This window comes from Polypterus senegalus, chromosome 11, assembly GCF_016835505.1.
Source record: "Polypterus senegalus isolate Bchr_013 chromosome 11, ASM1683550v1, whole genome shotgun sequence".
Classification (NCBI taxonomy): Eukaryota; Metazoa; Chordata; class Cladistia; order Polypteriformes; family Polypteridae; genus Polypterus; species Polypterus senegalus.
In genome coordinates this window covers 143108511-143252689 of record NC_053164.1, presented here as the reverse complement: position 1 = coordinate 143252689, position 144179 = coordinate 143108511, and the positions used below count along the sequence as shown (strand labels likewise).

The following is a 144179-nucleotide window of genomic DNA, read 5'->3' as shown; positions in this document are numbered from 1 at the left end:
CTGCAAGTTCATGCATGAAATAATTTACATTCAAATATACAGTATATAATAAATGTTTTCCAGAAGTTGCAATGTCAGTTATATTTTGAACTTACTGCTGTCTAATTAAGTACTTCATTGGGAAACTTTTCATTCCTCAATACTTAAACCATACCCTTGGTTACAGCCCTTAAAATTCATCTCTCCCTTCAGTCACGTTTACTTATGAGATCCTAACAAAGCACAGCACAAACAGGTAAGCACAATTATATATTGTATATTGCTTGGTATTCATATTCCACAAAACAAACCCTGGACAGGGTGCCAGTCCATCGAAGGGCAAACAAACACACACACACTAGGGCCTATTTAGTGCAGTAACAAATGTGTTTTATTTACTAAAGATAGTAAATGACAGTTTAGTTTGAATCCTCATTCAGTGTAACAGAATATTGCTGACAATCATGCCAAAGCCTGCTTTTACTCTATTATGACTATGTTTTTGTGGTATTCCCAAAGAGAAAGTCATGCTGAAATTATTTACAAAACTATGTTGTTTTAATATTACACTACAGTTGGAAGACTTCATTATTCGGACTTTAGATATATTTTTACTGAGATAATTAGCAACCAATTGAAATAATTGTGTCAGATTCTGTACTGTAGGTGTTTAGCATAATTTTCATGCTATTATATTTCATTTTACTTTAGTGTTCCTTAAAATATACATATTGTTCTGGCTTTCCTTTATATTTTGTTTATAGGGCATTTTGAGATAACATTAATCTTCTTCCTGTCACATTTGCTATTGACCCAGTTTTTGCTGTTGAAGGCACATTTACATGCGTAGCAGTGCATGACATTACTACACTCACATTATAAAAGCTTATCTGAAATTTGTTAAAAAAAATATATTTCTGTGGAGTTTCTTTAAGAATTTCAGAATTATGACATTGGTCCAATTGCTATTTTAAATTTGATTTGCCCAATTGTATTTCTGATTCTTTTCCCATTTCAAGTGCCAAGAGACTTACAGCTAAGTGACTTTGATTCTGCTTAATTTCTCTGTCAATATTAATAAACAAACACCATTATATTCTGCTCTTTTAAGAAAAAAAACTATATGGTCACAGTTTGTTCTTGAGAAAAGTAGAAATGATAGGAAATTATCTTTCAGTACAGGGAAAACAGCAAGTCAATGTCTGTTTGCATGGAGGCCTAACATTTTTATCTTACATACTGCTAAGCTATGTCTCATTGATTAAATATGCAGACAGAGGGTGTGACTGTTGATTGCTTAACTGTATTTTATTACTCTGAGAACCACTGATATCTTTTTTTGTTACTGTTAATTGTGTAATCAAAAGCAGGCAATTTAAAGAGAAGACTAAGTAACCACTGTTGAAATGTCAAATATAAATGTCAACTTTAGACCTTGATTCTGGTCACAATTTAATAGTCTTCTAATATTATTGTAATCTACAATATTGACATACAGTCTGAGATTGGCCTTTGTTATGTGATTGTGCTTTTCCTTTAAATTTATACATCATTAATGACCACTTTTTAGCCTTTTTTCTTTATAAATTCTTTGCAGAGGTGGTATCAATTATTATGAAGATTGGCCCTGAAAGACAGTGTTGTCTGTTTATAGCTTACAGGAGGCAGTTTCAATAATTCTATAGTCAAGAAGTATTTATTTTTAAGACTAGTTCCATTTTTTGTCTACCTTATCATGGCATGACTGTATTCTGCAAATATGCTTGGATATATTCACACCTTTAAAGAGCATCAAAAAGATCATTAGTCAACAGCTGTAAAATGTGGTATAGACATATTTTATTTATTGAAATAATATGATAATGAGATATTAATGTGTGAATTGCAAATTCTTTTTTTAAGTGTTTCTTGACAGTATTCATAATGAAAGTTGTCATATTGAACTGTGTACTAATATTTTCTATAATAAAATTTTTCAAATAGCATTATTATATATTATTTAAGTTGTGGTATTGAATTATTACTTCTCCTCTATTATATTCTGTTCTAGCCAACAGAATGGTCTACTCTTAAATGCATACAATTTTTCCTACATTAGCAGCTTCTTATATAATGTTAGCTGTCTAACCATTATTTTGTTTATAACATTAAATGTGTAACCAAGTCCAATTACATATTTATTCAGTTAGTTTTTGAACGTGTAGGGCCTTTCCCATAGTGGCCTAGACTCTAAAATGTTTTAATTGGTTGCACACATGCACATGGGAGACACGTTTTTAAGGCTTGGGTGATGATGATTCTCCACTGAGACATCCTGGGGTCCTATCATCTTTGACAATACGCTCTGAATCCTGCTGACTATGCCACTTAATAAGAAGACAAACAAAATAAGTGTTTTGGGACACCTTGCAACCAACCCCCATAACTGAAAAAGATTGAATTTAAGAAAAAAATGCATGTAATACACAAAATGAGTCTTCCCCGGACTTTCTTCTATTCACGTTGACTGACCAAAATGGCAGCTCTTCCAGTTATCATGTGTGGAATATGGCCGGCCAGTCATCCCGGCCAATATGCCCAGGCCGCTAGGTGAAGCCCTCCCTGCAGCATGGAGGTTCCCCGAATGCCAGCAGGCAATTATGGACATGGAGTTTTTATTCACAGCCGTGCTGGATACCATGGGGACTGCTAGAAGGTGCTGCAGGGAGGAACAATGATGGTTTTCCCTACAACCCGGAAGTGTGTCTGAGTCACATGGACAAAGGGAATGTCATGCTTTCGGGTTGAAGAAGAGGAGTTTTTATCTGACCCAGAAGTGCTAGGAAGTCACATGGACTGTGGGTTCAGAAGCACTTCCGGGTCATGGACTATATATAGGAATGTGGGTGATCCCAGAGTTGAGCTGAGCTGGGTGGAAGGGTGGCAACGCTCCTGGGAGTAGGAGGATTGTGATTATTGAATATTGTGTATTGTATTTATGAGTATTGCGGAGAGGGAGGGTGCTTTGTTCACTGTTTGTTAATAAAAAGTCAACTTATTGGACTTTTGCCTGGTGTCTGGAGTCTAGTCTGAGGGTTCAAGGGGACGACAGTGCCCCCTATCTGTCACACATGCATTCTGGGAGGAAAAGGTGGGTCCAGGTGGATGGACCCCATAAGCAGCATCAGAGGGGGAAAACCGACAATCTTCATTTCTGTAGAGGGAGGGTAATAAAGAATGTTATTACACAGTTACATCTCTTGTCTTGGTGGAGAATTATCATCACCCAAGCCTTGAAGCTGTCTCCTATGTGCGTAGCAAACTATACATTAATTTACAAGTATGTAATCTAGGGAGCACAGTAGCACATTGGCTAGCACTACCACCTTAATGATCTATAGTTTCAGGTTTAAATTCCATGCCAGGTCATTGCCCATTTAGAGTTTGCACAGTAATCCAGTTTTCCTCCAGAATTCCCCCAAAAAAGTGGCCTACTGGTGATCTAAAATTGGCTCCTTTGTAAGTGTGAGTGTGTACATTTGAAAGAACCCTGCTATTCACCTTGTCCATGTTGCTTTCTGGTTTGTGTCCAGTGTTGCTGGGACAAGCTCATCACTCTGTGATCTTCAATAGAATAAATTATTCAATTGTTTTATACAAGAAAAGAATCCTATATTCTACAGTACTTGAAATATGTTTTGAAAAGAGAATACTATTTCTAATCTTGAATATTGTTATTTTTCCAAGAGAAAGGTCTGGGAAGTTTGTGCTCTTCATTTCATATTTTGGTAATTTGGGCTGCCAGATCTTCTACGCTTTCTGACAGCTGCAACGTTTTGCGTTTAGACAAGTCAGTGTCACAAATTTAGAAGTGCTATAGACTGGCTCTGTTAACTAACTCTAATATAAAATTGGCTGGTGGAAAAAAATAATACCTCTTGTCTTTGCTGGTACTATAGAAATCATTAATGCTATTGACCCACACTCAACCTATATAAAAGAAAAAGAAAAAACATTTAACAGAGGTAAAAAATAAAAGATTAAAATTTCTTAAAATATTTGGGTAGTTAAGAAGAAAATAAAGAATGCCATAAACTATTACAACTAATATAAGAGCCAGCTTAACCATCTTGATCTATTCTTTATTTTGTTTTGCAATTAATCCAGTTTAAGATTATAAAGGCTTGATCTAAACCTGCCACACTATGGCACATACGTAAACTCACACAGGGCCTATTGGAAAATCTTTGGGATTTGACAGGCAAATCTACACAGACATTCCTACCGTATGTGTAACTGGAAGGCCCTGTACTATATAAATAAAAAAAACTAACCTATTGATTGACTTATGCAATATTTTTACTAGAATGAATTCATTAAGTTCTTTGACTCTTTTTAACTGTTTTCATACCACAGTTGTGTTACACAACCAGACTAAAGAAATACTGAAAAACTGTATATAGTAACATAGCCAGAATCTTGACATTACTTGTTGGACAGAAATATCAGCTTCCTGATGTCCAGAAAAAGGCAATAGAAAGGGCAAAATGAAGCTGTTTCATTTCCAAACGTCTGCAAGTTGCACTTATCAAAAATAACACATATTTCTTCCATGACTCCAACTTTCTGGAATTTCCTCTAGTACTCAGTTTTGGACTCTGCTTCCCTGTTCACTTTACTAACAAAAGTTTTTCACCTAGGCAAATTACATCTTAGTCAGTACATTAGAACAGTCCCAGCCCTGTCAATAGTTATGTGCAGTTTGCGTGTTCTACATCTGTCTGGATAGGTTTGCTTATCAAATCCCAAAGATGTTCCAGTAGGCCCTGTATGAATGTGTGTATGTGCACAAGTGTGGCGGGTTTAGTATGTGATCTTAAACTGGTTTAATCATGTTTTACAATGGACTGATGGATTGACGTTGTGTCATGTGTCACAAAGATGAAGGTTTGGGGCAGCCACCCATATATTCTGGTATCCTGGCTGGAAAAGTCGTTATTTCTCATAATAAACAGCACTGATGTGCATACAACTGAGTCCAAAACAAGACTGAGGGAAAAGTGAAAAAGGGCAGGCTTTTAAAGGGGAAGACAGGAAGTGAGGTCATAAGGATCGGGCGCGTGTTCTTCAATCATTGGATCGAGCCCGGACGTGATATCACAGGGGCCGGAGCTGGTAAGGTCTACTTTAATTGGCTCGGTCCCGGAAGTGACGTCAAGAGAGCCAGGTGGAATCTCCTAGGAATGGTCTACAGGAAAGGGAGAAAAAGAGTCAGTGCACTCTGCCACATCCCGGCATGCCTCAGAACTGCCTTCACTCAAGCCCTTTAGCTGCCTACCATGCGCACGTGTGTGACACATGTCAGATTTACTTTACAGAAATTCAGATACAGCTATACAGTATTCATGCAAAACTGTAAGATAAGTTTAATACAGTAGCTTTAAGTAAATGGTACATTATTTTATCTGGTTTGTTCTGACATTGATCTTTTCAATCTTTGTTCCCACTTTTGTACTATTGGAACTTGTTGTGTGCATTATGCATAATTATAGTGATTACCAGAAAAGGCTTTATATCATTTGCTATTGTAACTAGATGAAATTTAATAAAATCCTTGATATATATCAGAGGGTACTAAGGGCCATAAATATGCGTAACTGTGCTCCTATTTTATTGGACAGGAGCCAAGCTCTGCCTTTGCCCTAAAAGGTTATAGAGAGTTGTGTCTTCTGCTCTGTCTCTTTCTTTATCATTGCAGTATACTGCTTTTAAGCTAACTGACTGTAACCCATCTGTTGTCTTGCACAAGCCATGTCTGTGTCTGTCAGCCTTCCAAATCAATCATCTATTTCCATTCACATGATAGTCATTGATTGCACATTGACTAGATGGTGATCTATTCCCCACATACTCTTAACACTATTTTTGTGAAAATTCCAGCACAGCTATTGTTAATAATATAATCATTAGAATGTAAGAACAATTTTGAATAGACCAGGGGCCTCATGTATAACGCCGTGCGTAGAACTCGCACTATAACATGGCGTAAGCACAAAAGCCGAAATGTGCTTACGCACAGAAAAATCCAGATGCAGGAATCTGTGCGTACTCCAACTTCCACGTTCTTCCGCTACATAAATCCCGATCAGCGTGAAAACTAACGCTTGTGCACGCGCATTTTGTAACGCCCCAAATCCTCCCAGAATTACGCCTATTTGAATATGCAAATCAATATAAATCGCCCTTAAGCGCAGCCTTCTGTGAAAAGACAATGGGAAAAGCACGGGGAAAATATAAGAATTTCAGCGAATACCAAGTGGAGGCAAAGGAAAAACATACTATTTGTTCAAATAAACCATGGTATAATCAACAAAAGGAAGTTGATCGAGTGACATAGCGTGTTGGAGAAACTTGAAAGCTCACATTCACAAAATCGCACAATGCCGGAAATAAAAAGAAGTCACATATCAAAGTTGCCGTGAAAAGAAGAGTTGTAGCCCACTGTCTGAGTGTCATATGAAAGCTTATTAGGGTACAGAGAAAAAAGGCACACGGTGGGAAAAAGCACGAAATGTCAACTTTAATCTCGAATTTTCCACTTTAATCACGTAGTTTATTTTGTCATTTAGTAGAACATTATAAACTTCATCTTAAAATCGTTTAATTAACCAGTTTCTCAAAATTACATCGTAATTAAAGTAGCACGTTAAATGCTTTGTTTTGTATTTGATCTTCTACTCGTATGTGATCTATGTGTGTGAATCACTACTTGCTTCTTAAACTGGCTCTCTTCCTCCAACTGGACACAGAGTCCATTACATTAGTGATATTACAGCTCTCTGAATAACTAAAATACTGAGATGTATACGTGATGTCATTTTCATGATGATAGGAGCTAAAGCATGTGTTTCATGAGCCTCGTGCTCATGACAAGCATTTATCTTTTGTCGAAATTTGTCGCTGCATTTTTAGCTGTGTTGTTATTTTCTCTTTCTGTTTTATATTCAATATATATTGGCGTGGCCGCCCCAAGAGTCCTTGCTTTTCTTTCCCCAAGTAACCGATCGCCACACAATCAGCTCTGTAATAGAAGTTAAGCCATCTGTAAGCTTAGCCGATTCTTCAAAACGTTTAAAGAACATTGAAATATCTTCGTAGTACATGTTTAATTATTCTATCCTTCACGACACTCCCAGTGAAGAATATAGATTATTTAAATGAAGTTAAAGTTTTATGTGTATAATTTAACAAACATATTTTGCTGCATTTCACCTTAAAAATGATATCGTCATCATATGTAAATACGCGCTTTATAAAGTGGCTCAGGTTGTGAGATATTATAACTGTAGTGCAAGTTTACAGTGGGTGATTGTACTTATAAGTACAAACCGTTCTACAAGGAGCAATTGATTGAGTGCATTTAAAGTTCTTGGGATTAAACTGTTTCTGAACCGCGAGGTCCGTACAGGAAAGGCTTTAAAACATTTTGCAGTGGCTGAGACAGCGTGTCCTTAAAGCTGTATACCGATAATTCTCTTTCCGATCAGCTGCTGCTGTGATTCACACTCAGATACAGTGATATAAATACTCCGAGTGCAGTGAGAGTAATATGGAAAAAGATGATCCGCTGTGGCAACTCTTAACGGGAGGAGCTGAAAGAAGAAGAAGAAGAAGAAGTGAGAGTAACAACGCTAAAGCAGTTATGGTATTTGGAATACTATGGCTGTTCCCTGGACCATTATATTGTTACAAGTTAATTACAATCAGATGCATTACACTAATAAACAATATGCGGTTAGTTTCTGTGTATTTATAAAGCCGCGTCATGAAAATAATGAGTAATCACACAGGAACAGTAGCATTGCTTTGACGCTGGGTGCCACCAGTCTGCAAAACCGAGCGGAGAACTTGCGTACGACAAGACATGAGGTACCGTGGAAAAGTGCGTGGCTTTACGCCAAGTGTAGGTTTTATACATCGCGATTTGAACGTCGAAAAGTTCTTACGCAACATTTCTGTGCGTACGCACCGTTTATACATGAGGCCCCAGGTCATTCAGTCCGGCATACTGCTTAGCTTATCAGTCCCTACTAGTCATAGGCAAGATATCACCGAGTTGTGTTTCAAAGGTCCCCAAAATACTACTACCCATCACAATAATTGTAATTTATTCCAGATAATGTCTCTCTGTGTGTAGAAAACCTAACACACACAACATTTACCTTTAAACAGCTTCTATCTGTGTCCTGTGATCTTGTTCATTCAGTCTTCTCTCCTCATTCCTCCTGATTCAAAACAATTCAATAATACCTCCTCTTATCCTAAAAGATTCACTTCTTGAAATCTTTACTTACAGCTCACACACTATGGTCCTAAAATAAGCCCACTTCTCTTCGGACTTTATTTAGTGCTGTTGTATCTTTTTTGTAATATGAAGAACAAAACTGTACACAGTATTCCAGATGAGGACTCACTTAAGATTGCGTAGCTTATCACTTTAAATTTGTTTACATTATCTTTCATCTGCCACATACCAGCCCAAGTCTGAATTCTGTTGACTCTAGTACAGTGGTCCCAAACTCTGGTTGTGGAGGGTCACAGTGGCCGCAGGTTTTCATTTTAACCATTTTCTTAATTAGTGACCTGTTTTTGCTGTTCATTAACTTCTTTTACATTACTTTTAATTGACTTGCTCTTGAAGACTCAGGCCTCTTAATTGTTTCTTTATCCTTAATTAGCAGCTGTGAAGCCACCAGAGTGCATACAGCCACCTTAAGCCGGACACATACAGGCAAGAAACAGATTTTGCCACACAACACCCATTGATTTATAATTGGGTAGCATTTCACCCTGCTCCCCATAGCAGAGTGCAGCAATCACCAGTCAACACAATTCAGTCCCTCTCTTGCCACCAGTCCATACATCTCCACTTCTCCTCAAGCTTTGTCCTCTTCCTCCCGACTCTGGCCCTTGAATGGAGTGGGACAGCTCCTCTTATTCAGGTCCCGGGAGTGTTCTACATGGCTCATCAGTATTACCTGGAATCACTCCCAGGTGTGCGGGAAGACCTTTATAGGGCTATGCTGCTCCCCTGGCGACCTTCACGGAACCCAACAGGGCTTCACCAACCTCCGACATGCCCTGCAGGAATCTGTGGTGCCACAGCCACCCAGGAGGTCTGCACTCTAGTGTTCCAGGGGAGGTATTCCCTCACCAATGTCTTCTCCCCTCATCCTTACACTCTGATGGCGTCCCAGCCAGGTAGTGGCCGTGGCCGTCCATCACACAGTGAAACAGTAATGAGATACAAAATGAGCTAAAACATGACCAGCAAACTGCATCCCATATACAATATCTGAAAATAAACAAAGGTGAAGGTCTCAAGAATGCTGATCTGCTCAGGTCCCTAAAACATTTTAGCAGTGCTCTTAGAAAAGAGAAAATTGAAATGTCTGCTATTGCACAATGAGAGCAGCAAAAAACGATTTTAATTAGCAACAAGACTCAGTGCCTAATTAAGCAACTGGTTGGAGTGAAATTGGTTGGAGTTTGAGGCCCTGAGTTAGTTGGTTTTCTGTTGACTCACTCACTTTACATTTGATTTCTGTTTGGGTGCCATTTAAGGAAAGAAATGAAGCAATTCAGGGGAACTAATCTTAAAAAAACAAGTCAATTAAAATGAAAGGAAAGGGAGTAGTTAATTAGCAGCAAAAACGGGTCACCAATTAAGAAGGGATTAGGATATCAGGCCAGAGAGCCCTATTTAATAACAAAAATGTAGCCTACTTATGCTTAAATGACAGATATAAACAAAAAGAAAACAGTGTTGTGGCACTGACAATTCAAAAATTGCTAATAACAGCTGCATCTCCTTTAATAGCAGGTCCAAGAATGATGACCTTCCTCTGTAGGTCATCTGCTTATTTAGGCTGTGGTGGAAGGCTGGGGATCATGCCCAGCTGGGATGCCTAGAAGGCCCGGGAGAGGGACTATACTTCCCTTGGGCCACAAAAGGCAGCCTCCCTGGTCTACATGGGGGCCACTGTATCAAAGCTTAGAAGCATAACCCTGTTGGGGCCCATGGCCACTGCCAGGGGGTGCCTGGAGGATTATGGAGCCCTGGACTGGAAGAGATTCCAGCCAGACTCGGAGTGCTTCTGGGTGCTCCCAATCCGCACAAATGTGTAACAACTTCAACCCTTCCTTCAACATTCTTTTACTACTATAATGTGGGTTCTATTTAGAGTTACTTTTGCATTTTCATGATATTCTTCTGTAGCTTTTATCTTTCCTAGTATAATTTTTAACTGTTGCCAATGTTCTTATGATGTGTTTGAGGTAATTGTCATGTATATTTTATATAGTTGCTTTTTCTTTTTCAATTTCTTTCATAGGTCCTTATTCATCCACTGTAGATAATTTCCAAATTTTCCTAATGTTTCTAAATTTCTGGATGAAAATGTCCAGCATTGCATTTACTATATGTTTAAATCTATCCCACAATGCCTAGACTGTCATATTTAAACATTTATTATTTTTATACCTTTCAAAATGCTGCATTTGCTGAAAATGTGTTTACAAAACTACTGTAAATGAAGCAGTTTTACTTGTTTTTTGCATTTTGTTTTTGTTTTTTTCTCCATCCTAAATGGAGTTTTATTTTTGATTTTTCTGTCCTCTGGCCATTCGACCTTATCTTTTCCTTTGTTACATACTATATAATATTACTGCTTAATCTTGTTTGTTTCATGTTAACTTCCTTTTATTTCATTTTGTAAAGCACTTTGAGCTACATTGTTTGTATGACTTCTTCTTCTTCTTTCAGCTGCTCCAATTAGGGGTTGCCACAGCGAATCATCTTTTTCCATTTCTTTCTGTCCTCTGCATCTTGCTCTGTTACACCCACCACCTGCATGTCCACTCTCACCACATCCATAAACTTCCTCTTAGACCTTCCTCTTTTCCTTTTTCCTGGCAGCTCTGTATTTTGCATCCTTCTCCCAATATACCCGGCATCTCTCCTCTGCACATGTCCAAACCAACACATTCTTGCTTCACTGACTTTATCTCCCAAATGTCCAACCTGAGTTGACACTCTAACATACTCATTTCTAATCCTATCCATTCTTGTCACACCCAATACAAATCTTACCATCTTTAACTCTGCTACCTCCATCTCTGTCTCCTGCTTTCTAGTCAGTGCCACCGTCTCCAACCCATATAACATAGCTGGTCTCACTACCATCCTGTAGACCTTCCCATTCACTCTTGCTGATACCTGTCTGTCACAGATTACTCCTGACACTCTTCTCCATCCATTCCACCCTGCCTACACTCAATTTTTTACCTCTATTCCACAATTCCCATTGCTCTGTATTGTTGTTCCCAAGTATTTAAACTCATCCACCTTTGCCAACTCTACTCCCTGCATCCTCACCATTCCACTGACCTCCCACTCATTTACACACATGTATTCTGTCTTGTTCCTACTGACCTTCATTCCTCTCCTCTCCCAAGCATATCTCCACCTCTCCAGGGTCTCCTCAACCTGCACCCTACTTTCCTATCCTTTTTATATTTATTTACACTTAATATGATTAGAAATCCTTCCATTGTTAGAATGTGCTTTGCTCTTGCTCCCTTTATAACACAAACACTCCCTGGCTTAAGAGTGGTATTATTAATTTATCTAGCATTCTTTTTTACTGACTTTTTAATTTTCTTGGTTTTGTGCTTAATTTTTACAGATTATGTGGCACCTTAAGACCCTTTTTTGTTTTCAAATGTTATTGATTTTATTGTAATCATTCTGTACAAATAGATCATTTTTTTACAAAAAATAGGATTGAAAACAAATCAACCCCCACACCCGAGAAAGAGAGCATGGCCAACGGAGTAAAACATACATAAAAAAGAGGAGAGTTAGGATTCTTCCAGTTTAGCAAAATAAGTCTGCGTGCCAATAGTATAGTGAATGCAATCACAGTTTGTTTGTCTTTCTCCGCTTTAAGCCCATCTGGAAGAACACCAAACACAGCTGTTAATGTGTTAGGAGGGATTGTGACACCAAGGCTGTCTGAAAGGCACTGAAACATTTTTGTCCAGAATGATGTTAATTTGGTGCAGGCCAAAAACATGTGACCCAGTGAGGCTGGGACTTGATTGCAGCGTTTGTAGGTTGGATCTTGCCCTGGAAACATTTTGGACAGTTTTAAGCAAGACAGATGTGCTCAATATATTATTTTGAGTTGAATAATTGTATGCTTTGCGCATGTGGAGCTCAAGTGAATTATCTGCATTACTACCTTCCACTCCTTTTCTGATATGTTGAGTGAGAGATCTTTTTCCCATTGTACTCTTGGATCTTTGAAAGGGAGGGACTCGAAACTGAGCAATATTTTTTCCAGCATGGAGGAAGGTGCGAGATGAGGAAAATCAGGCAGGTTCTGTTTAACAAAGTTTCTAATTTGAAGATAGTGAATGAAATATGTTGCTGGAAAGTTACATTTGGAATGTAATTGCTCATAGTATGCAAAGATGTTGTCTATATAAAGATCTCTAAGTAATTTAATTCCATATCTTTTCCAGATAATTAAAGTGGTTCTCATGCAGAGGTGCCACAAATAAAAGATTCTCCATATTAAAATGCTTTCTACATTTGTTCCATATTCTGAGTGAGTGAAGCACAATTGGGTTATTAGTATATTGCCAATAACTTGCATTTATTGAGGCACAAAGCAGGGAATATAAAGAAGTACTGCAGGATTTTATTTCTATTGCGGACCAAGCCTGTATATGTATGTACAATGGTGTGAAAAACTATTTGCCCCCTTCCTGATTTCTTATTCTTTTGCATGTTTGTCGCAGAAAATGTTTCTGATCATCAAACACATTTAACCATTAGTCAAATATAACACAAGTAAACACAAAATGCAGTTTTTAAATGATGGTTTTTATTATTTAGGAAGAAAAAAAATCCAAACCTACATGGCCCTGTGTGAAAAAGTAATTGCCCCCTTGTTCAAAAATAACCTAACTGTGGTGTATCACACCGGAGTTCAATTTCTGTAGCCACCCCCAGGCCTGATTACTGCCACACCTGTTTCAATCAAGAAATCACTTAAATAGGAGCTACCTGACACAGAGAAGTAGACCAAAAGCACCTCAAAAGCTAGACATCATGCCAAGATCCAAAGAAATTCAGGAACAAATGAGAACAGAAGTAATTGAGATCTATGAGTCTGGTAAAGGTTATAAAGCCATTTGTAAATTATTATCCACAAATGGCAAAAACATGGAACAGTGGTGAACCTTCCCAGGAGTGGCCGGCTGACCAAAATTACCCCAAGAGCGCAGAGACGACTCATCCGAGAGGTCACAAAAGACCCCAGGACAACGTCTAAAGAACTGCAGGCCTCACTTGCCTCAATTAAGGTCAGTGTTCACGACTCCACCATAAGAAAGAGACTGGGCAAAACGGCCTGCATGACAGATTTCCAAGACGCAAACCACTGTTAAGCAAAAAGAACATTAGGGCTCGTCTCAATTTTGCTAAGAAACATCTCAATGATTGCCAAGACTTTTGGGAAAATACCTTGTGGACTGATGAGACAAAAGTTGAACTTTTTGGAAGGCAAATGTCCCGTTACATCTGACGTAAAAGGAACACAGCATTTCAGAAAAAGAACATCATACCAACAGTAAAATATGGGGGTGGTAGTGTGATGGTCTGGGGTTGTTTTGCTGCTTCAGGACCTGGACGGCTTGCTGTGATAGATGGAACCATGAATTCTACTGTCTACCAAAAAATCCTGAAGGAGAATGTCCGGCCATCTGTTCGTCAACTCAAGCTGAAGCGATCTTGGGTGCTGCAAAAAACACACCAGCAAATCCACCTCTGAATGGCTGAAGAAAAACAAAATGAAGACTTTGGAGTGGCCTAGTCAAAGTCCTGACCTGAATCCAATTGAGATGCTATGGCATGACCTTAAAAAGGCGGTTCATGCTAGAAAACCCTCAAATAAAGCTGAGTTACAACAATTCTGCAAAGATGAGTGGGCCAAAATTCCTCCAGAGCGCTGTAAAAGACTCATTGCAAGTTATCGCAAACGCTTGATTGCAGTTATTGCTGCTAAGGGTGGCCCATCCAATTATTAGGTTCAGGGGGCAATTACTTTTTCACACAGGGCCATGTAGGTTTGGATTTTTTCCCCCTAAATAATAAAAACCACCATTTAAAAACTGCATTTTGTGTTTACTTGTGTTATATTTGACTAATGGTTAAATGTGTTTGATGATCAGAAACATTTTGTGTGACAAACTTGCAAAAGAATAAGAAATCAGGAAGGGGGCAAATAGTTTTTCACACCACTGTATATTTGTGTCCAGGTTTTTATAGCTTGTATGTTTGCTGCCCAGTAATAAAACTGAAAGTTATTTAGAGCCATGCCACCTTCTGCCTTAGGTCTTTGTAGGGTCGCTCTTTGGATACGTGGATGTTTTGAGTTCCAAATAAATGAGGTTATGGTTGAATCTAATTGATGAACAAATGATTTATTGATGTATATTGGAATGTTTTGAAATAAAAAGAGAAGCTTAGGAAGGATATTCATCTTAACAATGTTAATTCTTTCAGCTGGAGTGAGATGATGGGTTGACCATCTATGCAAGTTTTGCTTAATTTTCTCCATACAGACGGTGAAATTTTGTTGATAAAGAGCTTTATGTTTGCTTGTAATATTTACCCCTAGGTATTTAAACTAATCTGCAATGATAAAAGGGAAGGTGTTCAATTTAATATTGTATGCTTGAGAATTCACTGGAAAGAGCATACTTTTATCCATCCATTTTCCAACCCATTGAATCCAAACACACGGTCACAGGGGGTCTGCTGGAGCCAATCCCAGCCAACACTTGGTGCAAGGCAGAAACCAATCCTGGGCAGGGTGCCAACCCACCGCAGGACACACATACTAGGAACAATTTAGAATCACCAAGCCACCTAACCTACATGTCTTTGGACTCTGGGAGAAAACCGGAGTACCCGGAGGAAATCCACACAGACAAGGGGAGAACATGCAAACTTCACGCAGGGAGGACCCGGGAAGCGAACCCGGGTCTCCTAACTGCGAGGCAGCAACACTATCACTGCGTCACCATGCCGCCTGCATACTTTTACTCAAATTAAAAAATTATTCAGCTGCAACCAATCACACGCTTCTATATGGGTAACACAAAAAAGCTTCTAAATGTTGTAATGTTCTGAAAAGGCTAAGAGAGTAAATGTACTAAACTTTGACATGCTATCCAAACAACAGGCTACCTCCAAGATAAGTTCTACTCACTGCAGTATAACTTCTTGTCATGAAACAATGCCACAATGCCATAATTTGACTTCTTTTATATTGTCTCACCATAGCTCTAAGGGACAGTAAGAATTTTTTCATTACAGTACTGCACAGCCCCTTAATGGCCACCAAAAAACTAAATTATACGAGCAAATGCTGCAAATAAAATTAAAACTGGCACACTAACAAGAACAAGCTCTCCTCTTTTTCCAAAATATGTTGATGTCAGTGCAAAGCAAAGCTTTGCATATCAGCAGAGGCAGTTGGCATATGGCATTCATTGTCATGCCATGTACAAAGCAGTCACACATAGACTAATACTATACTTTGACACCTTAACGAATGCTTTAAGTAGTATTGTCTGCACAAGGAATGCATTCATTAATTGAGTCAATTACATGCGAAGAACTGGTGTACCCAATAAAGTGTCCACTCAATGTACATTTGTGTGTACATTTTCTTCAGTAGTAATGCACAAGTGTGAGAACACTTGTTGAGAGTCTCTTTGACAAATATATGGACACAGCTGGCTTTACAGATAAGCCAAGTTTACATCAGACACGGGACATTGTTCCTTCCCACTGGCTGAATACCAAACAAATTAGGATTGTATTAGCCATTTGCCCCATGTATAGATCCTGCAGTAATAATAAAATGCGTGTTTTAGACTTTTCTTTGCATGTGTTCAGTAATCAGTACAGGACCAGATGCATTTGTGTGCTTATCAGACTGCAGAGCTTTGCTAAATATTGTTGCACTCAGCAGTTACATAAGGAAATGGAATTGTGAACTACAAAGAAATATTGCACAGGAAAACAGTAGCATTGGTTAGACAGACTGGCTGTTGAAGGGAACAAAGGAAGTTCACTTAAGAAGTTTCTTTTACGGACCCTTCTAGCTCCAGACAGAATGGCTCTTACAGCTAAACAGAAGAATGTTTTTTTTGCCAGAGGGGATGTGGAGACAGACACATTTCTTCCCATATGTTCTGGATACATCCCAAAGCCAAAAAAAGAAAGTAGAATTCTTAGTAAGAATACATTGTAATATAGGATGTTCACCATGTTAGGTACTGTAAATACTATGCAGGTATTTAGTGCTCATTTTATTCCATTCAGTATTCAGGGCAGCTTGTAAAACAGATATAAAGAACAGTATTATTAGTGCTCTGTTTGAAGTAGAGGAGCATATTATAGACAAAGAGCATGTTCTCAATTTGTAAACCTAAATAGCATTTTATTGATAGGAAATTAGAAAACTAGTCCACAATCCAGTGGAACTAAACTCACTAACTAGAAATCTGATTAAATCATAAATTTTCATATGCCAAAATAGCTTGATGTGCATCTGACCCAATCCTACTTTGCACATGTTGGCTGAGGATTGATAAAATGATAGAAGAAGTATAATTAATGAGTAATGGCTCTTGTAGGTTGCTTGGCACACAGCACTCCCACACATAGGATTCCAAAAGTGAATTTACATGGTAACTATTTATAAAGCCAACTTGATTCCTATAGAAGGTTACAAAAGTTCTATGCTAGAAAATACCATTGAGACCAACACAGCTTGCTATTTATTCTTCATTTTGTATTTCCAAAACCATATTAAATACAGATTGGTTTCCAAGATACTACTTTAGTGACATTTCTGAATAAATAATTCCATGAAATAACAATTATGTGTGCTTTTAAACATCCATCCACTATTAAACTCACTTATCTTGAGCAGGCTGCGAGGATGCTGGAGCTTATCTTAGTAAGCATTAAGCCAAGGCAAGAATAATTGGACAGATGAAAAATATTTTAATTATGAATTAATGTAAAGTTTATATTTCTTCAAAATTAGGCATTTCTTATTGTCATTCCCTCTTACCTTTTCCTTTTTTTGGACATAGCTAATACCCAACATTTCAGGAATACGTCTGGCAGCTTTCATTTGTATTTTCTTTAAAATGTTCATGTTGTTTTAGAGATATAAGACCAAAACTGAACATGTTATTCTAAACAAACTTTCAAAAATGTATTATATTGCTCAAGCAGTGTCTCCTTTAATTTCTAATTTCATTCATATTGCAATTTGGCTTTTAAGTGTAGGATTGTGGTAGGCTGGAGCATATCTAATAGTACTTAGTGCAAAAGAGAAATTCATCCTTGGCAGAGTGGCAGTCCTTTTCAGACTACACTCAGGTACATACCCACATTTACTCACTCTGAATCAGTTTAGGGACTCATTCTTGGAAACTAGATAGCCAAACCTGTTCTGTGTAATTATATCTAAAATTTTTGCTCTCTACACTTTACATTCCATTACATTAATCTTCTGCCATATACTGCATCTGCTATAGTTTAAATTTTGTTTGGGTCCCACCTGTAATGATTCTGCTGAGTGTTGGGTATCATTCTGCCTTTTATCAGGATGAATTATGAAAATCAAAAAGAGTTGTGCCCCCACATGATATGAAAGCCTTGTGATGTGTCATGTCTCTTCTGTATAAGATGTTAGTATCTTATGTACTGTATCTTAACAGCCTCGCTTTGGGTCTCTCTTTTCACTTACATAGATTGTCTCTCTGTCCTTCTTGCTTCTGCTCTCTTTTTAGAGCAGAGGAAGCTAGAAGACTCTTCAAATAACCATTTATTTATTAAAAAAAGAGTGAGTTTCACACCAGGGGTCCCTGAGGGCAACAACAGCCAGCAAAAGGGAAAGCAAACTTTACAGAAAAATCAAAAATGCCCATACAAAGACAAAGATAGCCAACTATAAAAAAAAAAAAAAAAAATACCTTAAAATAATAATTTTCTAAGTAACAAAAAAATTATGTAACTTTGATTTAAAAGATGCAATGTTTGAAGTCAACATTATATCACTTGGAAGATTATTCCAGAAAATTGGGTTGTGTTACATCCGATTGCTAAGGATACTCTGCCATTTCTGCTAACAAGATTAGCCAGATACCTAGATTTTCTAACTGCCACAAAAGGAGCATGAAGAGCAGAATGTAAAAGATGGCCAACCTTTTGGTAGGCTTTAAAGAGAAAACTGAGAGTGAAGAACAGTTCTTTCTGAGAAAGAACGATAACTAGATTAGGTAGTAAAAACTTAATATTATTAATAGCTTTGTCTAATAGTATCTGATGGCAATCAACAGCAGAAATCCAAAAAGGTGAGCATTGTCCAAACATGGATATAATAAATGCAAAAAAATATCTAAAAACTGCAACATTGCTGCCATATTGGAATATGACATTTACAAAGTAAACATGTCTTCTGTGCAATGGATTTAGACAAAAGACAAAGGTAAGCCTTAAAAATGAGCTAACTATCAATTACTATACCCAACAGCTTGACGGTGATAGCCATGGCAAGTTCGATATCACTAAGAAATAAGGCTGGATGGTGAGGGAACAATGTTCTAGACCTGCTTATAATGTTAGAATGAGATTTCTTTAGAGTTCAAAACCATAGTCAGTGCATACACCAGTCTGATATTTGAGCCAGATCATTATTAATTGAACAAGCAACACTCAAACAGTGCCAAACATGAACAATCAACTTATTCTCCAATTTCTGCCACATATCAAAGAAGACTCCATGAGGCAATGGACTAGATTTATGACCAACAACAAAAACAAACTGTTGTCCAATTGTTAAGAAATTCTTCAAGACACAGTAGAATGCACCTCCAGTACACAATAACAAATGTTTTTATAGTGTGGCCTTATGGTGACCATACGTCTGCCATAACAGCTGGGTTCTACGTGTAGTCCACCAGAGCTAAGCAGTATGGTTAAAAATTAAAACTCTGTGGCAATACTGGTGACAACAGATTTTATCTCAAGAACATCTCTTGGTGACTTTAGGAGGATTTTTTCTAGAAATGATACAGGCTAAGTAATTATACCATTCGAATTTTCAGTTTATAGAGTATTAGAGATATCTTCAGAAATAAGCTCCAGTAAGTACAAGACTTTAAAATAACATTTTGAGAAAAGGCTGAATTGGGTAAAAACCCCTTGCAATATTAAAAGTCTCCAAAGTGGGTAAAACTTTGGCAGTAACGACACCAGGTATATCAGTAAGTAAGAGATCTAAAGATTCTCAAAATGAAGTGTAGAACCATACATTAATTGATCACAGCCTGATTTTGGAAACATTCAAAGCAGCCACACTATAATGGAGACAAATAATAAATACAATTAATCATTGTTGGTAAGCATTAAAATCACCAACAAAAACAAAGGATGATTTATTATTGGTTTCCTGAAGGGAGGCCATTGCCTCAAAGGTAGAATCATAAATATCTGCTAAATCCATACTGAAAATTAATACTTAACATATATAAATTGTTTAAATGGCTTGAGGTCTTAACAATGTAACATAACTAGTCAGAAACAAAGGTTGCACTAACAGCAGCCTTTATATATGTAGTCAGACCACAAAGTCTATGGATTAAGTCCCCATGAAGCAATTTTAGTTTTTTGAAGTTAGCCAAGAGAATTTCAGAGGTATGTCTGGAACCAGAAATTAAAGTTTCAAAACACAAGACAATATTTTAATTCTTAGATGCAATAGACAATTCTTGAATGTTACTTAGGAATTCATTTATATTAGCATACATTAATCTACAATTCTGAGATCTTTGAGGATCTTGATTTACTTCAACTTTGCAACAAAAAATAATAAGCATAAAAAAGAGAGCAAAAATGACAATACAAATAAAAGAATCCAAAGATTATTGAAAACCACAGTCTACTTAAAGACTGTTAGGGTCTGCGGACAAATATCAAACAGTTAGCCATAGTGTTTCTTAAGGAAAAAAAATCAGAAGAGTAATGAGAAAATGGTCAGATAGCAGAAAAGAATGAGTGGTGGTAGTGTGAAAGATCATTTGCCTACCTTAGGAAGTCATTATCAACAATCCAGTCATCCAAAGAAAAAGAGACAGAATGAGCACTGATATTCCAAAGACAGAAAATGCACTAATAGGTAGTTTAAATTTGCACACTACCAGAAAAGAAATGTAATGAGCATAAGCCTGAAACAGTAAAAAGCACCACATTGATTACAACAGCACACAATTCACAGTTGACGTCCCATGGCAAATGTTCTGACTCTGTGAAGAAGACTTATATGACAGAAAAGTATTTCACTTCCATCCACAGATATTGTTGCACACAACAGACTTCATCATGTAACAATAAAATAAATAGTCCTTGTTCATTAATACGACTATAAATATCTCATCAGAGCCCTCTACAGGAAGAAAGGGAATTTTCAGAAAACTTAAAGATTTGAGATCAAAGTGTTCACTCTGGAGTACATGTATTAGTAAATTTTATAAGGTAAGGGGAAGCTGTGCCTTAGTTCTACTTATGAACATTGCTGCAGTATATTCAATTAATTAGAGTAATAATTGAACAATTATGACTCGAAACAATTTAAAAAGTCAATTCTTTTTGGCATATTAAAAATATTTTTGCAGCAGTTATCTCAGGAAGTATTTACTGGAACCTAAGTCAGTACCAAATAAAACACCTTAATTAAGATAAAGTTCAAGCACCTCAGTTCCATAAGAAATCATTTTCAACCCATCATATGTTTCACATGACTAAAACACAAAATATTGGCATAATAGGGGAAGTAACCTTTGATTTTATCAATAAATAAAACTGTCATCAGCAATAAATTGAAAAACAATATTATGTTTCAAGTTTATATTTTGTAACAACATTTAAAGACAAAAATTAATTGGGCTCTGAATTAATGTAAGCAATTGTTGCAAAGATAACTGGAACAAGTGGGTGGGCCTGATGATAATATGAGCAAGTCAGAGTTAGTAAAGGACACTTAAAAACATCTTTGTCATAGTATTATTTATATATCACTAGCCATAGTACTTATGAGAGACAGATAGTAGAATAATTAAAAAAACATTTGCTACCTCTTGCCCTACAAATACCTTTAGCGCCTTTCGTCTGTGTGATTGTGTGTCTGAGTCTTTCTTAACCGATGCTTCATCTCTCAGGCATGCTCCCATAAACTCTGCTTCTCAGACTCTGTCATTAATTTCAAGGCACTTTTCTCCCTGCTCTTGTAGTGTACATGTTTGCCTAGTTCTGAAAATATTTGATGAATACTTCTTTCACAAAAAAACAAAGTAAACATAATATATATTTTCTACTTTCAGATTCAAAATGCAGGGGATCTATTTCATACTGATAGAGCTAAAAAAGAAATTTGGAATTTTGAGCTCCAAAAACTCACTCAATTTGACCAGATATTTTTGACATATTTCACAATAAACTTAAACAGAGATCTTTTCAAAAGAGTGACCTTATGTGTTAGTTAGCTGTCTGGTCTGCATTCAAGTATGGTTGACTCAGACAGGTTTAGTTTAACAAATAATGACAGTAACTGTTTATATTTTATAGTTTAGGGGTTTAGGAGAGAACCCTTTTTAACATATATTTTGAAGTTATATTTTTATTTTCAGGTCATCTAAATTTCCCCATTCCAACAACAACAACAACATTTATTTCTGTAGCATGTTTTCATACAAAAGATTATACATTGTGAAAGAAATAGATCACGTAAAGTTCTTATTTAGGACTTTCTTGTCAAGATTCTAAAGAGAAATTGGATAATAAGGTTAGATGGCAAAGGAGCACACAGTGGGGTCGTAAGGGGAGTTTCAGGGGCTTAAGCCCTTGGTATTGGGCATTCAGCCCCTTATTTTACTGATCAGCATGCTTTGATTTGTCATACTTTGAAAATAACAGATGGGGCTAAGACTATGATATCGGCAAATCTAAACAACATGCCTGGAAGGATAGAAAAAAAAAATTAAAAGCCACCATAGGGAAAATACTAAAGAAAAAGCAAAATATTTAGGGGTTCCAATGCCAAAAGATGGTTGAAAATAGTCCCAGTCTGGGAGAGAATGAATCAGGTTGTCCTTTTAAAGGATCAGGTAGTAAAAGGTCAACCAGGGTATGTGGTCTTTTCCAAGCTAATTACAAATTCAGGGGTGCATTGACTATCTAGGCAAATCAAGCCCAATATATTTGATATAAAAATAAGGCTTCCCCTGCCCCTGGAAGTGATTACTGGGATTAGCCATTGGAACCCTCACAATCCTTTTATGGGGTTTAAAGTCACTTTGTGCAACTTTAAATATAAGAGGTTAACACAAGAGTCAATAGCTTGAATGATATGACCCTGAATGGTGTTAGTTTTGTTGATTATTCTCAATATTTGCTTCTTTCTAACATTCAGCATCTCTCCTTTGTGTTATTTATTTAATATATAAGCCATTTTTCTCTCTTACTTGCACTGTTCTGAATAGAATGGATGTTATCATAGCTTCACCACTTTTTGCAAAAGTGGTATAAACTATTCTGTAAAAGGTAAATCAAAAATATGTGTGAAAATATGTATGAATGTTAACAAAGCTGAATCATTTTAGGTATAGCAGAAATGATTCATAATGCAACAGATATGGATAGTCACTTAGAAAACAGTGATAAATTTTGCTATAAGATACATGTTGAATCCTTCTTATTCCCTTTATTACTTGTTACTGGTACATGTCTCTCTGATGCCTAAATTTCAATTTATGGTTTCAAATCAAGCATACACAGTGCAATGAAAATCTTATTTGCATGTTTCCTACATCTGTCCTATAATACAATGCAAATAACAAGCAATGCATATAACACCAGGTGAGACATACTATATATTTAAATGTGTATATCATACTTTTGAGTTGGAGTACAGGCAGGTCAAGTGACTTGCTCAGGGTCACACAGTTTGAACCCACAATTTAAGGGTTTGAAGTCCAAAGCCTTAACCACTACACCACACTGCCTGCATGATAATTTTTTTAATATTGCATTCTTAAGAATTGCATGTAATTGCATATAAACACTTAAAAATCACTTCAGTTTTTTGTCTGGTACCTCCTGACTCACCAATACAAGAAAACCTCTTCATTTGATATACCATTTGACTCATCTTTATGTCTACTTATGCAAGATATCAAGCCTAAATTTTTTGCCCGTTTTGTGCAGGAAATTACACACATGCTAAAGAGTAAATCAGCATGTGTTTTCATTAAAAATGATCAGAAGTACTTGAAGTTGTGCATGCCACATCAACTGACCCCATGGGTTTACCCCCAATGGGATAAGAAGGGTCAAAGTTACTCCTTTTCACAAAACCTGAAAAAATACAGGCATTTGGAGTGCTATTTTATGTCATTTCAAGTTTGCTGATCATGAATATTATAATATTTTGATATCTGTATCCCTGCATGTAGCCCTCCAACCTGCAGGGAAAAACTTGGGGGTTGGTAGCAGAATTGGCACTCCAGGTACAATAAAAAAACCTCACACTGTTTCACTCCATCTGAACTAGTGTGGTGCTGAAGTGTCACCCATTGCATGGCTGCACTCGGGTCCTAATCTGGATCCTGAGTTGGTTTGTCGTGTGGTGGGTGTGGCAATATGCTGTATCAGTGCATGCTCTTAACCTCTGTCTCTTTCTTTCTCTTTACCTGTGGTCCTAACCCTCTAAGACCTACTCCCAGAAAGTTCTAAAATCATGTTCTGGGCAAACTTCAGTCCCACTTTGCTCAAATTAATTCCCTTAAATTGCTCATTGGATGTGTTCATACTGTTTTTTCAGTAATGACTTAAATTGGAATTAAGCTAGTACAAAAAATTGTAATTGTAATGGGTATTCATGAATATTTTGTACATAAGCCTTTAATATTTACAACTTAAAAGGTGGCATGACTTTAAAGAAGTTTTGTTTAAGTCCATTTCTCACTTCTGTAATCTTATTTAAAAGAGCCTAATAAGACTCAACAGGGCTATCTTCAAACAGATGGCTGTTTTGGGAACTGGTTCTTTGAAGGCTTTAGAATATACTCGCCAGTATTCTAGAAATTGGGATTAAATCTGAAGAATGCTATTTCATCTTGTCAGGAACGTTTAAACAGAACAAGGCCAATCATCTCAGACCGACAAAAACAAAGAACAATTGTTTCCTGCAAATTCTGATACTTATAAAAACAAACAAATACATGGAAATGCTTTCTGTGATATGATATGCCTTTTTTAATATGGAGCATTTTAAAAATATATGAAGTAGTGAAAAATCATAAACAGAGAAACACAGAAAATTTTCTGTTGCTTTAGAATGCCAATGCAACTCTGTCATTTGTCAGTACAATGTGCTACCTACTTTGTATTCACCATTTAAAATAGTTATGTTGAGCTATGTTGAGTTCTCAAACGTAATGCCATCTTCTACTACACAATCATATAATCTTAAAATGTATGAAGGTATTCAGTCCTGAAGTTTAAGTATATTTGAAGGCAGTCAGAAAAAGATAATCACTTGAAAGACATCAACCAAGGGTCACCTACAGTACCTCTCTTTCTTGAGAGTTGCAACACTACTTTCCCTTTTAAACACGAGATAAAGAAGGAACCATCCATACATCCATTCTTTGCTTCTGTTTAGTTTGTTGAAGGGATTGCTTCATCTCCACCTATTCCATTAGCCTCAGGTGCAAAGCACAAATAACGTTTGTGCAAAGTCCATGTTCACAGCACAGCTTGCTCAATTACACCACAAACAAACTCTGACAGGGCCCACTTAGAATCAGCAATCCACCATAACATCCATGTTTTTTGAGATGTGATAAAAAAATGGAAAGACTTCAAGAACACTCATACAGACAAAGGGAGAATGTGCAAAATTCTCACAGTCAGTGACCTGGATGTTATTTAGATAGGATCAAAAGTCATGTTTATCAATTCTTCTTACAACCCAAGCACATCCAAGCTTCTATTTCAGAAAGTCAAATCTCTAGAGCCAAAAAACGTCTCCAGTGCATTACTTAACCTGTCAAATAAGTGCTCAGTATTATTTAATTTCATCTTTAAGAAACTCTCCCAATTCCCTCTGTGTCCTGACAGTGATACTTGCATCTGATTTCTCTTTAAAATTCTATCAATTAAAATGCACCTTTCAGATACATAGACATGCACATTACTATAATTGTGTTTGTGCTTTCTTTTAATTCCTATCAGTTATGTGGCTTATTAAATTATTTAGCTAGGATAAATGCACTGATTCTTTTCAGTCTTTTCAATTAAACTAGTTTTAGCATTAAAAGTGAGCCTGCAATTAAAACCTGCATTCTGGAGCTCATTTTGCCACCCCTTCTGTATTTCATGCTGCTTTCCCATTGTTTGCCACCAGGTGGCACAGCAAGCTTACCAATGCACTGGAGTAAAAACAGCTTGAAATATCAGTACTGCTTGATTCTTGTCTCAAACCCAATAAAATACAGTTTGACAAAAATTAGTAATCTCTGCAAAGCTAGGAGAGGAGTTTTCTGCTTAACACTATAAATTACATTTGGTTTTACTATGCACTGTCCCTATGAGTTTAAATTGGATTAAGCAGACTTCAGAATGTTATGTGAGATTATGTGCTGTTTAGTGCTTAGTAGCTTCTTTAGATGAAAGAGTTTCCGGAAAGACAGAAAGTCAATCAGCTTAGGTCTATATTGTTTTCTAATAAAAATATCTGAGAAGCTAATTTACTTTACAAGCTTATCCATCCTCTGTGCATTATGAAATCTACTTAATTAGGTTTGGGGTTACAAGCACTGGGAATAAGGCAGAAGCATCCCTACATGGTGTGCCAGTCCAGCACAAGTCTAATTTAGAGTCAGCAATTAGCTAAACCCACAAATCCTTGACATTAAAGAGAAAAAACGGGATGCTAGAGAAAACGCACAGGCATGGGGAAACCATAAAAATCTCATATAGATATTAGTGACTAGGCCGTTACATGAGTCTGTGACACTAGAATCTGTAATCAACTTTATATCAACTTAAGAAAGTTTAGGAGAAGGAGGCCTGCTATAGGTTAAATCTAAATCAAAAGAAAACAGACCAGGAAAAGGTGTTTTACCACTTAAAAAGACAAATTAGTAGGAGTCCATGCCGTCTCTTGACAGAGACAGATAGGAACCAAATGTGCAGGTTCTTGTAAAAACATCTTCATTGCCTCTAAACTCATAATTTGTTCAACCAGGTTAAAAGCTGCTCTTTTGATAGAGTATGTTTGCTATTTCAACTCTCTTAGTTTAACAGTTTGCAACAGTTGCTTATAAGGTCTTCACCTCACCAATATGGCGAGGTCCTAAACACTGGTCTGAGTAAAGACAGCATACAACCCAGAAAGAACATCTCACTGTTCTTGTGGTGATCTAATGGTCTATTTTGCACTGACCTTGACTGATGGAGTAATTACCATCAAGATCATTTTCATTTCAGAAATAAACTATAGAATTTAATCATGCTGGAAAAAACTGGAAAAATATATAGGGAGTATTATACAGTATAACCAAAGAATCAGTGCAAAAACAAAGGATAAAGTTTATAAAACAGTAATCAGACCAGAATTTCCGTATGAATTAGAAGCCTGGGCAAATAGAAAGATTCATGAAAGAAAACTGGAAGCTATATAAATGAGGCTGTTGAAATGGACATGTGGAGTAACAGAATCAGGAGTACAGTTAAATACAAAAAAAAGGTTAAGGTAGCATGGGCACATCAGGTGAAGACTGCTAAACAGCTTGGGGAGAATAATCCTGGATATGAAACACCAAAGATAAAGTGGTTGGACTGTGTGTAGGAGGATTTAAAGGAGTAAAGGGTATCAGGTGAGGAAATGTACAACAGATGACAGTAGAGAATGCTGGTCAAATATTGCAAACCCACACGAAAGTGGGAAAAGCTTTAGAAGAAGAAGAGATTGTTTGCATTGACCAACAGAGGAAATGCACTTAACACTGCTAAATAAATATAAATTAGTAATGGAATCCGTCAAAGGAATAAAAGAATAAAGAGAAAAATAATTTAAAAAGTCTCAACTTCTCAAAACATTAAAATAAATGTACATCATAACAAAAGACAATAACTGTGCAATAACAGCAAAGTATAAGCAATTACAAACATTAATCAAGTCTAAGATGAAAAATACAATAAGTGCATTTAGTTACCCCCTGCAGCCCTGAACTGGATTGAGCAGGTTTCAAGATGGATGGAATTAGTCACTCATGGCATGAGAATACAAAGAGAGATTCAAACAAAGAAAAAAACATTAAAGTGAAAAAGAAATATTGCACTAATTAAAAAAGAATGCAACAGTATAATTATGAAGCATCAGTGTAATTAAAGTATAATTTTGGTGACCTAATAAGCAAGGTGATTAATCAAATTTGGAAAAGCTCGTTCATCTTTGCAGAAAGAGATGATTCTGTGTGAATGACTTTGTAGTCTTTGTTCTCTGTCTTAAAATTCTTCTTTACAGTATGTCATTTTGGGGAGAGGACTGTCAACTTTAAAATGAATAATTAGGACCCCTTATTTTAGGCAGTATGGTAGAACATTGATTTGCCCTGCAGAGTCCAGGCTCCAGGGACGTTGGTTTGCATGTCCTGTTATTGCCTGGGTACAATTTGTAAGTTCACATGATGTTTTCATGGGTTTTCTTCAGGTGCTGCTGTTACATACTGGTTAAGTAATGTGATGGTTCTAAAAAGACCCAATACACCTAAGAGTGAGTTGATCTCTGATTTGACCATCAGGGCATGGATTTACGTAACAACGTGTCAAAAGTGTCACACATGAATATGCCCTATTTTATTTGGTAGGGACTTTAGTATGTAGTCTACATAATTCCACAAGTGTAGAGTTGGTTAGATATTTAGTAACACATGGAGATACTCCATTTAGTTGAATTCTCTGCCAAATCAAATGCTATAAAAGGAAATATTCAGAAAATTAATTAATGTATGGGCAATACATATTTTATCTACCTGTTAACACTGCAATCCCTTACCTTTGTGTGTGAAGTTTGCATGTTCTCACCTGTCTTTTTATGCTTGTTTGGTAGGTTAATTGGTGATTAGAAGCTGGCCACAAATGAGTGTGAAGGATACCTTGGCAGCCCGTCTTAGGTTGGGTCTTGCATTGCCCACGATTCTGTCAGGACAGGTTCTTCTTGCCTGTGACCATGCATTAGTTTAACTGAGTTTGAAAAAGTTATGTTAAAATTTAATAAGGTATTCTGAATTAATAAGGCAAAGCAAATAAAAGGGAAATGAAAATGAATATAACTAAAAAATTTATTTACTACAGGAGTTCAATGATAAAAGAAAACTGGACCTTTAATTGTGGAAAAGTCAAATTTGTTCTAGAAAATACAGTGGCATGAAAAAGGGTACCCTTGCTTAAAATGTCTGTTACTGTGAATAGTTAAGTGAGCAGAAGAAGAACTAACCACCAAAAGGTATAAAGTTAGAGATGACATTTCTCTTCTGCATTTTATGCAAGATTAGTGATTTTTTTGTTTTGTACAATAGTGCAGTGAAAAAAGGAAAGGAGCATCATGCAAACGTTTCAGCAACTCAAGATATTAGAGGTCTCAGATAACTTTTACCAAGGTCTCAGATCTTAATTACCTCATTAGAGCTTTGGCTTGTTCACAGTCATCATTAGGAAACCCCAGGTGATGCAAACTGCGAAGCTGTATAAATTCTGTGGACCTTCAAACCTTGTCCCAACAATCAGCAGCCATGGGCTCCTCTAAGCAGCTGCTTAGCACTCTCAAAAATAAAATAATTGATGCTCAGAAAGCAGGAGAAGGCTACAAGAAAAGAGTGAAACATTTTCAGGTAGCTGTTTCCTCAGTTCATAATGCTATTACGAAATGGCAGTTAACAGGAGTGGTGGAGGACAAGTTGAGGTCTGGAAGACCAAAAAAACTTTCTGAAAAAACAGTTTGTTGGATTGCTAGAAAGGCAAATATAACCCCCCGTTTGACTACAAAAGACCTTCAGAAAGATTTTGCAGACTCTGGAGTGGTAGAGTCAGCAGAAGAAAAACGTTCCTGCACCCTATCCACAAAATTCAGTGCCTAAACTTTCCAAATGAATATATAAACAAGCCTGATGTATTCTGGAAACATGTCCTGTGGACCGATGAAGTCAAAATTGAAGATTTTGGCCATAATGTGCAAAGGTATGTGCCAAATGTTTTTTGGGCTTGTGTTACAATCAGTGGCCCAGGGAACATGTTATTGGTAGAGGGAAGAATTCAAATAAATGGCAGCAAAGTTAAAAAGAGGATGGGTCCTACAACTAGATAATGAAACAAAACACACCTCAAAATCTACAATGGAATACCTCAAGAGGCATTCCAACTTCCTCACAATCCTCTGACCTAAACATCATTGAAAATCTGTGGATAGATCTCAAAAGAGCAGTGCATGAAAGACAGCCCAAGAATCTTGCAGAATTAGAAGCCTTTTGTAAGCCTTAGGCAAAAATATGTCGAGAAAGAACCGAATGACTCTTAGCTGTCTACAAAAACTGTTTACAAGCTGTGATGCTTGCCAAAAGGGGTGTTGCTAAGTATTGACCATGTCAGGTGCCCAAACTTTTGCTGGAGACCCCAGTCATTTTTTTTGGTATTTTTACCTGTGAATGATAGAAATAAAAATGTAATTTTGCTTAAAATATTAAAGAAATGTTTCATCTTTAATTTTATGAGTTTTGGTGATCATTTCATCTTCTACACACTTAACCATTCACAGTAACAGACATTTTTAGCAAGGGTGCTCTGACTTTTGCATGCCACTGTAATCACCAAAACTGGATGACTGAAAAATGGAAAAATGGCACCTGGCTGAACAAGATTCCTTTCCTGCTTGGACACAAAGATGGTAGTTTTGTAAGTTGCATGGCTCCATGGACCTGTACTTCCTTGTGTTAATGGTGCAGGCTGATAGATGTAGTGTAATGGCATAGGCATTGTTTTCATGGTACATATTGCTTAATACCTTCATTTAAATGCTACAGCTCACCCAAGTATTATTGTTGTATTCCTTTTTTAACCCGATTTATACATTTTATAGTATATATTTGCAGCAGAGTAACCCACCATGTCACAAAACACACATTATACCAAACAAGTTCCACAAGCATGACAGTGACTGCCAAGGGTCTGCCTCAAACCCAAATCTCAATCCTATAGTGCACCTTAAAGATGATGTGAAATAGGAGACCTGCACCATTAATGTACAGGCAAAATAATCTGAAGGAACTACATAAAGTACCCAAACTTTTCTCAGACTCAGTCACCCACTTCCTTACTTCCTTAGAAGACTGGCATCCTTCAACATCTGCAATAAGATGCTGCAGATGTTCTATCAGACAGTTGTTGTGAGTGCCCTCTTCTACGCGGTGGTGTGCTGGGGAGACAGCATAAAGAAGAAGGACGCCTCACGCCTTGACAAACTGGTGAGGAAGGTAGGCTCTATTGTAGTCATGGAGCTGGACAGTTTGACATCCGTGGCAGAGCGACGGGCGCTGAGCAGGCTCCTGTCAATCATGGAGAATCCACTGCATCCACTGAACAGTGTCATCTCCAGGCAGAAGAGAAGCTTCAGTGACAGACTGCTCTCACTCTCCTGCTCCACTGACAGACTGAGGAAATTGTTCCTCCCCCACACTATACGACTCTTCAATTCCACCCGGAATTGTTTTACCTTTTCTCTGCATTTTTATCACTCTTTAATTTAATATTGTTCTTTTATCAGTATGCTGCTGCTGGAGAATGTGAATTTCCCCTTGGGATTAATAAAGTATCTATCTATCTATCTATCTATCTATCTATCTATCTATCTATCTATCTATCTATCTATCTATCTATCTATCTATCTATCTATCTGTCTATCTATCTATCTATCTATCTATCTATCAAACATCAGCATGCCACTAAAGACAAAAAGAACTCTGTACTTTTACATTTTAGGTGTTATCTTTGTGTATTTTGGTTATCACACAGTTGCACTTATATACAGTGCAATATATCATATGATGAGCACAGATATTTCTGGCCTTGTAAATCCACATGTTTAGTTTTTTAGCTAAACATATGGTGCACAAAAAGGTTGACTTCACTTTTTCTTTTCCTGATACTGTTGCTCAGTTATGGGTAGACCAAGTGATGCATGGTAAAACACTGAGGAAATTTGATTCCTAGCAGCAGATATTTCCCGTCAATTCCAATGTGTTTTCCTACATAATCTACACTTGATACACTCTCTTTGGTGGTTGTAGCTTGCAATAATAACTGATTAACAATTAATAATTCACTGTGAAATTTGCTATAAAAGGCCTCACAGCTTGATGGCTGTGTTTTTGTTATATTTAGTCATTTGCAAATGTACTATATTTACGTTGCATTTATATATATAAAATATTTATACTTAATTTCAAACATAATATGAAATTATGTAGCATGATATTTAGATTATACAAAACTATATCATTTTTAGACTATAACCATACAAAACAGAATAAGCCAGAGGTAATTCAGTAGATTCTTTTATGTGAGAATTTATAGCCTGCATTCTCCAGAATGTTCAATTTGGGGTCTTTAAAGGGATATTTTACTAATGTTTTGGTTATTGTATTGATTCTTGTAAACAACATTTAAATAAAGTGATATAAATAGCAGCTAGCATACTCTCCTGATGCTGATGCTGTCACTATGGTTTACTATCTCAGTGCTTTCTTCTAGAATTAACAAGTCATCCAGACCCTTCATGTCTCTTCTTTAGACCAGCTCAGCTGGAGACAGCTAAATAGTCAAGAATTCAGCAATAAACAACAGGCACTCCTTTGATCTTGCCTCCATTACTGCACAGCAGAGATTCCTGTTCTGAGAGTGATGCTGGTGATGGTGATATTTTACTTGTCTCTAAAGATGCTGTACATAGATAGACCAGGAATAAAAGTCAAGCTAAGTGCTGTTTTTCTCTATGTTTTAGTGGGATGTCTATCCATGTAAGTAGAAGAATCTGACTTTTATAGAATATGAGAAAAGTAACCACATTTCTGTTACTGTGCACCCCTAAAGAATGCAGTCATCATAACAGGAGACAACAACTGCCTAGAAGTGTTATGAATAGACTATTTTTATATTTCCCAGGCTTTTCTGATGATGAAAAACTCCTCTGTCTGTCATTTCTGGGGTTTACACCCATCAAGGAATTTAATTCAGTGGTTATTTTCTTAATTACAGCCTTCATTTTAAAAACTGACTTTTATTTAATATCTTTTTAGACACTATTCTGTTTAGAGTATGGGGCTGGCTATTTTGTAGTTTCAGTCATCATGATGCAGATACTGGTTGCAAAGGACATGGCCTTTAAGGTCATACCACTGAGGGTAATTGGTGAAGGGTTAAAAGGCCGCCTTGATGGTCATTTTGTATCCAAGATTGGATCAAACCCAGTGATTCACTTTACTTGATATTTTGATTACTGGCTTTTGAATCTAAGCTCTTCTTTTTGACACTGATTTTTGACTCCATTGTTCTCTCTTTGTGACTTTTAGTTTTGAACTCACTTTTCTTTGACTCTGTTCTTTCTCTTGTGCCTCACACGTGTTTTCTGAACTGACTGCCCTTTTTGTGGTTAGTACATGAAGAGGTATGGTGAATCAAGACAACCCTATAAAATCTATGAATCTGACCTCATCTTGTGGAGTTTCTCAGTCACTACAGCCATAGAAATGAGCCCAAATCTATTACATATGATATCCACTGTCTCCTCTTAGGAGAACATGATCATAGGTTTTAGAAATGACAGGAAGTGTACAATAAATCTGCAGTCAACATCCTCTGTCAGTGTCAATATTTTCACTTCCTTGCTGAGAATAGTTATTGCTCAGCATTCTTGGCTCACAGGTAGCACTAAGTGTAATAAAAAGAAGTTTCTGCTTGGAAGGCCTCCATTAACTTCTTGATGATTAATCTTACGGCCTACCAAAATACTTGGCCAACCATCACTGAAATGATCTACATTTTGGCCATAGATAACTGTCACAATCAACAAGTTCTATCTTGTTAATTTTAAGGGCATTTCAGTAGGTTTGTCAGATGCATTAGAGGAGGGTACATTAATAATTTAAATTAATAACCAACATTTGCAGAGCAACACAAAACACATAGTCCAAACCAGAATCCTATACTAATTTAATTTTACTGAAAAACTGGGTCTCTCAAAGTCTACTTTTATTTTAAAAATCAATCACTCATTATTGGCCCAAGGTAATCTGGTACCAGCTACACCTTTAAGCAAGAATTTGTTTGAAAACTGAGTTTGTTATGGACTGTCCATGACAAGCCGAGGAATCCAATGACAATTAATCAGTTAAATTTGGATGACAGAGGTAATTTCCTCAGTTATGTTCCTCTGAGTCTCTCTATAATAAATATGTAATTTGCTCCAGATGCAAATCATACTCATTTTCAGTGGAACTTTGGAACCCTATCACCTACTGGAAAAAACTTCCATGCTTCATATACGCAGGAGAAGTACCATCTGAACCATGTTTAGTTCCTTGCTCCTCCATCACATGACTGCTGTTCAATAAGCATAGTATAGCAACAAACAGGGCTAAGAAATTTCACTGGCTATTTAAAGGACTTAGGAATGTTAAGATTAAGAGTTTTTGTAAAGTCCTTATGCAAACTCTAGCTGCACTGTATTCAGGCTAGGTCTGAACATTAATATTCTAATAAGGTTTTACTATTTTTTGATGTTATTGGATGTACCATTAGTATACATTACCAAGCTAAAGCTATTTAGCAATTTGTATAATAGCATATGGGATGCTGGAGGCGGCCCCACAAAAAAGCAATGAAAAGGAAAAGTAAGATTTCTATTGTTACTTATTCAGGAATAAGACTTTTTCTTTCTAAATATGTAAAACCTTGGAAAACTCTGGGCCTATATTTTAATAGATTTTATTTGTAGAAAATTACATTCCATACAATCAAAACTTACTTTTACAACAAAGAAAATAATATTACATACAATTGAGTCAAACTTAACAAACCTAAATTCAACCCTGATCCAGGGAGGCCTATTGTTCATTTATTTTGTTCTTTTTTAGTTGGCTAAGCCACACTGGATAGCAATGTTTCAGCTCCTTCTTAGTTCTACATGTTATATTGAACACTGGTTCACCTATTTCTGTTAGGACTGGTATCATAGCTCAGCTAGCATGAGGGAAAAAACAAACAACTTGCCAGTAAATACTTACTTATTATTTTGACAATATGATTAAAAGACAGTATTTGATATAATTGCTAAAAGAGTGTTAGATGGAAACAGGCTGAATTAAAAAGAAGCCATATTGAAAGCTCATAAATGTCACTCAGCAGTCTTGTGTGACCAGAACAAACTCCTTCCAAAAACTCACTAAAGATACTTCTTGAACTGGAGTGTCAGAGACAGAAAATTAGCAGCCCATAGGCCAAGGAAAAAGCGATAAAAAGTCAAAACAAAGCAGAATTTAAAACTAGAAAGGAAACAACTGTGTATCTAAAACCAACGTGAAAACAAAATTTGAACCTAGCCAAGTCAAGAACTAGAATAATGCTAAGCAAAAACTTTTTAGATAGCATCCTGGAGATTGGACAAGTTTTGGCTTGTGACACCATCTTAAATAATGTTGAGTTGCTCACATTATGCAACATGATTTCTGAAGGCAGAACCTAGCGACAGATGCCCACATCTTAGCGATAACAGCAGAAAATGGCAGTGCCCATTAAACAAACAAATGTAATCAAGAAATCTCCAAACAAAAATAAAGCACGCATATAGATGTAAAATTAAAAACTATGTGGCCCAAAACCTAGAAAAATAAATTTTCAAGCTTATACACTTTATTATTGAAACAAATCAGAATGCATAACTATGAAAAATATAAAAAATAACAAACAGTAATAAAAAAATATACATGAAAGACAATGACCATAACTCTGAAATTCACTAGGCAAAAAATTTAGAACAATGTCACAAACATGGCACCTCCCTTTTCTAAAGAGGATTAGTAAAACCTGAGCACTCATTTTGACCTCTTCCGCTTTCCAACAAATTGGTAACCAGCACTTGCAAATGCCCAATTGTCCATAATAAGGGAGCATGTTCTCCATGCTTGTATGCAACCAGGCTTATCACTGTCATATGGTGTCCTAAAAACAGGAAGGACAGCAGAAATTATTAAAAAATATAAGGAAAAAATAAAAACACATGCAATATGAAAAACACATTTTGCAGGTTGTGAAATGTCACAAGGTTTTATATTTGTCCAGTTAACCAACCCTCAACCACTTACACTGTTTCTGTTTAGGTGGTGCACCTTGTCTTTGTCTTTTCTGCCTAATAAGCCAAATATCAACAAATGCAGTTGTTATATTGTCTTTGTGTTTTTGCACTTTAACTTCTCATTAAAATAGGCAGTTGCTGTCACTTTCTATTCTGTCTCAACAGTCAGCTAATACTCAAACTAAGAGACAGCTAACACTAATGTAAGCTATTTTAAGCCAAAATCAACAACAGAGATGCTGGATACAGCACCAGGCAGAACACTAGACAGAATGGCCTGGTCCTAAACCAGAAACTGTATGTAGAAATGAAAACAAATATAACTGAGGTGTTAGAAATCCTAAAAGAATAATTCCATCATGAAATTCCACACTGGAAAATGTTCACATCAATGTTTTGAAGATAGAGGGAATACTTTTTGGGACAGACAGAAGCTGTCTTCTCCTTAGTTTTTATTTTCCAAGGACATGATGAAAGGTTTACTGAAAATGGAGAACAGTTTAAAAAAAAACAATTTGCAATGTGGTACATTTGACAATTTCCCAGCACAAAAGCTAAGGGAGCCAAATTCCTTTGGCAAAATAGGGATATGTTTTATACGGTATTCATTTGAACAGATATGATCAAGTACAGTATAACGTCATTATTAGAAGAGCAAAAGTGACATATCAGACATCCTGTCCAAAAGAAAAAACAATTAGTTATCTAGAAGAAATTACATTTAGTCTTAAAGGAACTAAAAGTAACTAAGGAATCTAATAATGATTTTTCAAGCACCTGTGCTGGTGCTGAAAGTAGAGTTTGTTTTCTTTTAAAATAATTTGGGGAAGAGTAAAAACATTGTAAAACCTAATGTATGTACAGTGCCAGGAAAATTGTGGATGACACAAAAGAGAAATGAATAACATCCTCACTTCATTAAGCTTAGATATACTAACATGGAAGAAGGCCATTTTTCCTTCCGCTGACTCATAACTGCTCCCATTGAGATTGCATGTGGTTTCTGTAATGGGATTCTGCAACCATATCTATAGCATGCTGGATTTTATTCATATGATGTTATCATTTGCAGCTTGATATGTAAAACATATGCAGTAACTGTGCAGTTATTCAAACTCTATGGGAGGGAACACTCATGGTTAACCAAATCAGATGCTTGTGTGAGGCAAATTCTGCTAAATATTAGACTTACGTGATTTGTTTCTTTTTGAAAAAACTTAAGAAATAAGGATAGTGGTTAAATGTTATGTGCCAGTTGCCATAAGAAAAGGGTTGGGGTATTTCTGAATTACTACACTGTTATATGATAACAGTATTATTTATTTATTTATTCATTTATTTATTTTTGCCTAACAGGCATTCTGTATCTTTTGCATTCATATGAGTCACATGAGTGGTGCGTCTGAATTAGTTGACTAGATAATAGAAAAATGTTTAAAAGAACAGGAAGTGCAGTAGAAAAAGGAAGAAAAGACGTGAAAGTGAAGAAAACTATCACTCTCCTGGTATTGTTAAGAAGATCAAAACTAAAGGATTTTGTACTCTCGGAGATATCTGTGACTTCATTTGGAAAAGTGTTCTGTAAGCAGAAAAAGGCAAAAAAATGTAAATTGTGAGGCAGAATGACAGATACTTAGAAAAAAGATGTGCCAGGCAGGGTTTAAAAGTGAGGGAAATAATTGAGAAAAGAAAAAGTTAATATGGCTAAGCTAATCTATCAGCAACTAGAAATGCCTTGTACATCATTACTGTACACCTTCAAATTCATGAAATCCTCTGGAATTTTAAATTCACAGACTAGAGCACTCAGTTTCCCAGCACTCCTGAGTCCATAGTAAATACTGTCCTTTAATAATTGCATTTTCACTTAAAGAACCCCTGACTGTTAGACAAGCGAGTAGTGGTCTTCTGCTAGGTTTCCCTAAACTCATTCGTAAATAAACAACCTTGTCCCAGCTTTTCTACATAATGTCTCTGTGCTGCCACCTGATTACCAGGAGATACTATAGCCTCATCAAGCCTTCTATATCCTCTAAATCTGTCTTGCTCTATGAGATGGGATTGCTTATGTTTTAATGTCCTCTGTGAACTTTGCATGTTTTCATCCATACTATCATTCTCTCTTTCTGGTAGTGGCTTGTCTTCCTGTTTCACAACCCAAGCACTTTACCTAAAAATGTACACTTTGTGGCCCCTGCCTCCCCACACTACCATACTGTATAAATATCAACGGTCATCCTCAAACACTTTTTAGTTCCAGTCTCTTCCGTGTTTAATATCATGGAGTCTGAAAAAAGCATTGTTACTGGAAGACAGGAGGTGAGCTCCAAGATACACTTCAATGTCTTCCCACTTTGCACAACCCTTCAGATAGCCCTGAATACAGATCAATGCATTATTGTAAACCAGGAAATGAACAATATCAGCTTATTTCATATAGTTGATTTTTACACTTTTTTTTATTATTTTCCTTGTTAATATGTGTGGGTCCATATTTATTAATTCATTTTTCAAATGCACTGAGTCTAATAATGATCTTGGGAGGCTGGAACCTATAAAGGAGGAACTGAGCACAAGGCAATAAATAACCATGCATAGGGCAATGGCCAGTCGCAGGATACGCTATTAGTTGCCTAAATACACTCATCCAGGGTCAATCTGATTGTTCAGTCACATGCACAGCCCCGGGTCCAGAGCAACACAGCAAGGAAGTGGTGTGAAATACTAGGTGGGGCAAAGAATGATAAAAATCCTCAAAGATGCAACAAGTAACAGTAAACCCAATACCCAACAAAATCCCCATTGTTAAATTCATACTTTAAGTATGTATTTAGGCTCACTTTGATGCATTAGTTAATGTAACCTGACAATTTGACTGTGTAGCATGGATGAAGAGGTCTTGACATGATACAGTATTTGGAGGTCTTAGCCTGGCTGAATGACTCCCTGGAGATCATTCAAACTCCTTATTGACAGTAATTTGGCAGGGATTTTAACTCATTCTACTTAGAGCTGTAATGCACCTTTCCAAAGCGCCACCCCCAGTATTTATCAGCTAACAATATAGCAAGAATGCAAACAAACGTTGTTAGCCATTCGTTCAGACATTTGTGCATCATTAACTTGCTTAGATGTGCAGGGATCTCAACCTCAGTGATCAACAGTGAACGTATAACATCTGGCGCACACATTATGAAGAGTTTTCTTGCTAACAAATTAGCTGTGCAGCACCTCCAGATGATGAGCTCTGCTCACCGCCCCACTGATTTCCTTAAATTGTGGCTCGTGCACTACTTTGAGGAACTCACCGCTGATGTTTGCCTGTGAATCTCCTTCAAGCTGAGCAGTCAAATAAAGCTAAAGACTCCGTTTTATATTCACCCTTCTTGGACACTTAATGTCGTCACCCCGCCCCCCGTGTCTTACCACTTTTTGACTTACTTCTTTCATTATTCGATAACGGTAATATGTTAAGACTTTGTTGTAGCCAACTGAAAAGTCATTATCGACTTTACAAAAATACAATTTGCCGAATCAAATTAACTATGCTTGGTTCAGTTTTTTTAGAGTATTATGACACTGGTATTAAGATAACAGATTAGGACAATGTCGTATTCCTAAATATGTAATACAATTCAAAGATCGGACATGACTATCGTACATGACTGCAAATATATTTTAAACGAACTTTGAGGTACGCTTACATTACAATCTCTCTTCAGAGGTAAAAGAATACATACATTATATCTTGATCTGTGTGGTGAACAATAAATGCGATTTTGTTCATGGGCTTCAAAGTTTTCTTAAAACAGTGTGCGCGCGCACGCTACTACTCAGTTCAAGTTCATTTACTCTCCTTCTTTTGAATTTCTCGACATAACGCAAGGAAAGTCCTTTAGTGTCAAACCGCCCTAAGGTATACAAAGACGACCATAGCCCTCTTGCAAGCGGCGGCTCGGTGCGTGCAGTGCGCTTCGGCTACTCGAAGTCGCCCCCTTGAGGCACACGTTGTACACCCCCTTTATAGCGGGGCTGGCCGGACAGCGGCGTCTCACTTCAGCTTTTGCTCCTTGACAGCTGGAGACCCCTGCGGTGAGCGGCACACACTGAGCAAACGGCACTGAGCACTGGGGGAAAGAAAGTTGCAAAAAAGGCGTATTAGAAGAGACTAAAGACCCGAGTATGGCTACCAGCACGGCTACCTACGCCTCGCTGCGCTCCTACGCTCTTCTACACGTGCTGCCGTTCCTGTTGGCGAGCGCTGCGCAGCGAGAGGGGACTTTCTACTTGTGGATCGATGCGCAACAAGCCAGGACACTGATAGGTAACAGCAACCACCGAGGCCGATACTGTCACGTTTCTTATTGAAGCTTTAGTGTTTTCATTCTCCAAAGTCTTTGATTGGGGTTCTAATAAACACAAAACTGGCAATGATGCAAAAGACTGCCAGGCATTGTGCAAGCTCGAGTAATTAACGTACCGGTTTTATGACCGTGATGTATTGTATTTCACCGAATGTTCTTCGTTCTCTATTGCAGGTTTCGAGGAAGATATTTTAATTGTGTCCGAGGGAAAAATGGCTCCGTTTACTCACGATTTTAGGAAAGCTCAGCAGAGGATGCCAGCGGTTCCTGTCAATATCCAGTACATGAATTTCACATGGCAAGCCACTGGCCAGGTAGGCTCAGCTTTTCAGCACTTCATAACTGCTACTGCATATTATTATTGGCATGAACCTCTACTGAACTTTGAGAAACTTGAGAAAGAAAATCGGTTACTTAGATGATGTTTGATGTAGAATGCTCTAGGTTATTTTGTCACAACACTTCAGAAAAAGAATTATGTCTTTAAATGTTCTACCAGACATCTTTTATGAGTTGAATTTATAACTTTTTTCCATGTAAGATTTTTGTAATTTTATTATAATTAGTTAGTGGCAGAATATCTTAAAAGAAGCAAATAAAAATAATATTAACAGTCACGAACCTACTTAATCTATGTCAAGGTCATGGAAGGAACCAGATTGCTGTCCTAACAGTGGTAAGCACAAGGTATGAAACAGAACTAAACAGGGCAACAGTCCAACACACACATACACAACACACAAATTAAGAATTGACAGTTAACCTATCCTGCATGTCTTTTGGATGAAACCCCACAAAGTCAGAGGAAAAATGCAAACTAAACATGGACCAAAACAACAATGTGATTTGAACCTAGTACTCTGGAGCTGCCAGTCGCACCACACAGTCTAATAAAGGTGTATGGTAAATGTTAGTTTATTCAGTGAAAAATAAAACATTGTGTAAAATTTAGCTGTATGTTTTGTTTTTCCTGTTACATAGACATACTGATATACAGTGCTGGTGCTAGGTTATTTTGTGCCCTAGGCCCAGCTAATTAGTGTACAAATTGTTTGGTAGTTAAGACATTTGGCTGGGTCTCCCCGCCACCCGCCACTTATGGTCTGTGCCCTAGGTAAATACCTAATTCGCCTTAATGGTGGCAACAGACCTGCTGATATTTATCTATTTATTTATGTATATATTAATTTAACTTCAGAAAAATGCTACTAAGTAGTGAAAAAAGTGCATTTTTAGTTTTAGAAAAGAGGGACATTTTTATGTAGACTTCTTTTTGAAAGTCTTATTGTAGCTCCTCTTCTGTAATTTCTGCTCTCTCTTTCTAGCTCAATATGTAAAATGAAAACTCCATCAGTTGCTTCCCAAAATGAAAGAGTGTATCTTTAGCACTAAGGACTACCCCACTGTTGTAGAGAAAAAGTCACCCATGGATCAAGAGGCTTGTGACAAAGTCAGCTCTACAGCTTAGCATGTCCTTCTGAGGTTGCACCAATAAATATATAAGTCCTGTCCAACTCACCATGAGGTAGATATAGTTTTCCTGGGCATCAAAGGAATTTGTTCCCCACACCTCCACACATAGGAGCAGTAAAATAAATACATAAAATAGAAAGTGTCAGTTTACTAAACAGTCGTGTATAATGTTTTGATTGTGCAGCATTAGTGGGTGTAAAATAATTAATGAGTAGTGTTTTTGAGCCAATGTAACAAGCATTTGATATGCAGAAGTAATTCACATAAAACAACTAATCATGTGCTTAAGTTTTTATTCCTTTTTTTTTTTTTAAATCACACGTTTATAGTCACTTATAGCCTTCCATTTGTTTTAACCTTTCCAGTTGCAGGGTTGCTAGAGTCAGTGCCATTTCTTGCAGAACTGAGCATGCTAGCAAACTGAATAGGATGCTGGTTAATATTGGCTAATATTGGCTGGCTGGTTAATATTGGCCACATTCATACACACACTTACACTCACTTATATTGGATCAGTTTAGAGACCCTAATCAATTTCACAGGAATATGTTTGACAAGAGCGAGGGAAAACTCACACATGGACAAGATGAGACAATGAAAACTCAACATAGTCGGCAAGTGGGCCTGTAATTCGAAGTCAGGAAGCTAGATCCAGGAGGCAACTGTGTTAACCACAAAATACCTTGATATCAAGTAAGCTGTAAATAAAAGTTTTAGTGAGTTGTAAGGACATCACAGAATTTAGTATACTGTACTTTTAGAGCCTTTTTTTATGAATGCACATTATTTCTGCCTAAATGGTATAGAAAATTAGGATTAATTAATTTTATTTGTATATTTTTTTAAACTTTGGAGTCTTTTAAAACCAAAAAAATGTTATGTTTGGATTCTGTTATAAGTTAAAATTTATAATAGAATACCAAAAACTATTGGTACAATTGTTTTCATACATGCTGACATAAAAGTATTGAAATATAGTGCATTCAGATGTATCGACATCAGTAACTAGTGAGTGTTTTCAGTATTATTGTTACCGGTACTTCTTTCTGTTACTATTACTGGATTTTCCACCCTGTCCAGTATTCAGAAAATTGGGAAATTCTGGGCAGATGCTAAATTTGTGATACAAGTGAATCGGAATGTTTAGATAGATAGTACTTTATATGTCTCAAGGAGAAATTAGCTTTTAATAGAATCTCAATAAATATTACAACAACAACAACCCTCTCAGATATACACCAGGATTACCAAATGAGCAGAGAGCAGAGACAGTGAGAAATTATGCAGGTATATTACTGCTGGTATACAGGAGCCCGGGTAGCGTTTCTTGACACACTTCTGCTGATAATAATTTGTTGACTAAAAGTACTCAATACCAGTGTGTCAGAGAGAGGAAATATAGCATTACTTATAATAGCACTCAAGTTTGTTTCCATTCTCTCCTCCACCACTTCCAGAGGGTCGAGAGTATGCCCCATGACTGAGCCTGCCTTCTTAATCAGCTTATTGATTCAGTGGTCCTCTCTTGAAGTGACATTACCCAATACACCACAGTATAGAAAATCACACTGATCATCAAAGAGTTATAGAAAACATAAATAATATAGGTAACCACATTAAAGGGAGAAATATTCTCATAAAAAAGACATTTCTACCCTTTCTTATATAGATGTGATTATACAGAATATGTTTAATTGGAGTCTATCCAGGTTTAACAGTAAAAATGAATATCACTTAAAAGTTAGCAGTTGTATATTCTATTACATAAGTTCATAAGAAGTCTCAAAGCAAAGAAGAGCTCGCTCAGTCACAGAAATCATTCATATTTTCTAAAGATTTTGGTTCAACAATATGGCTCAGTAATTTGTTCCTCATTGCTATGACTCTTTCTGTGAAGAAGTGCTTCCTGTCTTCTTTCTTATGAAAATGCACTTCTCTTAATTTATACCAGTGAACCGAACTACATGATTTATTGTTTATTTGAAAGAATTCTGATCAATTTATTTTATTAATGATTTTGAGACTGAAACAGAGGGGCTTAACATATATAGTGCATCCGGAAAGTATTCACAGCGCATCACGTTTTCCACAATTTGTTATGTTACAGCCTTATTCCAAAATGGATTAAATTCATTTTTTTCCTCAGAATTCTACACACAACACCCCATAATGACAACGTGAAAAAAGTTTACTTGAGGTTTTTGCAAATTTATTAAAAATAAAAACACTGAGAAACCACATGTACATAAGTATTCACAGCCTTTCCTCAATACTTTGTTGATGCACCTTTGGCAGCAATTATGATGTCTCTGCACACTGCTGCAGTCATCTTTCCCTTTATCGTGACTAGTCTCCCAGTTCCTGCCACTGAAAAAACACATCCACAGCATGATGCTGCCACCACCATGCTTCACTGATGAGCAGTTCCTGGTTTCCTCCAAACGTGACGCCTGGCATTCACACCAAAGAGTTCAATCTTTGTCTCATCAGACCAGAGAATTTTGTTTCTCATAGTCTGAGAGTCCTTCAGGTGCCTTTTGGCAAACTCCAGGCGGGCTGCCATGTGCCTTTTACTAAGGAGTGGCTTCCGTCTGGCTACTGTACCATACAGGCCTGATTCAGGCCTGAAAATATTTGTCATCATCAGAGGAGACTGTGTGTAGAGGGTACAGACCTATAAATACCTGTGAGTGCAGCTGGATGACAAATTGGACTGCCAATACTGATGCTCTGTGTAAGAAAGGTCAGAGCCGACTATACTTTCTTAGCAGGTTGGCGTCCTTCAACATCTGCAATAAGATCCTGCAGATGTTCTACCAGACGGTTGTGGCGAGTGCCCTCTTCTACGCGGTGGTGTGCTGGGGAGGCAGCATAAAGAAGAAGGACGTCTCACGCCTGGACAAACTTGTTAAGAAGGCAGGCTCTATTGTAGGAGTAAAGCTGGACTCCTTTAGTACTGTGTCTCTCATGAAAATCCTTGGGTACCGTTGGTTTGACTTCATGTCGAATGAGCGGTTGCTCATGGAGTCCCGAATGAGGCACATTACCTGCATTGTGAGGGAGCTTCAGTTACAGCACTATGGCTATGTGGCGTGTTTCCCTGAGGGTGATCTGGCTTGTAAGATCCTCATTATTGGGGACCGAGTGGCTGAACCAAGCCAAGGGGTCAACCACGTTACACCTGGCTGTGGCAGATGGAGGGTCATTTCCGGAAGGTGGGACTGGACTGCGTGTCTACCTGGGGTGTTGCCAACCAGGATCCTGAGTTGTTTCACCGTGTAGTGGGTGCGGCAACGCACTGTACCAGTACATGCTCCCCAACTTGACTTGACTTGAGAATATGTCACACATCAGTTGTTTATAAGCTGTACATCAATTAGAAACGTAACCACACAGACCATCCAAGACAGCACAGTACTTCCATAATGATAAAATTAATGACCAATCAAAACAAAAATAGAAAATCCCAATCAGACACAAATTAATTCTCAATAATCTGTTATTTAAAAGTATTATAATCAAGTACCATGCACATGTAATGTCAACTTTCAATTAAATTCAGTTTAAAACAATTTATTGTTATATAGTGTTTTCCACCAGACTCATGGCTCTATATATGTTTAAGTACTGTATGTATACACTGAAAATGCTGCCATTTTGTGGTTCGGTTGTCACAATGCAATGTCTAGTTGGCTGCAAAGGTCACATGTAACAATATCGTTAGCCACATATCAGCTTCTTTATCATCAGTGATTGTGGATTCAAACAAAGCTACTGTAAGTTTGTGTGTGATTAAAGTGTGTGTTTTTTGCAAATTATTGCTGATCTGTTTAAGGCTACACATTTGGAATACCATTTTGGTTTTGGCAAATGAGGTTTCGACCTCCCAGTTTTCATTTTTCTTCATTTAAAAACTTAAGTATTTCTCCTGGTCATTACATAATTCAGACTGCTCAGTCAGTTAGCACCTACAGCAAATATTGTAGCATAGTCAAAACCATCTTGTCAACAAACACCATGCACAAAAAAGAGATAACTTTTTCATGATCAGATGTTTATTAGACACATATATTACTTGAAATCTTGTAAAGTTTGTAATTTCTAGTTATAGTTATGGTTCCTGCTGAACACCCTGGCAGTAAAGCATAGCGGTAATGAATTCTGCTTGAAACAAATGAATTAACTAGCTTTCTGAATTCTGCACAATAAAAATAGCACCTTAATTCTAATTTACTTTAACCTGGACAAAGCAGAACTTAGTGTGAAAACATGAGATCTAAAGATTAGATCTTTTGTCAAGTTAGGCACGCAATCCCAAAAACACTTCCAAAAATGACCACCATGGGGGATTTACCGTTAAACCTAAGTGCAAACACAGGATCCTAATAAAACAATATCACAAAATACCCTGTTACACTATAAATCTCAGAGGAGCACATAAGGCATAAAGAAGTTTCCAGAAACACAAAGCATTCCAAGCAAAGAAAGACCCAATTCAGAAACTAAGGCGTAGTCAAAAAATAGAGCCCAAGTTCAAAATATCCAAAAAAATACAAGTGCAGGAAAAATTACAGTAACTCAACAAACACTCCTAAGCATATCCAAAGTGAACCGCCAGGAATTGTGAAACTGGATTTATAAGGTGGAATGTAGTTCCTGGCTCTTGGGGGATCACTCAGAAACACATAAAACATAACATTGGCAGCTTTTGTACCTAGACTGAAATAACAAAAAATGAACATATGAACATAAATAAAAGATTCAAGAAGGAACAAAAGATACATACAATATGAATTAGAACCCCAGTCAGGAGAGGATCCCTGGTTGAGGTATTCAGGTTTATTGACCAATACATCTGAATGTAATCAGCAGATTAATGAAAATTACTATATTTCCAAATGATGTCTCTTATTTGGAGGCAAGACACAATTATCTAAGCCCTGAATACTGAAGGACACAATATCTGACTTCAGTTAGGAATGACAATGCATTATCATCAGACTTCTACAAATGTTAAGAATAGTTTAAGAAACAGAAAGTAAACTACTCAAAGTAATGTGCCCTCTTTATTTATGCTTACTGTATTACAGAAAACCATTTGTATGTGTCAAAGAAAAAAATGGCATTTTAATTACAGGTAATTACCCGTTTGATCATGAGTAGTTCTGATTGGTAAAATTAGCCAAAGCATTTTTTGCAGTGAATGTGCTGTGTTCCCTGCCTTGCTGCCTGGAAATTTGCTGTGCAGAGGGCTTAGATAAATGTTCTTTCTCAGTACCCCATGATGCTTTGCAAGGCCAGCATTACATCACAGAGCCGTAGCAAGCATTCACAGAACTTTAATGAATGCCTACTGTAAGATTGTTGCTGATTTTCTTCTGCACAAAGACAAGGCCTGGTCACTACTCTAACTGAATTACCATCCCACATGTGCTTAAAAACAAAAAAAAAAATCTGCAATATTTTCAACTTTGGGGTACATTAGCTGTCCATGTGGAATATCATCACCTAATTTATAATTCTCATTCCTCAGCTCTGCCACCACATGGCTAATTTGCATGCATAATTAGCCATGTGCCTAGCTGCATCTTAAAACAAACCCTGAAGGAGCACTTCCCTCATTAGATAACAGGAGACTTGGTGAAATAATAATAATGAAAGATTTCTTACTATTTACAAGGTGTTACTTTAATCTTCATCTGCAAAGATGCATAGGTGCCATTATGCTTGTTTACCCCAAGATTAGAACTCTGTGAGCGCAAAGATATATATTTTATTTACTTATTGCTAGTTTGTGGCAACTTTTTTCTATTTTGTTTGTGGTATTGGTTCTATTTGTGACTTTTGTTGTTTTTGTGGTTAACAAAAGTGCTTCAAAGCTCAGATCACATTTTTGACTGCAATAATCAGTCTAGTATAGTTAGCAGATGCTTCCACTGTTCAGTTCCTCCTTCCATTTTAACTTCAATGCATTTTGTGGAGTTTGGTGAACACACAGCTAAGTAAACTCTGCTGGGTTCGCTCATCACTAATCATGAGACACTCATTTTCTTTGTATAAAATCTATTTAATTTTTTTTCTTGGAAGTGTTTATTTAAATCTATATTATCTATCTATTAAACTCTCCTCCTTTTATATGTGTGTATTCATTTTTAGAATGTGGAGATTTGTGATCCAAATTGACTAGTAAACCATAAGAAGAAAATGTCCACTTTTTCCACATCTCATTTAGCTGTATGCTTGTTGTGATACTACTGTAAATGTATTTCTTTATGATTTCCAACTTTTATTATACAATTGCAATGTAAATAACATAACCTGAGAAGCTTTTTTATCAGAATTTACAGAGTATCAATTTTACTGTGTGAACAAATGCAGTAATATTGCAAATGTCTTGTAATTTTCTTGTGTGTTATTTTTTCAAATTCTGTTAACTGTTTTGATCCAAGAAAAAGTCAGTTTGAGTTAAACAGTAATGATATTTGTTCATCATTTGTGTATTATTTCCTCACAAACATATTTATTTGCTGAAAAGTTATTATTTTAAACATTCTTAAATCATGTTAATTACATATGCTTGTGAAATATTTGGTTAAGGGATGTGATCATTTTTAAATTCTATTTTTTAAAGATTTTATTCTCAGTTTTTACTATGTTGTTACTTTGCAGAAATACTTGTCTGTGAACATTTGTATGTCTAACTGAGTCTTTCTTAATGAACATTAATACAGTTTGTTATCATATATTTAACGTATTAAAAAAAAATGTTTTATGAATTATAGTTTGAACCTGAGACCCTTACCTCTTTCACATGTAGCATAAATTTGTATTTGTTCATTTAATATTTACTGCCATACATATTTAAAAATGTAGAATGTATATATGCTATTTTGCTTTGAGATAATTTTTTTCTTTATAAGAAAAAACCATTAAGAAGCACTGAGTTAAAGAACTTCAAGAATAATATAAACAATAGTGTGCAGAGACCCTAATACATTCATTAATGAAAGCATTAATTGTATATTTTTTATGAACAATTTCTAAATTTATATTGACTAAAGGCAGTAGCCAATTAGATACCAACTTTCCTCTGCATTTCATTTTTTGTAGCATCAAACAGAGGTAATTCACCATTTCTGTGACCTTTGCACTTAAAAACTGAAGTCTTTATGTGAATATGTTTGTAATGTGAGGGCAGGGTTTATTGACACTGTGGCTCCCCTGGAAATGGAGAACCCTAAAGCTGTTCATATTTTGATTCTTCACCCTTGTGGTATTTTACATCTTGGTGTTGTAGACATTCTGCTGGGGATCAAAGTCTAATGTTGTAAAGATCACTCTTTATTTAATGCAAAAGCATATGTCAACCATATGGCTGTGCCTGTGGACAGAAAATAACAATGGCGCATCTTTCAAATCACCTTGTCACAAATGTTTGCAAAGCTGGGCAAAGCTTTGCAATAAAAACAAATGAACTGAGGAACACCTAATTTATTTGAATAGTGTTTAATTTAGAAAGTTGCCCATTTAGGGCTATCTGGTTTTTGATTCATTTCCCATTCTACGTATGTGTTATTACCGTATGTACTGTAAAAATGCCCCTGCTTTCATGAAGTTGGAACTTTAATTTGAATTATCATTATGAAATAGATCAAACATATGGAAGTTTTGATGTAAATATACTTTGTTGTAAAACCGCATGTATAAAGTATCATTTTGAGTTAATTTATTTTATATGTTGGATGCTGTCTGATAATAATTTTGTGTCCATAATCCTTTATTTGTATGTGCTGCTTTTGAATCACATGTTTAGTTTTCATATTAATAGTGTTTGTTCAGTATGAGGATGTTGTCAGTTGTAGTTATTTATCAAAGAAACTGGGCAAACGAATGTTTGCCACATCTGAGCATGCACATTTGTGTTTAGAAGTCCAAGTTCCTGGTCAAATGTTCCATTGTACCATTATGTCTCATATACTGTATGTAGTAAATACATAATTATTTTGCACTTTTTAACATTTATAGCTTTTTTAACTGAAATCCAGATTACAGAACTATGTATTTTCTTTTATTGTTGCAAAATATGTGATTTCTTATTGATAAGTACTGAAGATTTATTGATTTATACATCAAAAAATATACATTTTCTGAAACCTGTTGCTATATTTTCATTCACTCAGTGATGAACAATCATACCTTCATCTTCTGAAAAAAATGTCATTTTTGATTCCTCCCTTTGTTATTCAACCCACATAAATTTCACTGAAGTTCTTTACTTCATCCTCCTTAACATAACCAGTGTCCACTTGTTTCCATCATATCTTGTACTTTAAGTCTCTATTAGCCCATGCCCCTTCTAATCTATTTCAGGTAAAGGTGGTTCAAAACTCTGATGCAAGAGTCCTCACTCAGATCTGCACTAGTGAGCACATGACTTCTTTCATATATTTTAAGTGGCCTTGCACTTAAACTTACAGCACCAGATTCCTGTTTGCCTACTTCAGTCTACTGATGCTGGTAATCTTGTTGTGCTCCAAACTAACTAGTACTGTATGAGTGACAGGGCTTTCAGTTCTATTGCACTCAGCCTTTGGAATGGTCTTCCTAAAGTAATTCAATCAGCTGACTCAATTCCCTCTTTTACAAGGGAACTTAAAACATAATTGCTCAGGAAGGCATTAGGGTGGGTGGCACGGTGGTGCAGTGGTAGCACTGTTGCCTCGCAGTAAGGAGACCTGGGTTCGCTTCCCGGGTCCTCCCTGCGTGGTCTTTGCATGTTCTTCCAGGGTCTGCGTGGGTTTCCTCCAGGTGCTCCTGTTTCCTCTCACAGTCCAAAGACATGCAGGTTAGGTGCATTGGCAATCCTAAATTGTCCCGTGTGTGTGTGCTCTGTGGTGGGCTGGCACCCTGCCCGGGGTTTGTTTCTGCCTTGCGTCCTTTGTTGGCTGGGATTGGCTGCCACAGACCCCTGTGACCCTGTGTTAGGATATAGCGGGTTGGACAATGACTAACTGCCTGACTGACATTAGGTTCCAGGAGATGATCAGTATGGAATGGTTTCACTTTTGCTGCTCTTTGGGCCTCACCCATTAATCTTTTTATTACCACTCAGTATTTCTGTTTGTGTACCAGTACAGGTAAACAAATTATTAACTTACTTGCTTGTATTGCAATGTTCAGGAAGGAGAGCTCCTCATGAATTAGTGACTGCTACTCCAGAGAAGATGGCTTTCAAGCCCAAACATGACCTTGTCATATTGGTTGATCCTAATCAGTCATCCTTAATAATGATAAAGCTCAAAAAACATTGTTAACAAACAAAAAAATCATGCTTGAAGAATTTTTAAACACAGTCATCCAAATAAATTTTTTGGATTTAAGGGCTGATTTTAATGTTGTGAATGCCAAGCAAAATCAATTTTCTAAATCTTTTGACCTTTTTCTGGGGAGACTGGAATAATGTGATTCAGGTACATCCTTTTTCTACTCCAAAATAGCAGCTATGTGGTTTAAATTAACAGAACAAGATGACAGAGCCAGAACAGACAGTTTTATAATTCTGGGTATTCCTTCAAATGCTGGGAAGAATAATATGCTGCAATACCTTTAATTGAATTAGTTACTTTGATTACTGTTTCTTCACAGTTTCAAGTCTGATGTCATGAGGGCCAATGTATTTACAATGAGAAGAATGATAGATAGATAAATACTTTATTAATCCCAAGGGGAAATTTACATACTCCAGCAGCAGCATACTGATAAAAACAATATTAAATTAAAGATTGATAACAATGAACATATAACAGACAGACAATAATTTTGTATAATATTAAAGTTTACCCTCCCGGGTGGAATTGAACAGTCGCATAGTGTGGGGAAGGAACAATCTCCTCAGTCTGTCAGTGGAGGAGGACAGTGACAGCAGTATGTCGCTGAAGCTGCTCCTCTGTCTGAAGATGATCCTGTTCAGTGGATACAGTGGATTTTCCATTATTGACAGGAGTTTGCTCAGCGCCCGTCGCTCTGCCATGGATGTCAAACTGTCCAGCTCTGTGCTTACAGTAGAGCCTGCCTTCCTCACCAGTTTGTCCAGGTGTGAGGCATCCCTCTTCCTTATGCTGCCTTCCCAGCACACCACTGCATAGAAGAGGGTGCTCGCCACAACCGCCTAATAGAACATCTGCAGCATCTTATTGCAGATGTTGAAAGATGCCAGCCTTCTAAGGAAGTGTAGTTGGGTCTGTCCTTTCTTACACAGCGCATCAGTATTGGCAGTCAACCCAAGAGACTATAACATTTTTAGGGTATTTTGACTGGCAGAATGTCCTGCAAGAAGCAAGTAAGGCAAAGTCCATTACTGTCCTTTTCTTCTGTGATCATACTGCACAGACAGCACAGGCATGAAAGTGACATCCCAAGTCCTGAAGAAGTTCAAGGATGCTGACATTAAAGCCTTTCTTTTGTATCCTGCCAAACTCAACTTAACACATGCAAGCTCACAGTTCCTCTTCTCAGATCCCAGTCTAGCTATGGAGGCACTAAATGCCTCATCTTGAGTGGTGCATGGTTTATTTGACTATCTTATGTACTCTCAATCATTATTTGTTAATAGTGCTACTGCAGCTGAATTTTGATTGCAGTGGTTTTGCAATGTTTCTTTCCAGTCTCATTTATATTTAAAAAACTAAGTATAGGGGTCTCTTTCTGTAAATTTTATAGTTATGCTGGCATAGCATGACCGGAAGTCTGGAGTGAGGGGGTCAATGGTGTGGCTTTCATCATCCTGCCAGGAGCTTTTTTATATTGTTTATTAGGATTCCATTAGGTTATGGAGGGAATACATTCAGAGATGGTTGGATATTCACTTTATTTTGTTTGCGCTGTTCTGCATCATTGTATTGTTAAAATTTTGTTTATTGATCTTCTGTTCTTTCGTATAACTTTCTCTTGTCTCTAGAATAATGGTTAATCTCAATATTTTGTTGTGTAATGTTAGGTCACCATCAACCCCAGAGAAGAGATGTTAGCAGTTTCCTACATTGGCATTAAGTGAACATAGTTTTTTTTTGTACAAAAAAGTGCTGCATCACAGAATTTCCTTGTTGCTGCCTCCTCTTCTGCATCTACCCATTAGAAGTGTTGTTATGATTTTAGTTAGCTGATCATTACATCCAGGAGTGATGTTTAAAGGATGGCTCTGTTATGTTTTTGTTGAGTTGAGTGGTGAGAAATTTACTTGCTGCTTAATTTACACACCTACACTATACGGAAGTAATTAATTCTCTGATATTGCAAGAAACATTCAATCATTTGTTGGTTTTGAGCCTATTGTTGGCATTGATGCGAATTCGTTCATTGAATTACTTTTAGATACAGCTCTTCCCCTAACAAATCTGCATATTCTACATTCCGCTCTCACTGTTCAATTTGTTTCTGATTTTACATTAGATGATTAACTCTTTAACCCATCTATGAAGAATATTTTTTTCTTTTCCATGCATCACCAGTCTTCCTTTAGAATTATATCTTTATCTCTAAAGCGCTATCTTGCTACTATGCTAATGTATCCTCACTTTTTCCCTCATTATCTGATCACAGATTTTCCTCATTAAATTTTCACCTGATACTTTTGGGATCCACACTTGAGCATTGACAATTTAACACTTCCTTGCTACAAAGCACTGAATTTATTGACCTGCTCTCCAAGAAACTAAGTGATTTTAATGAGGCAAATGAAAATACAGTAAGCAATCATTTTGTAGGTGGCTATTAAAATCTTTATAACAGAGTTTTCTATAGCTTTCACTGCTGATTGTGTCCATAAAACTCTGCTTTTACTGCTAATTGTATCCGTGCTAGTCTGCTTCTGGTGTTCATAAACTTGACTATCTTATGTCAGAATTCTTTTAATTCCATGATTTTTCCTCTTAATTTTAAGTGTCTTTCTCTACTTTGTTTTCTATAATTAAGGTTGGTCATCTGAACATGCAGCATTTTTCTGGCCTCCCTTGTCACCTTTTTTCAATGTTGCTTGTTCAGCCTGTTTTTTATTCAAAGTAGTCTCAGTGCCATATGCACATCTCTGTGATGCAGGCAAAAACCTTGTATTTCAGTCAAGTGGGATTCAGACCTGGACACTTCATTCATCAAATATTGCTTTAAAATTTCTACTAACCAAGTTATTCAGTTTAAAATGGTTCATGGGATTTATGAGACTACCTTAAAATAATGTTAATGGGTTTAATCTGACCGACTTTTAAGTCCTTTTTCATATGTTTTAGTCCTGCCCATCTACCATGTTTTTGTGGTTCTCTATTTCCACCTCATTTTGGATAATTTTTCTTCTTGTTCTCTGTGGCTTTTTTTCATTTTTTATCGTAATCCTTTACACCCATTAATAAGAAATTGATTTCTTTTTGTTCTTTAACTGCTAACAGCCACTTAGTATCTCATTGGAAAATCCCAAACCACTGATTAATAAATGCCTGGAGAAATTTATTTTATGACTTAACTCATTTAGAACTTTTCACTGCTCATATTAATTTCTCTTCTCTATCCACTATATTATCTTTAGAAAAAGGAAGTACATGCATTAAATGGTTTATTTCACTCTAATTGGTATGTATAAGGCATGCTTCTAGCACAGCATTTCTTTTCTTTTTTTACTATCTTCAAATGGGGTACAAATGGGGTGGGAACTTTATCTTTGTTACACCTATATCATTTAGTTGTTCACTGTTTATTTTCCTTAAAAAATAGTGAAAATAGAAAGTCTTTACAAAAAAAAAAACACAATGTCAATCTTACCCTTTCTTTCAAGTCATTCTCTATCCAGAGTACTTACAATGGCACACAGTATCACAAAATCAAGTTTTTTGTTCATGGTATTGTAGCATTTTGTGTTTTTTTCCTGTTTATTGTTTGTTATTCTAATTCAGAGTTTTATTTTCAAGTATTAATCTTTTATTTAGTGTTTAATGTTTGATATTATTGGGTATCTAGTTTAACGTATTTAATCTTTGAGCTTTATTTGATTAATTGAGAGAATAAGCTTTCCATTTATTTCAAAACTAGAGTTAACCTGATAAAAAGTTCTTGCTGTGTAAATCTCTTTAGTATCATGATACAGGTTTCACCCAACATTTTGAAAAATACAACAAGAGAAGAAAAGTCAAAATACAATGCAGGAAAGTATCTAGTAGTGGTTGTGCCACTTAGGATGTCATTCAAAAAAGGAAATAAAATTACAAATTAATCTGCAACAAATATTAAAAAACAAAATAAAATGTAAATTCTACATGTAGTGTTATCTTACCTCTTTGATCGATGCAACCTGCATTTCTCTTGTTGTAGTGTGATCCTGTGGTATGTAGAATGAAGTTCTGTTTGCTGTAATCTGTTGCTTATGCACTGTCAAGCATATTTATTGTGCATTGTTGCTTCCATGAACATCCAGCCCCCTGTTAAATTTGACTGTCCATGCTACCTAGTCGAGTTATGTACATATTGTTTTATACAGTATATTGTAATTTTCACAGTCACCAGTTGATGGAAGGTGGAAGTCAAAAGAATCCTGTTTGCAACATTTTTTATTTTATTAATTACCTTAATAATATTGCTTCAGATTCTGATAGTTTTCTTCACAGTTTCAGATAATAAGGTTTACAAGTAGGATACCGTTTTGTGTGTGAGTGTAAGTAGGCAAACTCAGCATTTAAATTACACCTCTTAACATTTTAGCATTTAAGTATTTAGTAACATTTTAGATTAGATAGTATCTTCTAGTTTTTCTTAACAAATCTGAATGTCACCCTCTAGCAATGACTGGATGAAGTGTACTAGCACATAGTCACCGAAAACTATTTCATTCTCTTGTATAAAATACTGTATGCGTTGAGAACTAGATATTGCTTAACATACTATACAAGGTGAGTTATATAAATTGTATGAAGGAATGCTTCCAATAGACCTTGAAAAAACATAATACTTTCAATTTTAGTTTAACTAAAAAATACAAAACCTATATTTATATGTATTAAACAAAATCAATGTAATTAAGATGACTGTCATTCTGTACCTTAGTAAATCCTGTAAATATACTTTTCTTTGAAACTTGTTTTCAAAAAAGCAAGATATTATATTTGTCACACTTCAGCTCTGTGGAGAATGTTGTTGTAATGAGTGATAAATCTATCATGCATTTATTTATAGGGTGACAGTCCTGACCAGCTATATATTTTACCATTAATACATCTAAGCTGCGTTTACATTTATTTGCTTAGCAGACATTTTTATCCAAAGTAACTTACAAAAGAGGGCAATCTAATCAAATAAACATTAGTCTGGGGGACTGTAGAGAACAAGTGTTCAAGGAAAGAGTTGCAAAATTGAAATTAAAGACCAAGAAATCAAAAAGCTGTTTTGTAAAGCATCCTCTGATAGTGTGCCTACTGAAAGGCACTTTCTAAAATAAACATTTGATCAAATGATTATGTGTCAATAAAGAGAATGATATGTTTGTGATAATTACAATGGAGTATTTATAAATTGACTTTTTTACTAATACACATTCTATGAAGTAACATTTAAATGGACATCTGTTTGTATAGTCCACACATTTATTAGTAGGCTGACCAATAAGTTTAATCTGTGTAACCACATTTTATCATTTGATCTGTATCAAAATGATTGTGTGATGGAAATAGGTGTTGCTCATTGTGTGTGAAGCACTTATGTTACACAATTGGTAATCGGAATTTAAATAGTAAAATTAATTACAATAGGTTAGAGGCAAAAGAATGGTTAGTAAAATTTAAGCAGTGTTGGTGCATAGAGTAAATGTAAAGATTGTGCAACATTTTATTGCTTGGTGACTATCTATTAGAGTTGTGGCGGAAGGTCGTGACCCTTACCTAGCTGGGATTCCCTGATTATGGCACATTTGCGGGGCCCTATTTGGCAGCACTTCCACCACACCCAGAAGTGCTGCCGGAAGATGTTTGGTGGGCACCTGGAGTCCTTCCAGGTGTCCTATTAAAAGGGGCCAGTCGCCAGAAGTCATCAGCCAGAGTCGGGAGAAAGAGGACAAAACTTGTTGTGGAGGACTGAAGGCAAAGGGACTGTGTTGGTGATCAGTGCACTGTGCTTTACCTTGTGCTGTGGAGTACTGAACTGTGTAAACAAAACCGTGTGCTGTGTGGACCAAACCTGTATCCTGCCTGTCTGTGTTGGGGTTAGGGCGGCTGTACTCACCCTGACATCACACAATGTAACATTGAAAATGAGAAGTAATTATTGTATTACAGTATATGTAAAAATATAGAACAGTCATTTAAATACATCTGTCTTATTCTGCTTTGCTTTCTTTTCATTATATTTTGTCAAATGCTATAAGAAATTAAATGATCACCAACATACTTTTTATTTATAACCTCATTACTAAATTTTTAATAAGCAATATAACAAAATAAACTATACATTATTATTCTTCTCCACTGACATCCCCAGTTCTTCCTGTGCCCTTTTCTCCATTAAATGACATATTAGCAAGCAAAGAACGTCTAAGATTCAAGATAGTTTTGGGGATCGATGAAGAAAAGATAGATATATTCAATACACTTACTAACTTCATCCCTTCATAGTAAGTTAGCGTGTTGTAAAAAAAATAAGGCAGCAATGTCAATATAATAATCTACCCACCTAAGGGACAAACTAACTCAACCTGTTGCCACACTCAAACCCAGATAAATAGAGAAGGTTAATGTCAAGAAGAGCAGTACAACTTTAGCCAAAACCTTTAACAATGGAATGTAGGTGACATGGAAGAGCTTCGCCTGACCCCTGTAGGAAGTGAGCTAATACTGCTTGGCCAAGGGCAGGCTCTGATAAAGAAGTTGGTCCAGAAGAAGAAGATGAGTAAGGTGAAAGAGTAGGGTAAATTGAAGGTAAGAGTCGAGACACTGAATGATGGAGTAATGAATGGGGAAGGAGTTGGCTGATTTGATGGAGAGGAGGAAGGTGGGAGTGTTGCATGTGTTGGAAACTAGATGGAAGAGGAATGAGATAAAAGGGAGGAGGCCGTAAGTCGTACAGTGGACCAAGTGAGAAACTATGTAGGGATATTGATCCAAAAAACTTCAGGACAGACTTGTTAGTGTGAATTAGAGAAGTGAATGGGTAATAAGTATCAAGCTGGTCATTGATGAGACTGTAGTTAAGGTCATTAGTACATATGCTCCTCAAGTGGGCTGTGAGGAGGAGGAGAAGGAAGAGTTCTGGGTACAAATGGATAAAGGATGTAGGAGTGGTACAAGAGGGAGAGAAGGTGATTGGTGGTGCTCTAAATGGGCTTGTTGAAAAGAATAGAGAGATGATCGAGATGATCGTGGGCGGTGGATTAGGAGGGGTGCTGTATAATACAGTTTACCATGGCATTTGATTTGGTTAGAGTTAGCACATTTTTTTAGAAAAAGTAAATCAGCTTGTTACTTACAGTAGTGGAGGAAGTTAATGCCAAATAGACTTTCTAATGTATTCAGAAATTAAGAACTGTAGGGTCATAAATAGAGAAAGTATGTCACTGCAGCAAAAAATGTTGGTGATGGACTTAAGAATGTAATAAGACCAGAACAGGCAGTGCAAAATTAAAATGTAGTGGAGATTGAAAGATGTTTGGGTTTAGGGAGAAAACTATAAGTGAAGTGCATCCATTTCAGATTGTGGAAGAATGGTGGGAGAAGAACAACAAAGTTATATTGAGAGTAGGTGAAGAAATATTAGGTAGAACGAAAGGAAGGAGACCATCTGGGGACTAAGAAATATGGTGGTGGAAACACAGAGGTGCAGAATGTGATATAAGCTAAGAAGGGGGGAAAGAAGACATGGCCCCTATCAGGGATAGAGAAAATAGAAGATAGTTTGTATAGACAGACAAACAAGGATGCAAAGAGGACAATGGCAAGAACCAAGGCACAGACTTTGGAGGTAAAAAGTATGTATGAAAGTTAGAAACAATATCAATCACTCAATCAAATGTATTTATAAAGCACATTTAAAAACAACATATGGTGTACCAAAGAGCTATACAAAGAGACATGTAAGGCCACTGTAAAACTACCAATTTTATTAAACAGTCAATTAAAACTATTTAATATCTATCCTCTACCTCCCAACAACGTCACCCACCATAGAATGCGGATGAGAAAAAGTAGGTTTTTAACAGAGTCTTAACAACCTCAATTGAAAGAGAAGATCTGATATGGATCAGCAGATCGTTCCAAAGTCTTGGAGCAATAACTGAAAAAGTCCTGTCACCCTTAAACTTTAGCTGTGATCTAGGAACTACAAGAAGTGATTGAGCAGATGACCTCAAAACTGTCAATTCTGAAGAGGGGATGAAGGAGATTGCAGATATATGTATAGGCGACACAATGCAAGGCCTTATAAACAAACATTGAAACTTTGAAGACAATAAGAAATCACACCGGCAGGTAATGGAGGGATGCCAATGCAGGTGAGATATTATGTCTTCTGCTAGTGCTCTCCAGAAATCTAGCTGCTGCATTCTGTACCAACTAAAGGCACCACAGGGCAGATTTGGGCAATCCCAATTATAAAGAATTTCAATAATCAAGCCAAGATGTAATAAAAGCATGAATCACTTTTGACAAATCCTCCTGTGACAGGTAGAATTTTAACATTTTAACTTTGAAATTTGCCTACGGTGGTAAATGCTGAACTTTACTACCACAGAGAATTGTTTGTCAGAGCTTAGAAACGAATCAAAGATGATACCCAGGTTCCTGACATCATTACAAATTCTTTCCCTCAACAAGCCTGAATGAGTGCCAAGTTCATTAGCAGAAAAACATAGGGCCTAAGATAAGGACTTCAGTTTTATTTTTTAATTTAGTTTTAGGTCATTTTGCATCACCCAGAGTTTAATATCACAAATACACTCTATCTCCTTTTCAGATGAAACAAAATCAGGGCTATCTTTAATATAAAGCTGGATATCATCAGCATAACAGTGGTAATTGACACTATGTTTTTGAAAAAAGAATCCCAGAGGGAGCAACTATAAGGCAAATAAGCAAAATAGTGCCTTGTGATATGGCTTGAGTGAGCTGAGCTGGCTGGGAGAAGTTGTCACCTATGCTAACCGACATAGATCTATCATTTAAGTTGAATGCAAACCATTTTGGTGCAAACCTTTGAAAACCAAGTTCACACTTGAGCCATTTTAATAGAACCCCATGGTCCACCGTATCAAAAGCTGTGCTAAGATCCAGCAACACCAAAATAGCACAAGAACCTGAGTTCAAGGTTAATAGAATATCATTTGTCACTTTCAACAAAACAGATTCTGTACTATGAAATATTTTAAAGCCAGAATGAAACACATTGGGCAAGTTCTTCAAATATACAAGTAATTGTACACAAACTACCTTTTCCATAATGGACATAAAAGGGAGCTTAAAAATAGGCCTGTAATTTGAGAGCACTGTAGAGTCCAGATTAGGCTTCTTCAGTAGTGGCTGCACTACTGCATGCTTAAATTGTCATGCATTGCCCCACTTTTTAAACAGTTGTTAATTATGGCCGAAACAAGTGGACTGATGACTCCAAAAGAGTTTTTAAACAGGCATACAGATAAAATATCAAGAGGTTAACTGGAAGGTTTCAAGTTCATGGCTGTATCGGCTGGCTGGGAGGAGGAAACTGGTTTATTTTTATTTTTTTAAAATAATTTTATTGTAATCATTCCATACAAATCGATCAATTTTTACAAAAAATAGGATGTAGATTGAAAAACAAGTCGACCCCAACCCTTAAGAGAGAGAGCATGGCCAACGGGGTAGAACTTAAGGCTTGTAAACATACCTAAATTGATGAGTTTAATAGACCTATAGAGATGAATGGAGAAGAAAAAGAAATAAGGAGATAATTGCTTCCTCTGTGCTTTAAGAGCTTATTCTAAAATATTATTGGTTAGATCCTGCCAGGTTTTCAAAAAATTCTGTACAGATCCTCTAACTGAATATTTTATTTTTTTTCCAATGTCAAATAGTATAAAACATCGGTTTCCCACTGACTTAAAAGAAGAGAGTTAGGATTCTTCCAGTTTAGCAAAATAAGTCTGCGTGCCAGAAGTGTAGTAAATGCAATCACAGTTTGTTTGTCCTTCTCCACTTTAAACCCATCTGGAAGAACACCAAACACAGCTGTTAATAGGTTAGGAGGGATTGTGACACCAAGGCTGTCTGAAAGGCACTTAAACATTTTGATCCAAAATGATGCTAATTTGGTGCGGGCCCAAAACATGTGCCTCAGTGAAGCTGGGACTTGATTACAGCGTTCGCAGGTTGGATCTTGCCCTGGAAACATTTTGGACAGCTTTAGGCGAGACAGATGTGCTCGATATATAATTTTGAGTTGAATAATTGCATGGTTTGCGCATAAGGAGCTCAAGTGAAGTCTCTGCATTGCTACTTTCCACTCCTTTTCTGATATATTGATTAAGAGATCTTTTTCCCATTTTCCTCTTGGAAAAGAGAGGACACATTACAGCGTAATCACGAAGCAAAGAGGCAAAGGTGTGACAGTCGCTCGCAAGAAACGGACACTCAGCATTCACACAGATTAGCTCAATGACGCGTCTCTGCCGCACAACGAAAGGCAACTGAAACCCCTACAGAGAGAGAAGACAGATTACGCCGTGATCGAGAAAGAAAGAGGCAAAAGCGTGCCAATGAGACACCCGATGAGAGATCCTTACGATTGAGTCCTTCAACTGTGGTCATCCAAAGCGCAGCGTGCGACAAGTTGCTAGTATTATAATATTTCTGGGGTGTTTGACTTTGTTGGTGAGTATATTACATTAAACAGGCGTCGAAGATTGGAAGATAAGTGTCGACCCTTGATAAAACCAGTTTGATCTTGTGATATTACCGAAGGCAACACTTTCTCTATCCTTCTAGCTATGATTTTGAGAGTATCTTAACATCATTTTTCAGAAGTGAAATTGGTCTGTATGATGCACATTGTAATACTGTAAGTCCTTATTTTGTTTAGGAAAGACGGTGATTAATGCTTGGCAAAAAGTTTGAGGAAGAATTTGATTGTCTTTAGCTTCTGTAAATGTTGCTAGTAGGAGGGGAGCTAGCTGAGCGGAGAATTTCTTATAAAATTCTTCAGGGTAGCCATCAGGGCCTGCTGCTTTTCTGCCTTGAAGTGACTTTATAGCATCAAGTAATTCTGATAGCGCCAGAGGTTTATCCAGTTCCTCCGCACTAAAAGTATCTATTTGTGGTATCTGTAATGTATCCTGATGTAACATTACAATCTAATGTAACCTTAGATTGTGTGTTGTCTTCTTTAAACTCAGGAGAATATAAGGATTTATAGTAGTCTCTAAATGTGTGCATTATATTTTTATGGTCAATGATTTTGTCTCCGTTCATGTTGGTGATTACTGGGATTACATTGCGAACTTCTTGCCTTTGGATTTGTTGAGCTAAAAGCTTATACTTGTTCATAGTAATGATGTCTGGATTTATAAATTAGTTGTTCAGTTTCTTTAGTTGTCAAGAGGTTGAGTTCTGAATGCAGAATCTGCCTTTTCCTATGTAGAGCCTTGCTTGGATGCCTGGCATGTTCTTCATCTATTCTAGTAATTTCGCTTTTTAACTCTGATACTTTCTTGGTTTCCAATTTATTCCTGTAGAAGAGATATGAAATAATCTCTCCTCTTAAGATGGCCTTTAGAGTGGGAATGGATGCAAATACATTTTGTATGAATTCCTTATCATTGATATTAGGTGCATAAACATTTATCAAAATCATTTTACAGTTAAATAAGTTGCCCATGACCATCACATATCTCCCTTCAGGATCAGATACTATGATGCTACAAATGAAATTGTTCTATGTATGAGGATTCCCACACCTCTAGTTTTCTTTGTAAAGCTAGAATGGAACATTTGGCCAGTCCAGTCCTTATGCAGCTAGAACTGATCCTTGCTTAGTAAGTGGGTGAAAGAGTACTTTCTTTCTCTTTAATTCGTGATTCAGGCCTTTAACATTCCAGCTCACAAAGTTAGCTGTCCCATCATGGAGACATTGATTCTGAATTTTTGATGTAATTTTATAGTCTTAACTGGAAGTGAGACAGCTTTAACCTTAATTTCCTATTTCCCCAAGAGTTATTGCCATGCAGCCTATTGTTACGTTGGTAGTTATAATTATAAGGATTAAAAGGATAGATTAGATATAGCCTGCTCTCTTTCTCTCCTCCCCTTATTCCCCCATCCCCCCATTTTGCCTCCCCACGTGAGGCTGGACCCCACTTCACAAAGTCTTGGTCCTCTGACATACCTAGAGACAGAGCACATCCAAAGAAAAACAAGCCCCCATGCAGTGGCGTTTTAGGATTAAAAGTAGAGATATCTATTGCCAATATAGTCTAAATACTATATACCTATATAACTAAAATATAATCATTAACAAACTATAAGCATTAAATATAATCTTCAGCAATCTTAAAGTATTAAAATAATATAAACAAAGGGAATGGTGTTAGAAAGTGGTCCAGGATAAGCATAGTAAGTCTTAAAGCAATAATAATAATAACAATAAACTAAAGGTATGATGTTAAACAGTCTCCTTTAGGGTAGTAAAAAAAAAAAAGTTAATTTCTTCCACACACACACGTCTATAACTGTAATTAAAACATAAACAGAAAGCATCCGAGTAATGAAAAGGATGTATAATTATAATACCCATATAATACCCGTATCGCTACAAGTGGATCAGGCAGCAGGTTATATATCCTTGCCTTGCCATGACAGGATGCGACTCACTATTGTTTTTCAGAATAGTGTGGGGATCAGCTTTCTTAGTTCCTTTTCTGCTGGAGAAGACGTAGTATTGGCCTTGAACTTCCACTTTCAGTTTGGAAGGATACAAGAGGCTGTACAGTATTTGATATCGGCTTGCCGTAACCGCTGTTTAATGTTGTAGAAGGCTACACGTTTGGCAGCTGTTGCGGGAGAGAAATGAAGGAAAATACAGAATGTGGTTATTTTCATATATAATCTGTAGCTTGTGTCTGAGGAGTGCCATCACATCTAATTTACATAGTAACGTCTCGAAGCGGATAATAAAAGACCTAGGTCTAAAGGTATTTGATCCGCGTATGCAATAAGCTGCTGCTATCTTGGTATCAAATTTAAAGTCCTCTCCAATTATTTTAGAGAATAGTTTAGCTGCGAATTTCACTGGGTTTGGACTTTCACGATTCTCAGGTAGACCTTCGATTCTAATATTGTTCCTTCTGTTTCCATCTTCCAGAGCAGCAAGTCTGCAAGGAGGAAACTGGTTTAAATAGTGTAAACCTGGTATGCACAGGCCTAACGTAACCTTGAATCCCCTCACTGTGGTCCATAGCTGAAAGGATAATGCCCAACTGAATAACTTGGATTTTATCTATAAAAAATTTAAGAAATAACTCATTGGTCTCAGGTGAGCTTATAGGGAGACTACTGCCTGGTGGATCTAAAAAAAAAAAGTGTTTATGGTTTTAAAAAACACTCTAGCTGTCCAGGCAGCATTTGCAATTAAATCTGAAAAGAGTTTCAAGCAAATTTTCAGAGTTTTATATGAGACCTGGAGTTTATCCTGCCTGATAGCACGAGTGGTGTCATTTAGCTAAGGCTGAACTCTGGCCTTAACCCTGGCCCTCCTTAACTTTAAGTCTTATGATAGAGTGCCTGACAAGAGGTCTGGAGGTGCTTAAGAGAGAATGGGTACCAGAGAAGCACGTTGAGACTGTACAGAATATATATTAGGAAGTGATGACCAAGGTTAGAAGTAGTATAATGGGAAATAGCCAAGATCCCAGTATAGAGGAAGCTGGAGGAATAGAGAAAGGATTTGGAAGTTAGAGGACTGAAAGTAACTAGGAATAAGACCGTATATATAAGGTTTAATTATTATCAAGATTTAGAAGTTTGCCTAGCCTGAGGGCTATTAAAAAGAGTGGATAAATTTAAGTACTGTACTTTCTTTGCATGAATGTGCATCTGTAGATAGAAAACACAGTATTTATTCTAATTGTCACTTAAATAATTATTAAAACACTTTTTTCATCATTGAACTATTTTAGGAAGGGCATCTGTAACATATGGCTTAAAAATGTGACTATTTTACATATATAAACAGTTAAGAGTAATAATTCTCAATTTTAGCAATAACAACAACAACCATTCAGTGATCCAAAATAGAAATACACTACTTAATGTGCCATTTTCATTCTTAATGTGTAGTTGGCCAGCTAGCTTATAACTTAGTATTTTTTAACTATTTATGCTAGCTTACTCACACAACCACTTCCTTTGTCACTTATTTTCTTTATTCTCTTAAGTAGATAAGATGCTGTGATTTTTAAAGGTTTAATTGTTTAATTAATATCCTCCAGTTTATATTATCATTTTGCTTTGCAATAAGTCCTAACAGTGCACTCACTATATGTGTGTGGGAAAATCAACAAAATGATTTGTGAAATGGAGAGAAATAAAAAAATAGCTGTCTCTTTCCACTTTTTTTCAAAATATTTTGTTAAACTAGCTGGTTAATGATGAAAACATAAAGATGAGAAAATGGTACCATCTTTGTTGGTTACCTGTTGACTTTTTTATTATATACTATATGTCGATGTTAACTGCTCAGTTAAGAAAAATAAATGAAAAAGTTATATTTCTCAACCAGCAACAGGAATAAAATGGAGCATTAGAGAGTATAGAAACCATTCCTAAAGAAAGCGTTGGAAGTTCAAAGCACATTTTCACAATTTCTGAGAGAAATAAAGGTATGTACTATCATTCAGTTCTAATGTTCTATAGACAGAACACCAGAATAAACAGTTGTATTAAGTGTCAAGTTAAATCAACAACAAGGATAGATTTTAAATTAATACCTTTTTTTTAACAATTGCCTGTAGTCATTGTGTCCATCAAGGACCATGATTAGATAACCTTACCTTTTGAAGACTGGGAAAGGCTGAGCACAGTGATATGTTGCATGTTGATTACTCATAAAAGTAAGAATTTTACTGTACCCCTTACATGTGACAATAATAACTGTATAAACCTTTAAAGCTATATTTTGCACTTCAAAGAGTATGTTCCTAGTCGCTTTACATAATACATTTTCTGTCCAGATTTTTGGCAAAAATTTGTATTTTTTCCATCTCTGAAACTGGTTTCACTTTATAATACATGAGCATTCTTTTCTCTTGATGAAAGTTATTTTATTATTTTAATTGTCATGCTAAATACATGATTCTACCTGAACATCTTTGCATTTATTTTGTATACAATTGTTTACCTTCAAAGAAATCACTATTAGCCTTCTGTCCTTTTATTGTAAACTGAAGAGTAGATGTTACAGTTATCCAATTTGTAAAACTAAGTCACACTTGCACAGTTATTGTGAGGAGGTAATGAAGTATTGCTCATGATTATTCTTCAGTACGCAGAGAGTTATCTCTCTTACACAGAACAAAAGTAATGAAAATACAGTGTTCCAAGTTGCAGAATTTAAAAAAAAAATGCAAAATAACAGGTATAGTAGAGGATGGATCAGTTGTCTTAACAGTATTAATATGTGTAGTATGTTAAGTGCTAAGCAGAGAGTGCCCACATAGTTTCTTAATTGCAGCTTTACACATAAGTGTTGCAGTAGTATCTGTAAACTCTATGTCATGTACATGATAATGGGAAAAAAATATAAAACTTGAGCCTTGAATAAAATTGGAGGCCTAATTGTTAAAAATGAACAATTATTTGAATAAACACAATGCTTCTTTACTCACTGTGGAAATACTGCCATAGGTATCTTTTATCAATTAATCAATCACTTATTCTTTATTATTTACTGTTATCTTTCTTATTATTTATATTACTCATTTTCCAGTATAATAAACTGCAAAGCACTGTCCCAAACCACATTCGAAGTCAAACAGCATTTTGGAGATATAAAGATGCATTAACTTACATAACAGTAGCGTGCGATCTTGGAAATCTGGTGGTGTTTTGTAAATTCATAAGATTTTGATGGAGGCTTCATTGAGAAAAGCCACAGGCTAAACAGTGGCAGAAAATTATTCAGGTTTCAGAGAGAAAATTATATTTGCTGTATTATTCATACCAAAATTGTTTAAAAAATATCAATAAATAAAAATAAACCCATTTAACATAAGATTAAAAATTGTTATAGGGAATAAGAAAACAAGGTGGCCAGAGGATTGGCATGACAATTGTTCAGTATTTCCTCTTTGAACTCCATGCCTGTGTCTGAAGACTTCATATGAAGTTAGGTGTAGTCTATCCAATGCTGTAGTCTGCATGACGGTGGCTTACTCTGCCATCTAGAGCAGGTTTTTCAATGACAATACTGATTGTATAATCTTATACTTGAATAATCAGGCAAGAAAATACATAGATAAAATATATGAACGAATAAATAAGTGATAACTAAAAAGATTAACCATATTGACTTTCTGGTTTACATATTTTTATTGATTCATATCTCAAACATCAAAACATTAAGAAACAGCAAACCAGCTATAGCCATACGTTAAAAATGACATGTTTTGATAATATAAAAAAGTTAATTCAGATTCTTCTCAGAGTTAATTTTTTAAAGGGGTACAGTTTTGTGCTATTCCATATTTCAATCATATTTTGTACACATTTGTGAGCAATTTCGTATTTTATTATTAGGATAAGAATTTCACAAATGGAACGCTAGATGGCACTATTTCAGTAAGATGAAGGAAGGATATTTTGAGTTACAGTATTTTTTATACTCTTTACTGTTCCCATTTTATAGAGATTTAATTCTAATTACATTTTATCGGTACAGTACTTGGGTTTAGATTCTTTTTGCCTCATGTCTTTGCTCTGCCACAGGCTCCCTGGAAAAATGAGTTACTTCTTATTTCAGGATAATGTGATTTCCTACATTATGGGGTGAATATAAAATCAGAATGTATGCAGTATTTTACTTTAGATGCATCTGTAGCAAATTTGTGATGAATTCATGGTCATGGTTTATGTCTTTTATTGACTATATTGCATTATGATGAAAAAATTAATTTTCCTAAATTGCATATGGTGAAATTGTGCTTCATCAGGGAAGGTTTAAACAATTCTATCAAATAGATATATATTCAAATTCAGAACCTTCTTAATAGATCAGGACTGTGGTATGTACTTACTCATTTTATGATGGTAAGGCGGGCAACATTGTGAGGGAGTTCTCAGGTTCAAGTCATTATCTAAGCATTGTGTTTCCTGCCATCTCCCAAGGAGCTACAGGTTATGTTTGTTGACAGTATTAAATCTGGCTCCAACAACCTTGGAAAAATCCTATCCTGTATCTACTTTGCATGCATAAATATGTATATATAAAATGCTAAGGGTTGTCCATCTGGATCTTACCACTTGATCTTGATCTCGATTGAGAGATTATGTTGTGACATGCGTAACAGGTGGCATTGCTGACAACAAAAGAACCCCTTCCCGTGATGAGCAGTGACTCTGTACTAACACACAGCAAGAACGCAACATGGCCAGCGCCCTTCGTGAATTGAGCTAGGATGTGTTGAGCTCTCCTGACAGTGAGGCATTTTGCTTGGGATTAGACGCAGCTTAAAAATGCCACCTCATTGGGCTTCAGGTCCATGCAGCATGTCTATCAGGAAAAGAGCCATGACAATATTGGATGACAGCAAAGGACACTACATCACTACAATTTTTACTGTCAGTGCAAAACATTGCATATGCCAATCAGATGCAATGCCTGCTCAGGTCTTTATAGCAAAGTGGTTGTTTTGCCATGAAAACAACAAAATCTGTGACTTTAGCTCATCTTCAAGCCAAAAGTTGTTTTACAAGATGACACATGATGAACGATAAGATGGCAGGACACTGCTGCATATGCCAAAGCGATATGTCAGCTCAATATAGAGAAGTGTGCCAATACTATGGCCCATTGCCAGTGCAAAAGTGCTGCTAAGTTAATATAAACCACCACAACTACTTAAAAGACATTATAACTCCCACAAGAAAAGCAAGAAGAAACTATTTAGAACATGTGCGCAGTATCAACACTTTCATACCTTTGGCATCCATGGGAACCTCTAGTGATAATCCTCTTTGACCCACAGCATACGTGTTCGGATGAAACACTTATGCAAGGACTTTCAAGTCCTTAAAATTAAGACATCTCTCCCTATTTGATTAGAAAAGTCTAGGATTTCTTTGATGTAAACAGCCCTTATGCCTGAGCCTTTAGAAATATGAAGCAGGTTGAAGAAGAAGAAACACTATAGGCACAGACAATTTCTGTTTTTGTACACATGTACTGTTACTGCTGTTACTAACCTTGCCTGGCCAACTGTTTTCTGAGAAATATTCTTACCCACATTTATTGTTATAGGAAGAATTCTTATACATGAGCAAGTCTGTTGAGTCCAATGAGTTATATAATATTGAGAACTTCAGCTGATACAGAGGATTATTCTTGCTTGAGTAGAGATTTTTTGTGTTTGGGCATCTTATTGCAAAAACTATAATTTGGTATTTGTCTTAAGTAGAGCTTTAACAAATATGTAATCATTTTGACGATTTTGAAAAAAATTTTTGAAAGATTTGTAATGGTTACTTTGGCTTTTCTCAACTGGACAAACTACAGCATTCAAAGTGATTTACCAAACTATTTAATTAGTAACATTTTTCTCAGAATGGAATTTAGTTAAAATTAGTTAACAATAAAATTTATGAATACGGATCAAGTCTCAAATCAAGAAGGCCATTGCTAATAACAAAGGAAAAATCTAGAGATTTTTGATTTTAAAATAAAGTAGGAAATATTGGTGTTAAATCATTTCTAACAATGCTGTTTTTGTCTTGCAAATTACATTACAAATGCACTCTTTTTAAATAGTCTACGTTCAGTTGTACTTTACAGAACAGCTTGTAGGGAAAAATTGTTGGGAGAATTTCATTGCAACCATTTGTAAAATAGTCTATGTAAATAACCATGCTGGAATATAAGTAATTTGAGATTGATCAAAGCTGAGCACAGCTATTGTAAGTTTATTTCATGCAGAACTGTGAAATGTTTTATTAAATTCACAGTATATAAAACTACGGAAATATAAATTAAACAATTTTGTGACCTCTGAACAATAACAAAAGACGGGGTAAATCGGTGGTGGACTCTACCCTCTCTTGAACTGATATCAGATAAACCAAGGTGTTTTGTAAAATGCCATAAAGTTTTGCTAATTATATATGTAGAATCAGTAATTAAGTTCACAAATGTATTGCCTTGTGGAATTGGGTCTCTTTGAAGTATTTTGATACTGTAATATAAATTGATGCTTGAAACAAATACATTATAGGAATAATTATATTTCACATATCTAGCTACTTTGTACAGGAGGAGACTATAGTTTGTATTATGAAGCTGTATACATTTTTTGTGTCATATTAGAAAAAAATTGTCTTCCTTATTTTATTTTCAAAATATTGTCATATTGTGCATTTTTAATCCAACTGAAGAGCTACAAGCTACACTTTACTTGGCATGAGAATGATTAACAAAACAAATAAAAAACAGAGTGAGAAAATAATGTTCCCATATTGCAAGAAATGTCATCTGCAGGACACACTAAGGAAATAATACAGGTTGCAGTGCTTATATAATGCAGTGTCCTGTGTATTGACACATCTGTAATCCTCATGTTCTCCATCTATTCTGCATTTTTGCAAAGGTGTTGAGTAGAAAAAATGTAAATAAGTAAGTAAATTTGATGAAAAATTCCACAGAAACAGAAGCATAAAATGTATATGTGTGTATATATAAAAGAGCAACAAGAATGGTAGGTTACCACCTAGAAATTGTGGTTAACAAGATGAAAAAATAAAACTAAATTATTCTTATATAAAAATAAATCAGTAAGCTTATTTGGAATATGAGAGTAAACTGCTCTTAAATGAGTGTTCCAGGGTAACTGTTAAAGCACACTTAAAAGATTTCTTTGTTTTTTTTAATTACTTATTCTCCATCTTGGCATGATATAGTTAGTTAAGTAAAGCCATAGTAATTTCAATTAAACAAATGAAATGTTTCCTTCAGGGCCTAGTGGCCTCCAAGTAATAACATACAATTCACAGATTTAATACCCAACAAAACAATGAGACGAAGGTAAAGTGATTCTGACCAATATGAAGGAAAACAAATAATTGTGCCTGTTGGGCCAAATGAATTCTTAAAGCAGTATAGAATATTTTTTGAATAACAGTAGTACAGTAAAAACCTGAGATTACATTCTCAAATTTGCTTAACCCATTTTATTGGGAGGTGATGATCAGAGCATATAGTATATTAGCAGCCAGTCCATGACCAGGCCCACGCATTCACACACTCACAGTCACTCTGGTCTAATTTAGAATTTCTGGACCATCTAACATGTACATCTTTGGGGAAATGAGAAGAAAACCAGAATACCTCAGAGAAAAACCTGTACATACAGAGGAAGAGCATTCTGACTCCACATGGTCAATAGCCAAATGCAGTGTTTGAAGCATGGGCACTGAATTCATCAGGCAGCAGCACTAACCTACCCTTTGCTTATAATTTAGTTGTAGTTCTCTAAATTCTCTAAATTAGACACTAGGAAGATGTTGTAAAATGTTTTAGAATTTTGTGTAACTTATTCAGTTTGATTAATAACTTTAAAACAATTTTAGCATTCAATAAAAGGTATATTAGTATTCAAAACAAGTTTTAATTTTTTTCTGACATTAAATAAGTATCTTCATCGTGTGTTAATGCATTTGATTTGCTTATTTTTCTTCAAATTTTACTGGACATTACCTATGGTGTTTGTGCAAGTTCTTACTTAGAACATCAGGACTGCTGGCATTTCAGTATCCATTCCTGTGGGAGACCTGCAGATAAAAGAGGGATGCTCCTGTGAGCACAAATCTGTACTGATCAATAAAGATGCTGGTGAAACTCTTTATTTGTCTTGCTTGTGGAGATGACAAGATGAGAATTACTGAAAAACCGCCATTTAGTGGTGATTTTCCTTTGGGTGAGATTTCATTTAGAGAATGATTAAAGTAATTGTTCAGGTAGATAATTCAGGAAGATGTTGGTTCATGTACATGGTTTTACGTGTAACTTTAGCATGTTAGTGGTGTGACAGATAGAGGCTGTATCGCTACCTGGAATCCCTGTCCAAGACTCCAGACACCAGATAAAAGTCCAAATGTTGACTTTATTTTTATGCCACAGTGCACAAAGCACCCTCTCCTCCACTATACTCATAAATCACAATAATAAACACAATAAATCAATCCACCACTCCCAGACGCGTTGCCACCATTCCACCCAGCTCAGCTCACCATCCAGAGAGGTCCCACAGTCCTTTTATATACTTTGACCCGGAAGTGTTCCCAATCCCCAGTCCATGTGATTCTTTATCACTTCCGAGTCAGGTACAAGTCCTTCTTCTCATCCCGGAAGCACGTCGCTCTTCCTATGACGTACTTCTGGGTTATAGGGCACGAATGATTCTTCGGTCCTCCCTGCAGCTCCCTCTTGCAGCCCCTGTGGTATCCAGCAGGGTTGTGTATAAAAATTACATAGTCCATGACTCCGTGCTGGTCTTTGGGGCACCTCCATACTGCAGGGAGGGCTCCATCTGGCGGCCTGGGGGTATTGGCCGGGATGACAAGCCGGCCAAAGACCACATTGGTTATAATTGAGTTGGAGCATAATGACTTTCATCAAACATGTTCATGTCACAAGCAAAGCTATAGTGCAGGATTTATTTGCTTACAGTATATCTGCTTATATACATAATGTATTATATGTAGTTGTTACTGTCGATGGACTTTTAAAATACCATAATTAAAATTACCTAATCGTTTTTATTGTTTTACTACTAAACACTAATGTAGTTTGTGGACATTTAGGTGGCTGTTAATTTTCAGGTAGCAAAGAACCTTATACTGTATAGTGATATGCGAAGCTATGGGCATAGCAAGGAGACAGACATTACTCCTCAATACACACTAAAGAGCAAAATATCTTTCTGTGAACTATGAGATTCCATTGGTTGTGATATGAAGATCATAGCAGTCTTCAGCAGAGAGCCGTGTCCTCTCAGACTCATTAGGTCAGACTGTTTACTAGTAAGCTTCTTAAGTTGTTTTGGCAAATGTATACCAAGAAAATTCCCAGGACTAATAAGTAAAGTAGATTTGGCTCGTTTTATGTAACAGGTCATAGAACAGGGTTGCACTCAAATCAGTTCTGTTATTCAACTGACATTGTCGCACCAATTTTGCTATTATAGTTTGATGTTTTGTTTTCTCTTTTCAGTTTAAAAGACTTTGGTGACTATTTTGCTCTTATAAATCACGAGCTCCGCAGCTTTGCACAATCTGTGAGCTATTCATCTTATATCTTGTAACTTGCTGTGGTCTGACAGTCTTTCAGTGACTTCGTGTTTTATATTGGTTTACTCATTATGAACCATTTTTCCTACCTGAAGTCTGTCTCAAGATATTTAATGCTAGCCATTTTGGACACAAATTTCTTTTTTCTTAAGGTTTTCATAAATATGTAGGAGATATTTAATACTCGTCTCAATAATACTCGTCTAATAATGCTAAAAACACCACAGTTTTTAATTTTCCTGATTTCAGAATTATGGAAAACCTTCCCAGATGTTGCTCAGGTTCTGGCCTTGGTAAGTTTACACTTTCTCCCAGTGTCTACATGTATTTTTCTCTGGGTACCTGTATACATGTGTGTAGGTCATTTGCCTTTTCTAAGAATGTATTGCCCTTTATCTTTCAATTAAATCATTGTGATGGACACAGTATGACATTTATGTAATATTCTGTCAGAATAATCAACATTTGCCTGTACTGTAGCACATAGTGGTTTGCCCATATTTGCAGTCTGGGAATGGAAGTTGGATTTTAGGCTATCCCTTACATGCATTTATTGTTGGAAGGTTATTTCAAAACCTCTATACATGATTCTATATATATATATGTTGCAAGGTATTTTTTTTAGCATTCTTTGTAGTAATTTTGTTTAGATAATTTGGTGTTTTATTTTCCATATATTATTCTAGATATACACGGAAGTACAGTATATGTTACAAGAGTAAATGCAAGTAAAGTGATGTAAATAATGTCTGAGAAGACGCTTCTTGTTAGGAACATGGCAATAAATCCCTTTAATGTCTCCTGTGTTTGTGGTCTTTATTCTGTAAAGCATCACTCTCTCCTTCCTGATATCAGTATGATGCATGGACACATGCAGAGCTAGAAACATCAGCCACCACTTTAATTGCAGGGAATTACTCTGTAGTTTAAAAGTAATTTGTAATGAAATCCAGAAAATGATACAGCCTAGTAACACTCGGGTTCTTTAGTCCAATAGAATGATCAGACTGAAGTAAATGAGTAAAGAAGAAGAGAATAAGATTATGTGAATCAATACTTCCTATTAATTCGTATTACACAGATATTTTATTACTAATACTAGCACAGATCACAGAGTATATATTGTTTAATGCATTTTATACTGCCCTCACACACTTTTGTCTTGATTTTAAGTCTTGTATTTATTCCTTTCTTAAAATGAAAAAAAAAATGTATTGAATTACAATGTATGCAAGGCAATGCAACAATTCCCTGATTGATTTTTGGCATAAACAAATCAAAGCATCAGCAATAATTTCAAATATCGTGTTACAGTTTTGAAAGAAAAGCCCTGACAATATGTTTTATTTCTAAAGCATACAAATCATAGTGTGTTATTTGGTTTTGAATTAATATGAATAAGGAGTTCATATATTCAGTTTAATATTAACAACCTTTAGAAAATCAGAGTGAACATCAAATACATTCCTACTCATTACAATCTTTCTTTTAAAGACTTGAAGCTGTATCATTTATTTGCCCTCTAAATATAAATACTGACAGCCACATTTCCATGCACAATTAATATAATAGTGTTTTCTTTTACCATTGTGTGTACAGTATAGAGCTCTGTTTCAATGAGCCTTTATTGAGCAGTCAATCAGATCTGGGTGAGTTTCAACTAAAACTATTTTTTGAGTGTTGAATTTTTCAGTAAATGTATTGGATTTAATACATACTGTATGTGAATACGGTTCTTTGGGTTCAGTAAGTCAAAGTTCTAAAAGTTCATTGAAAGAAATAATTCTTTTTTCTTTGTTCTGTATTTTTGCAGGCAGAGTATTATTATGAATTCCAGACTTTACGATCTTTAGACAAAGATGTCATGGCAGACCCAACAGTGAATGTGCCACTCCTTGGAACTGTTCCTCACAAACCCTCAGGTCAGAAAATGTCTTTCTTCTTTTTCATTTTCAGCAATGTCTCATATAATTTGTCATACTGTAGAAAAAGCATGAAAAGAAAAATTAAGCTGGCTGTTTAACCGAAAGAACGAGATTGCGAATACAATCGGCTGAAATGAGTTTCCTCCGCAGGGTGTCTGGGCTTTCCCTTAAAGACAGGGTGAGAAGCTCAGTCATCCTGGAGGGGCTCCGAGTAGAGCCGCTACTCCTCCGCATCGAGAGGAGTCAGATGAGGTGGCTCAGGCATCTGATCAGGATGCCTCCTGGACACCTCCCTGGTGAGGTGTTCCGGGCACGTCCAACTGGGAGGAGGCCCCGGGGAAGGCCCAGGACACGCTGGAGTGACTATGTCTCCCGGCTGGCCTGGGAACGCCTTGGGATTCTCCCGGAAGAGCTGGAAGAAGTGGCCAGAGAGAGGGAAGTCTGGGCCTCTTTGCTCAAGCTGCTGCACCTGTGACCCGACCCCAGATAAGCGAAAGAGGATGGATGGATGGATGGATGTTTAACTTTGGACTTTTTGTAAAGCTTTGTAGACCTGTGAAATGCTACCAGTAGTTGTTTTGTATCAGTTTGAATGTATCCGTATATTATGGTTTGTTTGTTTTTTTTTTCAATTTTCTTATGTTTCTTGTTGTTACTTCTGTTAGTTTATTCTGTCATTTGTCAGTTGTGTTCTGTCCCCTTAAATGTGTCTAAATTGCCTGCATTTTATGGGTGTTGTTGTCATGACTTGCTGGCTCCTCCTAGTTATTTATTAAAGTCAGAAGTGAGACTCAGCAGACGAGTATTGTAGTTGTTTGGAGTCTTATGTAAGTGTTATTTTTTAATTTCCGGATTTTTATTTAATTTTTCCTTTTCTGTTCAGTTATTAGATTTCTCTTTTGGCATCTGTATTGGGACATACTTGCTTAGGATTTCCTTGTATGCAAAACCTTTTGTGCCTCTTTTTAACTATGAGAAGCCTTTTTTGATATTTTGTAATAAATCCTCTTTTTTAATAAAGATTCCCACTTGTCCGTGTTAATGCATAAGTGAATATTTACTGTCACTCTTCTACTTGTGGGGCGTTGGCATGATTTTGAGACATTCAACTTTATTTTTGAGGCAAAATACTTTTTAGGTTTGTGGTTCCTGAGATAGACCACAGGAACACAGATTAAGACCCTAAGGAGAGGCCTTTACCAGGCCAAAGAAGGCCAGTGAAGACTGAAGCTTTCTGTGTTACATTTTAGAGGCCTCACACCCATTTTCGTCATTGTTTCTTGTTTTTTTTATGTTCATTGTCTTAGAAGATTTGATACAGTGGGTCTCGTGGAAAGTTGGGGTATCTGCTTTCATTTGAATATCACAGGTGGCTCCACAGTACTTTGATCAGGTGGTGGGGGTGGAAAATGCCATCACTGAAAAGAAAGCAGAAAAAATAGAGATTAATAATGATTGCAAATTCAATGAAGATTTGATAATTTTATGCAACTAAAATGCTCAACTAAAATGTAGCAATTTAAAAGCCAAATTAAAAAAGAGTTTTTTCAAATGATCCGCAGTTTTAGCCTGCAGTATCTTGATTGGTAAAGTATTTTTGGAGCATAACAGCAAAAACCCGCCTCACTACTTCTTTTATTCTTGGCTCGGAATAATAAGCAGACCACCATTAGAGGATCTAAGGTTATAATTTGGAATGTAGGGGCACAGGCACTCCACAACAGAGTAGGGAGCTAGATTATTTAAGGCTTTATTACCATTAGTAGAATTTTAATGTCTATTCTAAAAGACATGTGTAACCAATGTAATGGTGTTAAAATGGGTGAGGTATGCTTAAATTTTCTTTTTATGGTTAAGATTCATTCTGCTACATTCTGCACTGACTGCAACTGGTCTTCCTTAGGCAGTCCTGTTAGAAGTACATTACAATAATCTTGTTGACTAAAAAATATAAGTGTGACTTGCATCTTGCAGTAATATAAGAGGTCCAACTTTTGCAATGTTCTTAACTCAAAAAAATGTAATCCTAGTATTCTGGTTAATGTATGATTTAAAGTTTAAGTCAGAATCCTTAATTAGACCTAAATTCTTTACTTCTTTGGGATCAAGTTTACTTCTAACCTCATTATTTCTGTTTTTTACCAATAGCTAAGATCTACAGTACATTTTTTTCCTTATATAAACAACAAAGACTTTGATCCTTGTATTTGAAACCATGGGAGATCTTTGAAAAACCAGATTACATGTTTTTTAATTACAGTTACTGGAGTTCATGATATTACTTGTTCCTTTATTGTATTTTTGTTGTTGGCTGTATTTTATTCTTGTTTAATGTGTGTTACACTTCCTTTTTGGCACAGTTGGACAATATGCAGGTTATGCACATTGTCCTATAATCTCCCAAAAATACTGGTGTAGTACATTTTCTTTAAAAATAATTATTAATATATTTTGTTATATACTGCTAGTTATATACTCAATAACCATGCTTCTTTAGAGTAGCAAAATGTTGCATGTTGATTAGCACATGCAAGTAAGAATTTCACAATACTCTCTGCGCATGATAAAAATGACCCTATAAACCTACAGTTTATTTATACATATATTTCAGTTTTGACTATTTAAAATTTGTTTCTGTACATTTATAAGAAGTTCTGCATTTAAATTAATGTAGGAGAGTGTTTTTAAACTTTGTGCATTTACAACTTTGTACATTCATTTAGTTATTTAAGAATAATCCCAGTCTGAAAATATAAAGTTCTTTTGTTATGTTACATAAACTAATGCATGTTTTTTTAAGATAATTTTATTGTTCTATTGATGTGAATTTTTTTTTCATCAATAAACATTATGCTATAACAAATATGAATGTAATAAATAAATGAAAATAAAATGAAATGGTTATAGTTTATTATTATCTACCATTGAGTGTTTGTTAGGGTAAAAATTAAACAACACTTATTATTAAAATGCATTTGTGTGTGTTTGAGTGCGTGTTCACGCACATGTGTGTGTACCTGCACAGGACATTTCAGAGTGACTTTGTAGCAGTTGTACTGTACTTTAAATACATTACGGGAGCTACACATGCACAACGATTACCATGGCTGGCTGTAGTTAGTTGGCTATTAAGATCAAATTTGGCCATGTAGATATATGCTTGAAGGTTTTCTCACTCTTTTTGTTTACTGCACAATTAAACTCATTTTGTATAATATTTGTAAAGTAATCCACATAGTATTTTCAGTGCTGTAGTATTTTGTCTGCATTATCCACAAGCTGTTAAAAAAAGCATACAGCATGTTTGGTTAGTATCCACAATAAGTTGACATGAACTAACATGGATGAGGTGGTCTTTATTTGTGTTATTTATATTAACTGTACAAAGAAACTACTCAATTAATTATTTTATTTTAATCAGTCATACAGATTGGTTTTCCATGCCTTGGAAATCAAGATGGTGTGGCTGCTTTTGAAGTTACAGTGATTATAATGGATGAAGAAGGGAATGTTATCCTTAGAACTCCACACAATGCCATTTTCTTCAAAACCTGTCAAAGAGGTAATGCAATATATATAAGCATTTCTTATTTTAGGAACTTCCATTAACAGTGTACAGCAACCAAAAAATACATTAAACAGCAAAAAAAGATTGCAATACTATGAGAATACTGAATTACTTAATATTGCAAAACTGAAACTTAAATAGAATTAGAAATAAATGGTGAAACAGTGATAACTAGATGAAACTTGAAACAAAGACCTGACATCAAGAATACTGAAAACATACAATTAGAAATTGTTTAAACAAGGAAATAATTTGAATCAATGAGAGCACAGAAAAATGAGGTATAGACAGTTACAGAATAAATGTCATGTAATATTTGTTACTGTAAGATAAAAAATGGTGTCTCCAGTTTTCACTTAAAAGATAATTAAAAGGGTTCCTTTGAGTAGCAAACATTAAACTATATGAATACTGTATTACTCAGTGGATGTTTGTGAGTAAGCTATATAGACAAGCATTCTGGGGACTGGTCTTGACAACTCTGTGATTTTTTCTATATGTGAGGGAATGCTCTGTGGTTGAACTATTGAAAATGTAACAGACTGAGTCAAGATTCTAGTGGTTGTGTTTTGTACTTGTAGTCTGTTAATGCTTCCTGAACAAACATAAGTAACTTAGCTACATTTTTCTGCTCACTATAGCGCATGGGTGTTAAAAACAGCTTCTGGTGGGCTAAAGTGGCAATGGGTTTTCACTGCAGTCACTACTTAAATGAAAACTAATTAGTACTGCTTACTTTTGGTTCTGTCCCTTGTTAAGATTTATAACCCTTAATTGATTCTTTTCTTCTTAAACAGCTGGATTCAGAGCCTTTAATTGCTTCTTTTGGTCTTAACCATCTGTCAATTAACAATGAGATGCTAATGACTAGAAGACTAACAATCAACAAGCTAACTGATCTTCATTAAATTTTTGTTTCCATAAAATATATGGAGAGAGAAAAACTAAGTACTAAGAAATGTTGATCAGCTCTGCTTCAAAAAATACTGGGATGAGGTTAGCAGAAAATGTAAAAAAAACCTACAATTTTTGATATACTTTCTCTAATATAGTTGAAAGAATGTCCTGGAAAGCAGTGTATAACAATCAGCTTCTTCAATTGTAAATTGTCACATGCAGGTAAAAGGAGTTAGTACCAAGACCCAAGAGCTAAGTAAAGCCATTGAATATGTAAATAAATTAACATACCTTTTAGGTTAAAAATAACAAATGGCTTAGTTTGAAATAATTTATAATAAAATATCTGAAACAAATGTAAGGGGATAGAGTCACGGTGTACGGCATTGTTAATTCTCAGTATTCAGATTCCTAGTCTTACATTATTATTTTAAATGTTATATTTCTCCAATATAACTAGTTAAACAGACATTATCAGGGTTTATCCAGACGAATAACTTGGCTTCATACTGTATAACCTCTTAATCCATAATTGTAATAAAAACAGTTTATGAGGATTTGCAGTTTTATCACTTCCATGCACATTCATTCATCGTCTACTGATCCTTGGTGTACGTAACCCCCCACCCCCGAGTTCTCATTAGCCCTTAAACAGAAAATTCCCCAGCTGGTCATTCCCTTGAAGAAGCAACACAGACCCACTGGTCCTAGTTAGAAACTGTGTACTGTCTCTTAATGAACCCTTCCTAGACTTCCTTGGCCTTTTCCTTAAATGGGCAATCTGCTTTCACTTTCTTCAAGTGGGGTAAGTGGAAACTTCTGGTAGAAATCCTGCCACAAGTTTGCTAAAAGGTTCTGTGCCCTCTTTCCAGTTTTCTATTTTTCTTTCTCTTTTTTCTCTATATCCCCTCATGTAACTGCTGGGTTCCTTTCCCTCTATAGCTGTGGGGGACAATGTTTGTTTAAACCCAAGACATTACTCTGTCCCTTTTGCAAAATTTTTCCATCCATTTCATATCTGGAACCCGACTGGATCTATTTGTTCTGGCAGTTGATGTCCTTCCAAACTGTAGCAAAACTCCAGATTGGAATATTAAATCATTTGTCTTGACCACATATAGTTCAATAAAATGACCAATGCATGTCTGCAGTAGATCACACCATGTGACAAGAGATGAAAGTGTAAATCATTGTTGCCGCTAGAGTGTAAAAATGGTTGATAACACTTACAAGAGTGGGCACCACTTTTTTAAAATGAGATACCATACCTTATCCAGTCAATTCAACGATAGTTTATTCTATGCTATATCTTTTTGCATACCTGTGTGACAAGCTTCCATTTTTTCTCAAAGGGTTTCTACATGTACTCATTCTAATTTCATTCATGTATATTTACAGGGCACAACTATCAATTTATACCAGATATAGCTGTACCTCATGTTTACGATGAGAGGAGATATTTATTGTGTGCTATGGTCCTTATTCCTCTGCACATGATTATATTTCTCTTCTATATTCAACTTCTTCATTTTGTCCCGGTGTAATCCCAAAAAACTAACTCCAGCTAGCAAGAGCATTCCCCCTGCCGTTACCTCTCTCTTTCTCTCTGTCTCTTATCTAAACCTTCCATATAAATTGTTTCACTCTTCTTGGAATTTAGTAGAGCCTACATTTTTTACACCTCTTCTAGCACCAGGCCAACTGCATCAGTTCTGACAATACTATGTAAATCCAATCTGAATCCAGAAGATAAATTCCTATGTTCGTTTGAAACTCTAAAAGAAGGTTATATGTGGTAAGTGTTGACATACCCTAGTTTATAACAAATGAAATGGGCAAATGGCTTGCTGACCTTTCCTCATCATGTTGACTTCCAGCAGACAGACTGCTAAAGGCCACGTCACTTGATTTACCACCAAATACCCCATGCACTTGTTTGTCCTTAATCTTGTTGCTCCTTCTTGTGTAAGGTTTAAAGTTTATCAGTTGCTTCCAAAATAAAAAGCAGGATGCAGTATTCAGATTTCTCTTTCTTGAATGTGAAGTAATGTGAAAAAAGATTCCTTCCAATCAAGATAAAGACATACTTTCTTAAAAAGTTCAAGCTATTCTCAATAATTCACATAGGCAGCGTCTTGTCTACATGACATACAGGCATGAAAGCTGAAAAATGTATCCTACTTACAGATTGCATCTCCTCTATGTACAGTACATCTCAACATGTTCTGCAGGACAAGCTGTAGTGCAATAGAAGAGTGTTTTTTATTTTTTTATTAAAGATCTTTTGTTAAGGAGAGAACAAGGAATAAGCAGAATTTGATACACATGAGTTAGCGTTATATTTCAAGATATTATTACTACTACCCCAAAGTCAAATTCATAATCACACAAAATAAAATTTATAACCAAAATTCCTTTCCATAAACAGTTTTCTTTCCTTGACTGTTAAATTTCTTGCAAAAATCTTATCTTCATTAATTAAAGTTCAGATATTTGTTATGTGTCTATTACTCTTTTTTTAATAGTGGAGCTAAATCAACATTAGGCACTTCATAAGCTTGCCTCAGGTTCCTCAGGAACATGTTGTGTTCTACATCCCAAAATGGAGACACCAATGAAAGAGCAAAAAAAATTAACAGTTTGTTTTCTTGAACATATTTTTCCTTTTATCATATGTGCACATTGAAACTGAGTTTCTTTTCAATATCTCTCATTGTGGCAGCATGCAATAATAAAGTGGAAAATTGCTGAAAAGTTAAGTTTGATTGATTTAGCTTCAAAATCCAATATCTTAAAACCTAAACAATATTTTATGAGCTCTAATTCTGTATCATAACTTGAAATTCCAGCTTTTTCATCTGTGTATTTACCAATATGGAGCACCTTATTTTTAGCATCAACAGAGATGCTACTACATCTCTGATGTAGTGTATCTGCTGAATAACTTTTGTGGACTTAAAATAGTGACTTTGACACTTTGGGAGATGGGTGGGGTGGGAGAAGGGACTTTGGGGTTGTGATGTCTTAGACCTGCTGTCTCACTATAGCCCAAACACTGTATTTTCGAATTGATGATGCTTATGGTTTTGAGCATCTATAAATGTGGCAAGAGAGTCCAGTGTTGAACTAGAAATGGCCTGATGATCCAAACAAACCATTCCTGTCCAATTTCCAGTTTATCATAAAGCTGTCCCTGTCATAAAATCATCTTCCAATTTATATTTTTCTTCCTACAAGTCCAAATTGTCTATGCATTTTTGGCATCTAAAGTAATGATGTCAGAGAAAGTAGCTGGGTTGGATATACCACAGGACAAACAAACCAAGCATTGAAGAAAATATGTGAAATCCATAGTACACTGTAATAGAAACATAAGTCATGTACATTATTTGCAAGGTGTTCAAGACTGTAGCCTTTCATGTTGACTGACTTGCTGAAAAGCACTTCTTCAAAAGGCTCCGAGACTAGGTGAGAGTGTATTTGTATCTTTTCCAGGATATTGAAATCAAGCAGTAACAGAGGTGGTAAGGTAGGATAAGTATGAGTCAAATGCCTACAAAAGAAATTTCTCAGTCCAATAAAGTTCATTTTAAAGGTTTAGTGAATGTTTAAAGCAAAACAGTTTGCACAAAAATAAAGATGAAGGTTACTACACGTGCAGAATGAAAGGCAAAAAAGGAAAAGTGTTTCTTTTACAAACTTAGCTTTTTTCTTTTTTAATTTCAGTCACTTTATATACTTAACAGTTGTGTTATTTTTCTATGAAAAACTTATATAAGCTTTACTTAATACATTTACTATGTTCTCTATGTATGGCACTGCATGTTCAGTAGGACATATTGCATTCAAAAGGGCATGATTTGAAACTATTTGCCCTCTATGCATTACTTAATGCAAGGAAGATCATAAATTAAGACTACTCTGTAGTTAGATGGAAAAGTAAGAATATTCTATTTCAATATAGCTTGTGGGGGTTATAATAGAATCCCCTATAGATTATGCATTAATATATAGGCAAATATTTTAACATAAGTAAGAAAATATTTCTATTAATTTAACATAACAAAATAACTAGAAAATGGTTCTTATATGTAGAGAAAAATATTTTTAATGCTGAACTGTAATGAGTACCTAACAGCATAGCATTTGTTTTATAATTCTCAAGGATGTTGAGGTGTAGATAAAGAGAAATAACATAATTCACAAAAATTTAAACTGAAGTGAGTCTAGGAAGGTACAAAATTCTAATCTCTTAGTTCACTTGTGTTACAGATTTAAACATGATGTACAGTAAAAAAAGAAAACAATTACTCAACTATCATTTAAAGAACCTACCTGAAATATAATGCATATTTTAAGCAGAAACCCCCCTCTAATGTAATCAATAAATGATGCTGACAACAATATTTCAAGAATGGTTTTCTCAGCAAGTGGACTTGTTTGTTACGTGATAAAATACAGAAACATCTCTTATTTTTAAAGACATCCAATGCCATATATGCAAGGAAGCACAGTAAACAATTTCTTTATAACAAGTGAACAGGGTCAACTTTGCATATTCCAGGCACATGCAGACTACTCTGCTCTTTCTAGTTTTAGCACCCAGCATTCATTTCAGTCATATTTTAATAATCTGATTCCAAAAATGAATGACTGATCTATTATAGGCCCTTATAATTAAGTGATCAGCCTATTCATAATTTAGTTATCTCTGGTGTTACAAAGGCTTACACGACCCATGACAACATATCTCTGAAATACCTGAATCTCAAAGTAACTTTTTTTGCTGGACAAAAAGTCAGTTCAAGGAATTAACTCATTTTGAGTTGTAGTCATATAATAATGTGAACATAAATATCATCAGAATTCCAGTCCCCTCAAACAAATATATTACCCAAATACCTCCCACTTCATCATGCTTCAGCCAAAACAAGAAAGCAAGATTCCTGTGAGTGTAAGAACAGCACCAAACAAACATGCCTATTCTAACAACACTGTATGTCCTTGGCGTGCAAGAAATTTTATTACCAAGAGTATCTATGGATACTGTGTCCATAAATGATTGCATAAAACTTCATGGAACCATGCAAGATACAGCAAGAGCAATGGCTACCTTGTGAACTCATCAACCATATAACCTAGTAGCTTAATTAGTGATTTCAGAATCACTTCATTGAATATATTGTGCCTGAACCATTAATGTGTATGACTCACATTTTGTGCAGTTTGAATTAATCAATGATTGCTGATAAATAGTTATAGAATAATAGCAGTCAAAACATGCAGAGAGAGGTACATTTTGAAGGGCTGAAGATTGTCTCCATGTTGTGTTTTTTTTAACCTCACTTTGGATGTTCTGGGGAGAAAGGATGTTATTTTGGAAAGCACACAACATGTTTATTTTTACCAACAGCAAGACAACCTTACCAGTGTATGGTGCAATTGAACCTCATTTTTGTATAACTCAAAATGAGAGTTTGCTGTTCATGGAACAAGGTTATTACTTGCAGCATTGATGCTGTGATGAATTTAGAGATGAGTCATTTTGCCTTAAAATTATTACTGTAGTCATACTAGAAAGATTACAAAACCGAATTGTGAAATATGAAGAGTAACTTTAGATATCCTGATGTCTAGAATGCATGCCTGCTGACTTAGTCTGTTCCTGAACTGGCCCCTTTGCTCCATTTTTAACATTAGAATTACCAGAGCCTACAAGAAAACTCGTAAATCCGGCCCACCTTAAATCCGTTCGCACCTCTCTGTCAGCGTCTTTTGTCCTGTAAATGTGCCGATTAATACAAGCAGCAAGCATCCTGCTATAACGTCCCCCACCGTCACAGAGCGTTTACTAAATTCTCCTAGCTCGTGCTTTGTTTGATTATCTGGGAGTGAACTGTTGGAGTTTTAGAGTGGAAATAATAGATTGTTATTTGGAACACATGCATTTCATGTGTGTTCCGTTTCTACAGTAATCTGTGTAAACACATTGTTGAAACAGAAACTTTTTCATATTTTAGTAATAAATGTTACAAAATGTAGGCATAAACTATAGAATGTATGAAGCCTGAAATCCAAAGATCAAATAAACACTTTCACAAAAGGTTCAAGGATGATACAACAGCTTCTGTGGCGTAGCGGTAAGATTTGCTGACTTGTAATCAAGCGACCACCAGTTCGATTCCCACTTCCTCCTATATTTACTGTTTTCAGTAGTGAGCTGCTTTTATTGTTAATATTATACAGTACACACATACATTTGGTTTGCGTCTGTAACAGACCATGTACATTTATAGTACTGTACTTGTAAAAGTTACCCTTTTTTTTCACTTTTATTCTCTTACTCACAATCACGATACATACTACCGCCCTAGGGATCTGATGCTGTTAGTTTTTATTTGAAACTGGGAATAACTGTAGATGTGAGTGGTGTTTTGAGGCAATGGAACTGGACATTCTCTGATCTAGAGGGATAAAAGCTGACACACAAACGCTGGTGAATCTGCCTTCTTCTTATCTTACCTTCACTTTATTTTTTTTTATTCAGTTTTATTGAATGTTCCTGCTCACGCTGAATTAGTATGCACCTTATGGTGTATGATGTAAAAAAAAAAACACAGACGTAGGTATATATGATATTTTGAAGAAATCATTTTATGATCTGAATAGTACCAATAAAAAAACAGAAAACATCATTGTACAAATGCAATATTATTTGAAAACGAACAGCGTCAGATCGGGTGTGAATTTACACTGGCAGTGTTACTTAGTGTCAGATCAGGAAAGGAGAAGGGCGGTGTTAGAGCGTGATCGTGATTGAGAGAATAAAACTGAAAAAAGCTAACTTTTACAAGTACCATAAATTTATACCCAATGTCCCATATATTTGTCTCTTTCTTTTTTTTCTCCGTGCTGCAAGAACCGTCTTTCCTACATTTACGACGTGTGTACCTGTTGTGTAATAGAAACCACAGCATAGAGAAAAGTGTGCACAGTGCAACAGGTGAATAAAGATGTTGTTCTACCTCTAAAATTTCATTCAGAAATGGTTTGATGGCATTTTTTTAGTTTTTTATACTCTAAAAAAGACCCCCATTACCACCGCAAGCAATACTATTGAAAGCTGGTAGCCAGGCATGCCTTTGGAGACAATAACTGCCATGAAGTTTTTTTTGTTGCTTGGAATGAAAGTTTTACACTTGTTGGCTGGTTGTGTGGACTAATCTTTTTCAGTTCTGTCAGGTTTGATGGGCACCTTCTCAAAACTGCAACTTTCATCTCTATTGAATATTACTGTTACTATATCATTATAAGACAAATATTTCTCTTAACTTCTAAAGTATTCTAATAAATTTGTATGGTCCTTTTGGAACGTCTTTGCAGAATAATCAAGAATTTATTTTTTATTCATGGCTTTCTTGTTTCGTTCCACTGCAAACCTAAAAATGCATGTATGGTTGAAGAGATACTTTAACAAATTTTACATTTCAGACATGCGGAAATTTAGAAGAAGCACATGTTTCCAGTTCTTCAAGATCACAGCACTATACTTTTGATCTGGGATGTATAGTGGTCTTTCCTTGTTTTATCTTTGTTTTGTTTGGAGTATATCTAATAATTATAATAAATACTCCATTGTCAAAGTAGTTTTATGGTCAGAGCTTTTAATTAGACGTTTTTGGTGAGAGATAAGCCATATAGAGCTTATCTGTTGTATTCTATAATTTAAAATCAAATGCTTACTAGGATACTTTGGTTTATACAGTTCACTTGAGTTTTGCCAGTAATTTTATGTGGCACTTCAGTGCTACATGCAATCTAAATATTTACAGAATGAAAAACTACCCCTTTAATTTTAACCTTGACATTTCAGGGATATGATTTCATACATGTAGAACATACATTGGAAACATTTTTATTTTGGACATTTACGATTTTACTCAGTCCCATTAGTACTGGCTTTAGTAACAGTTCAGGATTCTCAGCCTGGATTCCATCAAGTTTTGCGTTTATCACTGCCATATTGCAGAGTTCAGTGGTGATGAAAAATATTTTCAGTCCACAAATAATAACAACATTGGTCTTGTTGAATTTTCATACTGCATATTAATCAGGTGTAAGGGAACATGCTAGTTTGCACACCGGACAATGAAGATGCCCTCTTATTAGAATTTTGAAAATGGTCCGGTCACTGCTTCCCCACATAAATGCCTTGGTGTGCCTCAGTGCAGGAACAAGTGCTGAAAATAAACGGCAGTAAACAAGGAATACTACAGATTCGGGGCTGATATGCAAAAATTGTTTTGTCAGTTTATAAAGGAACAGGGACAAGATTAACTATGAATCAAGAAGGGTGAGGAATTATTTTTAATACTGTGTAATATTTCTTGAATCTGAACTGCTGAAAATATAGCTTTTAGGTTTCATGTGTTCTACAGTATATGAGGATCACAGAATATTTGAATCTGTGATTCTCAATTTGTTAAGGCTACATACTATTTTTTTCCTTTTGACATTTTTTTTCTAATCCTACCTATAGTTTATATGCCTTGAAATCATAAGTCTGTTGTGCTGAATACTGAAATCATATCCTCTTTCAAAAATCCTATTTGTGGCCCCCTGCACCATACCAAATGCAGTAGGAGTGTGTAAAATTCAGTCTTGCATTAACTGGTAGTGACAATTGTCATGCCTAACATGGTGAGAGCTTACTTTCTTACTGAACTATACACAGTTTAGTTTTACAATGCTTACTCACTTAAGGCAAAAGTAAGTTATGTGGAACAATACAGTTATATTGACCAACCCAAATGTCAAAGAAATTACATTGTGTATGACATGACCATTGACAGATGTCATAATGCAGTGCATCCGGAAAGTATTCACAGCGCATCACTTTTTCCACAATTTATGTTACAGCCTTATTCCAAAATGGATTAAATTCATTTTATTCCTCAGAATTCTACACACAACACCCCATAATGACATTGTGAAAAAAGTTTACTTGAGATTTTTGTAAATTTATTAAAAATAAAAAAATTGAGAAAGCACGTGTACATAAGTATTCACAGCCTTTGCCATGAAGCTCAAAATTGAGCTCAGGTGCATCCTGTTTCCCCAATCATCCTTGAGATTTTTCTGCAGCTTAATTGGAGTCCACCTGTGGTAGATTCAGTTGATTTGACATGATTTGGAAAGGCTCACACCTGTCTATATAAGGTCCCACAGTTGACAGTTCATGTCAGAGCACAAACCAAGCATGAAGTCAAAGGAATTGTCTGTAGACCTCCGAGACAGGATTGTCTCGAGGCAAATTTCTGGGGAAGGTTACAGAAAAAATTCTGCTGCTTTGAAGGTCCCAATGAGCACAGTGGCCTCCAACATCCGTAAGTGGAAGAAGTTCGAAACCACCAGGACTCTTCCTAGAGCTGGCCGACCATCTAAACTGAGCGATCGGGAGAAAGGGCCATAGTCAGGGAGGTAACCAAGAACCCGATGGTCACTCTGTCAGAGCTCCAGAGGTCCTCTGTGGAGAGAGGAGAACCTTCCAGAAGGACAACCATCTCTGCAGCAATCCACCAATCGGGCCTGTATGGTAGAGTTGCCAGACGGAAGCCACTCATTAGTAAAAGGCACATGGCAGCCTGCCTGGAATTTGCCAAATTGCACCTGAAGAACTCTCAGACCATGAGAAACAAAATTCTCTGTTCTGATGAGACAAAGATTGAACTCTTTGGGGTGAATGCCAGGCATCACATTTGGAGGAGACCAGGCACCGTTCATCACCAGGCCAATACCATCCCTACAGTGAAGCATGGTGGTGGCAGCATAATGCTGTGGGGACGTTTTTCAGCGGCAGGAACTGGGAGCAATGTACAAAGACATCCTGAATGAAAACCTGCTCCAGAGTGCTCTTGACCTCAGACTGGGGCGACGGTTCATCTTTCAGCAGGACAACGACCCTAAGCACACAGCCAAAATATCAAAGGAGTGGCTTCAGGACAACTCTGTGAATGTCATTGAGTGGCCCAGCCAGAGCCCAGACTTGAATCCGATAGAACATCTCTGGAGAGATCTTAAAATGGCTGTGCACCGATGCTTCCCATCCAACCTGATGGATCTTAAGAGGTGCTGCAAAGAGGAATGGGCGAAACTGGCCAAGGATAGGTGTGCCAAGCTTGTGGCATCATATTCAAAAAGACTTGAGGCTGTAATTGCTGCCAAAGGTGCATCGACAAAGTATTGAGCAAAGGCTGTGAATACTTATATACATGTGATTTCTCAGTTTTTTTATTTTTAATAAATTTGCAAAAACCTCAAGTAAACTTTTTTCATGTTGTCATTATGGGGTGTTGTGTGTAGAATTCTGAGAAAAAAAATTTATTTAATCCATTTTGGAATAACATAACAAAATGTGGAAAAAGTGATGCGCTGTGAATACTTTCACTGTACAAGCATTTGCACTGTATGATGTGTGATCTTGACCAACTGTTTTAGACATAAGCAGCAAGCCTTTATTAACATGCTAACATGCTATTTCATTTTTTGGAAAGGGGTTAGAAGGTGTGCAGATACACAAATAAATGCTCTTTTTAGAAGTTACCAACAACCCAGTCTGCATTGAAAATTTGAGGGTTTTTTTTGGTTTTGTTTACAAAAATTTAACTTCTTATTAAAGTTACATTCTTCTTTAATTTAAAGCCAAATGTCCAGGTGGATGTCGAAATGGGGGATTCTGCAATGAAAGGCATGTATGTGAGTGTCCAGATGGGTTTTATGGTCCACACTGTGAAAAAGGTAATGAAAACAACAAACAAGTTATCAACAGCATTAAAAATTAAGTAAACTTTGCATGGTTATACCGGTAGTTTAATCCAATCGTATGTGTTTTTTCTGTAAGAAGTGTGATAAAAAGGTATTATTAGCAATAGAAGTGCATGTCATTTGTTATATTTTCCTTGTGTTAGCATTTTGTAATGATATGCGTACAAAATAGTTTTTAACTGTAGCTATAGAAACTCAAAATCGTTATCTTGATCTGTATCATATTGTAAATCATGTAACATAATTACTGAAATTGAATAATCATGTACTGTAAATATGTGTAATGATCTATGTTTCAGATTATTAGTACATTTTGAAGGGTGATATTAATTGAATTAAAATAGAAGAAATGTATCTTCAGAAAAAAATCATATATTCTTCATTGTAAGTTACACTTAACACTAATATGCGTAAAAAATACAAATTATCTCCGTAGAAGAAAATGTACTGGAGAATCTTTACTTAAAAGCAATAGGCTTCTAGCAATTTACAGTGTGGATTGATATTTATTTTTGAGTATTCATGTCCATGGGTTTACTTTTGACAAAAAGGAATCACTCTAAAAGTGGTCAGATTTTGTTCAGAGATGCATAAAATGTGTAAATCTGTAAAATTCAAGTCAAAACTTTCACCTAGTCTAAATACTTTCCTTGTAAATTTGTTGTAAATACAGTGTTTATAGGGAAAGTAAAAAAAGTTTGAAAAAGGATGAAAATGTATTCAACTTGGTCTCTTGTTCTCATTTTCTTGCTTATTATACTGTACTGTAGCAACTGAAAATAGGGATATGCAGCCAAGCAACTTATACAGTAAAATTTATTATTTTAGTTTATAACAATTTATAATAAAGTGGAATAAAAATGACATTATTCAAAATATTATGAAAACAAGAACACAAAGAGATTTTGCCATGCATGCATCCATCAAACCAGTTTGTGAAGCTGTATATTCCTTTTCAGAAGTAGAATTTATCCTTTCAACATTTAGCACAAGGCTGAAACCAACACTGAGTATAGGATGTCAGTCTATACACAGGACATTCACTGTCACTAGTTTCAGCTAGTTTAGAAGGAAAAAACATGAACAGGGTATTTGGAATTTAGTATGTAGTATCCTGATAGATTAACCCTGAGGTAGTCATTTAGGTGCTAATCACTGAGAACAGTTCAGAACATCAGCATGATGAAGTTTGTGTTAGAAAAAGTAGGCTCACAGAGATATGTTGGACCAAATAGTGTAATAACCTTCATGACTGCTGTCCTAATGCTGGGATGCTTCTGTGCACTAACAAGGCTCTAACAGCAACAGAATGATACAATTTTTACCAGATGTCACAGACTGAAAACTTCCATCTGTAAGGCAACACTGAGCTTAAATACCATACTCATTTACTCAGTAATGTCACCTCCATAAAGGGGTTTGAAATGAAGTAGCACATGGTTCCAGATGCACAAAGTCCTCAAGTTCTTTCCTGGCCCAGCCTAATCATACTTATAAATGTGTAGGGCTCCTGATGCGGCTCTATTTTTTTTAAAAACGTTTTGCACAGATAGAAAGTGTATCCCTTTCCATTTCTGCACTTGCTGGAGAAAATAAGCCAAGTCCTGCTTTGCAAGCTTTCACAGTTCTGGCTGTTTTATTGTATGTCACATCTGTTAGAAAGACCAACACCAGTAGAAATTGTAGTGTCAGGCTGCAGTGTGGTATCCTCATGTCTTGGTTGTATAAAAGCCTTAATCTCAGATGAAAGTGGCTAATAAAAACAATGCAGGATATTTCCTCTGCACAGCCATTGAATTTCTGTGTGAAGTAAAAGGTCATTGCATTTTAAAGAGAGTTTTTCCAGAAACACCTAGAAAATTCTGTTTGGTTTGGCATTTGTCAGAATGGTATTTATCATCCTGAAGACAGATGTCATAACACGATCAAATCATGAATTTGGCACAGATAGCCTACTGGTGATTAATACAAAGATAGATGGAAAAAACAAAGAAATTTTAAGGTCTGCTTTACAGTGTGCAGTGAAGCCATTATGCCTTCTTGTCATAGCTGGGCATCCATCTGTTGTTAACAACACTCATTATTCTAAAGGCCCATTCTTTTCAACAAAGTAATTCTTTAATGAATTATACATGTCATCACATTTAGTGGTTGTTTTAAAATGTAACAGTATCAGAAATTCCCCTTTCACAGACAAATCTGCAAAAAATTATTCTAATGAACATTGCCACTTGAGCATTTTCACCTGTGTCCACTGATTCCTTACACTAAATCAAAAAAGATTTGCAAGTGCCATTACCTTTCCACAGCTGCTTCTTTGCATCTAATGACAGAGCAGAAACTCTTCTCTGTATGGTGTTTGAAGTGCATCTCTGATTAAGAGGACATTATTTTAGTCCCTTTTTTGTGAAATTGGAATAAAAACTCAGTCACGAGAATCATTGCATTCATAATATATCCGCTATCTGTAAAAGGTTTTTTATTCTTTGCTAGATTATGTGCCGCTTTAAAAGACGCTTCGGGTTGCAGCTTTGGATTTCTTGGCTGGTTTAATGAATGATGATTGCTGCCTTTTTAATCCTGCATTTAGTTTGCTTACCTTCTCAGATTCCAGGAGGCGGTCAGCAGGGAAATCACATCAAAGTTCTTGTGAACTGTGGTAAAGTGCCGCTTGAAATTACAACTTTTCCAGACTGCAGTTCAGACTCTACATACTAGGCCCACATACTTGCCTTTTACGCTTGTGAAGAAATACTTGTACTCCTACTCTTGATAAAAATAGTATATTCTGTTTTCTCTTCAATGACACAAGACTAGGTTTAATTTGTATGTAAATTGTGGCTTAGCAAAGGGTAGCCAGCTTTCTTCAAAACAATTCAAAAGCACCATTTTGAAAATTGAACCTTAACTGTCAATCTAATGCAAGAATGTCCTGTAATTGAATGCTATAGTAGCTATAGCTCAGATACTTGTGTGGAATAGGAAGACAACTAAATTCACAGCTCACTTTTTATATAAGATGCTTGAAACAAAATGTGATTCAAAGTATGATAGTTAATGTACAAATTCTAACATAGCCTGGGACTTTTTTCATACACGTTTTTGGGATTATTTTGAGACTATTTCGTGAACTACTTATTAATGGTATGTCACTTACCAGTTGTTTGCAAGCTGCCTTTTGGATATCTGTCATCAAACCCGTAAATCTTTAAATTATTGAAAGAAACCCGAATACACAGAGAAAATATACAAAGCTCCCTGCCCAAACTTCTCATAGACAGTAATGGATCTGAACTAAAATATCTGGAGCTGTAAAATAGAAGAGCTAATCAGAGTTCCAAAATGTCACAGTCCATTTCAGAGCACATTCACAAAACACTTTCATACTCACAACAGGCCAATTTGGAATCTCCAGTTTACCTAACACCCTTGACTTTAGAGATCGTGAGTACCTGTATAAAATACTGCAGACACATTGGAACAGACAGTAAACAGGCTGTGATTTAAACCCATGCTACTGAAGCTGTGAGGCCGCATTATTAACTGCTACTCCAGTCAGCCACCCTGCAATATAATAAAGTAAAACTTAAATCCAAATATAAAGTAAACTTTTAGTAAGTGCATTTCATAAATCATAAATTGAATATATTTTTTGCAAAGATCAATCCATCTATTCAATGGAACCTCCTCAAGTGAAACAAGCTCTAAATAATATATCATACTGAAATATGCCAAATTTTTGATTGATACCTAGAAATGGATTTTATTTTTTCCAGATACTTTAGCTCACCATCTTTAGTAAACGCTGCCCCAACTTTGTAGCATCAAGTGGTAGAAACAAACCAACTCTTAAGAGGGTTACAGATTTAAAATAGTACTTGAAAAGATGAGCATGAAGGTGACCCATGATCTCATGGAAATAAATTGTTTGAAAAATGATTTAAAAACATTCAGACAATCTGGGTAGAGGTAGCAATTATAGAAAACTGTTAACTATTGGTGTATTTTTACGCCCTTTCCTTGACACACAAAGAATTTATGGTTATAAGTAAATGCCAACAAGTAGAATTGGACCATTTGTGCCATTAATAATCATATGACAAATTGTCCTTTAGATGGCTGATTATTTTTCTAAAGAATGTGAGTCAAGTGCATGTTTCCATTTCTAGGATTTAGTGAGTTCTGCAGTTAAGAGAGTGAAACCATTTTTAGAAAAATTTGCAAATGGCTTCGCAAAGTTCTGCATGCAGATTGTTTATTCTCTGTTTTGAAAGAACATATTTCTTGCCAGTAACATCATGTTATAACTTGTACATTATAATTCATTGTATAGTTTTGAGGGGGTGGTGTCACTGTTTTGTTGCTGTAGTAGTGTCATTTTGGTACAAGTAGTGCAGTGACTGATTGTCTACATCATTTTCTTTGCTGTGTTTTTACGATCACTCTATAGTTCTGTCAATGCCTAGACTGCAATGATGAAAAGTAACCAAACCAAAACAAAACAGTTCATTAATTTGTAATATTGATTAATGTTGGAGGAAATGCAATGGAAGTTGTTTGCTTATAAAATTGCCTAGATTTACACACTGGACACTCACTTCTCTCTTGGGAGAACAGAAGTATCTAGTGAAAAAATTGTATTTGTGTGAAAGGAGTAAAAACTGCTAATACTAGCATGGCTGCAGAGATTTCAGTATGAAATGCTCTGTTCAAGTTCATGTAAAGCATTTGGATTTAGTTTGATGTATACAATGTTACAGGGAAGAAAGAGGTAAATATGAAACGGCAAATTTGTAATCATTGTCATATTAAGTATTTCTGCACACAACAAGCCAGATTTGTCACATTAATATTTTCATTTTGTGTATACTTTATAGTTGGTATTATATTATACAGCTGCACAATTTTTGTTGTTTTTATATGCATGCATCTTTCCTATTTTACAGCTCTGTGTGCTCCACGATGTCTGAATGGTGGATTGTGTGTTAGCCCAGGCATGTGCATTTGCCCTCCAGGCTATTATGGAGTGAATTGTGACAAAGGTAAGCCAGAAACATAGAACCACTGTAAAGTGATTGGTTCAGTTGTGATCACTGCAGATCTTTCTTTGCCTTGCGTGTGTATTTTACTTGGATGGCTTGGAAAGAATACTTTATGTGCTTTAGTGAAGACCACTTGTCATTTTTTTCATAAAACGTTATGTGCCTCTTCTCTTGTTTCTTATTTACCTACCTCAGAGGGGTTGAATTCAGAGGCATCTGCTGCTGAGAAACATATCCCAAAATCCCAGGTTTCAGATTTTCCTGTCGCTTCTGAGTTCCTAGAAACACGGGCTACAGAATGTTCACCTCTAGAGCCTCAGAGTTTCCATTGCTTGACATTCTAGAGCTGATAATCAATGTTATTATGACAAGAACATGCACAGCAGCTGATGTTGTGGTGGTCATTTTATGTTTATGTACTTCTTGTCATTTCATTTCATTGTCTGAAAAGTGTGATTCAAGGGAGTGTTGAATTTCTGAGTGGGTTAATAAAGACCTGGAATTTGAGTAAAATAAAATTTTTTTTTTGGTTTATACTGATGATTTTTCAGTGATTTTACGTTTACTTTCCTGTTTTGGATTTGGCGAAAACTGTTTTTCAAGTTTTTGTCTTTCTATTTTTAAGACTGCAAGTGTGTTTAGAAATGTATTTTTTTCATTCTCTAGTACTAAATGCATCAATAAAGCTTATCATCCATTTGTGACACTTTCCTGTTTCTTCCTTTCCTAATGGAAAATGTTTTCCTCTACTAAATGTTTCATTTTTCTCTGCTGTGTGTTCTTTTCTACTTTTCTGTTCATCATTTTTCCCTAACCACAATACTTTTTCTTACTCTTGTATACCTGAAAATAAATGTATTCCTTTATTTTTTTCTTTCTAGACACTATATTCTGTTGCATTTTGGGTCTAGGATTGCTCAAAGAATACTCAGAAAGGTCCATCTAAGCACATTTATTCTTAAACTTGAAGGAACAGTATTGGAGTCTGTTAAAGACAGAAAGCAAACATGGTTTCACTCTAGTCATACCTTTCTGGCAATGAAAAGATTTCACAAGTCTCTCCATTATTGCTATCAAGTTCCGTGAACAATGTACATGATAGAAAACTCAGATGGTTAGTGAACCAATTATACAGTAAGTTGTTGAGCTTTAAAGGTTTTTACTAGCATGAGACATTCAACGTTGACAGTGCAGGATCAGCTGGAAGATGGCAAACAAAGTGTCACCTGTCTGAAAGTGTTTTCAGCTCTAGAAAATGCAGCCCAATCATTTACAAGTTCTCTTGTTAATTTATATCTTGACAGTAAAGTTTTAATTTCTTTTGGTAATGGTCTGTATCTTCAAGCAATTAACCTAAAATATAATAGTATGTAGCATTTTTAGAGTAAAGGGTGTATTTTGTTTTGCTGATCAAAAACCCAGTTTGTCCTTCTAAATCCTGATTTTTTTCCCAGATGCGTTGTATGTTTTACTGCTGGGCAAGGTAAAGTTCCAGAAAATTAGGTCTATTTATCATTAGCATTATAAAAGATGGGATTGTCGTATTACGTTAGCATACATGATGCACTATATGCTTCTAAATATAAGCAAAACACAACTGTCTAATAATCATAATAATAATAATAACCCACTCATGCTATTTGAAATAGTAGCATTTTCTTCACATTTCCATGTAGACGTTAATGAATAATGTTTTTAAAAAGAATATAACCAAAGTTGTATATAAAAATAATGCTTTTATTTATCTTAAACATTCAAAGGGGTCTCAAAATGCAACTTTCCTTTGTATTCACCCATAAAAATCCCACCATCAGTAAAAGCAAAAAAACAAAAATTAAAAAGTGCTCACCCTAAAATAGTGTTTCCCTTCTTCATGGCAAACCACACTTTTGAAATCAAGGAAACTGAGAAAAATTTCATATGTACTGTACTGTTTGTAAGATCCTCTTCTTTTGCAAATGTTATCTATGTGTATTTTCCAGATCTGCAAACAAGATGTTAATTATTGTACTTTTGCTTTCTGTTGTCCTTTTTACAGAATAAAAAACATAATTTCTCTTACACATCCTGTTTTTCATATCAGTGTGTTATTAAAGGTGAGGAAAAGACTGACTACTGTATATGTTGAAATCTTCCCTTATTTATGCTTTGAAATGCATGTATCTCAGTAGAAGTTGCTGCAAGGCAGGAACCAGACCTGAACGGGACACCTGTATATAGGGATCTCGTGCTCACATATACTTGGGCAGTTATGTGCAATCAGCCTTTAGCTAAATTATGAGGATTACTCATAATTACCCATATTCATTGATGTAGAATCGTTCGTGGCAGACACTACAAAAAGATAGCTTAACAAATACAATATATGTCTTTCTTTGACTTTGGCAAGTACTGTATCTCTCAGATTGTAAGTAAATTATTTTTTCAATATGTGCATGATAGGGTATAGAGATACATTATGTTTATTCTTTCTCAAATTATTGTTTTGTGTGTACTATAATCTTCTGCCATATTTAAAACACTACTTCATTAAAACTGAAGAGCACGGATGTGTGAAATTTAGTGAGAAAATAAAAATGTTGCTTTTTTTGTATTTGCTATTTTTTCATACCTTTAAGTGCTTACTTGTAATTCTTGCTTGAATTCTTAATATAATCATACAAGAGAGAGTTTGCATTTTTGTTTTATGTTGGGCAAGGATCCAGTATTTTTACAAAACACTTCAGAAAGGTTAACAAGAATATTCTGTAACATATGTTGTTTATTGCCATGATGTCCATCCTTGGTAATAAAAAATGTTTTGTCATGGTATAGGGAAGCATGAGTGTTTTGTCTGAAGTGATAAGGGATCAAAGCCATTTAGCTTTGTCTTTTCAGTGTTACAGGCAAAACACTGAATATGGCTTGGTCACAGAAATGTGTACCATTTAAAGAATGTTAATGCTTCATGTGTTCTGTAACTAAATGAACCTTATAAACTATCTTTCCACATTCCAAGATGCTATTACCACCTGCAACTAAGAATTTCACCATACTCAGCACGCATGCCAATAATTACCCTATAAACCTATTGTTTTCTGAACACGCCTTTTCCTTAAAAACTGCTGGAATTTAGCCTCACAGGATTAGATAAAACTAGGGTTTAGAACTGAATGCAATGCCAGTCTATTACAGAACATAATTATTCATACAAAGACACTTAGTCACACTGGAACAGTTTAAAGCTAATAGTGTATGGTGTCTGCTAGCATTACCTTTGGACTCTGAAGAGAACCTGAAGTCTTAATGGAAAAGCACCCAAGTGCCGAAGTTCCAGTAGCAGCATAGTCTATTCTGCCACCATCTGGATGAATGGGAGCAAACTTTAATTTTTCTGATATTATTGCAGACCAAATTAAAATAGTTATCAGTTTTAAAGTAAGGTTAATTATGCAATAGTTTTGATGGAATTCAGAATTTAAATTAGCCAAAATGAAATTAAAAAAAAAAATACCAAATGGGTAGTCAAAAAAATAAAATGTTCTACATTATAAAACCATCCAAATGAAACACTTTATTTTTTGGTTGAGCATTTTTAAAAAGCTATCATTTTTGTATATTACATGCAGAAAGTTCCAATACGATAATGAACTAACATGTATGGATAACAATAGTCATCTATATGCAAACTCAAATGTCACATTTTCATATTTGAAATTAAAGCTATAAAGTCACCCATATTATTTTAAGTGATGCTCATACAGAAATGATGCATTATTCCTAAGCAAGTCATGCAGAGTAATCAAACATGAAAATCAGTGGATTCCAACCTGGAGGTTTACATCATTTACCTGACAAAGCTGCATTAGGTGGACAACTAATGTTATGAAAATTGCTCTTTGTACATTTGCCAAATTGCAGAGTTTCTAATTGAATGCTTCAATTTCTAGACAAGTCACATGCTCTTTACATGCACCATTTCAGTTGTATATGCAGCATGAAGTTTTGTGAATATCTGAAAATTTAAGAGGTATCTAATGCTGTTATATTACCAGGAAACTAATAAATAAAATGTGATTAAATGATCTTGGGGATTTTATGAAATTAGATTTTGTCCTTATTTTATGCATTTTTGTTTTGCAGCAAACTGCACTCGAACTTGTCAAAATGGGGGGACCTGCTTTCACCCTGGAAAATGTCTTTGTGCTCCCGGTTTTGAAGGTCAACATTGTGAGATCAGTAAGTGTGCCTGTGCTCTGCTGTTTGTAAATAAATAAAATCAGTAAAAAGTCAAGAGCATATATTATTAATTTGAAAACCTCAAAAAGCTCATGTTTTCTTAACACAAACCAGTATTAGGAAAACTTCAACACACTAAACGAGAGATCAAACAAAACAACTGGCTACCAGTTGAAGTGTCTGATGTCAAACAGGCCTGTTACGGGAAGAAGCTCAGCTGGTGTTTTTCAATAGCAGAGTTTGCAGCCAGCTGTTAAATACTTGATCAGACTTGAAAGAAAGAATGACTCCCTCATGCCAGACAGAATTGCTCCTGTTTTCTTCTTATTTACTGTCACTGATCTTCATATTATTAATAGCACTTTGCCATGAAAGATTTACTAGTGCCTTAAAAGTGATCATTTTAGTACTGTAGGCACCTGTCAGTATTTGAATACCAAACATTTTTTTCCTCTGCTTTTAAGAATTAATGTTATTGTAAATTGCTCGAGGTTTCATTTTTTGTATACTATTAATGTAGCACAGATGAAGACACCGATATTTGATAGGACAGTTGCGTATTTTCCTTCATAAAACTAAAATTAAATGCATAGATGAATGAATTATTTCTCAGACATTACATATTTTGAAGTAGTTTTGGTACTTTATCTGTTTTCTTTTCAATGATTTGTAAAGAAAAAATTTTGAGGCAATATTTTGATCACACTATGAGAACACCCATTAATATTTTTACCCAAAGGTTAAAAAAAACATAAAACACATTATGAACCTTATATGAATGTACTGGTGTGTAAAAGTATGTGTAGTATTTGGAAAATCCTTCAAGTCATTGATTTTGTATTTTAAATATTACTGTAACATCACTGTGCACTAACAAGATGGGCGGGGTCTTGTATTACAGGCAAATGTCGTCAGCCATGCAGAAATGGTGGAAAATGTATCGGAAAAAATAAATGCAAATGCCCAAAAGGTTTTCTGGGAGATTTTTGTTCAAAAGGTTAGTGAAATCTGGAATCATTCTGTTAGCAGTTATTAATAATGTTTTGCATATTTTGGTGTTGTGTATAGTGCTGGTGCTAGGTTATTTTGAACCCTAGGCCAAGCTTATCAGTATGCCCATGTTCATTAGCTGACACATGCAGCTGGATTCCCCCCGAGGCAAATGCCTTATTTACCTTAATGGTGGTGCCGGCCCTAGTTGTGTAGGTCTTTTGATACATTTTATTTGTGACAGCAAATGCTGCAACAGAAAACAGAATGGCTGTGGCTGTTAGTTAGTGAATAATGTAATGTTTTAATTAGTATAATATTCTAATATTTTCTCAATTAAATTTTTATTTTTTTTGCTCCAGTACTAACCTTGTGATTTTTTAAATGCTGTATTCTGTAATATATGTTAACTTTTACTGACAAAAGATTAAGACTTTAATATAGGAGTATTTGTTAAAATTATGTATAAATTATGGATTATTCAAGATAAGTAATTGATAACGTTTGTGCAGAGGGGACGTTACATTTCATTTTACAGCATTGTTCAAATGGATACAGGAATATTTTATTTGTTGGTGTAATTGTTTGTATGGTGTGGGATTGGTTTCTACCCTAATTTATCAAAGTTATATATTTGCATATTAAGAGCAATGTGCATTAAAACAGGCATTCAAGATTCAATGAAGAAACAAACATTCAAAGTAGAGGATTACAGGACTTTCAGAAATCTTGAAACACTTTGATTTAAAATAACATAATTTGAAAAATTCTACTGTATATACACTGTATAGGTTAACTGTACACTTTAAATTGGCCACAGTATGAGAGAAAATGTGTGTGTGTGTGTATGCACAAATAGGCCCTGTGACTGGTGGCCTGTTCAGGGTTGGTCCCTGGCTTACAGTTTAAGCTTCTAGATTAGACCCTGCCCACCTCTGTTTTGCATGTTAAGTAGGTTATGTAATGAATACTTACTGTGGATTGAGAGAGTATCCCTTCACTTTCTGCACACTTTTTTGTGTTTTAAGTTTTAGCTAAATAGCTAAGTGGAAACACATTTTCATAAAGGTTTGCAATTTCTTAAAATCAAAAAACTCAGATCACTCATTTACAGAAGTATTCAGAACCTTAATTCAGTACTTTGTAGAAGCCATCTGGGCAGTAAATATAGCTTTAGGTTTTCTTTGGTAAGTCCCTACAAGCATTGCATACTTGGATTTGATCGGTTTATCCCTTTCTTTCTGGTAGATTTTCTTAACCTCTGTTATATTGGAGGGAAAACAGTTGTAGACTGTCATCTTCAGGTCTCTCCACACGTTATATTTGATTTAAGTCTGGGCTTTGGCTGGGCCACTCAAGGACACTCAGAAACTTGTCATGAAGCCACTCTAGCATTGTCTTGACTTTATGCTTTGGGTTACTGTCATGTTGAAACATGAACCACTGCCCCAGTCTGAGGTTGCATGTACTCTAAAGCGGGTTTTGTTCAAGTACCTGTCTGAATTTGCATTAATCCTACCCTCAATTCTGACAAGTCGCCTTGTCCCTGCTGATGTGAAACACCCTATTGGAAAATGCTGCCATCACCATGCTTCACCATAATGATGTTATTAGGCAGGTGATGAGCAATTCCTGGTCTTCAACAGACATAGTGCTTGGAGTACTGCCCAAAGAGTTAGATTTTGTCTCAACAAACCAAATAATTTTTTCCTTATACTCTACTTTAAATGCAATTTGGCAAACATAAAGTGGGTGTTAACCATTGTACCGTAAACATCTGATTGATAGAGTGCTGTTGAAATGGTTGTCCTTCTGACAAGTTCTTCCATCTCAGTAGAGGACTTCTGGAAGCGTTGTTAGAGTGACCATTGGGTTCTTTGTAACCTCTCTGACTTACCTGCTTACTCAGTTTGGCCAGACAACCAGCTCTACGAAAATTCATGGTGGTTCCAGACTTCTTCGATTTCAGAATTATTGAGGCCACTGTGCTCAGAGCTTTAGGCCTTGTCCACACGGGCGTTCAGATCTTGGTTAATGAATGCGCTGTGAGCGACCTAGGCGTTTAACTTTAATTTTGTAGTGGCGCTTAATTGACTTCAGTATGACATTACATTCACGTTCGTTTGACTCTAGTAAATTTCAATCTGCAGCACAGATTGTAGTTTTGTGTTTTTTCCTGTAGAGGGCAGTTATCAGGCAGTCCAGAGTGTTTTTAACGTATGGGGTTTGAAATTCACCCTTCATTGAATGAATCAGAATATGAATCAGTTATCTTTATTAGACCTGAGCCTTGACTGCCTTGTGTTAAAAATACTCCTGATATGGTGATGTAGGCAGAGAAAACATTGCCGCATCTACTGGGTTCACCCTTTGATTGCACAGCATGTGTGTAATCTATGAAGAAATGAGAAAACGAAAAGCTAGTACACCATATTACACGCCGGTCAACCAATATGCGAGACAGTGAAGAGTGGCTACTTGTCACCTTGAAGTAAGCAAATATAAAATAATTTAAAATTGAACAAACAAGTAAAAGTAGGGTGCATTGCATAGATTAGACTACAACACCATTTTTAAAAACAATATTGTTCTAAGTCTTTCAACATCGGATGTAATTGTACCACACAGTGTTAATCGGAATTTGGCTAAACATAACAAGAACGTTTCTCTTACTGGTATCCCATTTTTTAAGGTAACTGCTGTAGCTGAGTGGCATAAAAGTATCATGGTCAAAAGACATTGGGGAATACCTGCCACTGAATAGGTCTATGACTTTTTTGGGAAAGTAATAGGCAGATTCCTTTGGATGAACAGAAGCATTTCTGCATGTTCAACTGTAAGCTTGTTCTTGTTTCATTAACAATATGACAGTAAATTAAATAATCTCTCACTCTCTATACTACTGCATGAGGCAGAAAGTTATTTCCTTGACATATGAGACAAAGTGAGGAACCAGTACTGACCAGTACTGATGTCGCTGTTTATTTGTCTGATCTTATAAAAAATATACCTCAAACTACTGCTCAGCTGATCCTTCTAGTGACTTTAGCAGGTGGTGCTGTATAATCCTGTCCAGCTTCCTCTAGGCCACATAATTCCTGTAGCTCCAGCAACACCATTTCTTTGATCTCTTAGGCTTTATTGATACTTGAAAAGAACTGATCCTTATATCTATAACAGGAAACATTTCTTTCTGATAATACGCATACCAGTTTTATGTACTGTATATTCATTTGAAAATTTGGATTCTTAAAGACATTTAATGTAAATAATTGAGGAGATTGTTTCAAAATGCCACATTTTTTTAAAGAAATTATAGCAATTAAAGATCAAAGATTTGTTTAAAGCCAGCCTAGAGAAATAATTAATAAATTCTTCAAATTTATTTACACAGTCATGTTCAGGATAGAAATTCTTTCAAAAGAATATCTATCTATCTATCTATCTATCTATCTATCTATCTATCTATCTATCTATCTATCTATCTATCTATAGGTGAGAATGAGATATAGTCTGTTGAACAAATATTTAATAATGAGTATACAGAACATTAAAATAATGAATTGGGAATTGAAATATGTAATCTTTATAGACAAAAGCAAAAATGGCATTGCTCCAGTAAAATAATCAATTTGAATGCAGAGTTGTCAATATTAATACAGACATACATACCAATAAAACCAATATTTAAGTTTTATGTTCAGTGCTTGTTTGCAGTGTTAAAGTAAATAACAAAACTCTACTTTAATGATGCTTCACATTATGAAACAATGATGAAGCACAACACGGATTGTATTCTGTCACGTTCTATCAGAAAACAGATACTGTTCATGTCTATAAAAAACACATTTACTTATAATATGGTCCGCCAAAATCAGTATGTCTATTAAGTGACCTTTAGCGTTACATTTCATTGATTAAAATGCAAAGTGAAAATTGGTGTTTATTGTGTCCAAAACAAACTTCAATTACGAAAAGCTTAGAAGGTAATGAAATATTTCCAAGTTAATAAAATATGTGAAAAATACATAGTGTAGTTTAAATAGTGAAGTTAATTATTTTTGTAATTTAAAATAATTCATATTCGCACATTCCATTTAGTTTCCCCATAAAAAATAAAGCATGTTACATAGAAAAAGAAAACAGTGGGAATCCTGAATGTCCTCTAAGCAGGAGTACGCTAAGGTGGAATGCTTAAAATGCCCAACTATTTTATCCGTTACTGCCACAGCTTCTGCAACACTTTGTTGTGCAAAAACATCCTCTGCTACTGCCAGCTGCAGTGTATAAGCAACACAGAAAAAACTTGAGACTCCAGCATCATCAATGAGTTTTACCATATTTTTGGAATGGCCTAAGTGCCAAGCATTTCTAGAAATACATCTACTATGGCTTGGCATATATGGGTGCCTCAACCCTGTTTTCCATGCAGCATACACACTGGAGAGCGAAATTCTCATCTGTCACCTGTGCAGTTAAGCTGATGACAGACACTGGGATAAACTACACTGCTCCAACTGTTATTGGCGAAGCTGACAGCTAATTATGTCATGCACAAAGCTGAGGAAATGCTTTTTTACAAACCTGTGCATCATTGGTAAGATGACCTCTGTGGGTATGACTTAGAATGTTGTACTTGGATTCCAACACATTCAGGATGTGCTGAAATCCCACGTTAACAACAACTGACAGTGGTTGATCGTCAAAAACAATATATTGTACTGGTATAGCACCTCTGTTATTTTCACTCCACGCAGGTTATTTCTTGACATTTTTTTCTTTTTTTGCTAGAGTCTGCCGCAGTACTGGCTGATGCTGTGCACCACCAAAGGCAATTTTGCCATGCCTATTCTTATATTTACTTTTACATTTTACAGTTTGCTAGGCTTTGGTTTTCATTGTTACATATAAAAAAATGTCCACTTCACAGACATTTGCTTTCTCCTTTTTGTTTTTTTAGTTATATGAGTACAGGTACACGAGCACTGTACCAGACCAAAATCCAATACCAGTATTGATAAAGTTACATCCCTAATATTTATATATTTATATTTTTGTTGGAAACGGGGAAGGTGGGAAGAGTAGTAATTGGGCATTAAAAAGTTGGTACAACATTGGGAAAATTGCATCACAAACAAATGTGACTATGTAGAAAACTGATGTAATTTGTTTTTGAAATTCTTAATACATGGAGCTAAAAAAAAGTGAGGAAAATTTTTTAACATCCCTTGTATATATTTAAATATGTGTGTGTGCAATGAGAAAGGGAGAAAAATCTGAATTTTATATTTATATAGAGAGAGCATTATTATGTATGGAAAAAAACTGCACATTGCTTGACTATGTTTCATCTATCTTTTGATCTGTTACATTTAATTTACATTATGTATTGCTGAATCAGATAAATGCAACCAGTGTAGCTCTTTCACACTCAGTGTAACACTTTCACGGCTGTTTTGTCACTGCATGGCCAGGCAGATACCACTTTTTATCAATGCAATCATAAAACAATGACCCACCTTCCACATTTAGCACCTACTGAGGTTTGTACTTACACAATACTGAAATGCAAAGCAGGCCTCAGGCTGTCAAACACAACATTGATTAGACACAGAAGTAATCTGTGTGACTTAACTAAATGGGATCTTCTGTAGTTTAGACAGCTAGCTAACAGTGTCTGCAGTGCCTTAACACTTAACTATAACTTTAGTTATGTCAGACCTTCTGATAGGACAACTGGGTGAGCCACAAATAAATGAAAATGACATGTAAACACTATATTGCTTTGTTATGGTGAATTTCTCAAGAAATGCTTGTTAATGACAGATGAAACGGGTAGACTATGAGGATAAAATACTATGCATATACAGTATATTGTATTTTTTATACATAAGCATCCATATAGTTAGCATATAGTTATTACAAATAAAAAAGTTTTTTAAATAAAAATTTTAACATTAAACATAGAACAATCTCAAAGAAACAAAAAGTAAAGGTATGTTTTGGTCCAATTCACTTAGTAGTGTATTTGAAACTTTCCAAGAGATGCTCTTTAGTGCAGACACTTTTTCAGCCTGAAGTTTGTGTGCTTGCTACAATCTCTAGCAGGAATGTTTTATTCAGCTCTCAGGTTTAAAGACTTTGAAAGGAAATGAGGATACTAAATATGGCATTAGGCAAACTTGAAACTATAATTCTGTTTCAGTTGGTTTTGCCTCATCCTTGTTATGCACTGTCTGCAAGATGCAGATATCCAGTATATCCAGTGTATTTTAGAACACAACAAATTAGTTGTTACCACAAGTTAAATTCTTGCAGAGAGTAAATTTTCTGAGATTTAATTTGAAATGTAGTTTAAAAATTATTTTAAAACTTAACTACCATGTATATATTTTTGTCAATATTCTATCTGTGATTCTCTGAAAGCAAGGCACTTGGTCTGGCATTCTCATTAGACATTTCTTCTTTTTGTTTAATCTTTTCATACATTATGAAATTTCCAGTTTTGTAACTGGTTTACAACAGAAAGTATGTGGTGGATGTTAAGCTGTTCTTTAAATAATGGGCAGGAAAATTAGTATAGCTTGAGAATGGAAGGACACAAACACTGTCCTAGGAACCTCCATGAGCTACAAGAAATATGTCAATAAGAATGGGCAAGAAAACCATTCCTAACCACCGTGTAAAACCTGTAGATACTTACTCAAAAATATTAACCCATGATTACAGTAAATGACGGCTGAATCAAATACTAATGTATGGAGGCTAAATAGTTATGCAAACAGTTTTATTTTTACTAAAAATACCAGATGTTAACCTAATAATTTATTTTTTTAAATTTAAGAAATTGACCAACTGTGGGTGCCACATTGGTGTAATGGTGGTATTGCTTGCTCATAACAAGGAGATTAAGATTTACATCCTGCATGCTCCCAGTGTAGATCTTGCATGTTCTCCCTGTCTTTGCTTTGGTTTCCTTGAAGTAATCCAGTTTCCTCCAACAGTCTGGCATTGCTATTTTGGCCATAGTATGAATGTTTAAATCAGTGTTCACCTTGTGATGGGGTGGCACCCTGTCAATGTGTTGTTGCAGCCTTTTGCCCAGTGATTGCTGGGATAGGCATCAGTTGCCACACAACTCTATCCTGCTTAAGCACATTATGAAAATGATTTGGATTGACCAACTGAATTTCTAGCAAACATACAGATTTGAAGAAAATGAGTGTGTATCATTGGGAATCCAGTAACATTTTGCAGGACCTTGTGTTGGATGCACTAGGAAATGGGCCCATTAAGCAGGTTATGAAAAGGGGTGAGTGGAGATATATATTTGTATATAATGTGAATGGCAGTTGTAAGAAAGACGCTATATAGCGCCCGACCTGACACAGATTTGACACGGGAGGCACGTGTAAAATTAAACAAACTTTTATTTTCTTCGTCTGTGGCTATGCCTTGCCCATACCCACAGACACAACACAGTCCCAAGCACACAATAAACCCAAATAACTCTTCTTTCTTCTCCACCACTCCTCACGAAGCTACGTCATCCTTCCACCCAACTCTGGCCACTGAGTGGTGGTTGCTGGCTCCCTTTATAGTTCACCCGGAAGTGCTCCTGGTGCTTGATCCCTGATTTTTGGCTGCACTTCCGGGTGTGATGAATTGGTTGCCCACATGGGCTCAAGAGTCCTAAATACAGCGCCCCCTGGCGGTACCTGCGGGGCCCAACAGGGCTGCACCCAACTCCAATTCCCAGGATGCCCTGCGGGAACCCGTGGCACTGTTCCACCCCGGGGAGGAGGCCAACTAGCGTTCAGGGTGAGGTATTGCAATGTCCATGGCTGCTCCCCCTGAATATAGTGGGCAGGGGCGTCCCGGCTGGGTAAGGACGCCAAGCCCCTGTATCATTGCCTCCCTCTTCGCTGAGCCCCGTCCGGATCAGCAAGACGTCCCGCGAGGGCTGGTCTTCTCCAAGACGGGGACAACCCCTGTATCCATGTCCACAGCAGCCACATTCGTAGCAGCGTCGTTCCCCTGTACTCCAAACCCCGTGGGAGTGAAAACAGGATGGGAATTCCTCCCTTAACGTTGCTCAGCTGAGGGATCGCGGTGTCTCAGCTCCTTCACAGTGCAGCCCTCTACTGCCTTTGCGCAGACAGGGCTGTGCTGTACACTGTTAGGAGTCCCCGCCTTTTCCCGAGTTCTCCTCCTTCTCTGGGGTACACCAACAGTCTAGGTCCCCTTATGGAAAGAACAGGGACCTAGACCCTGCATTCCCAAAGGCTTCTTCGGATGTTCTTCGGGTTTGGGATGGAGGTTCGTTGTCTCCACTCGTGAATTTTTATCAGCAGGGAATCGACACACCTCCTCCACCCCCATACCTGACACGGTGAGGTTTTCTTGGCTCTCCACTGCCCCCTCCTCTATTGACATGACGTCATCGTGGTGAGACTCCAGGCGCTCCTCTTCCAGCCTTTGTCTCTCGGCAAGCAGCGGGCCCATGTCAACATCGGGAATGCTCTTGCCTCGTCATCGTTCCCACGGGTCGGCGTGCTTAGGCCAACAGCGAGGATCCAATGACTCGCCATCTAGGAGATAGGCATACGAAAAGGCCGAATATCCCAGGGCAAATCATCCCCAGGTTCAATACCTACCTCCTGACAGATACCTCCTCCTGAAGTTGTAGTATTCCGGATGGCCTCACATTGCAGCCCGCTCCCCTGGGGTTCCTTACTGACAGCTTGCGAGTTGGCCCCCGCTGCTTTGAGAGCGTTCCTGGATCTCTTTTTCCCCATGGATGGTGCAGTGTACCTCTGGAGTGTCACAAGCTTCCGTGCGCTGTCTAGGGTGCGCGCTTCAGTGTGCTCTTGCGGGGCTGCGCCTTCTGCACGGCTGTGCTGCTCCCGTGACTCTCGCTGTTGTGCTGGCTCCTTACACAAAATTTTTTTAAAGTGGTGGTGTCTGGCTCCCATTATAGTTCACCCGGTAGTGCTCCAGGTGGTTGATCCCTGATTTCCGGCTGTGACGAATTGGTTGCCCACACGGGCTCAGGAGTCCCAAATACAGCACCCCCTAGCGGTACCTGCGGGACCCAACAGGGCTGCACCCAACTCCAATTCCCAGGATGCCCTGCGGGAACCCGAGGCACTGTTCCACCCCAGGGAGGCGGTCAACTAGCGTTCAGGGGGAGGTATTGCAATGTCCATGGCTGTTCCCTCTGAATATAGTGTGCAGGGGCGTCCTGGCTGGGTAAGGACGCCAAGCCCCTGTCACACAGTATATAAAAGTGTTCCTTTAAATCCAAAGGATAATAGCTTGTTTTCAGCACTGCTCCTGGGTTTTGATGCTACGATGGGGAGGGAACTGTTTCACACTTGAGTACCATATGTGCAAAATACAAATAAACAGGCACTGCTTCACTTGAAAGAAGTTAGAATCAATAGCAACTAATAACACTGGAGGAGAGTCATGCTTGGTTAGGTTACATTTTTCATTTGATCAGTGTCTATTTTGTAAACAGCAAAGTATCACAACAAATGTGCACAGTCAACAGGCTTACACCAGATAGGTGTAAAATGTACATTTGGATTCAGAATTTTTGACCCACCACCAATAAATTAAAAGTGGACCTAATAACACAACAGATACCAGGCAATAGGTCTGTTAAATTGCCATGTATCCAAGCATCACTTGATTTATATCACCAGACAACTCAGAAAGAGAAGCAAGATAAGATGTATGGCATAAGGTTAAAAAAACAGTTTGACATTGGATATGATTAACATTTTTTTACAAACCCAATTACTTTCAATAGCCACCTGGAAATCAAAGAAAAGACAAAAGTACTTCCAACAATTGCAGTGTGTCATCTTGCCTTCTTGTCAATATTGACAGATCTTGTTTTCTTTATCTTTTGAGTAAATGAGCAGAAAAGGTGAGGACAGAGGCAGCATGAAAGTGGATTCAGACAGCTTCATCTGGGTCATAGTTGTAATGGTTTAAAGTAAAAGAGACAAATGGTTAAGCTGTGTTGCCTCATGCACTTCTTTCTCCCATGTCTCCTTTAATATCTCCATAAGGCTTAAAATACATTTACTCATGTGCAGTTAATGGTTACATCTGTATGTAAAATGGAGTGTGCTGTTGGTTTGTTGACAGTTTTTTGAATATCAATAATATCTTGATTTAAACATTTTTAAAATTAATTGTTTTATTTCATCACAACTGACCAGAGTACAGAATCTCCAGGATTGGATATAATACAATGTTAACACTAGCATATACAGTACATGAGTACAGTTTATGTTCATGTTTTTAACAGAACAGTCTAAACCTAAAATGCTCTCGAAGTCTCCATTAGATAAAAAACCTTAGAACCTTGGAATACTTTTGATGAGAGAAGGCCAACAAAGAATTTCTCTAATTTGTTTCTTCGTTTTAGGTTCTAGTTTCAATGACGTTAAAGCTTGAGAATAATTATCTTCTGTCAGTACATGCTGAGATCTGTAAAATTGCCTTTTAATGCAAGCCCAATATGTAAACCTACAAGAAAACAATACCAAAATGAAATTCTTGTCATTTTAAAAGCAGAAGAAAGTGTCATGGAGCATGCTATTAAGCTGTGAGAGTCAGCCCAAGCCATCTGTCTTTTAATTATGTACAGTTTGTGAACACACACAGTATTCAAAATCAATAAAGTACACAGTTCAGCCATGATTCAACCCAGGCAGATGCTCTGTTGTTTTAATATCTGGCTTGATTTAAAGAGGGCTTACACTGTAAAATTTTTCATTGTGTTTTATTCTCTGCCAGTGGTGTAAAATGAAAGGTCAATATTCACTAAATAGTTTTGCAGTCCAGCCTACTGCATTTCCAATGTTTTCTTCCATTTCTGATGAAATGTCTTTCTGTGCATACACCATGGCTCCTAGCTTTTTTCCTGTGTTGCTGCTAATTAAGTTAACAAAGAACATTCCTTCAACTTCATAAAGAATAATATTAAACATGTGTGACACCAGGTTAAAGGAAGGAGAGTTTTGTGTACATTTTTTCTAATTCATTTAGTAGAGAAATAAAAGTTGGATGAGTGAAATGGCACATCATTTTCAATATGCAATCGGGAATTTAAGATCAAATTTACAGGAATCCAGTGAGCTTTTGTCTTAACACGATTTAGATTAACCTAGTCAATTAACATTGGATCAGCATTTTTTACCTGGTGGCTAAACTGTGGAATTTGGAAATGATTCAGAAATTGTCTTTTTGACACTTTTAAACACGGAGACAACCCTTTTTTTTTTTCAGAAAATCAGTGTACGGTTCCCAGCTCTATTTAAATGAAGTAAGATATATGGTAGTGCCTTATGGAAATGATCATTTATTCATGTTTAATGTGAAGTGTATTTATGTCATTATTATAATAAGGCAAATAAATATGATGTTGGTCAGTACCTTCAGTCATCCAACATCAACAACTCAGTAGGCACAATACATTTTTCATAGTCTTAAAAGGTGCCACTCAACCCTAAGAACTAGGATGATTTGGAGCTGTGTGAAGGCCTCCTTGTAAATCCTACACAGCATTTCTTTTCTCACAAAAAGTAAAGGTAATAGCTGCCTGAACCAACTAGCTTCTGATGAGCTCAAAAGTACTGTTAAAGCACAGATTAATGCAGATCATAAAATAAGATGAAAAATAATAATAGGTGTAATACACATGAATTTTTAAAACAAGTTGCTACAGTTGGAAAAACACATATGATGGAAAAACACATTAATAGAATGGAGTTGCTTTCCTAACAGGAAACAGAATTGCTGGCAACCCTGCCATGTCTCTGAACTCTTTTTATAGGGTAAATAGCCACTGTGATGTTGCATGCTGCATCCATCTTAAATCCTGTTAGAAACAAAATAACAATAAAAAAAACAAAAAGGAAATAATAAAATAATACATTACAGCTCAAATCTTTTGCTCAACTGACTATAAAACTCAAGAATGCATACCTTATCAGGAACCAATTATGTAAAACCATTTAGCTGCAGAACTAGGTTTCCTTTTAGGAAAGTAAACAGGAAAAGAGAATATTCTTGGAGAAGAAGGTTTTGGAATTAGAGTATTCCTCCCCATATTTTCATTTCAGTAGTTTCAGACTACCCTGGTATTGGTTATTGGGGAGTTAGTGTTTTTAACAGTTTCACTTTTGACTGAGAAGTCCCCAAATGAACACTAATCAAATCTCACATTTGCAAATGTGCACAACATCTATATTGCAAATGTCCTCTGGCAGAGTGAAGGCTGAGAATCTTCTGATGGTGTGCTTGAATTTCTCAAACTAAAAGTGATTCTAAAAATCTGTAAATTAGTTTTTATAACATGCAAAGTGAACAGATAATATCAAAATGAATTTGAATGGACAGCCTAGTGAGGCACTTTCTAAATGTGATCATTTCAACTGATGAATATATGATTGGTTGATTTTATTAAACATAATGCAATGTGCTAAGGTTTTTAAATGTTAACAGAAAATGAAAATGAAAACAGCAAATGCAATGGAAAATAAGTTTATCTAAAGGAATGGATGCTTAGAATAAACAGTGATCAACAACAACAACAACATTTATTTATATAGCACATTTTCATGCAAAAGAATGTAGCTCAAAGTGCTTTACATAATGAAGAATAGAAAAATAAGAGACACAGTAAGAAAATAAAACAAGTCAACATTAATTAACATAGAATAAGAGTAAGGTCCAATGGCCAGGGGGGACAGAAAAAACAAAAAAAAACTCCAGACGGCCGGAGAAAAAAATAAATAATAATACACATAAAGGAGATGGGGGGTTGGTAGAAACACCTGTTTTTCACATATTACCAGGAGTTTCTAAATAAAACAATGCTGTAGATGAAATCAGATTATAAGAATGAAGCAAAATCAACAGTTAAAGTCTTTGAACAGATTTTCAGTAACTCAAAACTAAGTGGGCAGTTGATGAAAAACACATCTTCTGCGTTATCAACCTGAGAAATAAAATGCAGGTTGGATTGGTGCAGCTTAAAGTTTAATACTTGTTCTAGAAAGCCAAACTCTGTTGTTGGTCATTTTAATGGAAAATGTTACATAATGTTGTGGCAATTCCATTTCACTATCAGACAGTACTTCCAGGACTGTCACTAACTTCAATATCTATTATTTTTTTACTACAATTAGAGATATTCTGGATCAGATAGTGTAATGCTAACATGGCACATCCAGATGATAAAATAGAAAAGGGACAGTTGGATTCTTTGCCAAGAAACAGGTGACAGGGAGAGGTATGGAGATACTAGAATGTCAATCAGCAAAATGATCACCAAAGGCGGTAATGCCAAATATAGAATTCATAGTTAAGGTAACATAACAAGAGGTCCTACTATAAAAGTCTTTCCAGGAGGGCCTTTTAGCATCCACTTACACCATCAAGAGGAGTTTTAGAATTATGAAAATACAAAGCATGGACATAGACTCCTAGACATTTCCTACCTTTAAACTTGCGTGTTATGATGTCAGATGTCCATTACTATCATGTGATAGCCAATAGATGCTGTTTCTGCAAACAACATGGCTGCACCCAACCTAAAACCAAATACCACGGCACAAAAACAATACCATAAAATAGAAACACAATAATGTCACCATCAAAATTATAAGAATAAAAATAAGCAAAAATTCAATCTAGAAGCCAAAAATATAGTTTCACTACACCTGACTGCAACAAATTAGTGCAGAGGATGGCAGGACACTTTTGTATCATGCTTTTAAACCAGGGCTTCAACCTGGCCTTAGCTTTGCCTGTTGTTGATTGTATATTTTCATTTTCTTTGAAACTTGTTTTGGCCATTTCTCATTATTGTAGTTTCTATAATATAGGGTCTATATTTATTGACCTTTTCTTCATTGTATTTTTTGTGTCTTAGCTTTTCTGTTCCTTGACCATTGCCTTATTTACATTGCTTAACCTCTTTTGAATGGACTTTAATTATTAATTCTGTTGTTCAAGTAAAAGGTCACTTGTAAATAGTAAATGGTGAATGTTTGCAGTGCAACATATGTTAGAATGCATTTTGTAATGCATTTAGTAATAAAATGAATTGCATTTGTTATTCCAATAGATGGCACATCACAAAAATGTGTAGTTTTAAAAAGCATTACTACCAATATTTGATGCCTATCCATTGGAACAGCAATATATCATTTGGTATGGGTTTTGTCAAAGCAGTGTTAATGTTTGTGATGTGCCATCTGTTGGAATGACAGAGACAAAGCAAACCAACAAACACACAGACACTTGCCCTCTTTTATCAAGTTGGATTAAACTAATTAAGCTTTTTTTTTTCATAATTTTTGAGGCTGACAGCCCTCCTTACTGTCCCCTCACTTAAAATTGTAACATGTTCTAGATGTAGTGTCATAATCATTTTTTAGATTAACAATACATTTTTTGTTATCTGGAATATTATGTTATATAATATATAATATAATATTATGTTATTCTTTGTGGAGTGTTTGTTGTCTGTTTTCTTCCAGTGAAATTAGGTATCATGCCAGACAATCAGTAATAACCTAAAAGGCCAGGTTTACTATTATTCTGGAGAATTGTTCATCTTGGCATTATACCATTTACTCAGCTAAACATATGCTTAAACCAGACTTGACAACTCTTCAACTACTCTTTGTTGTGGTATTGAACTAGGCCACATCTCAGTTAACTGGGTGAGTTTTGGATTTGGATATCTCTTTTAATTGTGAAATGTAATCAGTGTTGTGTGTATAGTTGTATATTGTTTAAATTGTTATTTGTTGTTCAATGCACAGTTTTGGTTGTTTACCTGGATTGCTCCTCGTTTCTGGGTATGTGAGCTGGCCCTGGCTTGGCGAAGGCCTAACCTTCTTCTAAAATAAATAAGCCAAATGGACATCTCTGAGTGTGGCCCAGGTTTAATCAGTACTGCTACACTGTTAAGAAGTCCATAATTAGAATATAATAGTACAGGAGATGTAACAGTTGTGAAGGAAAGATAAATCCATGAAGTAAGTCTTTTTGACTGACTACTTACTGTAAATCTGGCAATTCCAATGAGGCAAATGCAGAAGCAAAGCATTATTTTCATCCTAAAACACATCTAAGAAGTGTGAACACATTGGATTTACAGTACTCCAGGCATAATCTATGTTGAATGCACTTATTACACTTCGCTTAAAAGCTTTGTGAAGCCAGACCTTCTGGAAAGGGCACAGATGCTAAAATTCCTGTCTTTCATACAGTATGTATACTTAAAAGTACATTTTGTGCTTGATTTGGTTTTAAAGATGTCGTCAGTTATTTTTAAGGGTGTAACATTCATGCAGCCTTTTACAGAAAATAAATATAATATGTGGCAGGCGCTCAGTTTGGACTAAATCAACAGAGAGAATGTACATGAACAGAAGAGGCTGATGTTAGATTTGATGAGAATTACTTGAGCTGAAGTTCCATACAAAGCATTTGGCTATTACAAAAGTTAAAAGTGTCTTAAGGATTCCTGTTATCTGAGAAGATCTGCCAAAATCTATTACGATTAAATACGTTTAAGAATTGAATTTAAGAGGAGGAACAAGATTAGATAAAATGAGGTTGTTCTGGGTGAAGAAAATACAATATCTATATGCTCAAACAATGCAGGCTCAAGATTGTAGTGAAATGTAAAAGAAAATGGAGACATGGATCTGTTGTAACATAATTCTTGTGTGTAAATATTTCCTTTTTATATATTACTTTTCTTCCCTTTCATGCATAACACCAAGTTGCAAGTATAAGAATTAGGCAGTCACAAATAAAGTAAGCACATATGTTTGTAATATTTGTTGAATAAAAATGTTGTAAAGGGTGGTAGTGGCAGAACATTTATAAGCAGGAAGGTGTCATGCTAAGCATGACAAGGCACAAAGCACAGCAAACAGATTTTTGTTACTTTATCATCCATCATCTTGATTCCACTACACTTGACAAGTTAAAACTTGTGACCTGACGGGAGCACTCCAGCCACCCAAACCCGACACAAGCAGACACCAGGACACATGTTCCAGCACAGGACATGCTTTTAGTCATGTAGGGAAGCTCTTTCTCTCGCTCCCCATAGCAGCACATTACAGTCAAGCCCCAGTGCAGTTCAATCATGCACAGTACGCTTCTTCTTTTTCTTCTTCTCTCACTCTCTCTCTCACTCTCACTTCTTTGCTTCCACTCCTTCTCCAGTAAACTTTGTCCTCTCCCTCCCGACTCTGGCTGCCTTAGTAGTGGTGGCTGGCTCCTTTTATAGAGCACCAAGAAGTGTTCCAGGTGTCCAGTGATCTTCTTCCGGCAGCACTTCTGGGTGTGGCGTAAGTGCTGCAAAAATAGGGCTCAGCCGTTCCTGTAGCACCCCATGGCGGCACCCACAGAACTCAATATCCCATGAAGCCCTACAGGGAGCTGCCATCTAGTGATACAGGGAAGGCAATGACCTGAATACACTCTTCCACTATATAGACATCACGGTCAGGCAAGGGCTCCAACCCTCCGCCACAAAGTATAGCAGAAAAACATTTGTGATTGGTTGCAAAACTGACAACTGCTAAAGCATCAATGGAACTTGCAATGAAAGCATGGTGAAAAATGCAAAAACAGACTGCATTTCAAAAGCAAGATGTAGTTTACCAACCCTAAGTACAGAAGTGGTCCAGGAACCAGCTTTAAACTTGATGCAATAAATAAATAGCAACTCAGTCAGTGAGGACAGTAAGAGTAAAATCCATCCAGGCGCAGGTTGAATGTGTATACACACAGTAAATGGGCCTAATACAGGTGGATTTGAGAGATTTAGATATTCAAGGTGTCCCTGTGGATCTTCTAAATGTTATTTTACATCTTAAGGATGTAAACATTTGGTTATTTGGAGATCCTACATTGATTCCACTACATTTTGAACACATCCAAGGCTTTTTAACTTGCATACACCCATTGTTACAAGGATATCCCCTGATCCTAGGGAATCCATTCCCGGACGGGTTTATCCATTCCCGGGAATTCGGGAATCCCAAATGTCATTCCCGGGCTCCTGGGGATAACACAGTGCACGGGCATCTCACAAGTGAACGGTTTGAGAACGACCAACACTTATTTTTAATAAAAATGTTGATACCAATAAAAGACTAACCTTATCTGCAAGCAGTTCATGCTGTCATACAAGTACATGTATCTAGTTGAGGGGTGCCCAATGTGTTGATCGCGATCGACCGGTAGGTCACAAAGGTAGTGCAGGTAGATCGCATTGCATTCAAAAAAATATTTTTTTTTAAACGTTAGTCTATCATATATCCTCTTTATGGCATTTGCCACTTGATTGACATACAGGGCGGCCAGTCTGAGATCTCCTTTCTTCTAAGACACTGGTCATCCCGCACGAATGATCAAATGCGCGATCTACTGCAAAACTCCGGCTGTGATCTAGTTAGCCTTCCAATTGATATCGACTAAAGAAGGGATTTAAAAAAATTGCTTGGGGAGGGTATGGGCTTTATGTGGAATTGGAAGAGGATTTTTTTCTTTCACAATGTCACAACTAAAATCACAGTTAATCGGACAGCCATCATTTTTCATTCCCTACCCTACTTGATCCCTTAGCAACCATGAATTAGACTGCACAAGTTTGAGAATACATTCTATTATGTCTGAGGTGTTATCAATTTCTTTAATTTGGAGAGGCAATTTGCATAGAGTAATTTTAGTACATTTTGTTTTTGTTTGTTTGTTTCACCTTTAATTTGAAAATCTGTTTTTCACCACTCCTTTGCACAGACATGGTCTGGGGACCAGCTTTGAATTTGACAAAGTAGAAAAATAGCAACAACTTTATCTCTTTTAAAAGTATCTCTATTTTTAAATCTTCTTGATCCTTTGATATGGAAATTTTAATTCATAGCAACGTTTTGTCTAAGACTCTATGAAAGCATACAGTGAAGGAAATAAAACGTGATCAGCATCTTCAGACACATGAAAGAAGCAGGTGTTGATTTTTCTCTTTACTTGAAAAGTGAGTTGTTGCTGTCAAGAAAGTGACTCTGCCACAGAGGTGGTTAAGCCTCTTTAAAAAACCTATAAGCCCTCTGAGGCTGACTTGGAGCACATTTGTTTGCAGCTGAGGTCTTGAAAGACTGAAACTGATCCAATTGGGCCTTTGACTAAACTAATAGGGCCGTAGTATGAAGAGTATTTTTATAGTGCTTATAGTAATGACATTTTAAGGATATTATTTTAGTCCTGTAATGCTTATGAATTTTCATTGGTTTTTACTGTGTATTTTTCCCTCTGATCTGCTTTAAAAGCCTCTGCCAAGTTTCCTGAAGTCACATAACAGCCTTCCTTTTGAGCTTTTCTTTTTTGACTCACCAAGCTTTTAATTAGGAGGAGATGTTTGCTGATGATAACAGTAGTAAAATGAATTTGCCTCATTTGCCAAGCTTGGCAGTGTAGCACAAGTCAGAAAATTACTTTCCACATAGTAAAGCTGAAGTGGCTTTTTGATTTTTATTTTTTCCATTTACATTCACCGTAAAGTAAGATTTTTTCAAGCCTGACTAACAGAAAACTCTACAAGGTGCAATCCTAACCAAAATATTTGAAAGCAATTAACCTCCTCTGACTACTTTCTAGCAGCTGTCAGTGCTCCTCTGTTGTGCGTGGTACCTGTTTGGAGCCAAACAAATTCCACTATAAAGAAGAGGACATAGAAGATACTGCAACAAAAGGGAGACAGAGTCTGTCTCTTACAAGTCTGGCGTCTTTCCCAAACATTTGGGGTTGATTAAGATACATAAATCTTTAAACACTGTGTCGTCTACACTAACTCAACATTCCTGTCAATTAGTTCTGCCATACTGATCACATGGAATCTGCAGTTATAGCCATATGATTAGTGTGGTCATTGAACTCTTTTTTCTTCTTTGTCTTTTTCCTAAATTCCATAATTATTATACAACATTAAAGCAGCCCAGACATGCTTGTCCAGTAAGTTTCTGCCTCTAAAGAGAGAAAACATTTTAGATTTATCAATGTCAGTTTGATTGTTTTTCTCAGGTTAGGAACATGGATATGTTTCCATTTTTCTTTTTAAAATAAGTTAAAAAAAAACTAAAAATTAAACTTTGAGCATACTGTGTTGTCTTAACTACAAACTAACCCATACCACAGTGTCACTGAAAGCATTGATCTAGCCTCCTGGGATCTGCTGTAGCTACGAGGTGTGTGCAAGGAAGATTCTGCAGTCCAATCATCATAGCCACTCTCTTCTGGCTCCTACAAAAGAAATAATCTCTGTTTTTCAAAAATTGATGTAATGAGGAGATAAAAAAACTGAAGCAATGCTAAAGAAATCAGATTACTGCAATAAGAGTTATTTGAAGAAGCTAAAATTACAAAACTGTCATTTACCAACTGACACTTTAACCTAAGCAACACAGGCTAAATAAAATCCTTTTCCTAAAAGCCATTTCATGAACTGAGCATGTACTGCATATCATGAATTTGAACACTGAGTCAGTCATACTTGATCACATTCAACATGACCATGTATGTTTCTGTTCATGTAGCAGAAATGCACTCTGTAAAGGCAATACATAACAATTTAGAAAGTACACAAGATAATTAAAGATTTATTATGTATGAATATCGCTATGTTCACACTTTCTGTTATCAATGGATGCAAAGTCTGTTTTTTGCTAGTTAGCTTTGATTTTGATTCTTCAATTGTTGATCGTCTTCTGGTCCTTTTCCCTTACAACAATTCATAAGCACTTCCCATGTCTTTACTCTAATAATGAGTCAGTACTTGACAACCTCCTTGAAGAAGTGCAAGATAGAACACACATTTTTAGCAGTGCCTGTTGTGTCTACACTTTGTTTAAAATACACAGTGTTCCAGTGTATAATACTGTAGAACAGTAGAAAACCTGCCACTTGAGCAAGGCATTATAAAATCTCTGTGCTCACTGAACCCATTATTTTCATCTCTGTTTCATTTTTTGCATTCACTTTATGAGTTGAAATCTTAGTTAAGTCAATTTAAACTATCATGGAATAACTGTGGCTTTTGAAAATCTAACATTTTTATACTGTGCAATTTTCAACACTATGTACACTGTACTTGATTCAGTAGCAGCTTATACCACTCTAAGTTCCAAAATAGAAATAACAGTCAAAATACATATTTCAATGTATTTTATTTGATAATTCAAATTTTACTTTAAACTTTTTTGTCTGCTATGAATTTGTTTTAAAGCTATAGGAGAGTTTTATAGTTAGACGAGCAATGTTAAAGTAAATGCAATTCCTGGAAACACTAAGTGTACACGAAGTCTGTCCAAGTCACAGCGAGTGTGTACCAAAAAACTATTACAAGACACTTGTCCATCACAAGGCACACTCATGCATAAATATTCATGAGCTTTTTAAACAATATCAGTTCATCACTTTTAGTTACCGTAAATGCATGGCAGAGGAGTGGTTGATTAACATTGGTGCCTTATATCTCCAGGTACTGGGTTCAAATTCTGGACTAGTTACTGTCTGTGTGGAGTTTCTTCGGTTTCCTTCTGTATCCCAGTGATGTGCAGAGTAAATGAGTGGCTCTTAATTTGTCTATTGTGTGGGTGCTCTATAATTGAGTGACTCAGTCTCCAAGGTTGTTTACTGCTTTGTGCTATGTATTTATAAAATAGGTACCATAATTACTATGTATGAGCTCTTAAATGAATAGTTGGATGGATGGATGTATTTGATGATTCATTTCTTTATAAAATTTTAAATAGGGCCTTCTTTAATACCATTCATATATATGACATACATGGCCCTAACCCCCAAAACTATTCTAAAATTAAATTATTCTTAAATTGCATTAAAGTAAGAATTTTTCCAGCTCATCTACAAAACAGTGTAAATTATGTCAAATTAAAAGACACTGGTAAAGTACAGCCCTGACACAGACAGGCGTAGGACACGGGTTCAAAGCACACAAGAGTTTTTATTTTCTTTTACCTTCTGGGCAACTCCTTCCCCATTCCCACAAGCTCAACACAGTCCCAAACCACACAGCACACAATTCTCTTCTTTCTTTTCTCTTTTCTCTTTCCTCTTCCACTCCTCCTTGGTAAGCTTTGTCTCCCACCTCCCGACTCTGGCTCCCGGAGTAGTGGCTGCTGGCTCCTTTTATAATGCACCCAGAAGTGCTCCAGGTGCTTGGTGTGGCGGAAGAGCTGTTCTGTAGGGCTCAGCAGCAGCTACAGTACCCCCTGGCGGTGCCAATGAATCCGAACAGGGCTGCACCAAACTCCAACCCCCATGAAGCCCTGCCGGAGTCCTAGGCACCGCTGGAACCCAGGAAAGGCTGCCATCTAGCGCATTCCAGTTGTGCACACTACAAATTGAAAAGCTTCCCACAATTTGAGGAAAAGGAATAATCAGAATTGTGAGATGTAAACATTATTCACATCCTTTGTAAACATAAGACCAACTCTACTCAAGTGCAATTAATTACCAGACCAATTCACTCAGTTTATTGGTGGTGTCCACCTGTGGAATAAATGGGTTGATTGTCCGCTCTCAATTAATTTATAAGCATAAAAACATCCTCGCTTGCTGAGGTCCAACACAATGACAAGGATTTTCCACAAACAAAAATGAAGACAAAAGAGCATTTAAAACATGTCAGTGATATAATTATAGAAAGTTCAGATCTGGGAACCATCCCAGAGGTACTGAACATATCTCACAGCTCAGTACAGTCCATCATATAGCAGTGAAAAAATATGAAACTACAACAACATCGCCTTCGTCAGGCTACCTTCTAAACTTAGTCAACGAACAAGAATGGAACTTGTCAGAGAGCAATTACAGTGACTCCATTTGCCATTCTGACTAAGTTGCAGAAGTTGGGGACTGCATTAATAGAGGATGCTCACAGTGCAACAGTCCCTGTACATTCTCAAACCCAATTTTTTCAGCTCAGTGTGGTTGAGTGCTTGGGGTCATTGTGTGGTTGCACTGGACACAAGACAGAAGCTCACCCTGGAAGAGTTGCCTGTCCATCACAAGTCACAAACCCAAACTGTTTAAACTACAGAGTCAAGTAAATTTTGAATGTAAAGATTTGATTCTCTTTGATTTGTTTTTTTTATAGTAGTATCGTCAGGCAGTAAATCAACAGGAGTACTGTCATGTTATGCCATTTTTTAACCAGTCTAATTCAGATCATTGTTTGGGATTGGATGTAGCCTATGCCAGCTAGCATAGGACACAAGGTAGGAAGAAACCCTGGATAGGGTGCCGGTCCATCGCAGGATTATTGTGAAACAGCTAATATAAGTGTAATCAGAAGAATTGTTTCCTTCCATAATGTGTTACTATTTTCTCAAATGCTGTCTGTTTTAATATAGTCAGTCAGTGTCCAACCCGCTATATCTGAACACAGGGTAATGGGGGTCCATGCAGCCAATCCCAGCCAGCACAGGGTGCAAGACAGGAACAAACCCCGGGCAGGGTGCCAGCCCACCGCAGGGCACACACACACCAAGCACATGCTAGGGACAATTTAGAATCGCCAATGCACCTAACCTGCATGTCTTTGGACTGTGGGAGGAAACTGGAGCACCCGGAGGATACCCATGCAGACACGGGGAGAACTTGGAAACTCCACGCAGGGAGGACCCGGGAAGCGAACCCAGGTCTCCTAACTGCGAGGCAGCAGCGCTACCACTGCGCCTCCATGTCACCCTGTTTTAATTTATCTTCAGTTTTTTCTTGTGTGTTCTGATAAAAATGGATACTTGTCTCTTCATGTATTTCAAGTAGCAGTAAAACATTGTTTTATATTTGTACATTCCTGCTGCAAGCAAGTTTCCCATTGGGATAAGACCTAAATGTAAACATGTAATAGAAATTGCTGCTTTTCTTTCTGTTCTTTACATCTGCCAAAAGGGCTTCTTTTAATTGCAAACATTTCTAGCGGTGGTGGTAGGCTTCTAATTTTCAGTGTTTTACAGGAAATCGAGCTGGAGTGATGACTGCCCAGAGAGCTGCAAGCGCCAAGCACAAGGTTCACCCTGCATCCACCAAAGATGTGGACAGTGGCAAAACTCAGCCTGAGACCAATTACATCTTGTGAGAATGGAATATAGAGACAGCATGACCGCAGGAGGTGCCCTACCAGCCTTTTAATCTTTTCACTATGATGAAGACAAAAGACCTCAACAACTGGGCTTACTTGCTCTAAGGTGATCCTAAATCATTGCCCAGTTCCGAGGTTTGATTTTCTGTTTTTACTGATACTCCTTATTGTAAAACGGAATGATCAGTCCCTAAGATGGTTTGTATGAGAGGTACATACTGGAAGTTGGCTCTTGAAGGTTGGTCTGAAAAGTATAAGTATTTTATACAAAAATATTTGCTGTTCTTAATCTTTGTTATTTCTGCATATTTACATCTAAAGTGTAAGTATGTCAATTGTAAGAAACTGCATATAATTTTAAAACTTTAGTTATTAGTGATTTATGTTAGGTATTAGAAAAGTTTATAAAAAGACTTGAAAAAGACCTTTTTTTGTCATTTGGTGTATTTTCCTCTGCCATCCATCATGTTTCCATTGTACTTAATTTAAACACAGTTAACCTAAATTTCATTTTTACTTGTACTGTAAAATTATATACCGTTTGTAAGAAAAGAAAACAGGCACATCAAGAGAGGTTTGGGGAGCCAGCTGGGACTCGCTGTCTAATGCCACAAGGCAAATCTCCTGCATTGGTGGGACTTCTGCAAGTGGTTGACCTGTCTGATGCCATCTTGAGTGTTCTTCAGGGCTATAACCCTGGAGGCCAGAAGAGGTGGAGTTGACGGCAGGTCAGCAATGGGTTTGAAAGAACTCTACAAGGTTAAAGTCCTAGCAGCAATACACAAAAAGGAAACACAGGTTACTTGTGGTGCCATCTTTCCCCTATGTCCATATTAAATCTGCTTATGACATACTCGGGCATATGGCACCAACACAAAACAGTTTTCTCACTGTACAAATATAGAGTATGTGACTTGAGGCTGCAGTGGGTTATAATATCTTTGGCCTTCAATGCAGATATTTCTGAAATCATTTTTCATGATGAAAATTAGTATAATTAGATGATTCTAATCCTTGACTTTCAATAAAAGCAGGCAGGCAGTGTGACATTGTGGTTTAGGCTTTGGGCTTCAAACCCTGAGGTCGTGGGTTCAAACACTGTGTGGCCATGAGTAGCCCCTTTACCTGCCTCGGCTCCATTTGGAAAAACAAAAGACACATAACTAATTGAATGTCAAATGTTGTAAGTCACCTTGAATAAAGGTATCAGCCAAGTAAGTAATAATAAAAACAATAGTATAATTCTACATTCAATAACATTGTTAGAAATAACGATGGAGAGCACTGTATTTATTATTGTTTTGCTAAATTCTGCCCTTAATGCCTCAAAATAACATTTTAGCATGGGAATGAGAGCCGACATGTGGTCCAGTTTATTACCAGTTGCATATATATTTAAGCAGAGCATATATTCAAAATTTAAAATACCTTTCTTCTTTGTCTTTTAAGACATGTCTTTCTGTCCATCCATTTTGTGAACCCATTTTTACAACACGTTATTATAAGGAGCTGGAGACGGTCTGTGGCAGCATAGGGCCAGGCAGGGTTATTTACCAAAATAATCAGTTTTATTTTTTATTTAATTTTGTATGTAAATTAGTACTTGAATAATATTTCACTTCTTACAAGACATCGATTCATGTTGATGTCATGGCAACCTCAGAAAGTGTCAAAACAAAATCCAGATAATTGCTATAGAAATACACAAAGAATGGTTGAGTGACAGATTACAGAGCACAAATACATAAATCACGATTCTGGGTATGTTTAAGTACAGCGGAGATTTGAAACCCAGTCTTTCCACAAAGCAGATATCTCAGCTCTCTTTCCATTACAAGTTATCTCCATTTTCTCAATCAGTACTTCTTTGCCTTTAAATCTACAATATCTCACATTCTAGCTTACTATAGGGCATCTTGTCAGAAAGCAACACTGATTTTGTGACCACTTCTTCTAATTTGTGTTGTGTTTCTGTATTTATTAAATGACAAAAATAGTCATTTATACAATATTTAAGTCCTTCACTTTCAAATAGTTGTTATTCACTATTTTTGCAACTCTTCTTTCAGTATACTCTCAGCATGGCAATCTCCTGCATTGACCCCAGTTTTGGCGGAGTTGCTGTTCGCTAATGATCTACACATGACGTTCAATAAATATCTCTCCATGGAGCTCATAAACCCCTCTTTATCCAAACTCAAAGATACTGTTATAAAGAAAAAGTTCCTAAAATCAAACTACTTCTTTAATCTCCCATGTGACCACCACGGCCTATGAAGTTAAAAGAAAAATGTGTGCAAGTGTACGGCAAAATGTAAACCTCATTCAGGTCAGGTAAGGTTAGGTCAGGTTGGGGAGCATGCACTGGTGCAGCGCGTTGCCGCACCCACCACATGACAAAACAGCTCGGGATCCTGGCTGGCAACCCCCCCAGGCAGACACGCAGTCCAGAACTGACGCTCCCACACGATGCAGGTAATGTGCCTCATTCGGGACTCCGTGAGCAACTGCTCAATCGACACAAAGTCAAACCAATGGTACCCAAGGATTTTCCGGAGAGACACAGTACCAAAGGAGTCCAGTCTTTGTCTCAGGTCACTGGATGGCGTACATGTCTCGCAACCATATAGCAAAACAGGAAGCACCAGGACTCTAAAGACTTGGACCTTCGTCCTTTTGTATAGATATCGGGAGTGCTATACACTTCCAGCGATCTCTTGACCCCCCATGCTCTCCCAATCCATCTACTGACTTCATAGGAAGAGTCACCAGAGACATGAATGTCACTGCCAAGGTAAGTAAACCTCTCAACAAGGTCGACACTCTCTCCACAAACAGACACACTGCTGATGGTTGTGCCCAAGAGGTCATTAAAGGCCTGGATCTTGGTTTTTATCTCAATGGAGTTTGGGTTTTCCTAAATTAATAAATCTGATTTTGGTATTTGCTTTTGTCTACAAATAGTTCTGAGTAAGTTGATTTTTACCATTTATTCCTCTCACACCATTTAGTTTTGCCTGTTGCCTCAGCAATATTACCCAGAACCAGCTGGGAATGTGCAGTGTGTAACATCATTGGAGCGACAGTATAAATGCCAGCAGTGCATTTCCCCAGTAACCAAGATGAGGGTTAAAAACAGAGTTGGAAGCGGCTTAATTTTGACTAAAAACTTCCCCAGTAAACAAACTTGTTTTTCATGTTGCAGACTGATTTTTGACTAGGGCTTTGAACACATTTTTTTATATTTTTAGGAGTGACTTCAGCTCAGCCTTTTAACTGTGTCTCATTTTCAAATCCCACTGTGTCATTTCGAGTAAATGCAATACCAAGAGGTAGCAGCCTGCTGGTAGGTAAGAGGATTACATCAGAAGGACTCAAATGAGAGAAGGCAGAGATCTTCTGAGGAAATGAAGAAGGCGTTAGTGGTACTTGCATGTCCGTGATGAAGAAGAGTGTGACGGCAATTGCTGATACCATGATACTGACAGTATTGTGGTTTGGAACAGCACAAGCCTAGTGATAATCTGCTCCTAGTTCGTATTTGTTCTTGTTAAAAATGACAAAGTGAAGTCATCTGTCTCATTTGGCGCTTTTGGCATGGTGTAGCTGTTAATTGTTATTTAATAAACAAGGCTATTATTTGGATGAACCTGTGTCAGCACTACTGAAAGGACTTGACATCCCAGCAGTTAGCAGTAGTGGACAGAGAGGCTTATGATGGGGCGAAGCTTTGATGACATGCACGTTTAAAGGAATCAGCATTCAGAGGGAACAGATCAGAGCCAAGCTGCTGTAGTTTTCCACCCACAACACCTAAGTATTCATGTGCCATGAAAAGGTGGCCTCTCTGTATGCTGTTAGTCAGTAGTACAAGATGGTGCTGTGTTGGGTTTGTATGGTGGTATGGTTTAGCCCAGATCTCACCCAGGACCTTTGTGTTTTCTTGTATAAAGATATTTTTGTTCTTTTAATTTTTGTTTAGCATTTTATGTTTTGATAGTTCTATATTATATATTATTTTTACTTACATGTTATGTATATTTGTGTCAGGTCTCAGCCAGGGTTACCCTGCTGGCTGTGGTTCAAATTCATGTTTGATGTCTCCTTTGCTCATGTGATTACAGATTTCCTGGATTTTTTGCTCCATTCTCGATTTTTCTTGGGATTTCATATTGGGACTTTGATGTTTGATTTTTGAAGTTGCTTTTACCAGGGTTTGTATGCCTTTTGTGCTCTTTGGGGCTTCTCAGTCTTACAGAGTATTTTTCTTGTGATGAACAAATATTTTATATAAAATAATACTTATTTGCCCATGTTACTTACTGACTGTAACAGTTTGCACATCTAGTGGACATTTTTGGGACCATGTGCTTTTAAACTCTTTAATTCTTGAGACTTGTGTTTCTAAGTTATATCCCTGGTGTTCTCTGTGTGGAACTCCAAGAGGCGGGTCCTCCTCAGCCTATATCTTCTGGCTGAAGACTAAGGCCCTTCAGAGTGTCATTAAGTGATGCTGGGTTAGGGTCATGTTGTGTTATTCTCATTCAGATTTTCTAGTTTCCTTGGATATTTTGATCTGTTTATTTGCTTTGGCTTACCTCTTGGGCCTTTTTTAAAGATTTTCTGTTCCTTTTTAACCACCTAGTCTGTTTTGTTCTTCTTTTTGATCATATAATAAATTATTTTAATATTAAGAAATTTTGTTTTTGCTGTCCAGATGACCAGAGGTTTACAGCCATTCTCTCTTCTACAGGGCATTTATTGAGTACTGTAAGATTTGTGAGCTTTAAAAGCCTTAGGCCAGGCTGTCTAATTGAGTTTGGGGTGAGGCTCCCTTCTGCGGCCTAGATCTAGTGGAGTACTGGTTTGTTCATTTTGAGGTCTACATCCCAGTTTGCACTGTGTATAATGTGATTTTGTCTACTTACAGTAGGCATATCTTAACAGATAGCATTCCCAATAGCTCATTTATTGTATATTACATATTCTCAGAGTGAGACTTAAGTGCTTATCCAACATTGGAGGACTAATGAGACCCCATGGGGAATTTCACACACTGACTATATCTGTGAGAGCGAAAGAAAAACAGGAGGGTTTAGTTTGAAAACAACTTCAAGTGTTTCTCTACAGTGTATAGATTTTCCACTATGACAAAATGATTATATAAATTTTCAGTCCTGCTCTTGTTGGCTCATGCTGCCAGCTGTTTTTCATTCCATTTGATGTTTTATTCACTGAGGAAAATAGCATTTTGCTTGAGTAAGTTTGCTGAAATGGTTTAAATTATCCTCACCTATTTAGCATCAAGTGGGGTGGCAATCAACAGAATAGCCAATGACATCAATGGTCGCAGCATGGCTCCAACTTCTGACATGAAATATTTAAGAAAAATAAAGAAAACATGATTAAAAGACTGCAAAGAATGCACCAGTGCACCACAGATTGTGAGACTGCAAGAGGTGATGCTTCACAAAAGGAGTTTGCCTTCTTCTCTCAAGCCTGGGTATACACTAGGTAAAAGAGCTCCAAGTATCACAAATGGTATCTCTTGTTACTAGAAATAAAGTTATGAGGAATAAAACAAGCAGGAACACAACATTTAATGTAAACAGAAATACATATGTGAAAGGTGGTATAGCCATCCCGCAATCTCATCTTCCGAACGCCAGAAGAAGACATCCCTTCACATTCTGCTTTTCTTCTTCTGCATTGTTCATCAATAAGTCTTTTCCCCAAAGTCACCCACACATCTTCAAACTAGATTTGTTTTTGCTAAGCAGATATATTTTAAACCTCAGGGATGTCATTACATTCCAGCTCCCTATATTTCCTGTAGATGATCATTTTGCTTCAAGGTGTAAATGTAGCAAAAGGGGTGCTAAGGGCACTTAACACCCATTAATGAAGGTTAAGTGCCATCTGAAACTTGTGGACAGTAATGTTATAAAGACATTTAAACCCTAACTTCTAAGGTGACCTAAAAATACTGCCATTTGGTATTAGTAAAGGGCGAAGAGTTCTGATTTTAGATACTTTGCTGAACATAACAGCTAATCACAGTCCTCTGGTAGCTTTACAAATCATTTCATGTATTCTTACATCCATGATTGAACATTCTAATTCTGTATTTGTGTTGGGGGACCTGAGCGTGTCTCACTGTATCAGGAGCAAAGCAAAACAGTGCGTGCTGAGCATCAGCAGTCACATCATTTGGAAAAGATGCTAGCTCAAAGTCATTTAAAGTGAGACATTTCCATTTTTGTTACAATTCAAAGTAATTCTCCATATTGATGTTGACAATTAGCACACATGCCATGTGATGCTGCAACATAGTGGTAGGCAACACATGAATCTATAAGGTGGCTGTGAAGCTTTTGTTTTAGGAATCTGTATGTAGCGAAATGTCTGAACTAATAATGTTTACTTGCATATTTTTTAAAATGGTCTTGTAATGAGTTGGCAGTTTTAGTGAACTCTTTGACATTGTGACCAGTAGGGGGAACTGTCCCATTCCCTTAACTCCAAACACAACTAAGATGTGCTTCTTTTTATTAAATTCAGTACCTTTTAAACAGGTTTGTTCCACAATTAACAAAAAAAAGATGATTTCTTATCTTTCCTCCATTCCTCTTCAGGCAAGCGTTGTCCTCTTCCACTCGACTCCCTGGATGAGGTTGAGCTTTTATGCCTTCTGGTGCCACCATATTGCATCCAAGAAGCATCTCTGGGTCAGACGTCACCCACTTAAAATAAGGACTCCTTCCTTCTGCAGTTCTCAAGAAACTAAGCAGGACTTTCCACTGGAACTACAATTCCCACGTTGCCCTGCAGGTCTGTACATAGGAGATCCACACGAAGGATGCTGCCATCTAGTGTACCGGGGGAGGAATTGTTCTGGATAGACAATCTCTAACTGTCCATCCATTATGACCTCCCAACCAGGAAAACCATTAGCAACCAACCCAGGTAGGATGCCTGCCCATCCATGTCCTTCCAGTACAGCCTTCTGTCCAGGCAAAGAACCACCCTCACTCCTGGTCAAGATGCCAGTCCATCAACCCTGGCATCTACAACAAGTATGTATATCAAAATAACACCTTAAATCAGCAATGTGCATTACATTTGTGCAATGCATGACACATAATGATAACTCAATGTATCTCTGCAACAATAAGTAACAACTAATGTCACAAATTTACAAATTGTCAGCAGAAGCATCTTCCTTCTTCTAAGTTTCTTCTAGAGTTACTTGGGCCATTAGGCAGTTTTGAGCTACCTGCATCTTCAGTTGTGTTAGAGGGTACAGGATTCAAGTCAATGTCATTTCTTAGCAATGCTTATATTATTAATTTGCTGCATGAAATTGTGTTCTAAAGTAAAACATTTTTTGTAAATTAAAAAAAAAATACCCAGTCTGTTCTTCTGTTGTAAGATCTGAGGTTTTTGTTTTTATGTTTCGACTCTGGCCCCATCATTTTCCTGTTTAGATCCCAGTCTACTCACCCCCATTTTAAGACATAAGAACAGGCTAGGTATTTTTTAACATTTATAAAAAAAATGTATTACCTTAGAACATAGTGTTTTGCTAGAAATTTACATATGATTGTGAAGAAATTACTTTGAATTGAAAAAGAGCGAATTTATCTTTCAAGTTTTCTCTGAACCAATAGGAGCCCCGCTGGGTCACCCGTCATCAACTTCCTGCTTGACCTGCGTACTCTTGGTTTTATTTTCATGTTTCTAGATGTTTGCTCAACACAGATTTTAATTCCCTCAGTAGTTGTATCCAGCTCTAGGTACTTTCTAACTAGGAATGCGCACTTTTTGTTATACTTCCTGGCTGGGGTTCATATCCATGTATTGTGTCCTTTTTGTCCATCACTGAGATGTTTATTTATGTTTATCCTACTTCTTTTAACTATCTCCTGCAGTTTCTTACCCTAACAGTACTTCTCTCCTGTAATTTTGTACTCCTGCACCGAATTGGGTGTAAGTGTCCCATAGAAAGCTAGAATACCTGCCTGTTATGACACTGAATGGCTTGGCCACCATCCTCACTTGGGATCCAGGTCCGTTTTCTCTTTTGCAGTCTGAACCAGCCTGTTTAAATGGACCTTTTCTTCATTGATTACAAACTTGAAATCAAAACTAGTTTAAATGATGGGTGATTGGAAACATTTCCTTAAGGCACAACAAAGTGCACCACATCCCAATACATTATTAAACACCTATTATAATATTCTTATTTTCACATATATAGCCGTAACATAACATTTTACTACTCAACAAAAGGTAGTTGTAGCATTGATGGAAAATGGCCAGACCCAAGAACATGGGTAAACCCCAGGAAAAGGCGATGGAGGAGATCTCCCTCTGTCAGTCCAGGTACACAATGAAGCGGAGTGTTGGGCCAACTTGGTGTCGTACATAAAGAATCACAGCATTGTGGCAGAGAAGCTGTCCCATCCAGAAGCAGGGGGTGCTCTCCCTTTATGGGACAGTGCCTTTGTAACCCAAAAGTTTGCAACTGGGAATGCTTGGCCCTGACGCCACATAGCAGATTCCTATAATGAAATAAATGCTGGGGTGACCTTGATGTGCTTGCGGGTAAAGGCAAGTGTGATGGTTCAAGCATGCAGGAGTGGAGGGCTGTAACAGAAGCAGCCCATTCAGCAGAGTAGTTCTGCCTTTATAGCTCATTGAGATGGGACGGTGGTCTTGTGGGCACTGGTGGGCAGTGCTTAGCCACAACACAACAGAGCTGATATATAAATAAGCAGAAAGAGTAATTTTACGGTAAGTAAAGACAGTTTATATCCTACTAGATCTTTAGCCTGTCACCAGGCCGTTTCTCCAGGTTATTTTTCTATTCTTCATTTTGTAAAGCACTTTGAGCTACATTTTTTTGTATAAAATTGTGCTATATAAATAAATGTTGTTGTTTTGTAGTGACCCTCCTCTGATGAACAAATCCTTGATCAGCAGGACCAGTCTCCTGTCCCACTATGCTGTATTAGTCTAGCCATGACGCTGTACTGCTACCGAACACTGTGAATGAGACTTACTCTCATGTTTCCCGTCTTTCTATAAAATCACTTTCTATTAAAATAGAGCCTCCATACTAACCTGTCTACAGGTCCTTCCTTCTTTAAGGATGCAGTTCCAACTTCAGCTTCTGGAGTAGGCCTCACATTTAGGCATACAAAATATGGGAAACAAGGACAGCAGCCACGTGGCACTGCTACAACATGACCTCACATTTTCCGACCCTGTACAACACAATTTAGCATCAAGCGGGATCAGAACTTTACCAAGCAGCAATGGATGCAAGGCAAGAAACAGAGCTGGGTTGAGGCCTAGTCTAGTGCAGAGCCCATACACCAGGGGTGCCCAATGCGTCGATCGTGATCGACTAGTAGATCGGAAAGTGAGTGCAGGTAGATAGCGTTGCATTCAAAAAAAAAAAATTTTAAATGTTAGTCTATCATATATTCTCCTTATGGCATTTGCCACTTGATTGACATACAGGGCGGTCAGTCTGAGATCTGTTCTCTTCTAACACACTTGTCATCCCGCATGCACGAGCTACTGCAAAACTCTGGCTATCTAAGTGATCTAGTTAGCCTTCCAATTTATATTGACTAAAAAAGAGATTTGAAAAAAAATAGTTGTTTATGAGCTGGATGTGGAATTGGAATTTTTTTCTCTCACAATGTCACAATCGAAGTGCATTTGTCTGATCTGTCAAACTATCATTGCTATTCTAAAGAAGGTAAATGTGGAAAGGCATTTTCGAACTGTTCATAAAAACTACGAAACTGACGTCCTTCCAAAAAGCAATCTGAGAAAGAGAAAGGAGAGGAACTAAAATCGCAGTTAATCGCACAGACACACCGAAGCATCGTTCCGGGTGAGTCACTCGATCATTAAGCATAAGAAGTCCTTCCAAGATGGAGAGATTATAAAAGATGCCTTCATTTAGGCAGATGGCTAGGGAGAAATTCCAGTTGAGATTTCATGACCCCTGGCCAGAGAAAAAGGAGTTTCTCCTTGTTATTAAACATGCAGAATACAAGCAACTTATTAACGATCAATGGCCGCTTGACTTAGCATTTTTTTTCCCGATCTGACCAACATGTTGAATGAGCTTGATTTACAGCTGCAAGGAAATGAGAACTCCATGGTCAATATGATTAGCTCAGTTAATGTTTTCAAACAAAAAATGCAACATCTGTCCTCAAAGCTGCGTTGCCTTGATTTGGGGAACATCCAAAACCTCACATCAGAGCTGGAGACGCAATGGAAGGCGTGTGCGCAACTTGACAGCCTACACTACACATAGCAGATTGACAATTGTCTATCAGACTTTATGTAATGGAAAAAAGTAACGATTCGAGTTTTGCCCAATGTAGTGGAGTAAGAGTAGCATTTCTTCTTCACAAATGTACTCAACTAAAAGCATGGTGCCGTATAAATACTCTTAGAAGTACAATTTTTTTTTAAAAGTTACTCAAGTAAATGTAACTTGTTACTACCCACCCCTGATACTCTGTGTATATATATATATATATATATATTGTCCTGGTCATTTTAAAAGTAGCTCGCAAGCCAAAAAAGTGTGGGCACCCCTGCCATACACCTTTACACTCATCTAGGGACCAAGTTGGAATCACCAATTAACACACACACACACATCTTTAGGAATGTGGGAGAAAAATCAAAGCACCCAGAGGGAAGCCCAAGCAGACACTGGCAGAATATGCAAACCCCAATGACCAGGCACAGGACTTGACCCCAGAACACTGGATTCATGAAGCAGCACTGATACCTACTGCACCTCCATGCCACTATCTACATATAAAAAAATAGAATGTCTGTCTGTCTCTATGTTCCCTATATAATCCTACACCCTTTGACCAAACTGGACCAAGTTTTGCATATTTGCCCTCTATGACCATATGGACAAGATCCTCTACTTTGGAACAAATAATTTTAACCCTTGGGGTTCCCAGTGTTTTTTTGTTTTTTTTCTTATGTATACTACTGTTTGCACACCAGTGCCACCTGCTGGGTCAGAGCAGATAAAACATCCAAACATACTTAAACCAGAAAAATGGCCAAAGCTTACTTAGCTAAACAATGTGTGTGCTGCTTCCATGTACTGTACTGTAATATAAACAGGAGTATCATGTGCTTTTGCAGGGGCTATTGGGTGAAGCTTGATCAAGCGTGGAAGTGCAGCAAAACACAGAGAAAAAACGCATGGTTGTTTTCCTGCTTTGTCGGCTTCTCTTCATAATTTAAGCACTGTGAACTGTCCATCTTGAACTAAAAGGATATGTCAGACATGACAGCGTTCAAGCCAGCAAAGACTTACTGCAACTCTGGAATCCAGTCAGGCCTAAAAAAAGAACAAATCATTGACTAACAAGAGCAGACACATTAATAGAGAGGCAGTGTGGATGATGAATGGAAAAGCCAGCAATAACAACAGGGTCACCCCTTAAAAAATGAATAAACCTTTTGTTTCCTTAACAAATATACCCAGGTAATGTCAGGTACTTTGGCTACTATATTATAAATGTGATCTCTCATAATTTAATAGTTTCCAACATGAACAAAAACATACTTATTTGGCCAAATTCAACATGTCTGGTGTCTTCTGTTATGCTTCTACATGCCAAACTTATCCAACATCTAGTGGTCCCCTCCTTATGAGCATCCATGGATGACAAACAGTGAGCATGCAGTCATGGGAGAATAAAAGCTACCCGCAATTCTGTTTAAAGATTGGATTCGATTTTGCAAAACTGACAGATAAATGTTCAGAACTAATCAAAAATAAAAGAATAATGATGAGACATGGCAGTCTGCATAGAAAATGTTCAATTATCAGATAAAACATCTAAGTGACCCTAAAGTTAAAAAAAAAGGAGAAACTCGAAAACCTGAAGTTACTGTTCATGGTCCAAAACTGCACAAACAGGACAAACTGTAGATCAGTGTTACATAAGGAATAAATGGGAAGAACATACTGATGGAGAACCCGAGAGGCAGGAGACTGCTTACATGACAGAATAGTTTAACTCAGAGTGGCCCCTAGGGACAGTGAAGTGCCGGGTATTGGGAGGATGGAGATGTGGAAATAGATGAGCCCAAGGGCCGGGGATGAATTTATTTACCATATATACTCGTGGATAAGTTCTCCTGCGGATAAGTCAGGACTTGATTTTACAGTATAATTTGTGGTATTTATAATGTCAGTCGTATAAGTCGAATGCGGAATACTCACGCTATTGATTCAAGAGATTATGATATACTAACGCCCGACTAAGAAAGTAACCATGGAGTACATTGCCTTTTTTTTCTATGTATTGTGCCTACGTGACCTCACAGTAATCCCTATTACTATTCTGAAGCGATGTTTGCAGTTTTGTGTTTTTTGTATGTCACACCCTCATACACCTTTATCATAAGAGCATCCCTTATCTATGATGGAGCGTTCGATCAAATGAAAATATGAAGCTGTTCTTAAATTAAACGTGTCAAAATAAATAAATAAATAAATAAATTGGTAATTGCGCTGCTGCAACAAAATTCGATGTGTCTGAGAAACTGGTGCAAGATTGGAGGAGGCAAAAAATTACGTTTCGCATTTTTGAATGGGTGTAAAAGTCGGGGTCTGATTTTATGATTAATTTTTCGGGTTTTAAGACCTGACTTATACAGTATGTATATACGGTACTTACTTTTGACCACTTTGTGCTTTACAGTCTAAACATCACTGGGATATGTGAGGCTCTTTGCTTGTTAGACATACACTTAACTGACCTATATACATACAGTATATCCTGTATCCTGTTTTTTAGATCCTGATGGAATTATGCGAGCTGAGTTTGTACCCTTGAACACTACTGTGAACTCTGAATATTATAAGGGCTTGTTAGAGTGTTTAAGAAATAATGTGCATAAGAAACGACCTGAGAAATGGACAAACAGTTTCATCCTCCATCATGATAATGCTCTGTGTCACACATCGCTTCTGGTATGGCAATTTATGCCAAATAAAAACATTACTGTGTGTGCTTATCCACTTTATTCACTGAAAATCAAAATGTCCATGAAAGGTAAACGTTTTGAATCGATTCAGGACATTGTGGGAGCAACTAAAAACACTCACGAAAAAGGACTTCCAAAACCGCTTCACAAAGTAGTAAGAATGATGGGATAAGTGTGTTTGAAGCCAGGGGGATTAATGGCATTGTGAGTTTTACTGTAATAATTTTTTTTTTTATTTAAATGTATTTTTTATCACACCTCGTATTTCAATTTCTAGCAGATTGGCTTGCTGTAATTTAAAATCATAGTAACTTAAACCTAAAGCACTTTGAGCTACATTATTAGTATGAAAATGTGCTATATAAATAAATGTTGTTGTTGTTGTTGTTACAACGGAGGACTTCCATATGTGAAGCCAAAGACAGTAATATTTGCCAACAAGCTACTTTTGTTGCTGCCTCACTTCAGGAAAAGAGCAGATAGGGCAATGATATTGCGTCTGAGCTTAGTGGTGGTCCTTTTCAGATTGCCAGCAATTGAAATTTTGAGGTGGCTGAGAAGATGAATTGAATGTGCCTTCTTGTTGGCCTCACCTATGGATGGACAAATACATCCAGCTGTGGTTGTTTCATAATACAAGGCCACTGGCTTCGCTGAAGATGACACACAAGCATGAGAGACTCTGCTGAAATATGCTTTGTGCTTTCCCATGGGCTCTCGTCAGTTGTGTTTATCTGGAAGTGTAAACCACAATAAAACCAAGCGAACTGTAATCTTTCTTCAGTGCCATCTGTTCTGTCCTAAATCCCCCTGCTTGTGGGCATTGGATCAGAACGTATTGATTTCAGTATGGCTGCAGTTCATTAGATAGATAGATAGATAGATAGATAGATAGATAGATAGATAGATAGATAGATACTTTATTAATCCCAATTAAGAACATGTTCTCAGGAAGAGGACTGAGCATCCCTGTGGATGATTATGATTATTCTACTTCTTACAAAGCCCTGACCATCAGCAAAACTCTTAATAAAATAAAATTAAAAGAAGCACGGTGGTGCTTTGAAATAATGAGATTGAGGTTTGCGTCCTGGGTGCTTCCTGTGTTGAGTTTGTGTGTTCTCCCCGTGTCTGTGAGGGTTTCAGCTGCTGTTACTCCCAGAGTCAACTGACATGCAGATTGCTGTTGCTAAAATGGCGCCTCATATGTGTGTGTGATATACTTTGTCTACATGTTATTCCTGCCGTGCACCCAATGACTTCTGGGATAGCCTACAGCTTTGCTGCAACCCTGCCATGAATTCGAAGGTTACGAAAACGGATGGGTGATTAAAATTAAACTAAAAAAATAAAAACAATTCCAAAATTATCAAAAGAAAAACACAAAAGCTCATTTCAAAAGTTCAAAAACAAAATCCAAAATTGCAAAATTATAAAGGAGAATGCACAAAAACCAAAAGGATAAGCCAAGAAGTAAAAGATCAAAAGGAATACAAAATTCCAAAAGAAAGTTGTCTTTGGTTATGTTTGTTTTAAATTACTCAACTCACAGAGCTCTGGTTATTTCATAATGTATCTCAGTAATGGGTTTTAGGTCTTATGAATTTGGAGCCCCGCAATTCTTCGAAACGACCACTAGAGGGGTGTATACTGTCAAACCCCAGTTTGATAAAAACTAACACAGGATCTTTATGGATTAAAAAGATTTATTTTTTTCACAAAAAAAAATGCTCATGAACAGGAACAAAGCGTTGTGGGACACAGATGGCAGAAGGTGTTGTCTAAAACAATGAGGCAATCCAAAGTGGAATCCAATGGAAAAGTCAAAAAGCTGGGCAAAACGGTTGAAACTTCCAAAAATCACAAAGCTCAAGCAAAAGACACAAGTAAACTCACTGATTCCCTAGCACATTCAGATGAATCGCTCGCCTTTATTGGGTTGAGGGCACTCCCTGCTGGTGATGGGCAGGTGGTCCTGCCACCCACAAAACACAAAGCACATAACAAGGACTTAGATACAAAGACAATATAACAAAGAATAATGCAAATACTGTACACAAGCAATATTAACATAACAAAAGAATCGAACATAGACAAAATAGACATAAAACAAGAATTTGAATCCACACCAGAGGAGTAATTCTGGCTGAAATATAACATTAGGGTCACAGAACTCAGTTTAGTCACCAGTTTTTGTATTAGATTTCACTTTCCAATTGTGTCATATTCTTCTGGTGACATCTTTGTTTTCCCAGATGCTCAAAGATGCTTGGTGTTGGCACGAGATGGGAAAAAAGGTTGGCACCACGCACATCTTGGTCATCCAGATTTCTGGTGTCGAAGGACAATTGAGAGGAAGAGTCTATAGGAAAAGCTGGGGGACTAAAAGAGCCACCCCGTTTAATACCCTAAAAAAGGAGCTAAAATAGGCATTTGAAGGTGCTAGAACAGAAAACAGGCGCCCACACTACCTCAGTAGCCTACTCGGCTTCTCTATTGAGATGACCAGCATCAGGAGCGTCCAACATGCAGGGGGGCTGCTTCTCGACTGACGCCGCTCCTTCTGGGGATGTTGGTATTTATAAGGCTTGACTGGAAAGGGCGGGGTTTCCAGGAGGGCTCTGTGTAATCTATTGGTTTACATTTGAATACCATTGGCTTATGAGTATTCACTAATTGAGTTAATTCACATGAACTATCTTGTTTTGTGTCCATATGTTATTGGTTTGCATGTAAACATCTACTTTACATATTTAAAAAAATATATATATATATATATATACAGGTCCTTCTCAAAAAATTAGCATATTGTGATAAAGTTCATTATTTTCTGTAATGTACTGATAAACATTAGACTTTCATATATTTTACATTCATTACACACAACTGAAGTAGTTCAAGCCTTTTATTGTTTTAATATTGATGATTTTGGCATACAGCTCATGAAAACCCAAAATTCCTATCTCAAAAAATTAGCATATTTCATCCGACCAATAAAAGAAAAGTGTTTTTAATACAAAAAAAGTCAACCTTCAAATAATTATGTTCAGTTATGCACTCAATACTTGGTTGGGAATCCTTTTGCAGAAATGACTGCTTCAATGCGTGGCATGGAGGCAATCAGCCTGTGGCACTGCTGAGGTGTTATGGAGGCCCAGGATGCTTCGATAGCGGCCTTAAGCTCATCCAGAGTGTTGGGTCTTGTGTCTCTCAACTTTCTCTTCACAATATCCCACAGATTCTCTATGGGGTTCAGGTCAGGAGAGTTGGCAGGCCAATTGAGCACAGTAATACCATGGTCAGTAAACCATTTACCAGTGATTTTGGCACTGTGAGCAGGTGCCAGGTCGTGCTGAAAAATGAAATCTTCATCTCCATAAAGCTTTTCAGCAGATGGAAGCATGAAGTGCTTCAAAATCTCCTGATAGCTAGCTGCATTGACCCTGCCCTTGATAAAACACAGTGGACCAACACCAGCAGCTGACATGGCACCCCAGACCATCACTGACTGTGGGTACTTGACACTGGACTTCAGGCATTTTGGCATTTCCCTCTCCCCAGTCTTCCTCAGACTCTGGCACCTTGATTTCCGAATGACATGCAAAATGTGCTTTCATCCGAAAAAAGTACTTTGGACCACTGAGCAACAGTCCAGTGCTGCTTCTCTGTAGTCCAGGTCAGGCGCTTCTGCCGCTGTTTCTGGTTCAAAAGTGGCTTGACCTGGAGAATGCGGCACCTGTAGCCCATTTCCTGCACACGCCTGTACACGGTGGCTCTGGATGTTTCTACTCCAGACTCAGTCCACTGCTTCCGAGGTCCCCAAGGTCTGGAATCGGTCCTTCTCCACAATCTTCCTCAGGGTCCGGTCACCTCTTCTCGTTGTGCAGCGTTTTCTGCCACACTTTTTCCTTCCCACAGACTTCCCACTGAGGTGCCTTGATACAACACTCTGGGAACAGCCTATTCGTTCAGAAATTTCTTTCTGTGTCTTACCCTCTTGCTTGAGGGTGTCAATGATGGCCTTCTGGACAGCAGTCAGGTCGGCAGTCTTACCCATTATTGCGGTTTTGAGTAATGAACCAGGCTGGGAGTTTTTAAAAGCCTCAGGAATCTTTTGCAGGTGTTTAGAGTTAATTAGTTGATTCAGATGATTAGGTTAATAGCTCGTTTAGAGAACCTTTTCATGATATGCTAATTTTTTGAGATAGGAATTTTGGGTTTTCATGAGCTGTATGCCAAAATCATCAATATTAAAACAATAAAAGGCTTGAACTATTTCAGTTGTGTGTAATGAATGTAAAATATATGAAAGTCTAATGTTTATCAGTACATTACAGAAAATAATGAACTTTATCACAATATTGTCACCGGCGGCTGGGTGTGGAGCCTAGCCGGGACGCCCGAGGGGACTGGAGGAGGGCTGGTGCCTCCTCCCGACCACGAGGGGTGACCGCCTTGGTTTTGTTGGTGGCCTCGGGTAAGGGGCTTGGAAGCTCAACCCTGTAGGGGCCCGTGGCCACCGCCAGGCGGCACCCTGGTGCCTGAAGAAACCTGGAGCCCAGCACTTCCGCCACACCAGGAAGTGCTGGGGGTTAGACAGGGGACACCCGGAGAGCTTCCGGGTGCGCAGCCGGCACTTCCGCCACACTAAGGCGGAAGTCGGGTGGAAGAAGGATGGAGCTGGAGGCGGCCTAAAAGAGATTGTGAAAGGCCCGGACTTTGGGGGATCGGTGCTGGAGGCACTGGGTTCGTGCACTGAACTGTTTGTACATATTTGTAAATAAATAAACGTGTGTGTGGTGGAACAAACGATGTCCATCTGTCTGTGTCCGGGTCCCGTTCACAATATATATAGTTTTTTTATTTACAGCAGGGAAAATTTTCTATGTAATACCCTACCGTGGCTGTTCATTTGTCTGTCCAGGATTTTAAATCACCTGCAGCTCTCATACCGTTTGACCCATTGACCTGAAATTTGGTACACATATACTACGTGATGTCTACTATCTGCTTTCGGGTTGATGATTGACCTCCAAGGTTATTTCTCTTTTTATTTTTATTTTATGTTATTGTACCATCAATTCTCGGCCGCAGCCAGCTGGGCGGCCGTGTAGCGTTTGTGTATGGGCATCGTTCTCATCCCCATTGACAGACTGAGGAGATCGTTCCTCCCCTACACTATGCGACTTTTCAATTCCACCCGGGGGTGTAAATGTTAACATTATACAAAGTTATTGTCTGTTATACCTACATTTTTATCACTCTTTAATTTAAAATTGTTTTTTTATCAGTATGCTGCTGCTGGAGTATGTGAATTCCCCTTGGGATTAATAAAGTATCTATCTATCTATCTATCTATCTATCTATCTATCTATCTATCTATCTATCTATCTATCTATCTATCTATCTATCTATCTATCTACAACCTGTCACTTCCCCTACCTCTTCATATCTTAAATTATTCTTGAGGCAGATTGAAGACTTGAGTGCCAGCTTAAGTGAAAAATTAAATAAAACATACTAAGCAATTGCAATACAAACACTGACTTAATCAGTTTTAATGCAAAAAGATGCCAACAAAAGAAAAGAAGAAGTGGGCCGCTAGGGTGGAGGAAAGAAGAGCTGCTCTGGAAGCAGCAAGCACATCCACAGCTAAGCAAACGAATGCTAAACGTACAGAGAAAGAGTATGAAAACTAGGAATGTTCAAGTCAAGTGTATACGTGCAGTGTGCCATTACTGGTAAGTATTGAACGTGTCATTTTTCTCAGTAAATCTATTTCTAATGGGGCTATTGACATGTAATTTTCACCAGATATTGGTAACAACCCAAGTAATCCACACATACAAAGAAATTAAAACAAATAAGTTCATAAATTGTGTAATAAAGTGGAATATCACAGGGAAAAAGTACTGAACACTTGAAGAAAACAAAGTGCAAAAATGAATGGAAAGCCAAGAAACCAGCTGAAATCTATCAGTATTTAGAAAGCAATCCTGCCTCCTATCAGTGCAAATTAATATCCGATGCTTTAGTCCTAATTGAAGGACTATAAAAAGGTTTCTCATTACCAAGGTGTCACACAAGAAGCATCTCATGATTGGTAAAATCAAAGAGCTCTCTCAAGACCTTCGCAACCTTATTGTTGCCAAACATACTGATGGCATTGGTTACAGACATATTTCAAAACTAATGAATGTTCCAGTGAGAAACATTGGGGCCATAATCCGCAAGTGGAAAGAACATCATTTCACCATAAACTGGCCAAGACCAGGTGCTCCTCGCAAGATTTCTGACAGAGGAGTCAAAAGAATAATCAGAAGAGTTGTCCAGGAGTCAAGGACCACTCATGGAGAGCTTCAGAAAGACCTGAAATTAGCAAGTACAGGGTAGGTGTAGAAAGACCTTGACCTTCAGAAAGACCTCGACTTCCACTAAATGACTTTTTACCTCTTGATTTTTTGATTTCAAGTTTAATATTTTCAGTCAAAGGATTAAAACTATAGAAATTATTTTTTGTTTCCCAAATATCTGATATATTAAGCAGCACATATGTTTTTGTGTGTGTGTATTGTCCATGTCAGTTTGTATACCGTTTTTTTTTTTTGTTGGGGTTTTTTATACCCTTAGGTATCCATTGGGTTCATTTATTTTTGAATTATAGTTATAGTTTTGCTTTTAATTTGTGATTCTGACAGTGCTATTGTTGACTACCATCACTAAGAATGTCCCAAAGTGGGCATGTCCTTAGAAGTCATGTCCTGTCGATCAAAGAACGACGGGATGAAAGGTCTTCCAAGGGTATGTTACCCCATCCGACTACATGGATTCCAAAACCCATCAAACCTTTTTTAAAAATGTTTTGTTTCTCTGTTTTTTGAGCTCTCTGCACTCCTTCTGACTTTGATTATTGATTTAAGTTACTGATTGTTCTCCTGGTTCTGACGCTCACAGTTTCTCACTGTTGCCCTCTGAATTCTAGTACCTGCCTGGCATGATAATCCAGAAAGCAAATCCACACTACTGAATCTATCTATAGCAATTTTTGCCAACATATCTCATTTGTGCAAGGAGACTATAAGGTATGTTTTGTTCAGAGAACTTTTTCCCCTTGGGGACCTTTATTTAGTAACGGAACTTTCGCTTTATGAGGGAAGTACCCCTGGAAGGCATCTGTGGGAACGGCCTGAGTATGCAACGCAGCTCCCCATGGTCAGTTCAGTCACAGAAATTCTGGTTCGTAGCCAAAACTTTTCCCCTTGGGGAATATCTTTAGTGACTGCATGTGCTCTTAATTCTACTGCCAGCAGTACCAGGTACCCCTGTTAGTTATTCTATATGCACTAATTACCTCACTCCATTAGCGGATGTATTTAATGTTGTTACTGTAAAGTAAACTTTAATATTTTATTAACAGCTTAGCGCCTTCTTGGTCAAATACCCCAAAACACAACAGCAATTAATTCTGAAAATAAAACAAAAGA

The 144179-nt window shown here is 36.7% G+C and overlaps 1 protein-coding gene across 1 annotated transcript; it reads left to right on the top strand.

Annotated features, from left to right (window-relative positions):
- The first annotated feature begins 39592 nt into the window (after nt 1–39592).
- wif1 (wnt inhibitory factor 1) lies at nt 39593–123700 on the top strand. The gene is made up of 9 exons (XM_039769735.1): nt 39593–39903; nt 40118–40257; nt 74768–74876; nt 78301–78441; nt 90046–90141; nt 95115–95210; nt 99333–99428; nt 100330–100425; nt 123512–123700. Exons 1-9 carry the CDS (start codon nt 39762–39764, stop codon nt 123631–123633), a joined length of 1038 nt encoding a protein of 345 aa, XP_039625669.1. The 5' UTR covers nt 39593–39761; the 3' UTR covers nt 123634–123700.
- Nucleotides 123701–144179: the final 20479 nt, after the last annotated feature.

Coding starts and splice junctions, on each gene's coding strand:
- wif1 (XM_039769735.1), top strand. CDS start 39,762: ATGGCTACCAGCACGGCTACCTACGCCTCGCTGCGCTCCTACGCTCTT. Junction 78,442..90,045: donor CTTCAAAACCTGTCAAAGAG/GTAATGCAATAT, acceptor TTTAATTTAAAG/CCAAATGTCCAGGTGGATGT. Junction 100,426..123,511: donor GGGAGATTTTTGTTCAAAAG/GTTAGTGAAATC, acceptor AGTGTTTTACAG/GAAATCGAGCTGGAGTGATG.